The 144179-nt window shown below is 41.4% G+C and overlaps 2 protein-coding genes across 3 annotated transcripts; one reads left to right on the forward strand and one right to left on the reverse strand.

Moving 5' to 3' along the window:
- Nucleotides 1-8154: 8154 nt before the first annotated feature.
- Tox3 (TOX high mobility group box family member 3) lies at nt 8155-106237 on the reverse strand. Of its 2 annotated transcripts, none has more exons than XM_051195106.1 (7): nt 106000-106237; nt 35564-35626; nt 31173-31424; nt 19492-19761; nt 15183-15410; nt 13420-13500; nt 8155-10154 (listed from the first exon to the last, which is right to left on the reverse strand). In XM_051195106.1, exons 1-7 carry the CDS (start codon nt 106084-106086, stop codon nt 9402-9404), a joined length of 1734 nt encoding a protein of 577 aa, XP_051051063.1. In that variant the 5' UTR covers nt 106087-106237; the 3' UTR covers nt 8155-9401. The 2 variants fall into 2 exon arrangements, with proteins under 2 accessions (XP_051051063.1, XP_051051062.1); XM_051195105.1 differs by having other exon boundaries at nt 31173-31427; nt 106000-106236.
- Nucleotides 106085-106925, forward strand: LOC127230023 (uncharacterized). The gene is made up of 2 exons (XM_051195151.1): nt 106085-106424; nt 106498-106925. Exons 1-2 carry the CDS (start codon nt 106085-106087, stop codon nt 106923-106925), a joined length of 768 nt encoding a protein of 255 aa, XP_051051108.1.
- Nucleotides 106926-144179: the final 37254 nt, after the last annotated feature.

Genomic DNA, 144179 nt, shown 5'->3' on the forward strand with positions numbered 1-144179 from the left:
ATGTCCTTCCTGCCTACTGTGGCCTGGCCAAGGGAATTGCATTGAGGATACCAGGAGATGGACTTGGACTGGTAATGCTGTCCAGGTGGTCTTGCATTCCTCTGCATCAGAAATCATAGAAACAAGAGCAGTGTTCAGACAGTAAATACACTTTGCACCTCACAATGCTAAAAGTGAAAATCAGAATGCTAGCCACGACTGGATACAGCCTCTAGTTGCCAAAGCCTACCAATGTCCTAGGTCTCAAGTAGAGGGTTCGGCTGAGGAAGAGGGACCAAGTGACAGCAAGGATTCCTGTGCCCATCCATACAATTTTAGAGAAAGAGATGAGGCACTGAAGAGATGGCTCAGGGGTAAAGTAAGTGCTTGCTGTGCAAACATGAAGACCCAAATTTGGATGGCCAGCATCCATCCAGAATGTCAACACAGTGCTGTGCCTGGAGTGAAATTCTTGATGGGAAGGTGGAGATAGGAAGAGCACTGTGGCTTCCTAGACAACTAGGCCTGCCCCGTTTATAAGCTCCAGGATCAGAGACCTTGCCTAAAAAGAAAAAATAAATAAATAAGTGATTGGGAATGACATGACTTGGACCTCTGACCTACACACATACACACCTACAAGTTAAAAAAAGCTACCACTGAAGCCATTTTTTTCCAGTACTCCACTGTCCCTCTTGTGTCCAAGAACAAAGAGCTGTTTTATGAACACAATTAAAAGGATCTTTTTAAAACTTAAAAAGTGAGTTTTCTTAGGGGCCTTTTTGTAGCTTGGTGGAACGTGAGGGACATATACACTTAGCCCTTTCAGTGTCTAATGATCAGTTCATTGTCTCTACCTAGAAAGATTACAGTGAGCATGTGCTGATGTGACATCTGTTATAATTCTGGCCAGTTTAAGTTTCCTTTGCTGGTTTGGAGAAAATAAGCACTCCCCAGAGTGGCCTGCACTTCCTGTCTTTTGTAAATGATAAATATTGCTATCCATAAATATATCTACCCATTCATGTGGGTGGCCTAATGAGATTGGCTTATGAGGGCTCATGGGTGAGGGTGACTGTGGAGCTTGCTACCGAAGCTAAGGGGAGCTGGCTTTACCAAGAATGCAAGAAAGAGAACCCAGACCAGGTTTGCAATTCTGCCAACCTTGAATGAGTTTGTAAACATAGCCATAAAATATGTTACGGTGTTTACATTACTTCTCTTATTATTAAGGACTACTGTGGAAGTATGAGCAGAGCCTACGTCTTAAAATATTTTTATATAATAGCAACGGCATTCAATTATACAATAGTAATTGTGCCTAACTGCACCAAACCCCAGTCTGTTTTATGACTCCTTCTCATGCTGAGCTCGCAAACTCTACATAAACACCATCTGTATGAACATAAAATCCGTAGCTGTTCTAAGAACACACGCATACCAAATGTAACATATTAATTCTCTGGCCATTTTCATGGCTGATGTTGGAGTCCCTACCAATCACCTCACCCAGGTGACCTTCTGGTACTGTGTGCATTCTGTCTTGGGTTCTAGGGTAGCAAGACTCGTTGCAGGCACCATGACCCAAGAGCACAGAATGCTGGCCTACATTTGCAGAGTTTTCTTGTTTTGCATTGAATGAATTTTGTTTTGCAGAGTTTGCTAATTCCCTGTGTTCAGGGATGAGGGAGGAGCCGAGCATTTAAAGCTGGCCAACTGTGGTGCTTCTTGGTGTCTCTTTTCAGAGTGCTAGCACGGCTGTACTTCTAGAAGTCCTCAGATGGACCTTGCTCCTCACCGCATAAATGTTTTGTTTTGTTTTGTTTTGTTTGTTTGTTTTAAAGAGGAAAGTATCTAAAACAAAATTCTGAAAAGGTCCTGTCCAAGATAACAAGGAACTCCATTCAAGAGGCTGATTCAGAGAAGAACTGAACAAAGTACTCATGTTTTTTGTTCAACAATCAGTTGTTTCCCAGCAGCATACAGATGTGGGCACAACCTACAAATAAACAGAAACATCCTAGCAGCAAGTAAGTCAGGTGAACCCACCAAAGGCATTGTGTTTGGATTGGCTGCTTACATATAGCAACTCATGGAACCCAGGCTACTATTTCTGGGTTTTTGATGATCTAGAAGCAAATATGACCATCAAGACTTAGCATATTTAAGTTTTGTGAGATTTTGTGGTAGAAGTTCTGATTTCCTTGCCAACCAAGATTCTTAGGAGTTAAGCTAAGTAGCTCTTTTGCTTCTTTCTGGGCAAGGGACAGGGTAGAGAGATGGTAGAGCTAAGGCAAATCTGGTTTTATTTGCTTCATGAGGATACTGCACCTATGCATGGAATTAGGTTCTGCTTTGGAAAGAACTGTGGTTGGACTCATGTTTATTGGCCAGAAAATCCTGAACATCATTAACAAGTTGCCAGGTAGGTATGCCAGCACTTGGGCATGGTTTATAAAAATGTTATTATGAACAAAATGGTGCCTTCTCTTCCAGGTACTGTCCCAACGTTCAAAGATGAATGTCTTAATTTGGCATCTAAAAGCACACAAGAGGTCAGACTGTAGGTAGGTAATTTCCTCAGATGCTGTTATTTGTCCCTGGGGCCTCCACGTGCTCAATACCAATTATAGAGGAGAGGATTAAGACTGCGGAGAGAGGGTGAGGCGTAGCACAGCAGGCCTGAGTAATTTGGACTAAGATCTTGTGTCAAATTTGCAAATTACCAATTAAGGCAGGTTTAGGACATGGCATCATTTTCGCTCATTGTGATAAACTGAAAACGAAGGCTCTCTCTGCATGTTAAAGAGAAAACAGAAGTGACATATAACAAGGCACGCTATCAAAAAGCATCTTTCTTGGTAACAATATGTCCTTGGATGCAAGGAAAACTGACTGGAAAGAAAATGTAGGGCAGAAATCTGAAAATAAACCCAAGACCCAGATCTCAAAATAACCACTATGGTGTTGAGTCTAGATAAGTCACTCAGAGACAGTGTAAGTTAATGCCCGAATATTGGCTCATAGCATGTTCAGCACTGGCATTCCATGTAGATATGTTGACAATTCAAGTCTACTCAATCTTGGCAAGTGACCAGTTGCAATGTGGTTTTAGTGCTTTATTTAAAATCAAGACAATAAAAATTGTTGACAAGAAACATATGGCCTTTGACAAGTAGGGTGGAATTCACCATACCCAGCAAGGGCATGTATTTCTCAGCGATGGAGTGGAAACTTAGGAAGGGTGGTGCAGGGTGGTTGCTGCACCATTCCCAGGGACACCTACTCCCTCTACTCTCCCATATTAAGCAAATCAATTTCCTGGGCTCCTTAAATCATGCATAACAATGCACACTCACTTGACTCTCACCCTTTGTAGTCTTCCTCAATGCTTACTCATTCTTATACATGTGAAACAATAAATATTCCATCTTGGCATTGGCACAGCACCTAGTGTCCTTATACTTGAATACAAGTCAAAGTCATTTGCCAGAATACAAAATAATAACAGAAAGACACCATGGTAGTGAAAACAACCAGACTGGAAAGTATTCACACCAAAATAAAGTGCCATGTGGCACAGTGCCCCCATTGAGAACATGGGTTAGGTGGCGCTTGCTCTGGCTTGCTGCTTGCCTAGCCATGGGGAAAACATGGATTAATTACTCTGTTTAGTGTTGTGATGGATTTCTGTCACCCATCTACACTGACAAGCATACGTTATACATCTTACATCCTAATACATAAACACACATAAAAATGCCATGGATATTCAAGTATTTGAAAGCAAATGAATTTAACAGGGTGCTAGAGTGACTTCCCATTCTAGTTCTGCCTCTTGTAAATAGACATGGGAACAAATCACAGTTCCTCAATGTGCCTCAGTTTCCTAATTTGTTATGTGTTAACTCCTACCTCACCTGGCTGAGAGATGGAAGGAATCATTCATGGTAAATTGCTTTAGAAAGTACAGCATGCTATACAAGTGTTAGAGGCAATGAGGCATTTTACAAAAGAGCATTACTCTTTTGCTAAGAGGTGTGCACCCACATGCCATCCTCTTGTCTGTAAAGGTTCTTCTTTGAAATTAAATTGAGACCATAACCAACACCCTCCACAAACTGCTAGTTCTGCCAAAGGTTTGACTTAGCAACAAAGCCAGGGTTTCTTTTCATCCTACATCATGTTGGAGTTCAAGTGAGGGTGACTTTTACCAGTAGTGAAAACAGCTTTCTTCTCCCAGCACACTCCACAATGGTCTCTCTTGATGCTAGCATAAGAGTAAGGCCTATTCTACTGAGGACACCAAAAACTTGACTTGATTTGGCTTTTGTGATGGTGGTCACACACCCCAAAGAAGAGGGTTTGGCGGGAAGGAGCATGGAGCAATGTGACGAACCAAATATTGAGGAACTCTCTCAAATGGGGATCCTGATCAATTCTTCTTTTAATGCCAACTGGACCACACCCTTTTGTATTCAAGACTGTTTTTCTCACTCCTTCAGAGCCCCAGTTCAACACAATTCTCAGCAGATCATCAACAAATGTCACCCCATCTCCCATTCCAGTATTTTCCCCTGCTCACCTTTGCAGGAAAAATGCATGTCCATATCCACTGCTTTGAAGTGCCTGGACTTCAAACCTGAGTCTTCTTCTTCTCCTCCACCCCCACTCCACCCCACTCCCATCCCTGGCATTGGAGACATCTCTTCTTCTAGGTCAAGACTTCCATCTTGGCTCCTGACAGCCTCCCCAAGCCCCAAGGTGCCTGCCAAACATCACAAATTTCATGCACTTTTCTCCAATACCCCCAACCAATCACAGTCTCTCCCTTTCCTAATGAGAATTTTCCCCTTCTCAGATTAAAGAGAAAAATCATACACATTTGTTTTATGTCTCCTGTTGGCACACCTAATCATTCTGTGTGGTGGTACCTTCTCTGCTCCAAGGAGGGGTGGGGGAGGGAGACTCTACTGAAGGATGGCCTGTTATGATTTCTTAAAATCTTTATTAGGGGAAATTTCAAGCATATACCAAGTAAACAGAAGGTGCTATTTATCTCTGCCTTTCCTTTGGGACCCATCACAGGGTTCTGCATGCTGCGGAAGTAAATTTAAGTAATTAGGGCCCAAGGCAAATGGAGCTGTCTGCCTGCATATCTGATTCCACATCTCCCAGGTGGCTTAGTGTTTCCTCAGTAACACACACAGCCACACACCTGTAGGCTTGCAGTCCACGTAGATGAAAACCACCCACCAGCTTTAGCATTCTGGGACTACATGTATCCTTGAGGTTAGTTTAGCAGATATAGAGCAAGACTTTGGTGGTTAAGAATATTTTCTAAGAAAATCCAAGTCTGGTTGAGTAGTACCTCATGCAGCATTTAAGGGACAGCCTACATTTCTGAGAAGTTCTGCTGGATCAAAAGTGTAGGTTCTTTCACTGTGTCTTTCTCCTGACCAAAAAAAAAATTGTTTTTCAGCTATCTTCCAGTATCCACTGCAACCTCAGCCTCAGATTCTTAAGTGTTATTTTGGAATATCCTTTTATATTTTCATTCTCTCTCTTCCTACTCCTGTGTGTGTGTGTGTGTGTGTGTGTGTGTGTGTGTGTGTGTGTGTTTTCGAATGCATATGTATGCATGTACGTGTGTTAAGGAGCAATGAAACCCTTAAAGTGACCCAGAATTCTAGAGTGATGGATTACATGCCCATGCTGTGTCATATGCAATTAACTCAAATTGACTGTACAGTACATTATTCTGTTAGTGCATGGAAGATCAATAAATATGGGGGAAATCCACCCCAGCTCTCCATTTTCCCATCCGATTCTAGTAGGTCTGAGACAGATCATACTACTGTGATGTGTACACCGCAGCTAAGGCAGGCAGGTGGTGCATAGACACCATTCAAACTTGGCCTATTCAGTCCCAACTCCTCTAATGCTCCATTCATGCATAGCAAAACACCATCTGGTCCTATTTTGCCTCCAGCAATCACAGCTGACCAAAAAACGATAATAACAGCTGTTGCAAAACAAAAGCCAAACAAAGGGGGTGGGTGAGGGGGAGGAAAGGTTAGATTGAAGTCCAGTGCTGAAAATGCTCTGTGAAGTGAGAGCGGGGAAGAGGCCATTCAGATGTCTGGAGCCCGCTGAGTGGACAGCAGAGGACTCCTACTTAAACTTGAGATATTAATCCATCTGCCTCGAAAGCCTTCAGACCGCCGTCAGGTGGTAATATATTGCAGAAATTATGCTGCACGAAGGCATTTAAGTTTCTGTTCTTTGAGTCAGGAACTAATGACCCCATGTCAGCTGAAAATAAAAAGTCCTTATGCTCTCTTATCAGACAGCGGGACAGGTGAACACAGAAAGGGAACACAGTTAGCTAGAGTAATAAAATAATGACCCTGCAACAGGGGAGAGATGAGGTGTGTGTTGGAGATGGGGTTTGAGAAGGGGGGGGGGCACTCAGCACCCGTGGAACACTTAAGGAGCCTACCCAATAGACTACTCGGCTTCTCAGACCAATTTTCATTGCCAGCATTTATTTCTGACCCACTAAAGAAAGAGTACCAAAATCTTATTTAGACCCAGGGACAGAAACCAGTCACTCATATAAATTGAAGTACAAGAGCAGCCGTTCTGTGAATGCTGATTAAAACAAGTTGGTAACAAGAGTGGGGGACTGGTTACATAATTCAAGCCTTTTGATGTTTTAAATATATAGTTTTGCCTGGTGATTAATTTTTAAATTGTAGTAATTAAACTATCTTTTTCTTCCCCTGGAGCTGGCTATTGGTAGCTTTATGTAATTTGATGAAATATGATAAAAAAATCTAAGATTTATATATATAAAAAAAATCCTTTAATAGCTGCGACAACACCTGTCTCTAACGGCAAACAGTTGCAAACAGACTTCACTTGCAATTAAGCCTCATCACTAGTGACATTTTTTTTTCCCCAGCAATACTTCATGGGTTTTCAAAATGACAATTATAGAACTAAGACACAATTACTGTCACATGTAGTTTAGCAATTAATTTTGAAGACATTTGTCTGAAGGTCCCACAACAGAATATCAAATGGTTCTTATTGCTATGTAATGTTGGTTTTCCATTCACAGAGACTCTGAGCACTGGCTTCACTCCGGATGAATGTGCTGCAGGCGACCACTGCTTTGTGGGCACAATCGGCCCCTTGTAGATGTGGTTCGGCATCTTTCTAAGGCCGTCTGAACACTGATACCTGTCAGCTAATACGTCTTATGAAAAGCTTCAATTTAGACATAAATTTTTCTACAGCAAGAAGTCTATAAATTTATAATCAGAATCTCTCGCTGTTCAATATTTGTACATAATACGGAGTATGAGAGGATTATGAAATATTGAAAGCAAGATTCATTATTCATAACCCACAACATACAGTAAATATTCTTTGAAGTACAACAACTTTGAGGAATCCATATTCTATTATTTTTCAGTGTCTTTCACACAGTAGTATTAATGGACGCTACTGGCATGCACACCCTCATTCTTTTCAGATTAGAATTCTAGTCAGGGTTGACACTTGCTGTTTTTAATTTTCATTTTATCATAAGCAGTTTAAGACTGTTGCCAGTGGTAATTTGCAATTTTTATCAAGACCTCTTCATTACAGCTTCAGACAGGACAGATGCTGTAATTAATCATGCAAGACAACTGGGGATCATGGTCACATAGCTCTCAAAAAGAAGCCACCACAGAGCTGAGAAAAAGAGGGAAAATGGGCACCAAAATCCTTATTTTGGCCTCAAAATTAAGACCCACCATTCATTTTAACAGAAATAAGAACACAATGGCAGCCAGTTCTAGCCTCAAGTAGAAGACAACTGCTTTTTTTCCCTACATAAATGTTATGTATCTTATTTGTATTTTATTTGTAAATACTTTGTACCACATTTGTATCTTAACAAAAAGATAATTACAAAAAAAAAAAAAAAAAAAGAAAGAAAAAAAGAAAATAAGTTCCACAAGTTCCTCTCTTTTCAGGACTCAGGGCTCTGGTGTTTGGCTGTAAAATCCAAATTCTTGTCTAGAATATTGTGTTTCTAGCTGCAAATGCACAGCTTGCTCAGCTCAAGCAGGACAGGTCGGTGCCATGTTCCCCATCTTAATGTATTCAAGGGACCAATAGTAAAATTTGACATTCCATTTTATTTGAAAAGTGAACAGTGTCCTTGTCGTTGCATCAAAATACAGTCCACAGATTTTACTGAAATGTGTTTATTCTATAGCAAGATAAAAGCATTTTGTTTTAGTTAAGCAAAATACAAACAACTTAATTGCTGCTATCATAACTCATAAAAAAGTATAAAACAGCATAAAAACACAATAAGCAATGTAGCAATGTATGGTTTATGTCGCCAGTGTTTACGATAAAGCCTGGTTTAGGAAAACTTTACAACACATGATATGAAAACTTACAACTTGGAAAGAAAATATTTACATTGATTATTTCAGATGTAGTGTGCCTTTTAAATATTCAATATTCTACCGGTATTACATCATAATAAAAACTCTCGCTTTTTCTTTTTAAATCTTAACTTTTGTAATAACTGTTTCATTTAAGTGCATTTCCCTTTTAAAAATACAGTGTTTTTATTTTTCGAAACTTGTCACTCAAAACACGTAATATAGTATTCACATTTCTTCTAATTGGAATGAACATAATGGGATAACAGTGGCCATAGATATTGTCACAACATGTACTGTGGTTTGAATCAGAGAGGTCATGGATACAAAGTAGAAGTAAGTAAATCATAAGTCCATAATTGAATCTAATCACTTGCATTTTTTTCTTTTGGAGAGATTTAGAAAAAAAATAAGAGCTTTGGCAAAAGTCTGTGATTTACATTATTTTTTTTTTCATGACAAAAAAATGCCATCAACTATTCACATCATACAAATGTTTGTATGAAACTGGATCTTCATATTTCAGGTAGTTACAACTGTGCTTTGTACCTAGTATTTATTTTAGGGCTTCAGGAGTTCAAATAGCCTGGAAGTGTGGTTCACTCACTTCTGGAGAAATAAGGCCATTTTTTTCTATGACTCGGAAAGGCCAGTTCACAGTCATCAGTATGTCCCAGGATTCATTAAACGGTTTGATTCACATATTGTAGGTATAGCCTGAATAAATAAAAAAGGCAGCACATGACAGAGCGCAGCTTTCTGTTTAAAAACGAAGTGATGTGTAGTCAGCTAAAAGATGCTTCCCAGCTATACTGCAGATCTTATTGCCTATCTAATAGACACTCGAGAGGACCGTTTTGATCTGTTACACACTGCTGCATAACGAGTCAACTTACAAGTTCCAGTCCGTACACCTTTCCTCCTATGCCTCCATCCATGGTGCACTCAAATCTGTGTGCCTCACGCACCTTAGAAAATACTGACCTGTGGTAATACTTGAGTCTGTGTCTGCGACTGGATTTGAGGCTGGTGCTGCTGAGAGGCAGGCTGGGGGCTGCCAATAGCAGGGATGGGGGATGTGATCTGGGAGGTGACCGGGGAGTGCTGCCGGGGAGAAGGCTGAGACTGGTGCTGCATGTGCTGCAGTTGCTGCAGCTGAAGATGCTGCTGCAGCTGCTGCTGCAGTTGCTGTTGACTGATCTGCTGCTGGAGATGCTGCTGCTGCTGCTGTTGCAGGTGCTGCTGCATGTGGTGCTGGAAATGCTGTTGTTGCATCTGCTGCTGAATTTGCTGATGCATTTGGTGCTGCTGCAATTGCTGCTGCTGCATCTGTTGCATCTGCTGCTGTTGTTGCTGTTGCTGCTGTTGTTGCTGCAGCTGCAGCTGATGCTGCTGGGTTTGCACCGAAGGGCTCACCTGGGTGGAGGCTGCCGAGCCAACCATGGTCGTCCCCATGGAGCTTATCAGCGGAGCCCCAATGTTCGAGGGCATGTTGGCTGCAATGGTGACTGATGTGACAATCTGGCTCATGGGTAGTCTCATAGTTAAGGGTTTGGGAGCGATGGACCTAGGGAGTGACTGTGGGAGAGTCTGAGGTGAGGCTGAGACCGTTCCATGTTGAGACAGTGGTGTGTTCAGAAGGAGGGATGATGTCAGATTGGTCGATGCCAGGGTCTGCTGGACAGAACGGATGGTCTGGGCTTCTGCTGATTCAGCAGCAGCCTGCGTGAAGAGGGATAAAGTTCCAGAATGTTATAATCTACAAATATACACTACACAGTGACTCAGAAGATAGCCACCACTATTCATGCTGCCCTGTCTCCACAGCTTTTGTCATGTGACTGTCTAAGCACTTCCCGAAGGCAGAGTCAAATCTGCTCTGCTCCACAGTGAGTCTGGGCTGGCGTGGTGCCTTTGCTTGGTTACTGGAATGGGATGAGACTGAAACTATTCCAGTTCCATGTTGGTGCCTTAAGGGATGGTACTCCCTTCATTCACTCTCTATACCTAGAGTAATCACAGACAGACAGATCTGTGGCCCTGCCTCACTCAAGATCCAGCCCACTGTCAGCATCCAACTGCAGGTATGCTACTCCTTCAATGAGACAGAAGAGCAGGACTCCATCTGAAGGACCAGCCAGCTACCTGGTTTCTCTGATAAAGCTTATCTTTGTATGTCACTGGGATTTGTGACCAGTTGTTACACAGCAGTAACTGGGTTAAAAGAAAAGTGGCATGCATTTTTAATCAACAATTCTTCATCGTTCTAACCATTCTAGCCTCCCTTCTGAAGCAACACACGTGGAAAGACAATGGATTACAGCTCTACCAATGAACATCTCCAGATCCTCGAGCATGTTTACTCACTCATGTATTCTCAGCTCCCCTTCTACAGCGTGGTATCATGTGGTACTGAACGTGTATGGAAGCTATGATATGAGAACTAACTCGTGTTCTCAGCACTCAGAACTGTATCGAGAACCAACAAATACCACCAGAAACCAAACTACTAGAAAATGTCAAAATCCCATTTGCATAACTGTTTACCACAGTAGCCACTCAAGCATTCTTCAAAGACATCAAATGGAAGCAGCTCATTACTTGAAATATGTTTTGGGTTTAACAGCTATTTTCAAAGGACCCCCCCCACCAGAATTTATCGATGAAGCCCCAGATGAAGAGAGGGCATTAAAACTTCATATAATGTGATAACCTATTACATGATGTTGAAAGAGTTATTCTATTTTGTGCCTAAAACACACAATTCTGCAAAAAAAAATTCTTTTATACATGCAAAAGTGGTTGGAATGTTTCATCTTAGTTTTACCCTTAATTTTTCATAAGATTGGTATTGTTCTACTTTGTTTGAGTGTTTCTGGTGGTGCTAGGGAACTTTGGACCTCCTGCATATCAGGCAAGTTCATTACCACTGAGCCATCTCCACATCCTTTGGATTTGTTCTTTGAGTGGGGGAGGGTAGCGGAGGACACTGCCAGACAACCAGGTATCATGTGGCATCTTTAATGATTTTAAATATTTACGTCTGCATTTTTGTGACTCAGGTTTATGAAATTCTGCTACTGGAGAGAACCTGAAAAGGGGCTTCATATTGAGTCACCCAGCATAGCTGATGACCCTGGTTCAACACACCATTGTGAAGTAACACCTTTGTAAGGTCACGAACCGGATTCTCTTAATTACTCTAACAAGATTTGGTTCACATCCATCCTCACCATGAAGGAAAGTCTGGGAGTCTTCAACTATTATCTTCTTCATTTGTGGGAACCCCAAACAGCCAATTCCTTAGAAGAGTGGTATAGAAGCCACCCTGTACCGCTGGATGCTGCCCCCCTCCTGGGACTACTTCACTCCTTATTTGGGTCCAGGTTGAAATTCTTCTGAACTCATTCCTCAACTATTATTTTAGTTCCTTTCCAAACATCAAAATATAAATCCTAGGTCCCTGAGAACACCATTTACCTAATTTAACAAAGTGACCAGTGTTTTAAATTTATCATTTTGAAGTTGTCTTTTTGGTGAGGGGTCATTAAAATACACTTGGAAATAGTTGGCAATTGTGACTCTAGTCCCAGCATTTTAAGTTATCCCTTCGAAGTCGGCCATAGACTGGAGGATCCTAGCTGTGTTTGCTATTTCCCTTTCAGATAGTGGTTCCTGGTTTAAATTCCTACATGGTCACTTGCTGAAGTTGCACCTATTCTTGCCTGTGGGTAAAACCAAAGGCTGGCTGTTCCATTGGAGAGGCACACACAGCTGCCCCATCCAATGTTCTCACCCATTAATCAAGCACACCTTGATGTGGTTGTGTACAGCACAATGCCCACAGCCCACAGAACCTATTTTGCATCCACTGTACAACTAAGTTCAGACTCAGTGTATTTGCCAGTGTGCATCTCCCAGAATCTCAGAAGAGGGATTTTGCTATTGTCCTGATAATGTTTCCTCTCTAATGAGGTGGGAAGTGTCCTGAGAGCCGTCAAGTCAACAAAGGAGCGAGGCCCTCTGTTGATCTCATTCAGCAGAGCTGCCAGTGGCAGATCTGGGAAACACAGAAGAAACAACTCCAGTGAATGAGAGAAGGCAGGGAGGAGGCCCTTTCAACATGACTTTGAGGCCTTATGGACTTGAGATAACGATAAGGATGAAATGGAATTGGCTTCTCAGAAGACAGGAGTCCACTGCAAATCCTGTTAGTCTAAACTCTTTGCCTTACAGCTTGTCTGTCTAAGTTCTCAAAAGGCAAAACACTTCAGTAACCAATTGGTAAAATAATGTAGGAGCTTAGGTCTGCTGGTGGGACTCAGCAAGAGAGTGCTTGCTTGGTGTGAGGCTCTGGGTTCAATCATCAGGTCTGATGGAGATAGATAGGTAGGTAGGTAGGTAGATAGATAGATAGATAGATAGATAGACAGATAGATAGATAGATAGAGTACACATTCCTTTTGGACCAAGGGAATAATGACCTAGAGTAGAACTACTCTGGAATATTAGTGCCTTTTAAAATAAATCACTGTATATTCTATGTATAATGCATATGCTTTGCATCTTAGTACTTGGAACACAATTTTATTTTAAATAATCATGAGACTTATTTATTTATATGATATGAAACAAGTGGTCAAAAATGTACCACTGCTGATTACGATAATGTAACCACAAGAGAACATATGCTATGTTCAGAAATGCCTGACAAGCACACCTCCAGTTTCAAACTGAGGACATTAAACCGGATCCAACTCCTGACACAGAGGAAGAAGCAGGGGCTATTTAAGAAGCAACTGTATGGCTACAAACACAAATAGAAAGAACAGCAAACCGTTAGCAGCAATTCTGCCTCAGCAGCTTCGAGGAGCTCCTACTGTTCGCATTGTCAGGTGAGTAGTGTCTAATTTAAAGCTCTCAGGGAGCCACACTGAAGCTTCTAGCACACAAGGACAGGACAGTTCCCACACTGCAGCAAGCTTACCTTAGAAACCAGGCTGGCCCGGTAGGCAGCCAGGGCCTTCAAGTATTCTTTCTTGGCAGCTTCTGTTTTCCTTTTATATACCTATTAAAATAAGACCACAATTAGCACCACCCTCATGCTATAAATTCTTAGCTATAAACCTGCTGCACAAATTAGGTCACATAAACAGAAGTCACCTAAAAACCTGGTCTCCCTGGCTTTGGTTTTTCAAATGTTACACACACACACACACACACACACACACACACACACACACACACACACACACACACTCACACACATACACTGAAATAAAAAGCCCTGCCACCTATACCCAAGTCCAAGTTTGATGTTTACCGCTGAAAGGGAGAATGATGTCAGCCTGCCAGAGAAGGGCCTCGTACTAGACTGTGAACATGCATCAAGGACCAGCTTTCTACAAATGGCTTAAATTCCAGTTAGGACTCCATCAGGGTCAGCTGTCCTGCATATGTACTCCTAAACTTCACCAAATCAGACCTTTAATGACAAACTATAGGGGCTGATGAGATGGCACATGTCTGCTGCCAAGCCTGACAAACAGAGCCCAATCCTTGGAACCTGTACAGAGGAAGAAGAGAACTGACTGAAAACTGAAAGCTACTTTCTGACCTCCACACATGCTGTTGCCCCTGGTACAAGACACACACACACACACACACACACACACACACACACACACACACACTTTTTTTTTCTAATTAGACAAAAGAGAAAGATGGAGGCATCTCAACTCTGGGCTTCTTTTGGAGAAACAAAGAGAAGTAGAAGTCATAAAGAGTAAAAGATAGGAGATTGGCATATTGAGCTAAGGAAGTTATATAAGTACTGGTGTCTTACACAGGATTTGGGTTTTGTTCCTACATGGTCTGATGTTGGACCATTAGCTGTTAGAACAAACTTAAACCTCTTCTACAGAATATACTAAGTTTGTGCTGCAGTTTCCGAGTTCCTTATAATTGCATTTTGTGTACTGTGTATGGGAATAAGCTAATGGCAAGCAAACAGGCGCACTCAATAGTTGCACCATCACAGTGAGCAAGCTAACAAGAATGAGTTCATGGTGTGCATTTTTCCTCTCTTCTGAAACAATCATTCTGTTTTAGCACTGATAGGGGTCTATTCTTCCACAGATATATAAAGGCCCTATTAAAGGTAATTGGAGTTTTACGCAAGCAGGGGAGGACCAATCCCAACGGATCCCATTCTTCCCTTCATTTATGCTGAGGAGTTGAAGAGGGGAGCAGGCCCCTTAGGAACTATCTCCCACCAGCATGGCTAATCTCTGAATACCTCTCTCACTATCTAGTTTGAAAATGAACTTGGAATAAAATTTCAAATGCCCAGTGACAATAATGAGACATGCAGAGGCAGCTTCAAAGTTTGGAGACACACCAGGATAGCACAAGGGTTCAGAAAAATGATCAATGGAAAAGCAAGCAGGGTGGATCTAATCCCTTTGTAGGGCCCTTTCGGGACAAAGGGGAAAATTCCACATTATTTAAAATGAAAAGATTATCATCAAAAGTTTATGCTTGTAGGCTACTGCCCAGATTTCTTTCAAGTTTCCTGTGAACAAAATTTGAACACGTACCCATAAATTGACTAGAAATCAATACAAGTAGAGTTATTTGGGTTTATTTGTGTGTGTTTTGATTTCATAGCTTTCTTAAGCAATCATATTAGATGTAAGGAATATTCTGGTAGCTTTTAAAATCCCTTTCCACGATAGATGCTTGTCTTACCTGCTTTTGCTCCTCTCCAAGGCTGTCCCACATAGATGCTACAATTTTTGAGACCTCTCCAAAGGTTGCATTGGGGTTTTGACCTTTAATTGCAGCCTGTGTGTCTCTGAAAAACAGGGCATATGCTGACACTGGCTTCTGAGGTTCATTGGGATCTTTCTTTTTCTTTTTCTTTGGCGTCTTGGGCTTCTTGCCAGAATCTGGGGCCGTTCTTTTCTCTCCAATGGCCTGCAAAGCAGGAAGAAAATTCACTGCCTGGAATGAACTTGCAGAGAATGCAGCAAGACTTACTTCCAGCCACAGTTGCTCTTTGAAGGTTTTGTTAAGGTTCATCAACAGATGAATCGCCACTAAAAGCGGGGGAGGGGCGAACTTGCTTAGAGTTAACTGGACAGCAGAGATTAGCATTTAGAACACTGATTAATGAGACCCGGAAGTAGATTCAGTATATTTGCAACATATGCTTTCCATGGCAATTATGAGTAATGAAAGCCAGAACACTCTCTCTGCACCAGGCTATGCTCTCTATATACAATGCTACACATGTACCCACGAGCAGAACAGTTCACAGAGGGTCTAGAAGGAAAACCTAATAACATTTTGGATGTGGATCATATTCCGATATTTTAAACAAGGTCCCCTGCCACAGTTACATGCCATCTGTATGATTGGTCAGAATTGATTTTTGTGAGGCTGATTTTTTTTTTCTTTTTACAAGAAGGTTGCCGTGCTAATGAGCCTCTGGAAGTGCAAATAGAAATTAGCTGTAATCACCACACTTGCACAATGAAAAAAAGGTCACCTTTATTTTCTAAAGGACAAGATAACGAGAAATATAAAAATGTCAAAACCACTTTAACTAGATCTAGAAAAGAAATGAATATGCTTTATAACATCAACAGCCTGTAAAAGAACACCAGCTGATACTTAAGACTGCCAAGACTAACGGGAAAGCTACCAGAAAGCTAGTCATTATACAAGGTGAGCAACCTTGAATGCAACGGTACTGCACGGAGAGTATGGGCTCTCAAGTCAGAACCCTACATGTGATACAGGTAGACGTCCAAATGTATACACAGCCACACTTTGTACTCATTTGCTGCTATCATCACCTGTTTACTTACTGGTTTCTTTATTTTTGTTTTATGTGTATGGGTGTTTTGCCTGTGTGTATGTTTCCACATCACATGCATGTCCTGTTCATGGAAGCCAGAAGAGGGCACTGCATCCCTGGAACTGGAGTTACAGAAAGCTGTGAACGGTTATGTGGGTGTTGGGAACCAAACCTGGGTCCTCTACAGGTGCAGCAAGTGCTCTTGACCACCAGGTCTCTACAGGCCCAATCACTTGTTTTTTTTTTTTTTTTTTTTTTTTTTTTTTTGGTTGACCATATCACGGAGATATCCATCAGAGAAGGAGGGTAAATGGCTTACCTACCTCAGCATTCTCTGACTTAGATTACAGTGCCAGCACATTGAAGATATTTGTCTCTGGCTATTTTCATCAAGAATCCTCAAGTGTTTGGCAAAATTTGTATAAAAGCCAGACTTGGGCCTGATGAACAATAATTGACCCAAGTCACTAACAGATTAGTTTTTAATGATCTTGAATCTTAATTCAAGTATCACTAGAGTTTTAAAACTTTTTCAATGGGGGGACATGTGGAATTTAATACAATTACTACCAATTCTTAGGGAAGGACATAATAATTCGCTATCCTTGGAGACCAGTGAATATTTAACCCTTTGAGAACTACTAGCTGCCTTTCAGATTGTACTGTTTTTGAGTGACAGCCACATCTATAACGCATACAAATGGACTCACTTCCCTTTCCCCTAAAAGACCAGTGTCCACAACTTACACAGTTAATTCGATAATTCTTTAGACTCCAGTCTTTTTCTCTAAATTTTCAGAATACAAAAGGCTTGTTTAATTCTACCCAATGACCTAAAGCTTGGTGGGGAACCAGACACCTTCCAGTTAGAAACTTTACAGAAGTAATACAGCTTCAAGTGGAGTGAAGTCTATTCTCTTCCCTGAGGAAAGTCTGGCAATGCTGGTGCTACTAGTATGCCCATTTCCCATGCTGCTCTTCTTCAGTGAGGAGAGCTGGATCATGCCCTCCATGGACTGGAAAGCCATGTTCAAAAGTTGTGAGTTTTGAGGCCTCTCTTGGCCAGGTACAATTTGTCATAACTGCCATTATTTTAAGACTAAACTAGAAACGAAGAATCCCACGGTTTAAACATCAGATCAGGATACAGTCTCTCAAAAAACAAACAAACAAACAAACAAAAAACCAAGCAAACAAACCCCACACTTTTAGTAGTTGATGTCAAAAGGCTGAGAATGTTAGAAAAATACCTTTGCCAAAAAGAGTTTTAAAAAATGATCATTTTAATTCTCCTTTCTCAGATAATTGGTTTAAACTGTAACAAACTGGATTCTTGGTCTTCACGTAAACCTAGACCCTCCCTTAAAACGGAGTAAGGCAGGGAGGAGTCTTATGAACAATTTCTGTTTGACACGGGACCTGAGTGCTTGCAAGTGGGGGGAAGGGTCCTAGATGACTATGAAAGGCACACCTGGCTAAGCAGCCACAGCCTGTGCCTCTCTTTCCTCACCACAGTCAAGTGTTCTTGAAAAAGGATGCCACTAACTCTGTATTAGTCAGCTCTGTGCCGACTGGACACTGGACACTGTAACCCTCCACTTTAACTACCATTCCTTCTGCAACATCATTCTAGTGTCTTTCCCTCTTTTCCTCATTTCTCAGTATTCTCTAGGTCCTCTTTTCCCCTTTGCTGGTTAAGATAGTGATGTTTAGAGTTCTGGCCATGACTTACATCGTCTTACACATGGTCCTCAGCTCCAAAGGGCTGAGGTCCAGTTTCAAATGGAAGCACCTCAAACTCCCCCACATGGCATGCCAAACCCATCCACGCTGGCTCTCAAACCAAAACTCACTTTGTTGTTTCCACTGTATCACACATCTTAATGGTACACTCTCATCAGCACCCCTTAATAACCTGGTACCCCATGCCCATTCTTTCCTCTCATGAGAACAAACAAGCTAGCATAATGGTCTCTTCCCATCAATCTCCCTTTCTCCTGACCCTCCCTATGTACTGTATTCTACAGAAGGCCGAAGTGCTTCTTCTGAAGTCTCAGTCTGATTATATCATCCCTGCACACAAATGATCAGTCCTCAGTTTCCAATGGAAGATACCACCACACAGGCAAGCCATTTCTTCTACTCCTGTCCTCCCTATATCAAACGTCAGGACACTGCTAAACGGACACACACTTCCCACTGCTCTTCCTTTCCCCTGAATTAGCATGCTGGCCTCTCTCTTCTGCCTCACAAACTTTTATGTATCTTCCTAGACCTAATTCAAATACAACCTTCTCCATAAAGTCTTCCTCAATTCACTCTCCCAAGCAGAAGTGATTATAATCTCTGCACACCAGTGGCATCTATTATGCCACTAACCACACCTGGAATTAGTCTTAACACTGGTATTCAGAACCACTGGAGGAGTACTTTAAGGAATAGTGTTTTTTTTTTTTTCCTCTCCCTCAATGGTGCTGGGGATTTGAACTCAGAACCTTACAGATAGTAGAAATTCCTCTTATCACTGAGCACCACTCTAGCTTCTTAGAAACTTTTACAGGACTAAACTCAAGAAAACTGACAAGCAAAGAATAGGTTCAGAACACACCAATAGTAAAAGAAAAGCATAATGGGTAATCACACATAATGTGTACCATCACAGTGCTCATTTTCATTAAAGTTACCCATTTGGGCTTTCAGAAAAGTCACATCTTCAGTCTATGTATATTCAAAAGTGCATTCTCCATGACAAAAGCAAAGACACAGAATAGTTCACACCCACCAAGTGGCCCTCACTAAGATGCGGCACTACTGAAATGCGGCCAGCCAAAGAAAGGAATAAAACTTGCTCATATCAGCAAGAGCAACTGAGCACTTTAGAATTCCTGAAGAGTCTATAATATTTGGAAACCTAGTATAGGCGCTCCCATTTGCAGACCAGGACAGTTAACCCTAAAACAACCAAAAGGATTTGCCTAATGTCTTACAGTTCTTGGAGACCTGGTATCCGATTTCAGTGCCCTTTCACCAAAACTAGTGTGTGAAGAAAAAAATCAAATCAATCAACCATCAACTGAAAGGTTTCTCCAAATCCGTGAAGAAACAAAAAGATGATGCCATGAATGTGATCCATGACATGGGCAGGTACTGGTCCGGCTGTCTGCCAGGCTCCACACTAGGCCACCCGGAACTTACTCTGTTTGCTTCATCAGTGTCCTCTTCGTTGATGGAGCTGGAAGGGGAGGGAGTGGCTGATTTGCTTGCCGGAGGTGAAGGAGATGTGTGGGGCACACTGGCCCCTCCCAAATTCAAGCCCAGCTGTGCACTGAGCTGAGACTGGTTGATGGTGGTCAGCTGGGCAGGAGGCATGATCCCAGAGCGAGCAGCATCGGTCATATGAACAATTGACCTCATGATCAAGGAGGGATCCTGGCGGTATTGTGACACTTGTGTGTGGCTCTGATCCTACAAAGATAAGAGTGAAGGAGAAAGGAGTTTAGTTTCCCCTAACAGCAATGAACTTGCAAGGATAGTGACTCTGTAGGTGGGTCAGAGCCATTGCAGCTTTGACAAGACATTTAGATACATGCCACAACGACAAAAGGCCAGAAGCACAAAATGCAAAGATGTAATCCAGCTATTTTGCCGTAGGATGGTCCTTGCATCACTTTCTTAAATCGCTATTTTCCAAAGGAGAACACCCCTTTAGGGGGTTCACCAATGAGTCTGTGTCCTCCTCATGCCCAGCACTGGTTCCATGACCCTCTAGCCTACTGTGTGTGAGGAAGCCCCACCCTCTGGTGAACCTTTATGGAAATGTAAATTCCCAGCAGAGATTGGCCAGAGAGACATGGAGTAGGAGAATCTGTCTGTGTCTGCAGTAGAGAATTCCTTCCACGCAGTCCTGTGCTAACCAGGATCATCTCAATTCTCAATTACACAACCAAGGGCATCTAGAAGTCAGTCAGTGTCTCTTTCACTTAAGCCCACTTTGTTTTTGTTTTCCTTTGCTGAACCCACCATGAATTAATGTCATAATTCTTCTAAAACTGTCTGTGAGTAGCAGGTGGGGACTTACCCATAAGTGTTAGCTTTCCGTGAAAATTATTTCCCTGACTTCAGAAGTAGCCTTCCTTGTTTGGGAAGTTACATAACGCCATTAAGGCGATTGCTATCTCTTTCTCTTTCCTTCCTTTTTAATAGCAAAGACAGCAAAATAAAGACAAGCCTTTCCGGCCACTTCTTTCAGATTTGTCATTTGCAGGGAGTCTATGATTCCCAGTGACCTAGAATCTCACTCCATAAGCGAAGTTACGAATTCCTTACTGTTCCTCTTTGGAGTCTTTCTTGAAAGGCTTTTTTTTTCCTTCTCCTTTTAAAATAAGCAGAAGAATTGTCTACAGTGAGCATTCTCAATTACACAGTCTTCCTGCAAGTAAGCTAGAAGCCATGTCAAAGACAACTGGCTACACATAAACAATAACCTCACCACACTACAATGTGTTAGGAAGCTTTTTAAAGCAGAGAGTTAGAAGGCTGTGTTCTGATCTATGGCTGGGTTTCTCAACTTTGGCTCTACTGACACACTGGACCAGGTAACTGGAGTTGTGAACTGAGTCCTCTGGGTTCTGTGGTAACTCTGCAGCATCCTCAGACTCTGCACCCACTAAAACTAAGCATTCTTCCTCTCCTCTAGAAATGGTTTTGGGGGACAAAAAATCCCTTCCATGTGAGCTAAAGTGACATCTAAGATGGAAAAAGATGAATTGAGGTGTAACTGTAGAACAAAGTCCCCTTTTATATATTTATTTTTTTTAAAAAAGTGACCTCAACTGTTAATAATGGTCACATTATAAGAGATACGAATAGAACAAGAAGATCCTTAACCTCTTCACATAAATATAAATATATAAATATAAAACAAAACAAAAACAAGTGAAAATTAAAACAAGACCCAGGCAAAACAGAATAGAAGCTAACACAAACGGTTAAATCAATGCAACTGCAAGAATTTACTATGCTTTGCTTTGTTTTGTTTGAAACAAGGTCTCACTTGGCCCAGGCTGGCCTTAAATGTAGCCAAGGCTGTCTCTGAGCTCCTGATTTTCTTTCATTTTGTTTTAAATAGGGTATCGTGTAGTTCAGGCTAACGTCAAAACTACTATGTGGCCAAGGCTAGTACTGAATGTCTAATCCTCCTTGACTCTGGCTTCCAAGTGCTGGGATTACAGGACATTTGCCCCATTAGAAACTGGAGCTGTAGTCCAGTCTCTCATGCTCTTCTGAGGTCCCATTGCTGTTAACTTCCTTACCCTCAGTAACAGATAATGGACTCCTGCCGTGCACATTTTCTGGGATGTGTTCTTAGTCTTTTCAGACTTACTCCTGAAAGTTTCGAAGTTGTCTTCAAGCAACTCCCAGAGTAGACTCAGATACATTTAATCGGGCCTGAGTGATAATGCCTCAGTTAACTGGCATGGCCTTGTTAGCTAAGGTTAACTAAGTCTGATTATGAGGCTTCAGACTCTAGTGTGGAGTCACCTGACTCTCATTGTTCCAATGCCTGTGAAAATCAGTTCAGATAGGTGCTTACTGACAGGCGACCAAACACAACTTTGAGATGGCTTCTCATCAGCAAAATGGCAGCTAAGAACCAAGCCCTTCAAACAGAGGGCACCTACCACCGAACCTTTATCATGGAGCTGGGTGTGGGGGTACTCTGGCTTTGGGAGTGACAAGGATCCCTCCCTGGGTGTTTCCTGGATATTGGGATTTGGGCTAAACTAATCTTGTGTTCCCTAATTTAGCACCAGGACTGGGTACTATTATTGTCCCAATACTTAGACATGGGTGAATCCCCGGGCTACTAGTCACTGGCTAGTGACTCTTGCTCAATAGAAAAGTTGTGCTCTAATGAATTGTGGCGCCCTAAGGATAGATGGTGGCAGCAGAAAGAAAAGAAAATGGGCCCTGGGCTCTCCACTGCCGCCACTCCATCTGTTTTCTAAATGGAATTCTCTCATTATATTTCATTAAAAAGACTGTTCTTCCGCAGCTGGGGAATTATTGTGAAGAATATTGGTGGCAAGGCCAAGGCTTTGTCAAAAAAAAAAAAAAAAAAAAAAAAGCTTCAGACCCCAAGAAGTTGTTGACTTCATCCTTCGTAACTCCGTCAGGACAAGATACCAAGAATCCTCTGGAATATACTCAAGGAAATTCCATTTCACATAATCTACCCTCAGAATGTGTCAATATTCTTCATGGCTCACCCTATCACAGCTTCCTATGTTGGAGGAGTTGGAGGATGATCATATAAGGTTAGTTGTCATACTACCTATAAACTCTACACTATAGATTTATAGTGTAGAGGTTCAAGCTCCTGTAAGGTCACCAGTTATTAACAACTGCTCAGAAGTACTTGAGCCTCATCAGCTCCCATCATTTTCTATTTAAAAAAAAAAAAGTACTCTTTAAAAGTACTAGAGTGCTGGTCTACTACAGGTGGGGCCTGTTTCTGATTCCCAATAACACAAAGCCAACCAACAAAGAGTTCTTAGGACTGCCCATTTGTCTTTAAAAAGTCAGTTTCTTTTAAGAGTTCATATCGAGCATTTAACGGGCACCCATTCTCAGTCTCTGGGAACTAAAAATCAAATGTAATTCCTTTAAACATTCAAAAGAAGTGAAGATGGTGCAGCATATTTACTGTAAAAGCTCATAGCTTTTCTCAGCAAGAATAACATAACAAGGAAACACATAACCAAAAACAAAGCCCAAAGAAACATAACATGTTTTTATAAATCATTTCCTCCCTGTAAAATTGGGTCTTGAAAGACTTAGTCAACTTATGTGGGCAAAATAAGTACTGGGTTGTAAGAGACCTCTGTAAGCAACACGATCTGAATGCCAGTAACCTTTACAACTTTATTTGTCTATTTACTCAATTTTATATTATGGTTCTGGGTTCAAACCTAGGATGTCACATTAGGCAAGGGCCCTACCACCAAGTCATATGTTCACTCAGCACTTGAGGAAAAACTCATGTTCTAAGGGGAAATTCCTGTGCAAGTCGAGGGTGACAGCACAGACTGTCACAGGTGCTGGGAGCAGAATTAGCTAGGAGAGGAGAAACAGGGCAGGAGTGGACAGATGGCAATGAGCCAAAGGAGAGCAGGTATGGAGATGGCAGGATACTTCCCAGGTGAAGAGCCCCAAGAGCTAAGGTACATTTATGAGCCTGGAAGTACCACACATTATATGACTCCCAACAAAAGGGGTTGCTTCTCCTCCTTATATCTGGTCAAAAGGTCTCTTTTTTTTTTTTTTTTTTAAGGAGAGGATAACCAATGGCCGTTTCTGTCAACAGCCCCATGTTTTCCTAATTTGTCCAAACTCCTGCCTATTATTAAATATTAAACAATTTTAAAAGATTTACTTTTATTATTTACAGTGTGTGTGTGTGTGTGTGTGTGTGTGTGTGTGTGTGTGTGTGTGTATGCAGGGTGTGTGTAGGTATGCCCATGAGTGCTGGTATCTAGGCAGGCCAGAAGAGGGTGCTGGATCTCCTGCAGCTGGAGATTACAGGCTTTTGTGAGTCATTTAGTGTGGGAGCTGAGAACCAAATTCCAATCTTCTGCAGGAGCAGTAGATAATCTCAACCACTGTCAACTACTGAACCATCTTTCCTAACCCCACATCAAACTGTTAAAATGGGGATAATTTTGTATCAGTAAAGAAACATCTCATCACTAAAATAATATAGAGCTGAGCCAAGAGGAAGACTTCAAACATGGGACTATAAAACCTGGGACCTGCCCAAGTTAATGGCCCGAGGTCCGCTTACCCTAACATACAAACTAAAGAAAGGTGTGGAAGAAGCATCGGCTCCCAAAAAGACTTTCTCCTTGAGTTACCAACACCAGAGACAACTGAGAAAACCTCCCAACTATGTAAATCCCCACTATACAACCATAATTGCAGATCACATGCAGGACGAGGGTGGGCTCGGGGGTGGGGGGGGGACAGGTGGTTACAGTGCCAGCACAACTCAAATGCCATTCATAGTTAAATCCTTTTCACACTTAAGTGTTGAGCAGCAATTTATCTTGGTACAGAAAGAAAGATTTCCCCTATTATTTTTTCCCCAAATGTAACCTATAGGCTTTTACATTTTTCTTTAAATATTACATGTTATTGTTTAAATACATGTAATATTACATGTCTATTGTTTAAATATACATGTTATTGTTCTATTTCACCTACTTACACTCATTAAATGATACTTCTTCCCATCTGGGTTGACCTCATCATAAAAAGAATTTTAAATTTCATATGCAAATGTATTTATGTGCCTTCTATCTTCAGTGTCAAGTAAATACTCTCTATTAACAACCCAACATCAGGTTCTCACATTGGAGGGCAGCACCCAAGTAAGAAGCAAATAACCCAGATATGAGGGAGTGTGACTAAACAGATTTCCACTGAGCCAGTTTTTAATCAACATTTCCTGAGAACTGGAATAATTAAAAAATTATCTGTAAAAAATATATTGTATTAAAAATACCAGAGTAACTACAAATATGAAATATAGGCCAGCAATTTTATGCTCAATTATTTAGTCATGTCCTATAGCAATGTTAAAGTTTTATTTATAAATTAGCAACAATCAAACAAACAATTATGCTTAGCCAGTAATATTTCTAACCCCATAGCCCATGAAGCAAATGCCACTAAGCCAGCCAATGAGAACCACTTGACCAACTTTATTTTTAAGATTTTTCTATGTTCAGCTATGTGTATGTGTGTGTGTGGAGGGAGTGGGTATGTGTATAGACACATGAGTGCAGGTGCTTGTGGAGACCAGAGGAAGCCAATCCCCTAGAATTGAAATAAGAGGTGGCTGTGAGCCACCCAATATGGGTGCACGGATAGAGGGCGCAAGCTCGGATCTCTGTAAGAGCAGTATGAGCTCTTATGGGCTGAGTCATCTCTCCAGCCCCCATTCCATCAACTTTCTATTCATCAAAATATCTACATGGTCCAATTTGACTTAATCACTACTCTCAGGTTTATGATCCTATACACAGTCTCGTTTTAATGAAAAAAATCTCCTTGCAAAATAAACATTTCGAGTTTGTTATCAAGCATTCAATGTTATATCACTCATGTAACAGTGATGTTTCTATGTCTTAGTGGAGTCAGTGCCATGCTTATTTCCTTTAATCCCACATTGCATTTTTAAAGAGGAATCCCAGTTTTCCAATTGCTGATACTCTCAGTTTCCTTCATTCAATTTAGTGTAGCAGTCAAGTATGCCTTATTACGAATAAATATGCTTTCTCTGTCCGTTCATTCAAATATCGAAGAGATAAAATTGCTCCAGACCCAAGGCCAGCCTACAGAGGCCAACAAGTAGCAGCAGTTGAGGTGCCTGCCTTCCTGGAGCTTCTATATTTTCTTGGGGGTAATGGGAATCCAGCAAAAGCCACCTACCACAAGATGGCAAGTGTTGTGACAGTAAGGATCCAGGATAACCACATAGAGTGGCTTTCCTCTCTAACACACATTGTGCCATCATGTCAGGTTGCATCCAAGAATCTGAACTTGGTGCCTTGAAAATGGTGCCTTTGTAGTCCCCCCCTGCAGTGATAAGGTCTGGCAACACTCAACTATAGATGACACAATCACAAAGAAGAGACATGGAAATAAGTTGACCATGTCACTGTTGACCAATCAAGTCAGCCGCCATGCATGGCACTGCACAGCAGTTAATTGCAATGATTAGTTCTGAGCACACAACTACTTTTATAGATAACCCTGATTCTGACCTTAAAGGTGACACAGCACCCATATGCTTGGGTCAGTGGTATTTACAGACCAAGCAGAAGGAATATTTTAAGTACTGGATGGTTCAAGGCTATCTGTTTCACTGGGAAGGACAACAGTATAGTATGTGTCTCTAGTATGTAGGTGGGCAGGCTAACATTGTTACTCTTAACAGCTAACTGAAAGGTGTCTTGGATGATAAACATCCTTAAGCATTCAGACTGTGAATTTTTATATTACAGGAAGGAGGCACTGATTATTTAAACACACACACACACACACACACACACACCCCACACACATACAAACCAATGTTGTAAGTACTATAATCCATGTCTGGTTATTAATAGTCCATAGTACTTAGTAGGTGCTAGGTTTGCTAGTGGTTAATGTGCTTTGATTTCACAATACGGACTTTGTATGGTTGAGGCCTTGTCCACTAAAAGTGAGGGATTTGCTTCTATTTCATTGTTAACTAACAGTGAAAATGGTTTTTGACAGCGACTCTACTTAAAATATACAGGCACAGCTATCATTCAATCTGTATGAGAACTTGCCAGTCCCTGATGGCTGAGCGGTAACCATCCTATGGAATTCAGCGGCACAGCCACTGTTGACAATGGTGATGCACATGTTCATAATAATAATAAGGGCTTGTTTTAATAGAACGTTCCACACATTAAACACATTAATGACCCATGAAATAACTGTTTTATCTGTAACACATTAAGCGACATTACTAAAAACAATGTATTAATTGGTAGTGCGCTATTTCTTTGAACGTAAGGTTTTTTCCTTTGAAAGTATAAGATAGCAGGAAAATCATTTCATAAAGACAAATATAACTTAATCAAAATTAGAAACATGCTGACTGTGTGAAGAGAGAAAGACTTGTAAAATAAGCTCAGTAATTTTAGACATGTCATTTCAATAAACTTGCACTTTTCTGTAAATAAAGGCTCTCTACCTGGGTTGCGAGTTAAGCATGTTATAGATTAGCACATGAAGCATTCAGACTCTGCAGCCTGAGTCCTGCCACAACCTTTTCTCTCTCATCTGAACAGATCTAGACACTTTCACACTCAAATGTGCTTCCTCACCTCCTGTTTTTCAATTTTCAACCACTAACTTTGATGCATTACAGCAACGGCGCACGCACGCGTGCACACACACACACACACACACACACACACACACACACACACGCACGCACGTGTGCGCGCGCACGCGCGCACACACACACACCATAAGAGCACATGTGTGCTATCACAAGTAAATCCAAACCAACACCAAACGGAACACCAGAACACGCAGGCCCTCTACACAGGAAATATAATGCAGGCAGAAAACGTGTAGGAATTATCAGTGTGTTTTATAAATTCTCTTTTTGGGGGGGCATACAAAATATCAAACTAGAGACAATTACCTCACTGTCTGTTTCTTAGATATCAAAGAGAATTTTGAAATTCATCAAAGCTAACCTTCTGTTATGTACAACAGGCTGAGCTGAAAGGAATGTTAACAAGTTCAATTTTCATTCAATCAGCAGTACTGCTCTCCGAAATGTTTCATTGCAGGAAAGAAATAAAAATAATCTATATGGTAATTATGAGAATGAATCCCCCAGTAACTTTCAGCTACATGAAAGGTCAGTTCTATTCAAGATATTTTATCAGCCCCCTGCACATACTCCTGTCCTGTCATTTTAAATCTGAACAGCATTTTATTTTCCCATTTACAGCTACCTGCAGAATTAAGTACTTAAGCCAAATAAGAAAAAAAAAAAAAAAAAAAAAAAAAAGAAAAAAAAAAAAAAAAAAAAAAAAAAAAAAAAGAAAGAAAAAGAAATGTTGAATGCTGGCAAAGGCTATAATAGCATAGAGATAAATCGTTCATCTGCTCTCTCTCAAGCCTCTGGGGCTGCAGATTTTTCTTCTCCTGGTGCACTGTGGGTATTCAAAACTTGTTCAACATGATTTCATTTCATTTCAGGCACTGCCTGAGAAAACTAAATTACAGAATCAATCATACAGAAGGTCAGAGTGAGACTTCATTACAAGTATTGCATGCTTGCATGAATATCTTTCATTTATGACTGACCCAATATGTCACAATAGCTGTCTAGTAAAAATAATCCACTTTCTGAAATTGATGTACTACTGATGTCGGTGCTACTCAGCAGGCTGGGCAGATTATAGAGAGGTGTTAAAAAAAAAAAAAGAAAAGAAAACCTTTGGAGCTTCATTGTTGGTTTTCAGAATTGGAATCTTTTGTAGATTAAAATAACTTCCAGATGATCAGTTAAACTGACAATAATGCTTAAAGGTAACAAATTTTTAAGTAAAATCTACTGTTGCTTTTGACCTGCCCAACCACATCCTGTTTTAAAACCTCTGTGCCCACCACAAGCAAATCAAGGTTGTTCTTTGAAACTACAAATGCATGGACAATCAAATTTTCAGCAATTCTCTTTTAAATATTTGAATACCAGAGGGATATTTGCATATTCTGAAATGTGAATGCTAATTGTTGGACTCCTTTTAATCTCTTCCTTTTTTCATCTGCTTTCTGTTTTTAAATATAAAAGCATAAATTTAAGAAAGATAAACATTTGTGCTTGTTGCCAGCAATAATACAGCCAATCAGGACTGTGACAAACTGGGAGTCTTTCTAAAGCAAAGCCGACAGAGCTCTGCAGAAAAGCTGGTCTGATATGACATAAACAAACTGGCTTTTCTTCTTGTATGATAGGCTTAATTCACCATAGCAATCCCTCACAGATAGCCATATTCATTTGGATAATAAAACTTGTTACTTGCTTAAGTTATGAAATATCCCACATACACTAAGATGTTGAAAGTATGATGTATACAATATTATTTATTATTTCTGTATTGACCTTCCTAAACAAAATCTCAGAGGAGGCTTCTGTAGAGTATTATGATGTAGCCAGCAACTCGGTACCCAGAGGGAGATAGAAAGGAACCTTGACATAACCTATTTTTAACCATGCCTCTGGCGATTCTGAATTCAAGTTTACAGGTGAACATGTCAGCAGTCCACAGAACAAAGCCAATGACACATTGTATTCATCATAATTCTGTCTTGGTACATTTTATTTTTCCCAACATTTGTGATTTAAAATCCCATGACATTTTTCAAGGTGAAATTCTACTAGAATTTCCAACAAGATTAGTTTGCTTCAAGCCAAAATAAATAGCATTCAAGTTGAGCAGAACTTCAAACCAGCAACCATGGCCATGATGAGGTCCATGTAAACACAAGAGCCTTCACTTAAAAGTACCTACATTTAAAAAAAATCAATGGAATAATTGAACTGCTGTAGTGATTAGCCATACATTGCAAAGAAAGCATTAAAAATTAAGTCCTTGATTCTAATGCCAGCCCAGGAAAGCATTGTCTTTAAGTGTATGTGAATATCATAATTATTTTATGATTCCATCTTTAGTTCTTTCCAATATAGTAAATTCAATTGACCATGAAATGAAATTTCATAGTCAAAATGCCTCCTTTACACTTTTTTATAGCAGCAATAACAGTTTTATAGCTTTGAGGCAAGGTAATTCATCAGATGTTTAATTTAAAGGCAGATTCTTATATTACTAATAAATATTTACCAATTTAATAAAGTACACATTTTAGCATATATTATATGGTCTTTTAAGTATTTCTGCAACTCGAATGAGCCTGGCTGAGCATCTATAAATATGGCCAGCCATAGTAAACTCCCTTGGTGACTAAATACCCTTTTTATCTTTATTATTTTACAAGTATTATTTTTCTAGTACGAGCTAGATTGTAGAGGAAGATAGAACCCTCCATTCCACTGTCAAAGGGACAAAAATATAAGACAGTCCACAGGAAACAATTATTTGTAATATGTCAGAGAACATTTATGAATACTCAGTGACTATTTCCTGCCTGCTCACACTATTCTTCCCACTCCACCCCCGCCGCTGACCCCCCCTCCCAAATGTAAAAATGAAAAGCTTCATGTTCAACTCAAACACAAAAGAAAATTATGTTGCTGAAATTCTATTTGGGAAAGTAATCTTACATTTCAGAAAGCACACTGAATCTTTGCACTGTTAATCTACTACATACTTTGCAATCATACGTTGTTATCTGGGGAATTAAAAATGAAACCAATAAACATCTCTGGCATGGTCCTGATGCAGAGAGAAATATGTAAACAAGCAGTAGGATTTGTTTTTGTTATACCATCACATCTGTCTCACTTTATCAGGGTCTGGAAAAAAGAGAGCACTATAAACTATTAATCTTATTTTAGGATGCCTGGTTAGCACCTTACCTCCATAGACACAAATGCAGTCTACACTGTGCTGAAATAAAAAGACACAATCCCAGCAGAAGAATTTAAAATACTTAAGCAGATTTACTCCTATGATTGCTGACTATAATTGAATACTAAGAAAAATAGAAATAAAATTATCGCATTAGTAATCTTTGCTCTCTAGAGTGTCTTATTCAACACTTGTGACAATAAATAACACAATCAGGTGTATTTCACACAGTAACTCAGGCCGTATTTTCCTCTGCTGGTTACAAGCTAATTTTTTTCCCCTTTTCCTCTGTATCACATTTGATCCAAGATGAGAACAAACTACACATCATACATGTTATGCTCTAATTCAACAAGTTCAAAAAACCTGGGCACCTAAGGCAGGCTTCCATATTCAACTGCTCACCTGAGTAAGCTCACGGCAAGCATGCCTTCACATTGAGACAAAGGCAAGGAAAGACCAGCGAGCTATCTCCAAAGCAGTGAGCAGCCTCCCTAAAGTTCATTTCATTCATTTCATATAGGAAGAAACTTGTTGGCCATCTTCTATGGCTGTCAATCACCCAATACCAGATAGCAGTCTAGCATTACTATGTTTAAAGGGCAATCAGGGCATAATCTAAGTATCCATCAGCAGATAGTGTATTTGTGACAACAGCCCCTCAGCTTCTTATCATGTGAGGACAAAGGACAAAGAGTAGTCACAGGTATCGAGTGGGTTGCTTACCATATGCAGACCGTTGCTATGAAGTACACCATCTTGCTCCACCAGATTTCTTGAGATTGTAATGGAAGGAAGATCCAGGCTTTGAGGGGGAAACTGGGGTGTGAACTCATTTCCCTGGGAAGGCAATGGATCGCTGAGAGCCTGAAAGGGTAGCAGTACATCGGGCATGCCTAGGGTGGGGTCCGACTCTGGAGGAGGCGTGATTGGTGGAATTTCAAACTCTTCATCCCCAAGGCTTGGTGTGTGGAATGTCTGCTAAAAGGAAACAAAACACAAACACCCTCACATTCAGTTCCTGTATTTTATCACCCCCTTAGAGGGAAGAAGAGACACTTCCCATGAAAACATTACATAGCTAGGCCAAATATTTACTCCTCAAATGAAAACATTTTAAACACAGATTTCCATATCTAAAGTTTTGCTGATCATTCTGATTAAAGATTTAAGTCTCATTATCATAAGGTTTTAATGGAGTATCAGTATTAACAGTTTTTTAATGCGTACTTAATTAGCAACATCTGTCTTTGTTGTTAGTTGGAGCATCGGCAACATTAGATTTGGCTATATAACAAATTGCCACTTTATTGATATGTTAGCGAAACAGCTCAAATCGCTTACACGATCCACATGCTTCATAAAACGCTGACGATTTTGTGGCATGCGTGTGTGCGTGCACACACACACACACACATTAACCTAGAAGTGAACATTACATGTGTTTACTTTCTGCCACAACCTATAAAACAAGTAATATTAAATTTGTGGTTTGGTTTTTAAATTTTTCTTTATTGGCTTATTCCCAAATATAATAAATGCTTGTATGGAGATTGTTATTGTGTCATGAACATTTTCTGTAAGGACTATTGTGGCACATATTAAAAGACGCTGGTGCTTTTATTGAAACTGTAAGAAGAATTGTTTCCTTTTACATGAATGTTTCCATATGCATTTATCCAAACACCTTCTACCAGACTTCAGCTTCTAAAAACTACCTACACGGTGCAAAGCCATACTGATATGTATTTGGGCATGGGCACCACCTATTCACTCATTTAGATAATGTTATGTCTTAGCAGCTATGTAAATCTTAGTGCACTGTTTTTGGTGAATGGCACTGATGTTCTTACAGGCTATGTTTTAAAGTAGGGTTTTGGAGAACATCAGGGCTGCCTTGCATTCTAACTACAGTAAGCATCTTTGTCTTAACACTCGGTCATGTGGTGAGAGAAGAGGACTAAGATCCAAGATTATTGTATAATAATAATAATATACATATACATATACACACCTAGGTTTTGGTGAGTCACAGGGTTTGGGGGGTCACTCAGATATCTTTTTTATTTCTAGCTAAGAGAGTCACAGATGTAGTTCATTTATTATTAATAGTATTTGAAAGACTGAACTGGCACAGAGTAATTGGCATCTGCTATTATTGATAAAGAGACCTAATTAAGAGCTGAAAATTATCATTCCTCAAACTCTTAATTACGATGCTAGATAAAAACTACCTGAAAAAGAAGAGAAACAAACTCAGTGTAGAGTGGGGTTCAAAGAAAAGCATTTTTTGCACACAGAACCTGACAAGCATTTTTTTGCAACTCATCAGAAGGAAGAGCTCACAAACTAAGGGACTCAGTAGCAGGGCAAGTGGCCACCTTGGTAGACTCAATAAATGTAAAAACACTGCAACCTTGCAAAGCATTTGAGAGCCAGAAGGAAGCATTTGATATTCTGACATGGGCATTCTTGCAATGATACCCTCCCCCCATGTCAGTCTCTTACTGTAGTACCCTGAGTTCTTAGCAACAAAGGGATGAATTGGCCACAAACGTGGTTGGCTAATGAACGTAACCCTATGGCTGCGTTCACTGTTATTTTGGCACTAATGTGGTCTAGTAACAGATGCAACTGTAATTTGTGACTCATTTGCTACCCCATTACTGCTTAATGAAATCTAACATATCACATTAACAATACGGATAAACACTCATTCTTGATATGTGGCATTTGGCTGTTTTCATTACCACTGTAATTAACACTTGAAATATTATTTCAATAAATATTTAAAGTACTTTAAAAATGGTCAGAGTAATCATGACACAGATAGAAAACATGAAGCTAATGTGTGAATTTCATACTTAAGGGTATCCTGGTCCCTGGCCACAGGACATTGTCCCTTTGAAAGGAACTAGTTTCAGGTACAATTTAGGCTTTGCAGCATGCCAACCTAAAGTCTTCCAGAATTAGTTTGCACTCGTTAAAATGTTAAAAAAAATACAGATAAATTTTCTTTTAATGCAGAGATTGGGAAATTAGATGAGAGCTATAATATGGCACATTAGCAATTATTCTGCTTTATTTTTTGATCATGGAAAGATGCACAGTAAAGACATTACATAAGATCTTAAACTCCAGTATAAATATAGCACACCTCAGGCCAGGCAGTGAAAATTAAAGAGGTTTTCAATTTTTTATTTTTGCAAAGGAATATACATAGAAATGTTACATATAATATGTCCCCGTGGCATAATCTTTTTTAAAGACACATTAATTTTAAGTTAGAAGCTATATATGTCTACATTGACCTAATAAAACAATGCAATGAAATAACATTGTAATATGTAACCAAGGAGATGCTAAAATCTTAACGACCTTTAAAAAGAGGTAAAATAGTACATGTGGGGGTCTCTGCAGAGAAGAGAGAGAGATAAAACATCACATTTAATATTAAGTACTGCAAATCCCAAACGTTGTTTTCTGAAAGAACACAAGTCACCACAAATCCCATCAACAATGAAGGACATGGCCTTTTGACCAAATTAATCATTTAGCATTTATGTGATCAATTTTTACTGATACTGACTTTTCAGGGTTTACCTTGAACATGTTAAAGTAGTATGTGCATGGTTAAATACCATCTGCACTGAAATGTTCAAAACATTTGTTCCTTTTGATAAGAATGCAAATCTGGAGAACTGTTGTATCAACATATAACAGCCGACGTCTGACACGGTGAATTATCACAGCTGGAATTAAATTGTTTCTGAACAGCTGCTGGCAGCACAGCTTTCATCAATGTTTGATTCAAATGTAGAGGAAAAAACAATCCCACAGAATGAAACATCATGTTGTCCTTACAGATGGGGTTTGTGTTCATTATCCCAAACAGCACAGCAGCCAGTGCCAAACAGTATCCCTGTATCTAAGCTCTCTTCTGGATGGGAAGATGATGGTCACTGGGAAATGATTAATCTACAAAGACCCTTACTTCTCCAGTCTCCATTTATGCTAATAATTTTTAGACATTAATTTCTTTCATATCACTTGCTCCCCTGTACCAAGATCATTTGCAAAGCCATTATTATTTTAGTCTCTGGGGTCAAGCTAGTTCACTCTCCTATATTTGAATGTATTTGGAAAATGAAGACTTTTTATTGCCCGGGCCACAGAGGAACTGTTCCATTTGGATCGATTTCATACTTTTGTTTGTTCTTGTTTGAAAATGTTAAATCTCACACAATCTACCCTTTTAGGAAAATGTTTTCTTGATCTAATCAAGTATCTTGAAGAGGTTTTTTTTTTTATTGTTGTTTGGTTTTTGTTGTTTGTTTGTTTTGTTTTTAGAAGACATGCCAATGAGACCAGACAAAATCACTAGTAAGAAATACAGTAGAAACAACAAGAAGGCAATGCTTATCTCATGTATACCCACAAACTAGCACAAAGCAGGAGTTAATATGGCACTGCATGGAGAGGCCACTACCCAGAATTTCAGCTATAATCACATACTGGATCATGTCTACTCATTGACTCAGACACTCAACAATTTCACATTGAACCTCTACTATTGTGGGCATTATGCTAGTATTGTGTTGTTGCTAACATCAAAATACTCATTGCACATCACTCTAGAAACCATAACACTGTCAGCTATAGTTTCCTCAGCCACAACACTCAAGGATATATCCTTGGATAGCTGTGGAGCAAAATACTTTCTGTTAAAGCTTCCAAACTAACCAGTTATTTGCTTAGACATCCAGGTGTGTGTGTGTGTGTGTGTGTGTGTGTGTGTGTGTGTGTGTGTGTGTATGCGTGTGTGTGCGTACACACTTTCTACTACATATTTATTACTATTTGTGTATGTCCTTTTTTCATCAGGATATTCACTTAAGTTCCAAATGTTAACAACAGCCTATGGACAGTGATAAAGTCTTGTCTGGCTATTTTCTTTTCCAATAGCTTTTCTCATTTTCTTTCAAAGTTGTTACCTTGTGTCACAGGAGAGAAAGACTATGAGAGAGAAATTCGATACCTTGCTTTTCCCTTCAAGACTATTAAATTAACTATACAACACATAAAACACGAACAGACACGATAAAACAGACACCCACCTCGCTGGCAGCAAAGAAGGTGTTGTTTGCCTCAGCCATATTCATGTAGTTATTATTTCCAAACTGAAAAAAAACATTGATTTATGTTAATGGGGAGCAAAGTAAACCCTGTAGTTGTTTATTTAATACTCAGAAGTGATTTGGGAAGGAGGCAGTGTAATGGGGTTCATGGACCAAACTAGAAATGTGAAACTGTACCTACTGTCGGTCCATTTCTGTCTACACTAGAGCATGGAGTTCTGCTGTCAATAATTCTAGAAAATAGTTGCATTTCTGTCTATGACAGATAGTGAAAGGAGACAATTACAACCATTTGGCTCTCTAGTCACTAGTGTGCTGCTTATTAAACTGGAATTTGTCAGAGATTGGAAGCAAAGGAGTTCCCAAGAAAACCACTTGGACATGTTTTAAAGCATGCTTGGATTTTATACCTTACTTTTCAAGAACAGGTGTCACAAGTGTGGGCAGGTTGAAAATGTGAATTAAATGGAATACAATTCAATTTCAGAGACTCTATGTTCTGGTGAATGGGGTGTGGTATGAATATAAATAAATAAGACTAAAGAATATTTCTAAAATCTCCAAGCGGAGCTTACCACCATATCTAGCTCTATCAGAGCTACCGAAAGCCGTGTTACTTAATCTCTCCATGTAACAGTAAGTGCAAAGAGGTTTAGAAAATAAGCAGGATCCTATGAACACAGAGATTTTTATTTCATTCCCTAACACAATAGCCCATTCATATCTTCACAAATAAGACTGTATCAGCATTTCAGACATAAGCTCTTTACTTCCAGGGACCTGTTATCAAAATGTAAAACTTGGATTTGGGCAGAAATGTATTTTTAGGTTCAAATGGTCTAGGTAGGCATATTTTGTTGCTTTCAACATTCTGCTATCAGTTTGGCAATATGGGAAGGCTCTGTGGGCATAATTATCTGGAGCTGTGTTATTTTCATGATGTTTAAATGGGAAGAGAATGTCCTTGTATAAAGTGTTCTATCCATTTCACTTAATGCACCAAAAGAAATACAGGCATGGTCTTCAAGGGGTGAAACATATAGTTATTTTCTAATATATGTTAAAACTAGCAATTACACCAAAGTAAAAAGTATAATTTTCCCAAGAGATAAATGGGTAGATCAATGGAAGATTGAATGAATGGGTGGTTGGATGGGTGAACAGATGGACAACGCTAGAAATCAACACATAGATACTCAGACACATATGTAGGTTGATATAAGGATATAAGAAAATAGACACGCAGATATGGAAAACCCACATAATCCTACTCTCAATACCACTTATGTCAGAGAGGTGCTCAGTGTAACTCTGAACCTGTAGGAAGCAGGATTGACGTGCTACATTTTATCATGTCAGGAAACCAAGAACTAAGCAAGATTTATAGGAAAAACTCTAATGGCTCTAGAGTGCTATTAAGGTCTACAGAGGCAACATCAACCACCACACATCACTTCAACATGCACACAATGAACTATCAGACACACACACACACACACACACACACACACACACACACATGCTTCTCCTTTTTTTTATATATAGTGTTAAAAATATGTCAGAACAAAATCCCATATGCTTCTGTTGTTCATTGTTTTTCATGAAATGTTCAGGCCTATAATCAAATATGATCCATGTCTGAATCTATGTACTCCATGTTCCAATCCTGCCCCACCCCCAAGCTGCCTGGCAGTGAGTATCACAACTTTAACATTATTTAAATGTTGGCTTTGTTGCAGAATTAGAAATCCATTTAAAGCAAAGAGCTCATTATCAGAGAGTATTTTTGTTTTTAAGATTAAACTCACTTATTATCTAATAGCACCTAGAACAACAAAGGAAAATAAAATGGCCATTAAACTAAAGGCCTAAACAATAAAAAAAAAAAAAACAAAAACAAAACAAAACAAAAAAAAAAAAAAAAACACAACCTAAAAACAAATTAAGCTGAGAGTGAACTAAGAACTGGGTTAGAAATCCTCTTCAGAACAGTTAGTATGCGAATGTAATTACTGAAGAAACTACAGCTAATCAGCTGTGAATTGTATCCATTAATTAGTATTTGCCCTGGAGAAATGAGAAAAATCAGTAACAACACTGGCACACCACACTGCTGATGAGCTGCGTGCAGGCGGAGCTGCTGCGTTTAGTCAAGCAGGTGGCTCCAGTGGTCCACATAATTTGAAAAGCTCTCACCTGGAGGGGGGAGTTGGAGCGGACAGAACACTCCTTGCATATCTCTCGTATCTGCATAAGGCCTTAATTAATGGCTTTTAATTTGGAAACACTTGGTGATCTGGAGGGAACAGTTATAAATCATTTCAAAGTAGAAGCAAGGGTTTTTCTTCTACCTGGGGTAGAACGTGTCCTGTTTAAAAGGTGCCTGCAGATGCTGGCCGGTGGCAGGGGATTGTTTTTCTTCTTCACATGGGGATGTAGTTACACTAACCAAACCAAAAAAACAAAAAAAAAATCTTTACCTTAAATCCACATTTTATTGAGTGCTGAGGATTCTTTGCTAGCTATACCCAGCCATTCTTGTAGCCACGAGGCCCTGAGGAAGGGGTGGCACTATGGAGTCCAGGCTGCCCTCAGAACAGTTCCTGATCATCCTGTCTCCACCTCTTGAGTGCGCAGCCTCAGGAGTATGCCATCATGCCTCCCTGTTTCTTTCATGTTCAAGTGTGATCTATGAGTCCTGCTTCACTTGTTTACTGTTTAAGAACAGATCGGATTCTGAGAGGAAAAGTACTCCTTTGGGGTGGAGTACTAATATAACAACCTAAGAACAATTAGCTTTGAGTTGTGTTCAATTAAATTCAGTTTATGTTCTAGATGGCAGTGATGTTGGCAAAAAAAAACATACTTCACACACCCTCCTCCAGGTCCAGAAGAAAGGGGCCTTAACTGGTCTCCCCACTGCCATACTTTGGGCTAACCATGCCTGGAATATTAGAAGCAGTCCGGAATTTGTTGAAAGAATGAAAGTCTGATCCTATCAAACTAAGGTGACCCATAATTACCCCTGCTACCCAAGGTTATCTGTCAAATATTTTAATGGTAATTAATAACGAGTGGTACACATGGAAGCCTTCTGTACATTTATTTTTTCATTTCATTTTCCAAAGTGGGATTAAATGCAATCCATTTTCCCTAACAGCCAGAAAGACAGAGTTACTATCATACTTATTTGTTCTATGTCAGACAACCAAGGGTTCCAGGGGTCAAGTCACCTACCCCAGAGGACTTAAGCATGCATAGCTGGAATCCGCTAGCCTGCATCCTCACATGCCTGGACCCATACACGCTTTACTCTTTCACTTGTTGATTAACTCAAAATTTCAACTTTATTGTTAACTCTATTATTCCAAGCTGGAATTTCCAAGAAAGTATTCCAGTCCATTATAATGTTCCCCAAGGAAAGGGTTCCACAGTCTAATGTATCTGAGAAAGGGTTTTTGATGAGCCTCAATGTCTTTTATGAATCTAAAGGCTTTGTCATCTCTCAGTCTGTTCAATCTACAAATAACTATATGCCATCTGTTTAAAGCACTGTGCTAGGCCTGGGGACACAATGGTGACACAAATGAGGTTCCCATGGACTACTTTTTATTTTTAAATGGAGGGCACAGATAGCATCCCTACCCTCTAACCCACACCACCAAAAAGAAAAACAATAACCCTGTGGATCTCTCCTTTTGTTTACCTCCCAGTAACCAAGCTCTTTGTGAAGGCTGACACAGAGACATTGACAATGCTCCTATACCTCCCACCCCACCCCTGAATCACTCATATGGAATTTACATTGGAGTAAAATCTACACATTTAAAAATCAACTACAAGTTTCTAACTTTCCCATCCTATGTCACCTTAACTTTGTTTAGATCCAATTTTTTGAGCTGATAGCCTCCACTGACATTCCTCCCAAGACCCCCTACTTAGTCATGTAAATGTCCTGATTCTCAAGACTCAAAGCAAAATATTCTAGACAAATAAGACGAATGAGGGAGGCACTTAATTACTATGATGGATACACGAAAATATCATTCAAGAAAACATCTCATTCCTAACGCCTTAGCTCTTGCTTCAAGAGTACAAGTGGTAACAGGTCTTTATCCACACTGACAAACTCCAATAGATGCTATCTCAAAGGCATCACTCCAAAGATGTCATTATAAAGGAGAAACAAATTACTCCACATGTGGAGCTCCTGTCTCTTAACAGGTTCATAAAAGAGCATCCCCACTGTACTCAAAGATGGATTTGCTTTTGCTGCATGATGAGTAATTACGGCTTCGGCAAACACAATTTATGAAGGACATCAATTAAAAAGGAGCAGTGTGGGATTTTGTAGAAATGCATCAATGAACATCATGTCCATGGCCCATGTGACTGTGTGAAGTCCCACAGTAAATTAATGCAGATTGGAAAGTCTGGCTCAGCTAGCCAACAGGCTTGGGACAAAGCAGGCAGCAGAGACAAAACCCCATCTGTAACCACAAGGCAGATACTTGGGCTTAGCCAGTCTACAGCATCTTCTCTACTGTAATTATTTTGACACCCTTGTGAAGAATTGTATAAACTTCTAATAAAGTAGCCATTAACAATGGGATCTCAAACAGCTAAATGGTACAAACTTAGTAGTTAAAAAAAGATAACCCTTCAAATTCTCCTCTTTCCTCATCAAATTTGTTAGCAGACGCCATCCCATTTGATGCTTCATACAGACATCCGTTGTGTTACTTACATAAACAAACTATGTAGTTATGGACCAAGTGTACCACACCTGGCCATGCGATGAGGGGATAGCAGGTGAAGTCCACTCAATCTTGATGGTTCTGATAACTATACTCTGGGAAAGGACTGATGGTGTTAAGTTGCAATCCCACAGAGGATCAGAAGCCCACAGGGAAGCAAGCCTGACACCAAAAAATGGTGACAGTGCTGATGACTACCCTGGGCAGATCTAGAGCACCCAACCAAGAAACAAAGAATGATGGGAGCACAAAGACTATCTACAGTGTCTTCAAAGAATCTGGAAAAAGATTTGAGCACAGTGTAGGAGTGATGGCATTGCATAGACACTGCACACTCCTTATTTTTTGAATTCTGGTTCCAGGCTAAGTTTGTAAGCATTCTTGTCACTGTGACTAGATTACCTGACAAGATGCCTTGAGCGAGGAGAGACTGACTTTGGCTCCTGGTTTCAGAGAATGAAGGGAGATGTGAAGGACCAGAGCAGATCATGTTCTCATGGGCCAGAAATACTGAGGTACAGGAGACACAGCAAGTGGCTGCTAACAAGGGCCTGTGCCCAGTGTCCTGCTTCCTCCTGCTAGACCATGCCTCCCAGAGTTCCTAGACCTTTCAAAAGAAACAGCTCACAACAGGTACCAAGTGTGTGAAACATAAGCCCATGGGCAATACTTTCTATTCAAAGCATAAAAGCAGTTGCAATATGCTGACTAAGCTGGGATGTTTGGTAGGCTTGATGTCTCCTTTGCATTTTCAACTTAGGATATCCAAATTGTGATGTTTTTGACCTATGATATTTTTCAATGTAAAGTTTGTCAGCAAATAGCATCTAACCACACACACACACACACACACACACACACACACACACACACACACAGTGCTGCCAAGTAAGTCTATGCAAGTATATGGACATATATGCAGAGAACCACACACGTATGCAAAATTGTACATACATATACACACATGCATGTGCCTTTTGACAAGCTAAAATTGTCCAGATGTCTTCTGCAGAATATCAGAAAGTGTGAGGATTCCTATTCAACACTCCCACTAGGATGTCAGCAGGCATGCCAGGCATATCTCAAATGCTGAACCCATTGTTTGTTCTCCCAAGCCTGTCCTATGCAATGGTTTCCATCTCCTTCTATGCAGAGCTGCCTCAGGCCACGTCATTCTTGAAGCTATGCTTTTTCTTCTTTCTCCTATCAAATTATAAGATACTGTTGGTTCATCTTTTTAGAGAAACTCAAGCAGACCACCTGTGTCCACCTCCATGGCAAACCACTTGCAGCTACCTCCCTTGTCCACCTCCATGAGACCCAGCCCTGCCTAAGCCCATTGTCTTTTAGATGCAGAAGTCTCCTAGGAGGTTACTCCTATGCCACCAAACTTTCTGTAGACTACACTTAACACTGCCACAAAAGCCTTTGTCACCCCTATTCAAAACTTCCCAGTGCTTTCCCATTGGCTCAAGGAAGAGGACATATGCTTGCAATGGCCCATAGCTCCTTCCTAGAATCAGACCAACATTCTCATTGCTCATGCTACTTCATACTGATGGTCTCCTTGATATCCCAGCAACACTCAAGACCCATGTGTACCTAAGGGCCTGTGCACTGGCTGTTTCTTTTATCTGGATCATTGTCCCTCCAAATGTCCCCAGGGCATATTCATCCTCTCTTTCTGATTCTTCTCTGGATGCCATTTGTTCAATGACAATCACATTTCTGTACAGCATCCATCTCTAACACTTGATCCTTCCTTCCCTACACTACCTTTTCCATTAAGACTTTCAACATACAGTTAACATTTTTTCCTTGCTACTAGAATATAAATTCAGTGAGGGGAACATCATGTTTCTTTGTTACACAAAAGTCTTATTGCCAAGAAGAATGGTAAACAGTAGATGCTCAACAGATCTCTTCTAAATAAACCAATGGACTCCTAGGTGAAAAGCCACAGTGTCCTCCAAGCCTCTTGGGCTACAGCATCAGCTCCCAAAATTCAAAGAACAAGAAGGGGGACCCACTACCATTGTTATCCCTACACAGTATCTATGAACTAAAAAGCAGAAAGAGGGAAACATACATTCTAGAAATAGTGCTCCAAACTCTAGAGATACCCACCTGGAGCAACGCTGTTCCTGGAAAGGCACTATGGGGCTGATCTGTAGCTATGCATAGCAACAACTCGGTGCATTTCCAAGCAGCTAGCAAAGAGTATTTAGAATGCTCAAAATGCAAAGAAATGATGCATGCATGCTGGGACAGAGGTGCAATCAGGGTCATTCCAGAACTGACCATTACAAGGTGAACTGAAATGTCACACTGTGCCTGTGAGTGTGGACAAGTACTGTGTACACATACACACATATACACAAGATCCATATCTTTAAAGAAACGAAAGACTCAGGAGTTTAGGATGGTAGGGTGGGCTGTTGGGAACGGAACAACTGGTGGCAAAATACAGACAGCTATGACCAGATGTATTCAGCCAGGCAGAGTCATGAGACAAGGGGGCCAGCCATGTGATGTCAAAGGGGAAAGGCTTCAGGTATGCAATTTAACGGGTGATTTTTTTTTCCAATTTGAAATCCTTTATTTTAAAGAAATGTTCTTTGGTCTAAATCAGTGTTATTCAAAGGATATGGCCAAGGACCAGAGACTAATCCAATACCTGCCCAAGCATACAAATTACCGGACCCCACCATGGACTGACTGTATCAGATCTTAAGGCCATGGGCTCTAATTTAATGTTTTATGCTTTTTTCTCGGGAATGGTACAGCATGCCAATGTTTGCCTAGTTCCTTTTAAACTGACATTTTGAATTTTAAAAAACAAAGAAAGAAATCTCCTTTTTATTTACTCTCCTTCCCCACATTTTTTTGTTTTTTTCATTTTGAGATGAGATGCCAATGTGTAGTATAAGCTGGCCCCAAACTGCCCATTCTCCTGCCTTAGACTCCTGAATAGTGGGCTACCAGGTGTGACTCACCATGCTGGCTTCAAAGGAGATTTTCTAAGCCTCTAGAATGAGCTAAGGGAGATTCTGGGTGCCATATTATTTTGTTGTTGTTGACAGCCATAGAGGAATTTGTTCTCTCTCCTTTCTTACTAACAGCAAAAGACCACAGTTTGTGAGGTGGATACCTCGATCATGTGCAACTCGATCATGCTCATCACCAGGACAGCAAGAAGCATTTACAGCTGTTACTAAGAAGGCAAAGAAGCTCTGCTGTCAGAGTTTCAGTAAGTGGTGTGGCCACACGAGCAATAACAAAACCTAAACATATGGACTCGACGCAAACACAGAGGCCTTTGGATTCTTGTGATCTGGACGCATTTGAGTTTGTGAATCGTACAACCATCTGGACAAGTTAGCAGCCACGGGGGGAAAGACACTTGTTTAATATAAAATATATACATATATATACACACACATATGTGAGCAAAGAGATGAAGGTTTCAGGAATCAAGGGTGTTTTCAGCCAAAGTGGGTTAATCACTGGGCTGGCTGATACACCCTCTCCAACATTTCCAGAAGATGGAAGACTAGTGTCCTTAAACACACTGTAGTGAAAATGCCAACACCAACACCAACACAGCGCTGTGAGCAGGTCTTTTGTGTGGCCCATCTGTGGGCTTCCCCTTCCTCCCTCAAAGCTGAGTACTCACTCACTGGATGCCAGTTAACAGGACTTGTTTAGGAATGTATTCTTTCTCTGTAGAGGATGAGGAGGAGACATGACTGTTGCCTTTAGAGGGTTGACAGCATGGCCGACATGATGGACAAGAAAAATAAGGCAAAAGTGTTAGGAGCAATTTGGCAACAAAGAGTCATCCAAGTTAGGGAAGAATGAGTCAGAAAGAAATGGCTGCTTAAGAGGACATGCCCTGAACTCAGGAAGTGGGCAGGGGTCAGAGAGTCCCGGGCAAGTTGGCAAAGCTGTGGACCTAACCAAGCACAGGACGTGTTTAAAGACCAAAGTAGGAAGTGAGCAGGGAGAGGAAGGCAAGCAGGGGCAGTGAAGGCCAACTTTAGTAATCTTAAATTTAAAAGCGGAGGTGTATGAAAGATTCTGCTGGGAGGGGAAGGTATCTCTCTATAAATGCACACCTGCATACATACATCAGTAATTTGAGGCACACAAAAGTCATATTGAAAGATAGCAGGAGCACTGGGTGTGTGGCTCAACAAGAGGTATCTTCCTACCATGAGCACAGGCCTAGAATCTATTCTCAGCACTCCAAAGATAAACATAAACAAAACAGGAAACCCCCAAGGCTGTCTCGAGGGTGCATGTGTCAACAGTGCACGCACACAGGTGGCAGGGAGAGAGAAACACAGGAAATACTTTACCAGCAGACTGTCTGGGTACCAGTCCCACCAAACTAGCTGAGGGCTAAGTTCAAGATCCTGGCTGAGCTACAGGCTACTAGGTAATTGTACCCTCCACGTGCTTCAGTTTTCCAGCCTATAATACCAAAAGGTCAACAGCCTTGTGGAGCACTGAGAATTAAATGAGCTAATGCATAAAATGCCATCTTTCTTAACCATGCTAATAGTCAGTGGAAAAGCCCCAAGGAGATCAAGACTGACTCCAATGGCAAGGCTGGGGAGATGGCTCATCGGCCACTTGGGCTCAAGCATAATGGATCTTAGTTCTGATCCGCAGGAAGCTTGGTTACAGGCAGGCAAAGTAAGCCACCTGTAACCCCAGTATGTAGGAGGTTCAGACAAGGGATCCCTGGAGCAAGCTAACTAGCCAGGCTAGCCAGAAGGGCGAGCTCCAGCTTCAGCAAGAGGCCCTGCCCTAGAATAACTCAGGGAAGAAACTCAACATCAACTTCAGGCCTTCAAGCGTGCACTAGCACACATACATGCACCCACATGCACACATGCATACATGCACACATGCCACACACATGTAACTTATGCAAAAACAAAAACAAAACAAAAATAAGCATGGCTTCCCTGTGGTATCCAGATCAAAATGTAAATTCCGTTCTAGAGTAACAAGTCCCTGAACACCCTAGCCACTGGAGCCTTCCTTAACTTCTTAGAGGTACTGTTCTTGCCACCAGGTCCCAACCACGTTGCCTTGGATGTCTCCTGGTCCCTTCCTTGAACCACTGTACCAGCTGTATCTGGCCTGGACCACTCTGTCCTTTCTCTTTATGTAAGCTTCTGCCCTATGTTCACACTTCAGCAAGGCCTCCCCCAGATGAACTACTGAAATCACCCACATCCTACACACCCACCTTCACTACCGTTCCCACGCCCCCACCTTCTGTTCTGTTCGGGTCAAAGCTCATTCATCATAAACTGGCTTCCCTGCACTGATGTCTGTTTACTGTGTCACCCTCACACTCCAGGAGGGTCAGTGGTGGCAACAGTTTCCCTTGGCTCAGTGATGTTTCTTTTTACCGTGGGGTAATGTCCGGTTCACAATAGGTTCTCAGTGTATGTGTAGAATGATTGAACAACTAGGTAAGCTAGACAGATCTCAGTTCAAATCCCAACTCTGCCATTTCAAGCTGGGCGCCACTGGGTGAGTTCTGTCCTGTTATCTTCATGATTTCCTCGTTTGTGGGGAAGAAAGGAGAGAAGTTAGTTGCTGGGAATGGACTATGTCAGGGGAAGCAGGGCAATGCCAAACTGCCAGCCAAGAACCTCATGCAAAAAGAGCTACCAAGGGTGGGGGTGCCCAGGATGAAGGAACTCAATAACCTGGGTAAAATGAGGACTCTTTGAGGTACTTTACGTAATATTTATTAGTAGTCCATTATATAAGACAGAGAAATAGATACTATGCTAAAAATAGGTTCTGCCTTCTGCCCAAGACTCCATAATGGGAAAACAAGATACAATTCTTCACGGTGGAAACAGCATTGGGTAAGTATGAAAGAACTCTCCCTGGAAAGCAAGGGAGCTTCTGAGCGGAATCATGTGAATGAAGTCTTGAGAGGCCTGTAGGAACTTGTCTGGGAAGCTAAAAGCATATAGAGAAAAAAAGATACTAAGGAGAAGTCCAATGTCATAGTGGTAGATGGAGCAGCCCAAAAGATGGGAACACAGCATTCATGGCAGAAGTGGCCCTGGTACAGGAGCCTGGGCATTTGTGCTAGTGAGAAAGACCAAGTGCCTCAGCATCAACAGGGATAATGGGAGCCATGTGCATGTCTATAGATGCAGAAAGTCTGAACATGGAGAAAAAGATCTGCCCACAACAGAAGAGAAAATGCAGACTGTTATTTGCAGAATATTAGGAATATTGTGCCAGATGTGGTAACCCAACTGTAGCATCAGTGTTCAGGAGGCTGAGGCCTGAGGGACTGCAAGTTCAAGCCCAGCCTGAGCTATGTAGCAAGATCCTATCTCAAACAAACCAACACCCCTAATATCTATTCTGTGTCTCTTCCATAGTATTTGGCAAGTGAAAGGGCATCTCATAGTGGCAGCAAAGGATAGAAAAAAACATGCATGATCTGATTTGGTTTTCTGAGGATTGCTGAAATTACAGTGAAACTTGCCGTTACTCCTAAAGGGAAAGGAGGTCTGACATTGCTACAAGAACTAGGAAGATTCCCCCATCCGTTTGTCCTAGAGATGCGATATTTATATTCAAACCTCTAAAAAACAGCAGAACTCTTGTCCTGAGAAAGGCTCTGACCTATGATATACACTGGCATCACTGCGAGGAATAACTAGTTCTCATCTATCATGGGCACTTTAGTGTAAATTAGTTTTCAATAAATGGTTCTACCACATACACACATCATCATCTTTAAGGATACTGAGAAAATAGCTCCTTAAAAATATCATCTATCATGATACCATCCTACCCCTAGCTGGACTGTATTCTTCTCCTCCAATCTCCAAGGCAACCTGTGCATCACTCTAAACTGTGCTAAAGTAACCTATGGCAGTACCTGTCTCTCTGTCAGACTTTTGGGGGCCAGGGGTGGAGCCCACCAGAGTCTGTCCCACAGGAAATCCTCAAAGGATAATGCCCTAGCCTCAGAACTGTTAGGGATGGGTTACTAAGCCATTTATTATTTTCCACTTTCATTAAATGACAAGTATGAGTCAGTCCACATCAAAATCAGATGAACCACTGTTATTGCAATTTAACAAAGACTTAAAACAAAGTAGAAATGAAAAGTCAGAAAAGATAAAAATCCATGTTATTTTCCTTGTACTGTCAGACTTCGTAGTTTTTTCTGTAATCAAATGACTAAGGAGCTCTAGCACTCAGGAGGGAGACAGGGGGATCTCTGTAGATTCAAGGCTGGCCAGCCTGGTCTATAGAGTGAGTTCTAGGACAGCCAGGTCTACACAGTGAAACCCAATCTCCAAAAACAAAAACAAAACAAAACAAAAATCCCAAAAACAAAAAACCAAACCAAAACAAAACAAAACAAAAAAGATCCTGGAGACTTTCTGAAAAGAAACAAAGGTCTCTAAAGGCATATTTACATCGAGGACCCTTAGCAAGAACCCCGGTCACCGGTCACTATTTCCTATAGGAAATGAAAGTTCGAATTATAAAAAGAAACAACCTAAATAAAAGGACCTACTGAATTTTTAAATGAATAACTAATTACAAGTGTCTTTAGTTCAGTGACTCAACTCTACTAACCAATGGGAAGCATCTAGTTATGATTTCGTATAAATACCAGAAGAGCATCAATGGCTTTTATATGGTCTGCTGTAATTGGATACTAAATTCTAAGATTTGATGTTCTGTAGCCCCTCATATGTTCAGCTGGCTAAACTAAACATAAATAAACATACAGATAAAATTATGCTTACAAATATATAGGTTAGTGACTCTCAACCAGGAGCATTAGTGTTCCCCGGAAAGTGTAATCACATCTGCTATTTACCTAGAAGGTGAGAAGCAGCGATGTTGCAGAAAGGTCTTGGCAGAGCCACCATGTCCAGATCAAAAGACCCAGACCCACACCCTCCACCCAGCAAGCATAAATAAGATGAAAGGTAAGTATTAGAAAGACAAATACTATAGAGTGATTGCTTCTATGCCATCAGAGAACCAGTGTTCTTTCTCAGGGTGGGGATCAGGCTGATTCTGAATTTCTCTGTTCATAAGATTATTGACTGCAATCAAGGTGACAGTGTTTCAAATATGTATCAGTAAGTGGGTTGTCACTACGAGCTTTATGTGTATAAATATTCACTGGCTTTTATTTTCTTCCTGATGAGAATACATCCAGAAACAGAAATAGTTAACATGTTCTTCTAAGGCTAACATTTTCCCCAGAAGGTCAGTAAGCCCATAAATCCTTCATGAAATATTTTAAGTGACTCAGTGTGTTTATTCTCCAGACTTAATCACATCTGATAAACCAAAGACCTAAGGCTTCCTTAACTGGAAAAACATCAATGACAAACTTACGCGCATAAATAATATAGAAAGATGTATAATCATTTAAGCCCAGCAGGACTACACCAGGTCCAGGAATGTCTATAATTCATAGCCATGACTTCTGAGAGCAAGGCTGAGACACTTGCTCAGAAATTTTCAGGATCTGAACAGGCACATGTATCACTCTGGTCAGAGAGGTATCAGGCAGGGCTTCATTGCAGAGCTGAGGAACCCCATTGCACACATCACAAGCATACCTCAGTTCCACACATCTTCCTATGGTTTTATGATGACAAATGCTGGAAAGACAATCTTTTCTTTCCCAGATGGCTGATGGTACAGCCCTCATCATCACTTCTGTCTGCCTGACCAGCAACATTTGTTTGTCTAAAACCTTTTAGTCGGGAGGGCTCACATGAGACAATAAATCCACTTCTGATGTGGTCTTAGAGCAGATGGGGGCAATCACACTCCCTTCAATCAATCATTCCCAAATATATGAGTTAAGATTTTTATATCTTATATTTATTTTTAAAGCCAGACTTCTTGAAAAGTAGTTTGAGCATGACACTAATCATTTCTTAAACATAACTATAAAAATAAAATCTCTTCAAAGCAGGGCACTGGCTTTCATCTTGAAGACAAATAATGAAATTCGACCAAGTTGCCCAGTGTTAATTTGGTACACAGCTCAAATTTACTTCAGCACTTTGTATAAACAATCATGAAATTAAGTATTCCTAAATAAAAGGCATTTTCTTCTTGGGGTCCCAAGCACTGTGCACTAATACATTCAAGATCACCTTCACAATTCCTGACATGAATCCAAAGGATGTGATTAGCCAGCAATTTGAGAGTAGCCCTTCCTAAGTCATCTATCAAATGTACTCAGTTCAGCAAAAACTCACTTCAATTCCAGAAGAGTAACTCAACTGGATGGAGGCAACCCGAAGTACAGGGCCAGTGCAGATGTGGCCAAAGGGAAGAAAAACAGAAGAAAGAGCATAAAACAATCACAGAAGGCTGCAGTGATATTGCCTTTGAGCTCAAGACTATGAAAACCACCTTTAAAACATGGTAACATTATCTCTATTGTATTATGGCTACACTGAAACATATTTGGGAGGAAATTCCTGCTTAGGAAACAAAGGCAAGCTCCTCGGCTCTTAAATGAAAAGCTAGTTCCTTGTTTAGAATGACTCTGCTGTAATGTGCACAGTTACTACTTATTCCTAAGAAAAGGAATTATTTTTCTTGTTGTGACTAGTGGAAGAATGTGTGTGTGTGTGTGTGTGTGTGTGTGTGTGTGTGTGTGTGTGGTACATAAGAAAAATTATTGCACATTCCATGGTGTTGGTTAATAACTGAGGAAAAAGCTGAAGTCATCTATAAAGCCAAACTATAAAATTCTTTGGCCATAATAAAAATAAGTTAGAGGTATGATATTTTTAAGAACAGCAGCTGCCTTCATATCAAGATTAATATTGAAAGTAAACGCTGTCTAATGGGACCCCTGGGATTAGTAACAGATTCCATGAGGGATGTCCATCTGGCACTGGCCACAAACTGTTACCTTCTCCTCTACCACACATGCCACTCCAAAAATACACCCTTGCTGATAAACCATGCCCTGGGGACGATGCTGACTGCCCACGGCATTTCACTTGTAAGTTTTGATGACTGTATCGAGATTATAGAGAGCTGAAGCTGAGTATCAAAACACAACTGGAAAACTACATCAAACACATATGTAACTGGGAAGTTCTACACAGAAGGTGTGGGGGGCATTCTCCATGGGGAATGACCCCTCTCAGGGTAGGAGCGCAAACAGAAGTCAAAATTCTTCACCTGGGAAGGAGGCACCAAGAGCTGCCTCCCTCCAGCTCAGCTTTCATCCTCCCTATGGGTGCTTTTGGAAACAAGAGTGATAATAAAACCCTCATGGTCCAATGTACTCACTGGTACACAAGATGCTAAACGATGTTAAAAATCAGACATAGATGCTTTTGTTTTTTCTGGAGGTGTGTGTGTGTGTGTGTGTGTGTGTGTGTGTGTGTGTATACAAAGACAAGGGAAGGTATTGGATCCACTGGAAACAGAATTGCAGGTAACTATGAGGTGCCTAAACTTGGGTCTTCTGGAAGAGCAGCAAGGCCCTTAACTGTTGAGCTGTCTCTCCAACCCATGGACTATTTTTTAAATACAAGACTGCTTTCTTTCATCAAAGAGATGGGATTTAGTTCCTAGTGAGGAAACCTAAAGCTAGTGTTTTATGTGGTCACTCAGAACTATACAAAGTGTGGCTTTGTGACAAAAATTGAGCAAGAAATCCTTAAACTAGCCTCAAGAAAGATGATGGGAGGTCCAGATAATGACATGGAGTTTCAGAAAGAAGCCACAGTTATTGAAGCAGAAAACAGCTTTGACACTAAGCCAAAAGTAGAATATATTAAATAAAACTCTAGGTTCATCAAGCCTTGTGGACTCCGATCCAGTAAGAAGTCGCTCGGAGGAGAGTTCTTTCCCAAGAGTTAATTCCCACCAAGGTTAAGCAAGTCTTCTAAAACAACGTTTGTCTTTAGCATGTTAATCCTGAAGGGTCTGAAGGACAGAAGGAAATGGCCATGAAGTAACAGAGAACCAGATTCGAAGCCATAAATGATCATATATTTCCTCCCTCTTTTGCTTTCCTGTTCCATGCTTTCTAAAATTAACACTTATCTATCACCAGAAAAATATGTGTCTACAGTGGATCTTCCCAGAAAGGATGTGTTTAATCTCCACCGGCAGGAAGCAAGGAAGTAAACACCAGTCCCGAAGACAAAAGCAACCCAGATTCCACTGTCCCTTCATTTCCTCATCTTACAAGCCATAGAGTCCAACCAAGAAGCTCACTCCACTGACAACACAAAAGATGGACGCTGGCTTCCGAGACTTCCCGCCCAGTCAGTGCAGAGAAGTCAGGCAGGAATGAATTATTTCACCTGGAAAGTGTGCCAGGAAGTCAGGGTGGAGAGCAAAGAAGACTGGCTAAGAGCAGGGAAATAGAAGGCTCCATCATGGAGCCTGAGTTCAGAGCACAATGGGGTGAAGGCTGAAATGAGAGAGAAGGGAAAAGACCATGGAGATTTTCTTAGGCATTTGCCTGGGACCTCATTAGGAGGTGTTGGGGGTTGGGGGGGGCTTTCAGCAAGGCAGGTTTGGAGATCCAAATCCTGCTATGTGACAAAGCCACTCAATAAAACAGAAAGCTGGGGTGTGGGCTCAAAGATATATGCATTTCAAACTCATTAGAACTGAGGTGCTGAGAGGTGATCGCAGTTCACAAGAAAGTTCTAGATTCATTTTTCCATGTGAGAAAGACCCTTGCAAGACCCACAGTGACGGGGCTTCCATGAAGCCTCAAACACAAGTGGGGCTAAGAACTGGGATTTCCCAGAAGCCCCAGCAGGTCCTCTGTGACCTCCAGTAGTCCAGGAGGAGCTGAGGAAAGAATGATTAGAGATGTAGAAGGAGACCCTAGCAAGGTAGTGTTCCTGCCACCAAGAGGGACATAAGGAATGAGCAGTGATGCTAACTGCTATAAAGTCTAAAGAAAAAGGATACTGACATATGCCTGCCAGACACCAGGATGCTGAGGATACTGTCCTATCTCAGAAAGCAAAGAGCAGAAACACATCTGTGACCACTGCCTTTAGGGAACTGTGAGGACAAGACAGATACCCACACAAAACCAGACCCACAAGGACCCATGTAAATACTCAGATCTCAGCAAGAAGGTCCCTTGTAAGTTTGTGTATAAAGAAAATATGAACTTCTACCACAAAGCCCTGATTCTGATAAGGAAAATGATTATAAACATTATCCCTTAAATATAAATTAAGCCTCAATAGAGAAAACAAGTCAAAATTTTATAATCCCTAAGACCAAGTGGGAAAATTGATTTTCTTATACTTCAGCAGAAGATCTGTCATCCGTAATTAGTGAGAAGGCTTGCTCAACAATGAGACAGGACAATGGTTACATGACCTACCAATTATTGGTTTGGGGAGTCAAATGCAGAGTAGACTCCAAGCCTGCCCTTCTATTCTACATCCCCATCCCCTCCACACACACACACCAACAGCTCCAAGACATATCAGCTGAGTGACAGGATCAAAGCAAACAGCATATGTACACAGGAAAGGAAGTCTACTTCATGAAGATGTGGGAACCCAAGATCCTGGTGTCCTTTCACACTTTCACAGCTAGGAAACACAGTGTTTCGTACGGCAATGTGATCCATGTCACGTCACATGAGAATAGTTCAAAATTAACAGCATATGCACTGAGCAAGAATACCTCTGATCCCTAATTTTATGCACATACACCCTTCAAGTATGAGAATTGTAAGGATGTGTTCGTGAGAAAATTGGACCAACTCAAATAACTGGAATTAAAGGATTCCTTCAGTCACCAGGACACAAATGTGTAAGTTGGAAACTGACTGTCCTACAAGTCAGTATTTCTCTGAAAACAGGGATGAAGGGAGAAGGGAGTTGGGATGAGAGAAGACTATCAGACTGGATTTCACAGTGAAAGTTAATGCATAAAATGTTAACTAGAAATTTGAGGATACTTCAAGTAAAATGTGGAAGCAATGGTTTCTGATATGCAATGTTTGGTCACTTTTAGTTGACCAGTTTTACCTGAGGAGCAATAAGAATGCCTACAAGCCTATGATGTTTGGAATCAAATAATGGATGACTACCAGTGAAAGCCTCTCCCCATTCTGAAAGTTCACCCACATCATTACAAAAATCTCAGCACCTCACTCACACACAAATCACACATGCAATCATACTTGAAGTCTTCAACTGTCATCCAACCACTTCAATGCGTTTTCGTCCTTCACCTGAGGAAATGCCCCTTTCTGCCTTGACTCACTCTACAGGGTGTCTAGTCAGTCCCATCAACTCATTTCTCACTTAATTCCCTCTGATGAATCAAACTACCCAATCCCATTAAATCATAAGTTAAAGTAACTGTGTAGCATAGTAGCTTGTGCTTACAATCCCAGCTCTCAGGAGGCTGAGGAAGAGGATTCCCATGAATTCAAAGCCAGCTTAGGCTTCATACCAAGATTCAAACCAGCCTGTGCTAGTGTTAAGACCCTGTCTCAAAACAAGAGGATTTAGAGAAATAAAAATGACAGAGTCTCCCTCAAGTTCATGTCCAACTCCCTTTCCCTAGCCTTACTACTCCTTTCCCTACATTTCTAACCCCGACTTCCCTTCCCTTCTCATGCTCCCCTTATCTGTATTCCTCTATACAAAGATGAGAGTTATCATTAAATTCACTGTGAACCACTCATTAAGAAAGTCTCATAGACACCTTCCCCTTGCATCTCCAGCTCAATAGCAATCCTTCCTCCTTTGACATGGTCAGTCGTCTATGTTTTGAAAAAATGTTTTCTCTCAGTGTTCTTGAAAAGTCCCCTTTGTTCTTAACACATACTCTAGTAATTCACCCCCATTGTGCCTCATCTACCAGCAACACTTGGCCAGTCTACATAACTTTCAATACACTAGATTGTGACCTTCGACATCTCACACTCACTCAACCCACCCAGAGCTTATTCCTTCTAGTTTGGGGCAGGCTCTTCTCAAACAACCTATTACTATCTTTTAAATATCTCATGCAAACCACATTCCATTTTGCCAATGATACAAACAAACTTTTGCCCTAGGGCTGGTTGGTGTCTTTTTGTTGCTCAATTTAGTCGGTTGGTTTTGTTTGTTGAGGCAGGGTCTCACTATATAACTTAGGCTGGCCTTGAATTCCTAATGTTCCTGCTTCAGCTTCCTGGGCACTGAAATTATGAGTGTGTGCCACATCCATAGGTCCTTCATTCCTTCATAATGAAACTGACAATCCTGACAAATGAAGATTTGTTTATCTTCTTCTGATCTGTTTCGCAAGTCGGGCTGTCTTAATGGTTGTCATCTAGTAACATTTCATTATGCTGTAAGACATGGGTAGTACTGAAAAGGTCACGAACATAATATCTTTTTCATCCCAAATGTGACCAGTCGATAGTTTGAAATTAACCTTCCATCTGTGTGCCTTCTCCACACACCCCCCCCACCATATTCTTCCCCAGTCTTTTCCCTTGCCCTCTCTCTGCAATGTAAATAATCTCAAAACCTTACAATGTGTATACTCTTAGAGCAAAGCTGGGATGAAGGTGTTAAGTGGATATACTTTTTAAGGCATTTATCAACTGTTCTTCCCAGCAGGGTCTTTAAATACGCAATTGCCATGATATGGCCACAGAACAGCTAACTTAGTCTGCTTTTGTAGGTAGCCTTCTGAACTGAAGACCTGATCACGCCCATCCCTGTAACTGTAATACATGGCCTGTTGATCACATCCCTTCCCCAATGGGATGAACAGACACCACCATACCTCCCCAGCCCCAGCTCCTCCCATTTATGATTAACCTCATTACCTCTGCTCCCAGAGCCTTTCATTGCTTGGTCCTATGCCTTCCATCTCATCTGGCTGTCTAACCCATGTTTTTAAATCTTCCCTAGGTGGCCCAAATGGCTCCCTGCACAGCTAAAGACTCATGACATGGTCTCAAATATGTGTTCAAAGAATGAGATTTTTTTTTTTTTAAATTTAGATATGTAGTCAGAAAAGGACTTACTATTATGTGAGCTCTTGCTGTTTTAAAAAAGCTCACATTTATGGAGAGCTGGTTGTCAGTGGACACAGCATTATTTACTCTTCCAGGGTTATGACTTAATATGTATGTAGCCTGATCTGTTTGCCCCACCCATGGATTATAAATGATAAATGTCATAAAGAAGTTGTATCTTTTTGCTTGGTCTTTTGTTTTCAGTATTAGACATACTGTGTAAAAAATGTGTAGGTGCTAAATAAGTATTTCCTGAACAATGGAAAGCTGGCCCTTCAAGTTGCTAACAGTGCTATGCCCATCCCTGGGGAAGTGAAGCAGAACAGACATACTCTGGTTGGGTTTCACTCAAAGACCAGAACCTGACAGGTTTCAATGCCCTGCTATAGCTTTTCTGAAGGTTTCTAGGGGTCGTGAAAGAAGGAACCCATGACCATGTGCCAAGCAGCTGGCCCATGAGGACTCCCATCTGAAGGGCTAGCCATTGCAACCTGACTCTGTCAGTGTTCCTGGCCTACTAAATCCAATCTCGAAAAATGAGTATACACAATGAACCTCAGTTATCAGATTACTGTGCAACATTTGGGGAAAGTCTCCATGGTACCGCTATTGTGCCCCTTGGAAACTACAGCTACATGTTTCCCTTAACTTTCATTTTCATAGAGAAACTAAATTTTCCTACCAATTCTGGAGCCTGTGTACTCTCCCCCCTTTCAGGGTCACCCAGACTGGGCTCCACATTAGTGGACAATAAAAGGCCTGATCTTCATTTCTCATCTGTGGGATGATGAAAGTTTCTTTATTTTGCCCCTAAACACAAGACTCTCTCAATGTCCAACTTCTTTTCACGAGTCATGAGATAGACTTGGGGGAGGGGAGAACAAAAAAGATCACCCAGATTACTTTCAGTGAACAGTCAGACCAAAACAATTTTTCTGAAGGCAGAACAGGTGGGTCTCCTTGATAGTCACAGGTCGGGTCCACCTTTATACTCACAAGTGTAGCAAGCAGACTGAACCCAGCTTCTCTGTGCTAACTCAGCCCTCAGACATGTGATCCATTCAGTAGGAATCTGAAACCAATGACTTAAAACTAAGTCAAAGATACCTGGGAACAGATATTGCAAAACAACTTGTATACAATCATGGTGGCTGGAGGACTGTTGAGTTCCAGGCCAACCTGAGCCACATAATGAGGTCCTGTCTCAGAGCAACAAAATAACAGTTGGTGCAGAATAAAGTGCATGTGAGGAATAGATGTGAGACTGTCTAGAAATGGACCTTCATGCACATGCTCCCATACTCACCCATACTCACACACAAAGACACAGATCTACTTACACTTACACACACACACACACACACACACACACACACACACACACACACACACCTGCTTCCTTTCCAAAATCTAGCTCTGTGGGGGAAGAACTACAATTTTTACTCAAATGCAGCATAGCCATACACTGAACTATGAAGAGAGAGTAGTCATGGTGAGTTCCCAGGAGAGCTTTAAAAATGAATGGGTAAATAAACTGCTGATGAAAAGCAACAGAGAACATTTTATACCAAGGATCAGCTGAGGAGAGTTTCTTACCAGCAAGAATAAAGAGACAAACAATTGGCTATAAATATTTGACAAAACTAAACACTCTTGCCTGTCTTCCCCAAATCGTCTTCTCATAAGACGTCTGTATGTCTCATCACCCCTAAACCTGCTGTATTTCCAGAAAAGGCCTGCTCCTCTAGGCAGCCTGCCTCCACCTCTGGAACCCAAACCCTTCCTGCAAACTCTCCCAATCTTGTGGAAGAAAAGCAATGATTCTTTCCCAAACCCTGGCCAGCACACAATCAGCCAGCAGCTCCTCAGTCCTCGTCATATCCTTGATGTTCAAGGTGTGATCAAGAATTTTCACACTGTAATTCTTGCTGTGACTGAACACCTGCTGGTTAAACATTTCATCTTCAGCAACTCTGAATGGCCTGAGTCTCATATATTAGAAGGACAGGAGATGTTCTGACTGATAATCCTACCTCCACTAAGACCCATTCACCCACGGCTCTAAGAATAATTTTGACTTCGCTTCTTCCAGTGCCCTGAAGAACTCTAATTTTGGCAAAGAAACGTGCTTGTTACTGTGGCAGGTATGGCTTCTTCTTTTCTAGAAGGGCGCTCCTCTTTCTATGGTGCTGACTCTGTCCTAGCTTCTGGACCAGGCAACGAAACTGGTTCTTGCCGAATGCAAAGGGAGCAAAAGAAAGATGAATCTTACTTTGGGCCTAAGAAGCTGAGAAGCATGTGTGACTGCTCTGACTCCCATTCCTTCTTCCACTCAAGCTGGGTGTGGACACTTAACAAATGATGGCAGATTGAAAGCCAGCATTAGGGAGGTAGGGACAGGTAGATCTCTGTGAGTCTGAGGTCAGTCTGATATAGTGAGTTCCAGGGCTACATAGTGAGAACCTGTCTCTAACTGTAATCCTCACTCTTCATCAAGGAATTTCTCTTTCCAAAAGATGAAGACCATTACAGAAAACCACAAGCCATCAAAATGCAGAATTGGATAGCCCCACCCAACTGATATACCTACAATAGAGCTCCTGAACATAAGGCTCAGGAATCATTGCAAAGGGGGAGGGGAGCAGAGAGTGTACTGTGAGATTGTGTCTCCTAGAAATTTCAAAAACAATACCCATGATGTCCCATCAGCATGACTGCCTAAACATGACCTGGACAAGAATAATGCCAGTAGACATGCAGGCAGGGAAGAGGGAAATCTCATGAGGCCTCAGGAAAAGTCTTCCTCAGGATAGAGGGCACCAATTGGTTACCTAATACCCAATGGTCAGCCATGAAAACATATGCATACAAATGGCATTAGATGAACTGAGCAGGTCATACACACACCCATATACCAATTAAAGAAAAAGAAAAAAGAAGAAATGAATTTGAAAGGGAGCACAAATGGGAGGCATGGGGGCGGGGGATGGAGGGAGGGAAGGAAGAGAAGAAAACGTGCAATTATATTGTAATCTTTTAAAAATTTTTTAGGATCCCAGAATAAGTAGTCTCTGTGCCTCCTCACAGACAACCAGAGCAACACCCATGGCTCTGAATGGACAAAAAAATATGCTTCTATTACATCCATTGGCCATACACTGTGGGTCTACTCATGACCAATGGTGTATCTGAACCACTGTCCTGTTCACCCTTTTCTAGCTCTATTTTTGTAGTCTCCTCAAGAGTTTTATACATCTTAAGCCATCCTTTGTTTTCCTTGACCTTCGGATTTCCCATCAAGTCCATTTCTCTGATTAAAACCCCTTCTCAAAACCCTCCTCTAGGCGCTTCCCTGCTGTCCACGTTGAGTGGCACTCACCTGCATTTGGTTCCATCGCTCACACCATCTCCACCAATCAATATTTATTCAGCATTCTTACACCAGGCAGTTACCTTACCAGCCTGAATGGTGGATACTACAGGGCAGTGGTTTTCACTTTGCAGGTTATCTTGAGACAAGCCATCCACCTCGGTCCTGTGCTAATGGGGAAAAGTGAACTAACTAGCCTTGTGGATTAATTAAATCATTTATTACACTGTCATCAGCACCCTACTGGTAGTGAACAGGTCTCCTGTAAAGAAGTTATTCTCCTAAAGTGAACAAGAAATATACTTCTGCTACATTTCCACTGCCCTCTGGGTTGCAGGTCCAAGGACAAGGGTTCAGATTCTACCTACCAGCTTCTTAATCTCTCAAGGTGCAATACCTTGATGCCTTTTTTTCAAATTCTTTTCCTTCAAGGGTTAAGAATAGCAATGTGATTCCCCAATAACGACCACTTAACAAGACAAGAAGGCAGCAAAATTGTGAGTCTGGGCCCTTTTCCCAGGTCTGACTAGCCCTAGACAAGAGTTGGAAAGACACACCACAGCAATCGCAGCACATATGGACCTTACACTTTATCTCACCTTGACGGTGACCCTAGAGGGAAAGTATTATTTCCCTCCTGTGTACAGGTGCAGAATCTCAGACAGACTGGGTAGTATCTTGTTAAAAACTCACCTAGCACATGAACCTGTGGTAGGTCCAGGATTTGAAGCCAGTGTGCCTGGTACCAGATGGTTAGCTCTTAACGACCCACAGCATGAGTGCACACCCATGCCCTTCCAGAGGACAGCTAACATACACATACTCTCCAAATTCTTACAGGGGAGTACTTGATACTGAACCAAAACTCATCTAGAAATTATCCAATTTAAGTCATGAGGGGCAGAAGATTGCCTCCAACCTCCATCCAGTGCATTGAAACTGGGGTACAGTGTTTTCTTTCATTTATTCATTAGCATTTTAGTAGAAGCAATTTGGAGCATAGTGCCACCCCTCATCAATGATCCAACAAGACCATCCGGAGAAGAGCCCCTATCCAGTTCCACTGAATGCTGCCCATGGGGTATCGGCTTCTACCTATCGATTTCACTCATTCTTTTCTTACTAAAGACTTCTTTTAAAGCCTACATAAAATAGTAACTGGGAGCTTAAAAAACATGTAAAATACCATATAATCAAGATTGTTTAAATGTATAAAACTGTCAAGCAGATTATCCTTCATGCAATTCAAATGAGCCTTTGGGAGACAGAATTAACTGAGGGCAAACAAGAGCTTAACTCTAAAAGACAAAGAGTTGGCTTCTATCAAGTTGACACTTACAGATAAGACACTGCATTACACCAGGTTACACTAGCAATAATAATTTTTGATTGGCATATCATTTGCCACTAACGACTGCTTGGCTCTCACTGAGCACAGGCAGCATACTATAAACTGTTATGAAAGATGTCTTTGTATTGTTCAATATTTACAGAATATGTTATTTTATAAATGCTCCATTTGGCAGAGGTAAAAAAAAAAAAAAAAAAAAAGCCCCCTCCAACCAAAAACAAAACAAGAAAAAGCATTAAAGTATTTCAGATTCCAAAAGAAGTGCTTTCATAAGACAGGTGACAATTCTGCTCAGAAAATTTCACACCCAGACTCAGTGAGTGCTCAGTGGTAAGAACAGAATTGCTTTGTTCAGCTGCATACAGGGATTTCTGCATCGCCTCTGTTTGTATATCCTTGAATATCCTCTTTCAGACCCCACTTCCATGGAACGCAAAATCAATTTTCTTTTGGACAAAAAAAAAAAGAAAGAAAGAAAGAAAAAAATAGTGAGATCTGCTCTAATGATTTTAATCTTTTAAATAAACATGAACTGAACTTGGACCACAAGCTCTTTTCTAAAGAAAAGATCTGTGTTCAGAAAGGTCTCTTTCATCATGTGAACAGCTAGGGCCAGGGACACAGTCCAGCCTGGAAAACACGGCTAAAAACACATCTACACCGATGTTCCTTTAAAATGTTTAGACACGTACATGCACACATGCAAAACCACAACCAAATGGTCTTGCCCCAAATGCAGACTGATGTTTACTTTAATTTTTGAAGCAAATTAGGTTCCCCAATTCAATTTTAAACAAATGGAAAATGAGAAACAGAAAACTATAACATAAAACTTTTATGGCTACTTTGCTTTAAAAAAAATATATTAAAAGAAGCACACTAGTGTTTATGAAATAGAGTCTCCTAGCCTCAAAAGGAGAGTCATCCTAAAAATCACAGTCCTTCAGGATCCTCACTAACACCTCCCCAGCATGGCCCTTGCAGGCAGTTTCAGCCCTGCTAACAGTTATTGTTTGTAGCACTGTAACTAAGTACATTACCAACCAGTTGTTCAATCTATATAAATTTAAGAAACACACATTGCCAAGGAGTGACTCATACATCAGTCTATTATATGGTACAGGGCTGACTGTATTAAACAAATCACTCTGCCTACAGCTGAAGAATGGGAGCTATATACAGAGCAGAGGTTATTGTCTAATTTAAATCTTGGCTCGCTTCCCAGTGCTGTACAAGATTCCAATTTGTGGAAATGTTGCTCTTTGCTACTGCCAGAAAGGCTGCAGAAAACGGCATTGGGAGCCTTCCAGAAATATGTCTGCAAAATGCCAATCAACAAGTCACTGAAGATTAACAGTATGACTGTACCAAATTAATTTAAATTATAGAAACATATGGCTAAGATGTTTGCTTTGCACTTAAGACAACACCTACTTCACAAAGAGCTAGGTTTGTTCCAGAGGTATAAAATAATACCCTAACACCCAGATTACTGCGAAATGTGAACATCAGCTGATAAATGGGGAGCTAGCTGTTTTCACTGAGGCTATCTTTTTCACTATTTAGGGTCTTATCTTTAATACATTCTCAACATATGGGAAAATATTTTTTGTAACAAGGTATTCATCCCCACAAAGATAAATAGAAAATAATCAACATTATTCAGCTACTGACAATTTGCTCTCTTGAAAATTTTAGCTTTCCTGAGATTCACCATAGAGCCCAGAGGATGGAGCAATCCACTGCACCTTACTTCTTTTCTAACATGATATTAGAGTAAGAATTGAATATACAGCCAAGAAAAATTCACCAATTATATGACCAAATCATGAAATTCAAAAGACAACACAATTTATACCCTGCCAGCTGCTCTCAATATGTATGATATTCATGCTGCTTCCATTATTTCCACGGGACTCTAATATATACAATCACGTCATCAGCCAAAGGGGGGGGGCATCAATGGCACTTCAGGCAGTAGTTACAGTGTATGCTGTATTTCAACCAAGTAGGAAGGGAACTGTTTCATGTCTCTCTCCACTGCTTTTCTATTATTGCCTAGCTAATGGAAATACATCAAACAAATGTTCTACACGAGCAGTAAATATTAAAGTTGACCTATCCATCTGGGGAAAATGAGAACAATACTGCTCACTTTTAGCCCAAATATGACACTGATAAATGAAGCGCTGAGATTCCATCACACTTCCAACAACCTGGGCTGGGAGCCCCTGCATGATCCCAGGCCTGGCAGTTTTCTTCATTCATCTTCATTAGGCAGTCACTTGACCTGCCTCCCAACATCCCTGTCAAATCAGAACCTTCAGGGGGTTGTGGTAGCCTCTAATGATATAGCCTAAATATGCTCTTCATGATTTAAAAAAGAACACCAACAAAACAAAGTAGATGAAGGCCTTGATGAGCAAGGGAGAGGGCACAATTCCTCTGCAAGCAAAGACATCAAATGTTCCTCATGATTAAAAGAGAAACCACAGCACAAAACTGGTCCACACAGCAGCCCTGTTGCCAGCGCATTGGCCATGGTGGTGGTGGGGGAGATGGGGGAGGCAGCCTCCAGGTGTGCACACAAGTACCCAGAGCCATCAAAAGATAATTACGTATTCAAACGAAGGATGTTCACAGGGCCTTATCACAGATGTAGAAATGCCTTCCATTTCCTTCCTCAATCACAGTTTCAAGTGAGCTGGAACAAGGAAGGAGGCCATTCTTCCCCTAACACAATGAGCGAGTTTCATCACATTAGCAGTTTTACATTACAGTCCCATTATTTTCTATTTCGACTGCATAATAAGAGAGGTGCTGATTTGATTATTCCATAATAGTGAAAATGAATACCAATGCAATATAAAATTGCTATTATAACACAAAGCTACTAATAGGATTCACAAGACCCCTTGGAAATTAGGTTTTACAACTATGATCACAGGGGTAAAATTAGAAAGCCAGTAAGCAACAGAAGGGAATTAGGTGTTCCACACCAGAGTCCCGGTGATTCAGACAGCTGCTCGCATGAAGCCAGGCAGCATTTACTTTAAAATGACCTGCAAAACCCAGACCTTGTGAATTACTAGAGAGACATCCCTTCAAGACATGTTTCCAGGTGCACACAATGTTAAGTAAAGCATTGTTGAAGTGCAGCATTAAGGTAAGATTTACTGATTTCAAATCAAAACCATAAATGAGCTGATAGTGGGGAGAGTGTGAAGAATCCAATTGTTAAGGACCAGGAGGATCAACTGCAAACAAAACGAGAAGCAAAATGCCTGAGGATTTGGGAGGAAAGAGTCTCGCATCCCTCATCTAAAATAACAAGGATGCTAAGTCTCTGTGTGATTATTTCAATCTCCTCCCCAGGTGTCTGCAGGATCTGTGACCCAACTTAGGGTGTTCTCAGGTGGCAGAACAGTGCACACCTGGCCTCTGTGCTTATATCTACCAGTTCACATGCTTTCCCCATGGTTTCAAACACATCCCTGCCCGAACAGGTACAGGGTGAGTGGAGAAGCTGTTAAGTCCATTGCCACCTCAGATACTGGCTGTCCTCCATCAAGTTCTGAGAGTGACCAATCTGAAATAAGCAAGAAACCACAACAAGCAACCCTCTCTAACCTTCAACACAAGAGTCACTGGCATAAATTGACAACTGTGAAGGTCTTCTGACACAGTGGGAAAAGCAGTACAATCACATTGACTCTAAGTTGTCCACCTCTGCAAAGACAGGCATCTACTACTGGCAAAAAGATGGCTGATAATGGCTGTCTTTCCCAAACTAAAGAGATTATGCCAAATTTTACAGAGTTCAAAATCAAACTTGTTAGTGTTTAATTGGCAAGAGAAGTCAGACAACATCATATTTTACCTTTCATATATACATTTCTTTTTTGTACACATGAATTTTCACTATTGGCGGAGGTAGTACTGTATGTCAAACAGAAATGGTAGAGTGTATGAATTAAGCAGTTTTGTCCTGTACATATTACCTCAGCACAGATGTTGACTCCTGGCACAGACTTATAATAACTATTATTCTTATGATTGGCAGTTACTGGTGTCATTTCATCAGCACTCCATCATATAAACCAATAGCACCACACTGAGACACTTCCCAGAGATGTTTGAAGTATTTCAAAATTCTGCCTTCTTTCTCAAGCTGAGTGCCACAGATTTCTAAGAGGCATGAACATCTGTAATCCTAGTTATGTCAGAGCTACAAAACTATCCAACCACTGTTGTGTTTTGCTTTCTCCCTTCCCTTTCAGAATGATGCAAAAGTCAACATAATTATGATGTTGATGCTGATAAAATAATATTTATTTAATCGCTACTATGTGATAGATATTATACCAAACATTTCCCATTAATCACCCCTTTTATCCTTCAGAAGAATCTTATGAGACAGAAACTGTGATATTTCATAAAATCTATGACCCCATGGATCATAAGATAGACTTTAACTTCAGAGATATTAAACTATGAAAAAGCATATGCCCAAGTAAATAAAATAAAGTATTTTTACCAACCCCATCTGCACCTATGGAATCAATGTCCAGATGGCTTAAGTAACTAACTTGTACACAGTTATGAACAAGAGAGTCTGCACCCAAATTAAGAATGATTCTGAAGCCTTAAACTTACACAAGTAGTCATTATTAATTTTCAAACTGTGGTGGTCTGAATAAGTAAGTATGATACCCATAGAGTCATGTGCTTGAATGCTTGACATATAGGGAGTGTCATTATTAGAAGATATGGTCTTGTTGCAGGGGGCTGGGCTCCTCTAGCATCATGTCTGCCTGCATGCTGTCATGCTTCTCACCATGATGATAATGGACTAAACCTCTGAGAATGTAAGCCAACTCCACTGAAATGTTTTCCTTTGTAAGAGTTGCTGTGGTCCTGGTGCCTCTTTGCAGCAATGGAAACCCTAACTAAGACAACTAAATTATCTACTCTAAGGATTTTCATATATTCAGTGGTGATTAATGCCTGAATATTTCCATGCGCCAGCAGAGTTCAAAGCACTTTCCATATCATTAATACCTTACAACAGCCAGTGAGCCAGGGAACCCACAATACCAGTTCTATAGAGGAATACAGAAGGGACTTTGGCCAAAGCCACAAGGTGATGCAAAACAACAGGCTCTTAGGTCCACTTTGAACTGCAGCACTGTCTTTCTAGAATTGAGAGTCTCCACCTCCAGTACACACAGGTCTACTGGTAGAAAGATATACACAATCTACACCACTCTGTTTTGTTATGCATGTGTCAAAGCATACCAAACTATAACAACAGAAAAAGAATTACAGAAACATCACATCATTAACACATTCTGCTCCAGTCCTGATGAAAACTTCTAGAGCTGCGTGAACCAAACTAGGAGAAAGCACTGCCTCAAGCCACTGAGTTGAACAACCTTCCCTACCTAAGGTGATCTTTACAGGACAATGAGGTAAGCAACTAAGGCTCCCTGTGACACCTTCCTCAGGAGGCCTGTGTGACACTTACTGCTGGCCACTACCTGAGGTAAAGGGACGAGAGAAAAGGATAAGAGGGCACAAAAGCTTCCTGTCAGCCAGCCAGCCAGCAAACTGGACTGACATCAATATGGGAGAAAGAATCTAAATGTTGCCGTGTGGCCTGGCAACACAAAACTTCTTACACACTGAACATCTATTTCTTACTAAAACAAACCTCCAAGCCCACCAGACAAATAAGGATCCCCTGAGCACCGAATATTGACAAGGAAGGAACACCAAAAAGAAAATTGCAGCCATCTAGAAACAAGGTTTCAATGTAAAACTGTGTCCTGGTTAGCTGTCTGTCAACTTGGTACAAACTGGGGTCATCCGAGAAGAAAGAACATCAATTAAGAAAATGCCTCCAATTGATTGGATGGTGCTGCCCCTGGACAGGTGGTTCTGAGTTGTACACTAAAACAGGCTGCGCAAGCTATGGGGGTCAAGGCAGTATGCAGCATTCCTCCATGGATTCTGCTTCATTTCCTGCCTGGAGTTCCTGCCATGAGTCCCATCTAGGATGGATTATAAACTGTAAGCTGAAGTAAACCTGCTTGTGGTATTTAGCACAGCAACAGAACCCTAACTAGAGGGAAAAATCGGAGCTGTGTGGGAAAGGCCTTGCCTTTCCATGCTTCAAGTCTCACCTCCATTTTCTAAGTATCTCTTTGCCTTCTATGTGGTCAGAAACCCAGCTGCAGCAAGACAACTAGCACCATGAATGATGTAACTCGAATCTCCAAAAGTGGGTCCTCAAGAAAAAAATAATTCCTGTCAAAATATAGAATCCCACTTCCTCCCAAAGCACAGATTGAGAAAATACCCCAGGAGCAAAAGAAGATCACCATTGATTGACCTGGATAATATAATATCAAGAAAAAAGCAGAAAAAAAAGTGTCAGGAAATGTCTAGATTGAAGTTGAACCAAATTAATTAGGCAGAATGAAGAATTCTAGAAATTTCACATATAACTTCTAACAAAACCAAAGACACAGTATTTTTAAATGTTATAAATTCTTTTTACAACAAACATGGATTGATGTTATGCCGATAAGGACTGAACCTCAGAAGTCAACATCTGGAAGCCAGATGTGATGGTACACACCTGCAATCTCAGCACTCATGAAGTTGAAGCAGGAGAATTGCCATGAGTTTGAAGCCAGTTTAAGCTATACAGTAAATACCATACTAACTAGGGCTACAGAGTGAAGCCCTGTCTCAAAACAACAATGAAAAAATCCTCCATGTCTGGGAAATTTTAAACACACTGTCAAATACCATCACATATTGCAATAAGCATAATTTTGGCTTACTGATAACAAGGTCTCAGGTAGCCCAGGCTGGTCTCAAACTCTTGAACTTCCTGCCCCATCACACCTAGCTCTCAAGTACTACTTTAAACCAGAGGCTAATACACTTTGTCTTTAAGATCAGACAATGGCTTCTCCAGGTTCTATAGAGCCTCAGGTCCCTATAGCAACTCACGAACATTTGTGCAAACAACACAGACGACGACAGACAATGCATAACTGAGTGTAGCTGTGTTCTAATGAAACTGTATTTATAAAAACAAGCAACCCTCCCTGAGTTTGCTGGTGTTGGTTTAAAATATGTTTTTCTAAAGATGGAACTGATTATGGTCTATCATGTCAATTCTGTTCGTTCATTAAGGAAAATTGACAAGGATGAAAATGCAGAATGAAGAAGAAAAAGAGAACGGAGTAGATCTGGGTCCCTGAAGAGTGTGTGGTCTCCAGGTGTCAGTTTCTCCACTTGTAAAATCAAGAAATGATGGTCCTAACTCAGAGGGTCTCACTGTCAGGGCTACACATATTAATATGTATAGAGTTCTTACCATAGTCACATGGTACACCATTACCACTCACCCCCACCCCAACTGCTGCTATTAACACCTAGCTTATCATGAGGGATATCACAAAATCCCCAGCACAATGCCAGCCTGAGCAGATAGTCACCTGCAGTAAATGAGTGACAGAGATGACAAAATGTGGCCTTAGTTTCCAGATTCAAGTATAATGCTTTACAAAATAAAAGGACAGCAGGAAGGAATAATTAGTATTTAAACTGTATTCATGGGTTTGCTAGAGAAAAGTCTATGTAGTCTCCACCCCACAACTCCCAAGGAATAATAAATGAGAAGTGAATAAAAAGAGCCACTTGGTGAAAGATGAGAGATACTCTTCTCTGTGGTCTAAGTAAATGTGTTTAGAATGCAGAGACCATTATAGAAACCAGGACAGTTCAAACTGTAGCGAACAACCCATCACAGGGTGCCAATCCCCAGTGAATACATGTGCATCATAGCTCCTACATCTAGAGCTCAGGAAACACCACAGAAGAGGGCATAGACTGTTAAGAGCTGTAAAATTGGGTCTCCTGGAGTTATCAGAGAAATGGTACATATTACTTCAACAACATGGCTACCTAAACAAGACTGAACTGGGACAACACCAACAGATATGCTATCATGGAAGGAGGAATTCATGAGGCCCTACCCCTAGATAAGAACTACATGCAACTAAAGACAGCTGAGAGGGTGAGAATTTGTCATCCACAGGGATGAGCTCTTTTTAGTTTTCCAATACCAAGGTATCAGCCCTGAAATCATGGGCATACATGCAACACTAACTGGAACAACTAAGGGTGTGTGTGGTGTGTGTGTGTGTGTGTGTGTGTGTGTGTGTGTGTGTGTGTGTGTGTAAAACAACAGTAATTAAAGAAAAAGAGACCATAAATTTGAGAGGCAATGAGGGAGGGGAGTTAAGGAAGAGGTAGGAAGTAAGAAATGAAGGGTAAATGATGTAATTGCATTTTAATTTAAAAACTTAAAATATTTAAAAAAGACATATTAACATTATTTGAACCAACAAAAAAGGCTAAAGCAACAACACACACACTGTAAATACATTAGCCAGTTCTGATATTATAATTCAATACACCAAGAACAAGTGTGCCATAGAATTCAAATAAGTTCATCATGGCAGATAATTTAAATAAATACATTTAACAAACACATCACATAATATAGACATCACTCTGAAGTCTGCTTTCCTGTTATTTCTAAAAAATCAAGGAGTCCTACTCCTGGCATCTCTTTTCCCACAGAACCTTCACCTCCACATGCATTACTGCATGAGACAGTTAATAAATAATAGGTCACGATAATCCAAAGATTAAGATGCTTCTTTCAGTTAAATTGAACCTGAGGGCAGCATATGCCAGAGATGCCTGGTTGTGCAAGTGTTTGTTGCTTGGAGAAGATGAGACTTCTCAGTTTGTTCCTCTTAGAAGCTCATACTTGAAAATAAGGAGAAATGGGAAGTGGCCATGCACAAATGGAACTTCATACTGTCAGCTCAGAGCAAAGTCATCTCTATATTTTTTTCTGTTCATATGACATGTCAAAGCCAAGATGAGGTCTAAAGGCTGAAAGAATGCTTTGTTTCACATCGCTGATGACTGAATACAGGATACTAGTAGAGAACAATAGAATGGACAAGTCAAAGATCCGTGAGTGATGGAAGGGTAAGACAAAGGGATCAACCCAGGGAAGTAGCCTGAAATAATTCCCACATAATCATGCCTAAAATGTATCCAAAGGCCAAGAGCTGTTCAAGATGGAAGGCAGGAAGACTAATCAAATGAGAACCAGGTGGGTAAGGGATGGTGTGGAGGGGATTCCTGCCACTCCCCATGACCCTGTCCTCCTCTCAGTGGTAATACAGCTAGGAAGCAAAACTACCAAATGGAATCAAGCCCTGGGTGATTTTTTTCCAGCCACACTTGTAGTGGAAATCCTCTTGCTGACTCTGTCTTGGGGCAGGGGGTGACATATTTACTGGTGTACTTCTTTCTCCGGCTACAACAACTTCTAGATGCCAGACTCTAAACTAAATATTAAACAGTCACTGGTAATCTTGACTCCCAAGAGTAATTCAGATTATGACAGACCACATGATCAGATTGGATTTTTATACAGTTGATGGCTAGATTTTGCTACAAAAACAAAACAAACAGTAAAAAACAAATAAACACTGACTACTAACTCAAGTTCTTTCTAGAGACTACAAAACAATCAAAACTGCATCAAACCAGCTAATAATTTTATATATAGTTAAGAACTTAAAACCCCTTGGACAATCTCAACTTTTCTTTTAGCCTGGACAACGAGTTCTAATTTTAGTTGATGCTCCAAAATTCCAGTCACTACCAGAGAAGAGCCGCTCTTTTTAGAAACAACCAAAAATTTGGGGAGCTGTAATGAAAATTTTTTTCACATGGAACAATGCACACATCTCCTGTTGGTATCAAATTCTCAATAGTATAACATCTAAAACACAGCAAAGTTCCCAATCTGTTGTCAAGGCATAGAAGGGTTCAGCTACCTATGAGTGTTAATTCTGAGTGTCAACTAGATTAGATTAAAAACCACAAAGGGGATTAGTGGAGTACACATCTGGGTGTATCTGTGATACTTCCAGAATCAATTAGATCCCATAAACTATAATGCAATCAGTAGATTAATCCCTTTAGGGGTTCATAATGTGATGGTGACATTCATTCCTGGGAGGTGGTGAAAGGTAGGAGGTGGGGCCTGGAGGACATAGGTCAGTGGGAACATATTCTTGGGGCTACATCTCACTTTTTCTCTTTGCTGTATGAACTTTCTCTCTACATCCTGTCTAGCATCAGGCAAAAATTTCCCTTCCACCACATAATCTCATATGATGATTCCCTGCCCAAGAAGTCATGGGCTGAACCCTCTGGTTTTATGGTAAATGAAAATAAACTCTGTCCTATAAGTTGATCCTATCAGATAGCCCATCAAAAAGAGGAAATGTTAACTAATGCACTACTAAAAGACAAAAATAAGCAAAGGAGATAAAAAGAATTATCCCAATATGTAGGATGAAGTCCAAGCAAGGTGAAGAAAGAGAAAACAGCAAAAAGGTAAGGTGTAGTGGCTCACACCTACAATTTCACTCTCTACATTCTGAGGCAGAAGAACAGTCTTAAGTTAGGCACGAGCCTGGGTTTACAGCGTGAGATGCTGTCTCAAAAACAAAAGTCAACAGAAGACTCATAGATGAAAAATGAAAATGCTCATGCAAACACATATGATGATACATATAGTCTACTAGAGTCATCATCTCCGCCACCCCCTGCAAGTGTTGGGGTGGGATGGACTATGGCCAGCTTGGAGACATTTTACCAGAAAAGGCTTCAGGGATGCAGGGCTGTTCTTTTAATAAAAGCAAGTTTCTGAACAGTGATATATTCTCAGAAACAGAGGAGCTAACCTCTTATCATAAATGATTCATCACCCAAGTACATTGGTCATATACATAATCCCAAACTCGAAGGCTGTAGGGAAGGCACAGTAGAGAAGATCCCCACTCTGATCTGGGACAATATTGAGATTATTAGAGAGGACTCCAATAACAACCTCTTACCTATCATCATCTCAGACACTAGAAGAGACTATTAAACACACATTAGTGGTCTTTCAAAATCTCATTTTCCCCATAATGCTTTCCTAAATGCACTTCAGCTAAGAAGCCCTAGTGTTTAGAAGGGAGTTAGGTTGGAGTTGACTTCATAGAAGAAGTAACAGGAGCTAATGGGTTTAAGTAGCTGGAAATCATCATTAGTGCTCTCAGAGATATGAATTCTAATCCAACTGCCCAAAACTTCCAACAAAGACTGAAGAAATCATCCAGTTCATATTGTTTCATGATACTCCCTTACTTGAAACCGAGGTACACATATAAATGACCAATACGGGAAGAAAACCATTTCAATATTATGGAGTGAACTTGATAGTTTCCTAGCTCATGCGTTTTGCTAAAAGAAAATGAAAGAAGCGGCGGCTTTCACAGCAAAAACGTAATCATGGACATCTCCAATTCAATAATTCACTTAATTGCACATTTTAGAAATCAAAATAAGTCACTCAAAGGATATGAGTTCAAAAATCTGATTTGAGTAAAATTAAATACACTTGTTATTTGCAGATCAGTGAAACAAAGGAATGCCATTAATTACCGAAAAGTTTTGGTCAGTCTAAGAATCAGATACTGAGGATAAAGTGTTTGAGAATTTTTACATTTGTCCATGATCCCAACTACATTTTATTAAGGCTAATGCTTTTGTTTATTTTTCTTTTCTGTTACTTTGACATTAGAATATTTGAAAGTGAATAATGTCTTCAAATCTTGTTCACTGGAAAGAGAAGGTCCAGGAAAAATTGAGAGTGAACCTGTTGGCTGAACAACCTTACAATCAAGCTGTGACATAGACTGCAACATTACAAATAAACTTATAGTTTATTGTACTTGCTTAAAACTGCGGCGACTAAGCACTTTTGATGAAGCAAAAACTATGCAATCACAGGATTCCTGTGAGTTTCCATTGCATTTTCCCAGTGACTTAATTCCAGTTGACTAATCATGCAAATGTCCAGAGATAGTATTATGAAACCCAACTTGGAGAAAATATGTAACAGAAATATTCGATTCAGAAATACAGATTAGTATAAACACTCCAGAAAACAATTCAGTATTCCAGAGTAAAGTATTTACTCTAACACTCACATGCCCACTCTTAAATAAAGGGGAAATAGAAATTTCTGAACAAATGCTAACCAGGATATTTGAAAGGCTAGTGCTGGTAACAACAAAACAGTAATGACAAACCAAGAGTCCACTGACAAAGTGATCAAGAGAATACAACCCAGCTGAGCATGGTGGCACACGCCTTTAACCCCAGCACTGGGGAGGCAGAGGCACGAGAATCTCTGAATTCCAGACTAACCAAGGCTACACTGTCACCAAAAACAAAACAAAACAAACAAAAAAAAAAAAAAAAAAAAAAAAAAAAAAACAGCAAAGGGATAGGTCGGGGGGCAAAACAAGAGATTTAGGTATAAGGTTTGCCTTAGACGTGAATAAGGCAGAAATGGCACCACTCCAATAGAGATCAGATCCACAAAAAAATCACAGAACACTGTTGAAGAACAAACACATGCGAGGTCAAATGGCTTGAGAGAGAATAATAAATCTGAAAGTCAAGAAAGTGGCCTTTTCCAAGGGAGAAAAGATTCTAGTTACAAGTCAAAGCACATGGACAGGGATTCACAGTTACAACTTTCACTGAAACTGAGTGCCGGTGCCGAGCAAAGGGGCAATGATCACTGTACTACTGTCGTTTTGTTTTGTGTTTTTGTTTTTTGTTTGTTTGTTTTCTTGGTTTTTCCAGACAGGGTTTCTCTGTGTTGTTTTGGAGCCTGTCCCAGAACTAGCTCTGTAGACCAGGCTGGCCTCAAACTGTTCTTGAAACAGCTTCACTTAACTACGTTGTTGTTGTACCTAAAAGTTTTGGGTCATTTGGATCCTTAATATCACCCAAAAGTTCATGTGCTAAAGGCTTGGTCCCCAATCTGTGGCACTACTGGGAAGTGATGGAATCTTTAGGAGTAGGCAGGGCCAAGTAGGAAGAAGTAAGGTCACAGGCAGCATGCTTGTGAGGGGGTATTGGGAGTTTAGACACCTCTTTTTCTCTGTCTCCCAGCTTCCAAGAAGAGGGCAGCTTTCCTCTTGCACATGCTTCATCAAAACAGCAGGGGAAGCCAACTGTGGACTGCACTCTCTGAAACCATGAGCCAAATGAGATATTTTCCTTATTAAGTTCCCTCTCTCTCTCTCTCTCATACACACACACACACACACACACACACACACACACACACACACATGCACTCTCTCTCACATGCGCACACACAGGGAGTATATAAAACACATTAAAAAGATGCAGAAGCCCAACTCATCAGCAAAGGAAAACTGTTATCAATCAGTTATTTCAAAATGGAATACTGGAGTATTTCCAGAAATCTTGATCATTGCAATGTTCTTTCAGCCCAGGATAAACTTTCCGATGGTTCCTCTCTGTGTGTTTTCATCTAAGCTTCAAATATGCATAATGTTTATGTGAACTGCCTCTGTGACTATGCTGGAAATGAAGGCTCAAGCTATTTATATGATTTCATCATTGATGTGAACACTCATTGCTGCAGCTTTATTACAAAGAACAGCTAAAAGACTTTTTTTCAAGCTAAGAAAAACATAGGGCTATAATAAGGTATCTTCCATTCGTGGGTAAAAATACTCCTTCTAGAGAACATAATATAATTAGTTTCTATTCCAAGTCTGTCAGTGTGCACTGTTAACCTCTGACAACTATACACGAATCTTCTAATTAGCATGTTATCTTTGGTGCAATTAATAACTTGTACCTCATGTTATAGGCAAATTAAAGTTTTCCCACTAAAACTAAATTCTTTAGCGTAGTTCTAAGTGTTTTGCCATTTAAATGATATTTTAACATTCAGACCTCTTGTTCCAGTTTTTCCAAGGCTAGACAGCTTTTCGCTATCAACATTCTTTCAAATATTTTACCTAAGACAGAGAACCTCATACTAAATTCAATTTCACACTTGCCAATCACACACGCCCACACACAGTTCCTCCAGATGATGTGGCCTAATGTGGATGCATGTGTGTGTGTGTGAGTGTGCACACACAATGCTTAAACGCATATAATCATATTAGCTGCAAGGCATTGGTTAAAACAAACTTTCAGCACACCAACTTAAATATATTAATATATTTTATATATATTATATATAATTAATATATAATAATAATATAAGTATATTAACCTAATGACGAATATTCACAGGCCTACTAATGCAATTAACTGTGAGTCTAAGAGCCACAGCAATGTCCCCAAGCCAGTGCAATAATGGTCAGAACCATGGTATTCAAGAGATGAGTCTAAAACCCTTGGGACTACCCTCCCACACACCAGAGATATTTCTACTTATAATGGTGAGAGTGGTTCTTCAAAATACAAGAGCTCCAAATTCCTTCAATTCCTGGGGACATGCCATCCTCTGTTCCTCAAAATAATATGGTTGCATTACCAAGGAAAGATGAAAGCTTTTGCATAAATGACACTACTTAGATGATAAAAAGACAAAGTGTTTAATTTGTTTTTTCCTTCTCCTCCCTGTGACAAGCATGGAAATCTCAAAATATTTACATCAATACAGTGATTCCAGTAAAGTAGTGGACAAGATGTAGAGATTAGTGAAGAGGAATCAATATATTATTTATGGCCTTAGGACAGCAGAGTTGCTAAAGAAACAGGTACACATGTATTATAACAAAATAAATAGATTTGGAGTTGCTGGACTTAAATGTAAAATAACTATTTGAATTCATCACCTGGTATCTAGATGTGTCTATTGATACATACATCCCTTTTCTAATTCTTTATCTGAAATGGTTCGACAGGAAGTAATTTCTTTCATCTAGAAGTCTTTGAATAGGACTCCTTGTAGTCAATTGTTTTCTTCTGTTTGACTTTAATTCTATTCTCTAGCAAACGGAATTGGAACTCCTGAGAGAACTGCTGATTCTGTGTGTAAAAATGGGAAGGACAAAACAAGATCTGCAGGAATGTATGTGATTCTAAGAAACCAAACATGCTGGAAGGAATGGCTAGAGATTGACCCTAAGAACGCTCAAGAAAATGATTCACATGGACTGAACTGGGACGGTCTAAGTGTCCCCAGAAAAACACTAGTTATAATCTGCATGAACAAGCACAGCCTATAAAAGGCTGGGGGCCCAACGCAAAGACAGAAACTGTATAGTAGGTTTTCTACACAGCATCAGTGATATAAAAGAGGAGTGGGTATAAAGCAGACACTCAAAAGCAAACACTAGCAGAGTGAAGGTATTCAGATATGGGCATTCCAGATCTCCTGTGCCTCTTTATGAAGAACAGACTTGCATTGTTACTACCATGTGTGTAAAATGAATAAACACAGGGAGTTCTAACCTAAACAGGTCCATTGAAATAAAAGAATGTGAAACATGGCTCTCTGGCCTCAGGAAGTTTGACAACTCAATTCATTTAAAGTTCGGTTTGAAAACTTGTGTTAAAGCATCTCCATCCTAACAATTTCAGATGATTCTGAATTCACCCCCAAAAAGCTGACGGGTGACAGGATGAACATGGACCTCCTGAGAGGTGAGTCCCCAGTGGAAATGTGAACTTGCAATTAGATGTTCCAGATTCCAGTACCACTCTGCCTAGTCCTGATCTTAAACAATGGTAGCCCTGGTTCTCTCTCCATCCCAAGGTACTGTGATGAATGTGGCTTACATTTGTTTGGCTGTTTGGCAATTCATCTTTGACCACAAAAAATGTGTATCTGTCAAGAAAAAGAGCAAGATGCTTCTTACAACCACACTCAAGAAATCAGGGTTCATTCTAGAGAAGACACATAAATGACTAAAGTTGATTTTGTTTGAGTTGAATCAAAATGACTTAAAAAAAAAAAAAAAAGCCCCAGAAACAGTTGCCAAAGTGTCAGGAGGTTTCTATAGAGAAAGCAGGAAGTTGGTGGGTTGAATATTCACTGGGGTCCTTGTAACTTAAATGCAGAACTTCAAAGATGTCCCACCAATCAGAGCCTTTGTCTTCTACTTACCACACACATGCAGTTACTGCTCAACACATCCATTCACAACACAAATACCAAATGTATGACCACATTCTGGGTACTACTGTAGTGCCCAGACACACCCAAAAAACTTCAACCCACACCTTGATGAGTCAGGACAATTGAAGGTAGACCATAAGAGTTTAGGCAAAGGAATTAAGATTGGGTGACTATAAAGGTGACTTGGTGAGTAAGACACTCTTGACAAGACTTCCCAGTGGAAGTTGCAGCTTTGACCTGAGATACAGAAAATAGAATGCTATTCCTGCCAAAAGAAAGGAAGAACAAGTAATAAAATTAAAGTCAGGATTATGCTGTCTTGTTGAAAAAACAAAAAACTAAGGTGTGAAGAGGTAGGTGGGGGGAGGGATGGAAGAAGGATGCAAGCAAGCGAGTGAGCAAGCAAGCCAGCCAGCGAGCAAGCAAACATGCAAGCAAGCTAAGATGGCTTCTCCAAGGTGAATACCAGAGAATGTTTAAAAAGGTTGGTGAAGGATCGAAGGGGCTAAAGAACATGGTCTAGACAAGGTGAACCCCTTTCATTTCTGTTATTGGCCAGCACAGCTAAGAATAGCATTGTCCTCCATGCAGCAGATGATGATAAACTAATGCTCCATGTGTTCTGGGAACATTCAGTCATGACAACAGGAGCTGCATGGTTCTGTACGTTCAATGTATAAGCATCCCTAGGGCATGTCCCGTACTTTCCAAACATTCAAACAACTAGATGTTTTGTAATGGTAACAGCACACCATGAGTTAAAAGGTACAAAAATACAGAAGAAATGGAAACTGAAAAAAATCATGGAAAACTAAAGCTTCTTATAGTCACAATGAGATAATGCATGGAAGGTTTCCCAACCCAGAACATGCCTGCCCCCATCAAGGCCAGGTCCCACAGGAAATGAGAAATGCTTTGAAATCTACAGTTTCACTCTAGCCCACTGACAATAGTTCGAGGCTGGGATGTCCAATCCACCATGTAAGCATCTAAAACGTAGACTTTAAAATCCGAGGAGGTTCATCACTACTTACACAATTTAAGCAGTTGTGGAAGCTCTTAAAGCTACAGTCATGATTTTTAGTTTCATATGTCATCTCTCGGCAAGAAGTTTAAAATATGACAGGAAGCCCACTTAAGGCATTTGCCCACATGTGTCTCAATAGTATTCCACAGTCAAAGATGTCTGGGTACACTGAGAACCTGACAACCTAAACATCTGAAGGAAAATCATAAATCTGGCTCTCTAAACAAAATGTTCTGCTACAGAAAAAAAAAAAAGAAAAGAAAAGAAAAAAAAGAAAAGCAAGAATTTACACGTGTTTTCAGTGTTGTTCACCTATTAAACTTACCATGGACCTCAAGTTGGCATTGCTATGCAAATTAAGTTTAAGTGAAGAGCCCTGCCCATGCCCTTGTCCTTGGTCCTGAAGACTGTATTTGGTTAGTTTGTGAGGTCCCCCATTCTGTGAGTTTGTCTTGATTTGGATTTTCTAGCCTTACACACTGTTTTAGTATCTGGTGTGGTTTTGTTAGCATGGAACAGAGCAACCTGTGAGTTTTTCTTCTAAGAGTAGAGAGCTAACTGTTTGGACGTTTCAATGATTCCTTTTTTTAAAATGCTGCTTCACACAAATATTTTCCCTCTCTCTCCAAGAATTAGGCATTTGGCGTTCTTTGTCCTCCCTGATGATATACTTCAGTTTGAAGGTGATAATCATCATTACTAAATTACTCAGTGGTAGAGTACAACACCAAATGCAAGAAGAGGTTCCAACAATCCTCAGGGATCTATAAAACTAAGTGACCCTGCTCCTCTGTCTGAAGCAAGCAAGCCAAAAGGAGAACACAAGATAGTTTTTTCCCATCACCCTTCTGACTTCCTTTCTGTTGACACTGAGGGGATCTTTAGCAATGCACACTAGCCTTTGTCCTCTCTTTCTACTGAAATAGAGCAGCATCAGTACTTCTTATAAATTATCAATATCTTTCTTATGGCCACAGTCACACTTTTCAACCAATGGTTAACTTCCAATGGCAGAGCCACTAATAGCAGGCTTTCCCCTTTTCCTTACCATTCAAAATCTGCATTAAAAATTTGCATTTAAAAACTTGTATGATTGATCATACACATTCAAACACATATCTGCTTTACATATAACTCAAATATTTGAAATAAAAGAACTCTCAAAGAATGGATTACATATTTCAGGTCTGAAAGGGTAAGTCCACCTGGTCTAATGTCTTGATAATGCAGCTGACCTCAAAGGTCAGATTATTTGAATTCCACAAGGATGAATGTCAGCCAGCTAAACATTACCACTGAGACACTTAGATTTAAAAACCATCTTATTTAATATTTGTAACCAACTGCCAGGGTTGAGGACCTATGTCTGTGTTCTACTATAGCTTTAACTAGCTAGACATGGAAGCAGGCCCTTGTCCCTGTAGAACTCCAGCTGGCTATGTGGAAGACAAATCACAGTTGTTTCCTTCAAGCACAAACAGACACAAATGCAAACCTTTAATTAACTACAAATGAAAGGAAGTGGATTTATGACTTCAATGTACTTAGAAAGATCTAGTTCATGCAATGAGAACAATGAAGGAGAAAAACTGCCAATAGCAATGGATTTCAACAAATCTCTTTCACTACAAATGACACAAAGTCTTATTCAACCCCAAATCCCCGACACCTTCTCATCTTCCCAGTATCAATACCAAATATAGTAAAAATATTTTAAAGCAAGACATATATGCTACCCACTAGACCCTTAACTTTTTTTTGTGAGCTGTCATTTAGGTGTTGGGGATTGAACGTTGGTCCTCTGAAAAAACTCCCAGTGCTCTTAACTGTTGAGCCATCTCCCCCCATCCCCACCCCCCACTAAAGATTTAATGGCTTACATAAGCACGTACATAGTAATTGATTCAGTTCGGTTGACTTATGATAAAGGCTTACTGGGAAAAGAGGACTAATAGCAAAAGGACACAAGGAAACGATGATGATGGAAATGACTTACCAAACTGTGCACTCCAAACTAGCAAATTGTAATGCAGGCAAATTATAACCAATGTATCAGGACCCTCCTCCCACCACAAAATTCTAATGCACTGACTCTCAGAGTAACTGCTATGGAGTACCTACTGAGGTCATAAACTCCCAGAGAGCATCAAAACCCAGCATACTATGAAGAGTTCACAAAGCAATGCTCCTAAAAGCCACACACCATGTGGCTGAAGAGATGGCTTAGTGGTTAAGAATGCTAGCTTCTCTTTCAGAGACCTGGCTCTGCTCCCAGAACCCAATTGGCAGGCAACAACTGCCTGTGACTTGAGTTTCAGTAGATCTGATGCTCTCTGCTGACAAAGGGCACATATAAGGTACACATACACACACACATGTACCCAGGCACTCATACATAGAAAATAAAAATACTAACTTAAAAAAAAAAAGAAAAAAAAAACATACCACAAATTGTTAGCAAAACTAAGTACAATACTTCTGTGTGGGGCTGGAGAGATGGCTCAGCAGTTAAGAGCACTTGCTGCTCTTGGAAAGGACCTGGATTCTATTCCCAGTATCCACATGACAGCTCACAACCAACCACCTATAACTCCAGTTACATGGAATCCAATGCCCTCTTCGGGCCTTCCCAGGTCCCAGGAATCTTGAGGTTCACACACACACATTCAGGCACAACGCCCATACACATAAAATAATAATTTCAAAAAGAATTCAGTCTGACACCATCATACAGAAATGAGAACAGATTTGCCAACCCACCACAGAATCAGTTACCAGTTCTCCATCTGATTCAGACAAGTATTAGGGGGACTTCCAGGACTATCTTAGCTCAATAGCTCTAGACACCACCATCTAAACATGACCTTGGTTTCTTGACACCTTTGCTTGGTCCAGCTTGGCATTCTTATCACTTAAAAAAAAAATGAAAGGTGCCCCCACCCGTGCCTCTGTCTCTACTGCAGAAACAGGCAAAGAGGATAGGTCCAGAGGAAGGGTGTAGGGTGTGTTATATCAGGACATTTTCCTCCTGCTCTAGTCTCTTCTTGGTGGCGGCCACTCTATCCCAACCTATAAATAGAGTAAGAAAAATGACTAATATTGGCTACTGTAAACAGTTTTTAAATTATGAAGGAGAAACTATCAATGTTGTACACACTCCAAAAGAACAGATTGCATGTCTCTTTTTTCATATTTCTATTATTTTTATTTGTGTATGTATGCAAGGCTCCATGAGTTTATGTATACCACATGTGTACAGGATTGGATGTCTCTTGCCTTTGAGCTCTGTATTCAGTCCTAACTTTCTTCTGATGTGCCATCCTATCAAATCTCATAAAAAACTGAAAGTACTGTGACCTGATCACACTCAATACAGCAAGGCCACTGTGAAAGGATGAAGCAGAAATGTAAGAGGAAGAACAAAACAGTGGCTTGAAAACAGGAACAGTTTAAGAGTGTCACAACCATTCCTATTTAGGCTATCAATAACCCTTCTCCAAAACCCTAACCAAAATACACAGGGATTTCTGCTTAAAAAGGAAGAAGAAGGAAAAAAAACCTTGCACATAGAATAATACATGTGCTTTCAATTTGTTTTAATAAAGAAGTAGGGCAAAGTAGACAAGCAGGTGCCTGTGCAGATGGAGTATGCTAAACACATGTAACACTTCTGATAATGTTGAACCACCCCTCTTTTTGGAATTTAAAACATTCCTTAAAACCTGCATTTTCAACACTGCTAAATATTTGGAGCCTAAGAAAGATGACATTCATTATTTTGCACAGTAACACATCTTCAAACATTCCAGGCTGGTTTTTGAAGAACTGCAATTGATATCTTTTCCATATATACTTAACCTCCTACAGATTTATTTGATTCTCAATAATTACTGCTCTCTGGTAAAAGGCATATGTTATTACAGTACACTGCGCTCCCACAAGCTGTCCATTCAGGGTATTTTAATAAATCTCTGCCAGAGCTGTATAAATTTGATCCTGTTTAAATTTAATAAGGATCAGAATATATCAAAGCGCAAATACCCATGGGAGAAATAGATATTTTGCATAGTTATTGAATGGCCTATTCAGGGTTACAATATGTAAGACCCAGACCATCAACCTTGAATTAAAAAGAGAGATTAATGTGTTCAAAGCCAGCTACTTGTTAAATAACATGAAATTAGTATTTAATAAAACATTTTCTCTATATTGCTGCTAATGGCACCTGTCCTAACAAAGCCACAGTATCAATATTATTCTCATACAGAATTCCAATATTTACTAGAATTGCCAACAACATATCTTAGATGTCTGCATTAACTTTGGTAGAAATGCAGTACTACATACAAAGAGGAGGAAGAACACATCAGAGCAAGTCTGGGGTGGAGAGCGGAGGGTCCATTTGAACAAGACAAATATTAAGACTAAATAAATACTTTGCTTGATTCATTTCTCCCACAACAATGAACTCCTTTCTCCAAACACTGTCTTCTCTAACAAGATGACATTTCTGATTTGAATATGACGTCAATGATCTAAATTAATGGTCTATGGTTGGGCAAATCCTTTCTATTTTTCGCCCCCAAAATTTACACTTGGGTGTGAACACAAAGGACAGTGACTAATTAGCCTGGATTTAGAAGCTGAGGGAAGGTACAGAAGGGCATGATGTCAGTCACCAGGAAATCCTTCCTCATAGAGAGGATGAATTATGGGGCAGCTATTACACCAAGAAGATCAAAGGGGCTTGTCTCAGCCAAAGCATATAAAAACAACCTTCTCAAGCCCTAGCTGTCCCAGGCAGACAGATGGGACTAAACTGTCCTCTGTTATCTACAAATATTTGGAGACCACAAGTTATTTAAAACCTGTCAGACCTACATTAGTCTGTGATGTCACATTCAAATCTACAACTAGTTTTTCCCAACCACTTCATCTTATTTAAACCAGAGGCATAATGGCTAGTCCATTCATCAAGCAAACTGATAAAAGACACTGTCAGGTGGCCCACCAGGATGCATTAACCAGTTTACCAAAGGATTAGGTCCTACTATCAGATAGGTGCCTATCAGTTAACAAGGACTCTCACCAGTGTGCTTGGCTCCCTGAGCTAGGCAGGCCCCAATCATACCTCACTGGATCTTCTACGCATATCTGAGTCTTTTCTATCTTCCCTCCCTCTGCTGGAAGGCGATGAATGAGAGAAGTAAATTCTAGTGGCACAAAAGATGAGGGAGATGAGATGGTTGGGAAACCATCCATCTCTCACACCCAGAAGATAGGCTTATGAATAGACTATGACTCTTACCGAGAAGATGTGGCAGAGAGGTGCATAGAAGCAATGTACCAATAAGAAAGGAAACTGCATCTGCCACATAGATGAAGACACGGTATATCCAATGTACCCAATTCTATGATGATAAGCAAAACCCTGGTAAACAAAGCCCGAACATAGAATGCACAGTGCAAGTTCCTGATATAATTTCTCAACTTCCAGCCAACTAGCTCTTGATTGAACTCCTTTGGTTTTACAGTGAATTCATGAGCTTTATTGTGCTGTCACTGTTTGGAGAAACTATTTGTAAAGAGATGCTTGGAAGCATGGTTTTTCCTTATCTTATGCAGGACACAGAATGTTGCCTCTCAAACAGCGATGCAACCACTACCAGCTGTTAACAGTGAGCAAGAGCAGAGGAACCCTGTTCCAAGTTATGTTTGCTCTGCTCATGTTAACATGCAGCTCTCCTTTCAGATCAATGCCTGTCAATTTCAGCGACTGATAGGCCACCTGCATGGATATGATCACTGAAAACAGGTCCACAATCCTCTTTATGCAAAAACAAAAAACAAAAACAAAAAACCTAGAGCCAGGCATGTTTTGCCTTTGAGAGATTGTAAGATTTGAAGAAGTGATAATGGAGAATGAGCCAACCTTATATAATCTCTGTAGTAGATGCTTTCGCGGTAAAATGTCTAAATGCTCACACACACACACACACACACACACACACACACACAAAAAAAAAAAAAAAAAAAAAAAAAAAAAACTAGACTCACAGGATGGCAAAGATGATTGAGTGAGTAAAAAAATCTGCCTGACAACTCAAGTTCGATTCCATGGGTGCACACAAAAGCAGATGGCGAAAACAGGCTACACAAACCTGTCTTCTGATCTCTACATACATAGCATGGCATATGCACCCAACCCACACGTACATTACATACATACACAATACTAATAGACGAATGATTCTTTGCAAATTTTTTTATTGCAAATGTGATGTTATGAATTTTTTCTTCAAAACATTTATAATGTTAAGATTACAGATCCTTCTGGGAGGACCTTTATTTCTCTCTAACTCAGCCCACATGAATTAAAAAATATATGTGTGTTTTTATTCAGAAAAGGAAAGTTCATATTGTGAAATGGAAAACCAATATAGCCAAGGCGAAGTCCTTTATTTAATTCTAGCAAACCACCAGCTGCAGCAGTGACTACAGCTGCGCGTGCTTCCCACCCCCTCTACCCAGAGCAAAGCTACTCTGTTAGAAAGGGAGGTTAGCGGGTTGGTGGGTGTTAAAGACATGTTAGCACCAAACAGATCTTCTCATTGGTATAGTAAGAGGCTGAGAGGGAAATGGAAAGTTGTCCATGTGACTCAGCATGCTTTAAAAACACACTGCCTTTAAAAGCCAAGCCAGGCCCTACTGACAGTAAGAAACCCAGTACTGCCTAGCCTCCTCCCATTACATACTGCTTATCACATCCCCAGCTCCTCTGCTAGACGTTTGGAAGCACACAGATGCCATCTCTATTCTGCTGGGGGAAAGAAGTATCAGAGGTATAAGACCACAAGGCTTCAGGGCACACTTCGTTGTCTATGTAGTCTATTTATGGTTTGGATGTGGGTAGTACCCACTGAACTTGTGCTCAAGTATGACTGTCAGAGCAAAGGGCTTGGCAGGAAAGGTGATAAGGTCACAGGGGCTCTAAGCCCTTGCGTGGGGTTAGTATCTTTCTTGTGGGAGGACATTAGTTCTCTCCAGACTGGGTTCCTTCCTACAGAAGTAATTAGGTCCTGCAAGAGAGAGGTCTTACTCAGCAAGCCAATCCACCCCTCCTCTTTGTCACACATGCTCATTTTTGTTCACACACTCACTTCCCTTCCATTCCCTGATAAGAGCTGAAGCCTTATCAGGAAGCCTTCCCTGGGAGCAGCTGCTCCATCTTTGCTCAGTCTAACTACTGAAACCATGGGCCAAGACATAGCAAATCTCTACTTAAGTTACCCAGTCTTGGATGTTCTATTATAACATCAGAATCTCAAATAAGGCAAGGCCCAGAAACTCATTGTCTTGTTTACGGCTATGTAAGCTGAAGTCACTGTTATTGCTGGAGTGTGTGAATGTAGAGGTCAGCTACCTACACAAGTTCCAATGGGTACATCAGGTTCCACAAGGAACTTTGATCTCTTCAGATGTCTTGGGATGGTTCAGGACTGAGACTCAAACTGGATACATGACAGCTGCACAAGCATCACCTGGGAACTTGTCAGAAATGTCAACCCTTGAACTCCACCCAGATCTATAGAATGAGAAACTTTGTGTGACCCAACTTCTACCATCTAGGTTTAGCAACCCATCTGCCCTTGGAAGACTCTAGAGAAAAGCCTGGGTAAGAGGCACATCAGGGTACAATCTTTGGAACAAATAGATAGATTTAAAGCCTGACCTACTCAATGATTTTGGTGTCCTCAAATAAACACTGTCAAGCCTCTGTTTTCTCATCTGTTAATTGGGACATTCGTGGTTGTTGGGGATTAAAATTATTAACACATACAAGTACATTCTTACAAGTACGAATAACATTTCATGTAATACAACTAAAGCCTTTACCTTCTTTGTTTAGCCTCATAGGCCTTATCGGCTAATAAGTTAGAAGCCTGGGTAATAGTGCACAAGTCATGTACAGCCCTTAAAGTTTCCAGTTAGAGCTAATGATTTTTTAAAAATTATCTGGATATGGCAATGTATACCTTAACCCAAGCATACAATGATACAGAGGCAGGAAGATGAGGAGTTAGAGCCAGAATCCACTACATAGTGAATTCCAAGCCAGACTGGGTTACATGAGACCCTGTCTCAAAAATAGAAACAAAAATTCAAAGTGGAAAATAAAACAGAAATCAAAATGTCTGGTTACCATGTGGCAGAGAAGCTCATTAACTCAAGAAGTGAACAACTCAAAGTCTTCAGGAAGTTCCTGAAACTGATCAGATTCACCAGGCCCCTCCCTCTCCAAGTATATATGAGCAATAAGAATTTCTGAAAGACACTCTCAGGCAAGCGGAACTGCTTATAAGAGGCTCAGAGCAGGCGATACCACCTGCAAAAAGGTGAGATCTACTTAGATACCTGGAAGAGGCTTAGCAGACTGAGCCATCTGAAAAGGATAATCTCCAGCCTGTTGAGTTGCCTGTAAGTTACACAGTGCACTTAAGGTTTCCAGTTTTCACTAGCTGGCACCCATGCTGGTGGGCTTTGGTAATGCAGATATCTTTGTAAGTAACCCTCACCCATATTCCTGTAAGTAATTCCAATAAAACTCATTGGTTCACCAAGTTTGACTTTGGTGGTATCTGTACATTGGTATGTCGTTGCTTCCTGATCTGGGGTGAGTAGACATTTGTCCACATCTCCCCAAGAATAGTGTTACACAACAAAGTCTGACCCCTGTTTCCAATTACCACAGGGATTAGTGTATTACAAATCCCAAGTGTGCTTCACAGCATACTTCTCTGTCACTCATTCATGCATTGCAGACACATCCCAAATGCCTCCTTTACAGAAGACAGTCCTTGGCTCTGGGCATTAACCAGGACCAAAGGAGACAAGACTCTCTCCTTGAGGTTACCTGAAGCCTTGGGAGTCAAACAAAAATAAATAAATAAAACACTATGTTACCACAGAGAAAAGTGAAGCAGGAAAATGGTTGAAGTGTATCAAGCAATTGAAAGGATTCTATCTGAGACAGATTGTCCCTGAGAAAAGGACATTGAAGAAAAGATCTAAAGAAGATCTTGAAAGAAATGCTTAGGCACAGAGAGAAATAAGCCAAAAACCTGGAAGTAAAGTAACATTTCCAAGTGATGGGAACAAAGTAAGTATGTGTCCGAAGACAGAAAATGCCCAGATGGCAGACACCAAATTAAGGACATGCCTTGGGCTTTCAGGGAGCCATAAACGAGCTCTGCATAGGGGGAGTGCACCAGGCTCTTGCATTCTAGGGACTAGATACCTATACCTATTTGTTTTCACTCTTATTCGAGTAGGTGAATGCAAGGCAACTAGAGTCTCCTCCATCCATAATTTCAACCCTGTCACTAGATGCCTTGGCTAGCTAAGATACTAAATAAACAGTGAAAAGAAAGACTTACCTCAGTTTATCTACAGGAATTTATGTACTGCAGGCTAACATTCTATTTTACTAGAATATTTGTATTTATGAAGACATTGTAATGAATGACAGGTTTTTTTTTAGTTCATGAAATTTTCAACATAAAAGAACTCTGAATTCCTATTTTGAAATCCATTGTGCCATTTTTATTCTGTCTGTATTTTAATATAGCATCAATATTTAACTACTCATTAAATGAAGTGTGACTTTTATAGTGAAAATGTCAGTCTTTGCAGTTCATTAAATTCATTTAAAGTATAGCTGTTTGATTTTTTTTCCTGGAAGAATAAAAGGACTATGCGCTGAAGGCATAAACTTTAAATTTAAGCATGTGTTTTCTTTAAAATTAACATTCAGGATCTGTGACATTATTCATAAGACTGAGGGACTGTTTGCATTTTCCTGCATTTACTTAGTGACTGTCGTCTTTTATAGAGTAGAGAGCTGTTTATCACAGTTGGATATGACCAGTGGAATGTCACTATGGACATTAAGATGTCATAAGCGATTATGAATCTCTGGAATTCTGCATGTAGTATTAAAAAAACATTATCTTGAACTATGGGCATCAGAAAAAATAGGCCCTGGAAGATATGAAATTTAATAACTCGTAGAATCCAATAGGGTCTAAAAATGGTCTATTTCAGTTTTAAAAAATAATTCTGATAAGACATTCAACTGTCTGAAAAGAAATGGATATATTAAAATGGAATTTGAGGAATACATTCAAATGAATTTTTTAGATGTTTGCAATTCTTTCTTCCTAAAATTACTATGATTTGCATGGGTGAAACAGCAAATGCAAATGACTTCCAATCACCACAGGATGTGTGCATGGTGGGTCTCTTAATGAGGACTGTGAAGATCGTGGCACTCCCTGAACAGAACTAGGGAAATGCACACTGTGCACCCCTTTCCTCCACAGAAAGGAAAACAGGACATCTCTGATAAAAGCATGGCCACTCCTTTTCTTCCCCACACCAGCCCATCTTGAAGCAGGATTCCAGCTACCTTTCCAAACAGATATCTGAGTGGAATACTTGAATCACAGGGTGTTTTGTCTTGTTTTAAAAGGGAAAGCCTTATCCTGGCCACATGCCTATAATCCAAAGAACTTGAGAGGCTGAGGCAGGATAGTTGGCTTTCCAAACCAGCCTTGGCTATACAACAAGACTGTCAAAACAAACAAACAAACAATCTTGAAAGAAGAGGGGGAGAAGGGAAAAAAAGAAAGAAGATGAAAGAGGAGAAGGGGGTGGGGCTGATCTTCACATCACAACATTTCGAAATCTCAGCCACCTTCTGTAGGTCTACTCTCTGGGCCCCCACTGTCAGCCTTTGACTTAGCATATTCTTTCCTCTCTTTGGCATATTCACCCCACTTTCATTCTCATGCTATGGCAAAAACCTTCCAGGAAGTCTCCAGAGCTGGAATAATAATCACAAAAGAAATCCTACTGGTTTTATTCTTGCTTCAAAATCTTCAAAATCAAAGCGAAATAAATGAATGAATCCTGATGATCCCATACTGCGGTGTCCTACCACACTACATTTAATCAGATTCAGTAGCTAAAATGGAACAAGACTCTTTTGAATGGATGTAAAAATTGGTGACTGTTTTGGAGGATTGCTGTCCACTTAGGCTCTTGAATTAAAGATGCGTTTAATTTGTGTGTGTGTTAGGGGCGGGGGGGGGGGGAGGGGAGTCCATTTTCTTCTTACTCTTTTATCCTCTTCTCTAAAATATGTCAAGGAAATAGAAGACATATCTGGAGTCCAGAGTACCTACCAAAATTATTGAGGTCAAAGAGTACAAAGTAATATGATCAAATTCTATTCTAGGCATCTGAACACTTGCCGCAAGAGTATATTTAGGCTTAACTTCACTGACTAAACACAAAGGGAAAAGGTAATTCCTAACAATGGCTACTATCAAGCATTTATTTAGGAGCAATAACTAAGTGGAAGGCTTTTCTCATGGCTCTGCTGCTGTGCAGCACTTGGGAGTTCACATATGTCTCATGTATCATATGTAACTGTTCATGTTCTTTCAACAGTTTCCAATATTTTTATGTTCTTGCTTTAATCTACATGGCTGGTAATTCTGCAGGACTAATCACATTGTCTGCAGGACTATTCACATTGTCCTAAAGTAGTTACTGTTTATAAGAATTTCCCACTGCTTGTAAGTCATTCTCCCCAATTCTCACTGACTTAAGTGGTCTCATATTTTTTTTATACCTAAGCCTGTAGTTTCCCAAGTTTAATTACCCCAGAACAATCTGGTCTCAACAACCAAGTAAAAGAGGAGGGTACATCCCCCCCCCACACACACACATAAATCTATTCATCAAGATCCCACCAAGCCTGGAATGTCTAGGGAAAGCTTCAATAATCAGGGGGAAAATGAGCTACAGAAACTCAAAGAGAATGGACTAGCCAGGGCAGATTAGGAAGCCAGGAGATGAGGGCACACTGAATTAAACATTCTTAAGCAGACTTACATACATAATGAATTGGTCAATTCTGCCCAATGTTTCTGAAAGAGATTACCCTTCCAACAAGCCAAATGAGTGCTCAAGGATGCTAGCTCAGATGGATTCCTGAACAAAATAAGTGTTAATCACTTTATCTCCCCCAATCTTTTTTTTTTTTTTGTGAAGAAGAGCAACTTTTCATTTCCATGAAGCCTTGAAATCATCCTCTGGCAGGGGCCAGGGTGTGGGGCTCAGGGCTGGTTAGAGAATGCTGACAAAGAAGCCCCTGAAAGGGGGGATTTCCTGACAATAAAACCCTGATCAGAGCCAGGGAGGGGACAGTGTTGTCTTCAGCACTCCCCTTTCCTCTGCGAATTCCAGGCATAGTAAAGAGGGGAGGGTCACAGGGACAAGGGCTTGAGAAGGATCTAACAGGTATGCTAGGCAACTAACTTCTTGGGGTATACTGGACCACTACTTCTAGGAACGTGTTCTTTTAGATGCATTGCTTTGGGCTTAAGACACCATGTCAACTGTTCCTAAAAATGTACAAGTAGCTAATAAAATCAGTAAGCAAAGAACCCTAAATATTAGTGTAAAATTTTACACCCAGCTGTATCCTGAAAGTCTCCTGCATGCTGGGCACAGGGCACCAAGCAGAAAATAAAGTGTATTCGTGCAATGGTCCTGGAAAGTCACAGGTGCAAGGGGCTATGCTGCCTCCCAAAGTTCAGTGCTCTCCATGCCAAACATAGTGGCCATTCCATGAATTTCTCAAGAATGAATAAAGTAAATCAAGGTCCCTGATCATCCAGGTGTGTGTATGAGTCTTTAAATAAGAAAGTTAGTAACAATAATTAATAGATAAATTGGAAACCAAACATGCAAGTAATCAACTTGAGTGCTGATTTTTAAAAAAATGCACAGGAAACTATAATCCATGCTATGTTGCTCCTACTTACTATAATCTATGAACAGATTATTTATTCAAAAACAGCTTTGTGACTTAGTTTAAGACCCCATGGATAGGCAAATTACATTTCCTTTAGGAAAGACTTTCTCTTTCTTGGTCCACTCTATTTGCATAGCTCTGTAAACTTAAAAGATGATTTTATTAACCCAGAGAGACTTCCAGAAAAAAGAAAAAGGGTAACATTTAGCAAATATTAAGACAAATGTAGATTATTTTAGCTAATCCAATAGCCTCCTTCTCCAGTGATCATCTCATCAAAATGAAGTGACTTTCTTGGCTATTCTGGGGAAATACAATGTTGGAGCCTCTTTTATCTCCTTTAGACACTAAAAAGATACCTGCCCTATATTTTGATAAATTCCCTTTGTAACAACGTAATAATGCATCCCAGCTATCAGAAAGTCATACTGCCCACCACCCAAAAAAAAAAAAAAACTTAAAAAAAATGTATCTAGGTACATTCTTATTCTTGGTTGGAGAAAGAGAGGACTGGTCTCCAGTGGGTTGAGGCCAGGAATGCAACAGAGCACTCTACCGTATACTCAAAGAACTGTCTGCCCCAAACATTAAAACTTCTCAGGTTGAGCAACCTTCCCCAAGTGAAACATTAAACAAGACCACAGGGCTCATCTGTCAGTATTCTAGATGAAAATCCTTCAATTGTTCCCCCAAACCTTGGAATATTGTGAGGCAGTGGGTCTCCAATAGTCTATGTTAGCTTTGATTTTCATAGGAAGATACTGAGCTGATGCTAGCATGGCGTGGAGTAATGATGATAGTGGTTAACATCATCCTGGATGTCTTTGAGTAATAATGATGATAGTATTATCATAAACGGAGTGCTCCATTCGAATTACAGTCAATATTCCAATGATCTTCTGTTGTAAAAACTAGTGGTTGTCTCTAGATGTGAGGGAGCTAATCACAAGGTATTCCATGAAGCAGGAGTTCCTAGGAAGTTAAGTGCTTTGGGGCAGGACAGACTCTGTCTTGCTCACCACTGTTTGCCCAGATTCACCAAGTAAAATCTCTGAAAGCCTGGGGGAATATGCTAGAATCAGCCATAGATGGTTGAAACCTGGATCAAGCTGGCAGCCTGTCTCAGCCAGTCTCACACCCTGCCACCATCCCATGCTCTCTATCTGGAGTCACTGAAACCCATTAGAGAACTAGGGTCTCACCTCTGATAAGCAGAACCAACAATAGCCTAAGGAGGAAGTTGGGCTGCTTTCCAGAGTTATAGAAGTTATGTTTTCCAATTTTCAGAAAGCTGATTAAACAAAACAGTGACCTGTGCCCCCGAGCAATGGCCAAGTGCATTTGCTTTACCATGAGTCACCTGAAAGCAATCTAAGAGGGTGGCTGGCTGCAGAAAAGGTCAACTCTTTCTCTTTAATTAATACCTGGCACCAAGCAGGGTACCTGAAGTCCAGGGCAGCCATTCCTCCAAGGGAAACTCCTCAGAAGTCAATTCTTAGATCATGGGATGCATGTGTAGACTGTCAAGATTTGATCATAGAACTTCAATGCCAGGCCCATCTTATCACTGTTTTTTGGTAGAATTCAGACAGGTACCTATTATGGACTAAGGTCTACTCTCAGGGATTAATACCTCCTGGGTGATGTGAATATTCAAACATTTAAAACTCAGTGAAGGGACACCAACTTGTATATATTATTGCTGGGTAATATTCCGTTACACTGTGTGAATATGTGTCACCGTGATTGGTCTAATAAAGAAACCAAATGACCAATAGCTGGATAGAATAATGTTAGGTGGAAAAAAATAAGGACAGGGAAGAAGAAGGGAGGAGCCTGGGGTAAATCCAGCAGCGACTGAGGGAGCAAGCGATACTAGAGAACATGTAAAGCCACAAGCCATATGGCAATATATAGATTAATAGAAATTAGGTCATTTAACTGTAATAGTTAGCTAGTAACAAGTCTGAGATATTGACCAATCATTTTCAATTAATATAAACATCTGTGTGGTAATTTGGAAGTGGCTCCTGGGATGGGAGAACTCTGCCTACATTTTATCATGCCAGTAGAGGCTAGAATTTTGAAGGAAACACACAATAAGAAACTTCTGGAAAATACTATATTAATAAAGACACCAAAATAGGGATGAATAGAGTGTGCTTCTTTGTTTTAAACATTGAAATGGGAAGCTTAAGTTCCCTCTCTTATGGGGAAATTTGATTTTAGAAAGATGTAAGTATCCTTGACATTAAACAAACATATATCCATTGCACTTGTAGGTGCTTTAACTATTTACCTGCATGCTTGAGTCTTGAAAGAATCAAGGCAAAGAAAAGTAAAATTAGGAATCTAATAAAATGTTCTAGAGAGATGGCTCAGTGATAAGAACTCTTGGCCTTGCAGAGAAATTGAGTTTAGTTCCCAGCACACATTCATGATGACCTATAAAGCATCCCTAATTCAAGTCCCAGGGAATCTAATTCCATCTTCTGACCTCTGCTGGCACCAAATACATACATGGTTCACATATATGACATTCAAGAACACTCATATACATAAAAAAATAATAAAATTTAGCCTACCAGCCCATAGGAAAGTGTCTCTCAGCATCCTGAATAGCTACTACAAGGGTCTCCTGTTTGGCTGCAACAGCTTGGCAGCCAATGTGAAGGCAGAAATAAAAATGACAAGGTCAGTACACCCACAAGACAAAACAAAGTGAATTTTCTTCAGCTCCTCTTGTTAAAGTCTTCTAAAAAGAGTCTGTCAAGTTATCCTGAAGACTCACTGAAATGAAGTGATCCCCATTCTAAACTAAACTATGAAGGATATTCAAGAGCCAGCTACACATATGTTTCCTCAAAGTGATGTGACCTAAAACCAGTACACAATACTAACGGAATCCAGTGAACAAGTCACCACTGGTAGCAGTCAGTTCTGGAGACTGGTGGAAACTCCTCATTGGATTTGATTATCTGGAAAAGTGGATACAACTTACCTTCTTCACACTATTGCTATTTCTTAAACATATTATTTTTCAAATATGGTCTGGACAGCAGAGATGCCAAGATAATAATTTCTGACAAGAAACTGAAGAACAAAGATTCTGTGGCAATAACCACATGATGGAAAAATGTACCATCAGAAAAAAGTTCTCAGAACCTTGGATTCTAGTGGATTGGAAATTCTGGTTGGTAGCTGTAATCAACCAATTAAATCTCATTTGTAATCAAATGTACTTAACACTGTTGAACTAACCTCATTTTAACAGATAAACCTTCCAAATAACCTCTCAACATCTAGATGTCACTGTCATTTTCTAGATCTTTATCATCCACCACTTTCTTTTGATCTTCTCTTTAATCCAGCAGATTTTCTTCCTCTTGACTTGAGGTCCCTCTGTCTTGTCTCTACCTTGAACTTCATGGTCATGCAGGCTTGAGCACATGTAGCACAGGGAATGCTGACTGCCACCTGCCGTTTGTATTTTCTGGCACTTCTAGAATTGTCATGGTACCTGAAGAAGAGAAGCCAGATGTCCAAAGCAGTGACATCATGACCACAGTGTTGATAAAAACCAGCATCTCTTGTTACATGATTTGTTCCCACTGACAATCATTAACTTAAGACAAAGCCAAGAATGGAGATGATATCTGAAAAATCACTAACGTGGATGGAACAAGTATATTTTGCCACCAAGAAAATTACTTTCTGTAAACAACTGTGCTTATAGGCAGAAGGACAATAGCTACTTCAAAGTATTATTTTCAAAAGCAACTAGCATGTCTGACCAAGGTGGAAATTATAAAGGCAGGTAATCCTGGCTTGTGGCGAAGAAATGGCATCAACTGTTGCTAGAAGGACCAAGATAGGCTAAAAAAAAATCACAGCTACTTGCTAAGGAGTTCGAGACTGGCTTACTGTGATAAATTTTGTCATTAAACATGAAACATCTACAGCGACAAGTTGAAGACATAGCAGGTTACTATGTTAGCCAATGCTCCATATGTAAAGTAAAGCAATGTGGAAAGACATTGAGCAAATAATACCACTGACAGGAAATACTGGAGACTTCAAATTAGAGAAAGAATTACTATGGACAAATGCAGTACTGAAAGAGTTTCTATCCTTGTGAGGGTGGATGGCAAGCAGAGCACAGGGTCAGTTGGAGGGAAAGAAAAGGAAGGAAGGGAGTGAGGGAGAGGGGGAGAGGGAGGGAGGGAGAGAGAGAAAGAGAGAGAGAGAAGAGAGAGAGAGAGAGAGAGATTCAGTGTAAAGAGGCAGGAAGGAATCTGAGGTTAAGTTGGAGATACAGATTTGATGCCTGAGGCAGTTTATAGAAGAGTCATAGTTCTGTACACTTTGATAGTCATGTTCTTATATAAGGTAATTGGGTTTCTTTGTCAATCATAAATGGAATCTTTTTCATCTCCTCTGGAACCTGGGCTAGTCCAGTGACTCACTCTGGCCCAAAGGATATGATAGAAGGTGTTATGTGACATTTCTCAGCCTGGGACCCAGCCCTATTATATATTCCATGTTCTCTCAGGAAACTAACATGAGAACAAGCTCAAGCCATCACACTGTGGTAGGAGGTGGCATGCCAGAAAAACAAGGTCCCCAGCTGACAGCTGTTGCCCTCCAAGGACAAAGTATCCTGGCAGTCCTATAGTGACTACACAGAAGAAAACCTGGAGGAAAAGAAAGCCCACCCTGCAGAGCTCAGCCTAGAAGGCTGACCTACAGAATCATAAGCCAGAGTATGCTTAGAGATGGTTTGTTACACAGCCATAGATAACTGATACAAATACCAGAAAGGGGCCAACGAAAGGCACAAAGATCCCTACAAAAGTTGTTGTTTGTATGTTTATTTTTAATACAGAGGCAAATGAAACAAAGTGAAGCCTCAGAAGTACAGTCACAGTCTCTGGGAAGATGAGGAAAAACAGTAGACAAGAGAGAGAGAAGCAGCCATCAGAAGCATCCAGACATATATCAGAGTCTAGAAATGGAGGACAACGAGAGACAAGGATAGACACAGAAGGGTCTAAGTGATCACAGAGGAGAACTCTGGGGCTTAGAATAGTATGTTCCCTGAAAGTGACATTCCATGTTCTTACAGGAATAAGGAAGTTTGGCATGGTACTGAGAACTCACTGAAGGAGACAGTCCCAGTCCCAGCAACTTAAAAGAAGAAGAGAAGTGGTGGCAGGAGGGGATATGGTATAAGGGGGTCTGGGTGGGACACTAGGTAAAGATTATTCACAGAAAATTTACTCAGGAGGGGGTCAGCAGAGGTGGTTGGATAGAAGCCAGGATAGCTACCAAGTCCGGCAGTAAAGGTTGCAGGGTCAAGATAGAAGGAAGGGACCAGAAAGGTGAAGGGTCATTCAGGTCTGTGGGCTTCTGCAGAAAGGGGGTTATGGTATACAGGTAGATACAGGAGTCAACAGCAAACCGGGTTTGAAGAAAAATATCCAGAAACTTGTGCTGCAGAAAACATCAAATGGAGAAGGTCACTGCTCAAAGTTTTGTCACCCATATTGGGACTTGAGAAACAGCACTATAAAACTTGGAGGTGAATTTTCAAAAGAAGAGAAATGTGGGCTGAAATATAGGTAATCAATTAAAATTAGGACATGATGATTTGCAGTTTCTGCAAAGAAAAACATAAATTACTGGGTATTTTAAGCAGGCCCAAAATAAAATGCCAAATTCAAGAAAGAATTAAAGAACCATCCATCTTGGCACAATGCACCTCTCACCAAAGGCTTTCCAAGAAGTAAATGGTAACAAAAATGTAGAAAATCAGACCATTGTACACACTCTCAATTTGAATAGGCCCAAGAAGAAGGTCTAGGATCTGCCCTGGAACTCATTCCCACATACCTGCTGTCCACATCTTCTCGTCCACTTACTCCTTCCACAGTGAAGGGTATTTAGCTTGATCACATGGCCAGCAGCAGTACAGACTGCATGTGCTGTGGCCCTAGTCATCACAGGCAGACAACTGACTCAGTCTGGCCAGTTAACTATACACAAAGTATTTGTACAGCAGTTTCTGGGGCCTTCTTTTACCTGTAGCCTCCTTCGTCCTGCTGGCCTGACTGCTGTTAACTCAACTTTGAATTAGGAAGACAAGACTGGTGTTAGCTAGAGTACCCTGTTTCCCAGGTGTCTATGAGGCCTTATAGCATCCCTGAACTACTTCCTTCTAGACTTGACTAAGTTGAAATGTTAGCAATCTTATTCCATGACTATACAAGTTTCACTTCTGTGCTTTGGTTTTTCTGTAACATGCAAGCTGAATCTTGACTATACTCCCCTGGCATTTACTGAAGCTACCCTTTCCTTGGTCATTTCTTGACCAACTTTGTTTAAGATCAATTCCTTACGTTCCTGTCCTTTTTTTGCTACCTCAGCAAAATCCACTGTCAATACACCTTCACTTCCATTGCCGCCCCTGCCATGAACACATAAAATACTGATATAAAAATTATAAATAAGATTTTAATTTAAAAGCATTGGAGCAAATCATTGCAATTATAGTCCATCTCCTTAAAACCTTGAAAAGTGAGTCTTCTCAACTACAGTTCCATTGCCTAGAAGTATCCAGCATGTGGCGGGTCCAACACACATATATTCAAGGTTTAAACTACAACCAGATCTGTTCAACAGTATTATCTTTTTCATGTCTTATCACATTTTCTTTGGCATGCCAAATCACAGACCCCCCCTGCCTTAAGAAGCTCAAATTCCAATGGGAATAAATAAACCAGAATAAACAATAATGCAAGCAGTTAAGTTATACATTAGGAGTAAAATTATGTAGAATCATTAAGATCCTAAATGGAAGGATGGAGATAGGATATTTTAGATACTAAGGCATTTATAGGTTGTTAGCCCATACTGGAAAGTGACATTTGGACATCAGGAGGTAGAGGAAGTAAAGATCTATGGGGAAATGCTTCTAGGCACACAGCAAGGAGAGTAAGGTCAAGAAGTGAAACGGCATTAGGCAAAGCTAGGTCCTGCGCCTAGCAATCAGCACTTGGGACACATCAATATCCATTCCTCTGTCTTTATTTGGCTATCTCTTCCTCCTTCCCTATCATCTTTTCTACTCAACTATATGTGCCAATATGCTACATAAATCCCCATCTTCCTTTTCTTCTCGGTGGTTAGCAAGCTTTCATGTAAGGTTAAGCTCACCTCTGACTCTTTATACTAATCCACTGCCCGTCACTCAACAGCTCTCCTTCAGGCTCCCATTCTCTGCCACCTTTCCTCAGACATTCTCAAATGCTGCTTTGAAGATCTTCTCATGAGGGGCCCCTTCAAGCTTCATCCTCTGCCTGCATGCATGTCTATAAACACATGTGCATATACACTCATACTTCACTCTATTAGTACCTATTAAATGAAAGCCTGGACTTTCACCAAACATCTTGGTGCCTCCATAACCTAGTCTTAATGAGCCACATCTCCCACCTCAGGAAGATGAGAATTCATCTCCATATTTATCCTTCGGGGCCAACCTATGCAAACCTATAAATAGACTTTTGCCCACATTTACATTCATACAGAAAATTCTACCTGGAATTCCCCCACTTCCTCTTCTTCTCTCAAATAATATTTTACTCAGTTATTCACTCTAAGCCTGAAAGCCCCCATGAGTCCTTCCACCTGACTGTACCATGCCTGCAGAACCAGCTTCTTCATCAATGTGCTCATGGGGCATTTTTACTTATGCCACCACCCTAGAACCTCTGTCTTATAAATACATAGTCACATACTCACTAACACCTGCCCCCAGCCAAGTGACAGACCTCTTGAAGGCAAGCCACATCTATTCTTAGTCCATTACAGGAAGTTTATCCTAATACAAACAGCATATATGTACAAATATATATGTATATATACAAATATATAATATATCCAATATATGTAATATATATACAAATAGCCAAGACATATGTCTATATATGTGTGTGTGAGCACACACGCACACATACACACAGTGCATTAAAGAAGCACAGGCTCACTCTGGCTTCCAGAAAGAATAATCGTCAAACACAGTAATGCAAATCTTCAGAAGTCTTCAGCTGCATCAAGCGCCATCTAACACACATTTCCACCCTATATCTGATTCCAGTCTTGTGATAGCAGCACTTTGCTTTTTTCTCACAGGAATCAAGAAGGCTCCCTGCTCTTCAACCATGTGGGTTACCACATGGTCTCAAGGGAAATGATATGTGAATCCCCCCTGAGATGCCTCATGACTCTGGGCCTGAGGCCAGAGTCTATCCAATGAGACTTGATCCAGGAGCCACTGATGGACATCTTCACACTCCCTGCAATCAGAATAGCTGATTTAAAAAGACAAGCACATGAAAGCAGAAGAGATAAGAAAACCCGTTAGTGTCCTTTGAGACCCTAGATCTAGCTATACCTGAGACACAGCTGGCATTCCCAGCTGCCTCAACTCAGGTGACTTCTTCTCACGTGTAACACAAAGCATTTTTAAATAATATAATTCTTTTACCATATCTCCATTAAATACTTTTACTAGAATTTTTTTTTTTAAATAAGCCAAACAAAAACTGCAAGCTCTTCATTAAGGAGCACGTGTTAAGGGGGCAGGAGCAGAGATCTCCTGGACATATTTTCTGAATGGCTCAATATTTCTAGAATTATTCTCAACCTTTTCTACAAGAAAAACAACTTCAAGGGGGAGCTCATGGACCCCAGTCGGATAGCTGGGAAACTAGCCATAGGACCGACCCAGACCCCCTGAATGTGGGTGTTAATTAGGAGGACTGGGCAATCTATGGGGCCTCTGGTATTGGGTCAGTATCATAATGGGATACTATTTCAGCCTAGACACATGGGAGAGGGCTTAGGCCCTGCTCCAAAAGATATGGCAGACTTTGAAGATTCCCTCTGGAAGGCCTCACCCTCCATGAGGAATAGAAAGGGGATGGGATAGGGCTTGGTGGGGGACAGAGGAGGAGGGGAGGGAGAGGAAACTCAGATTGACATGTAAAACAAGCTTGTTTCAAATTTAAATTTAAAAAGGAAAAACATATGCTTTTTTATTGTGAAACAAAATATTATCTGCAGAAAAAAAGAAAAAAGAAAAACAACTTCTAACAAAGCACATGTGTATTGTAAAGATTTGCAAGTCAGCTCAGCATTTTGGACTTCCTATTACACTTTTAAAAAACTGTAGGACCTTCATCATTCCAGTGTAAATCATTTGCCTGTCATAAATTAGCTGCAGGAAGAATGGGGGTGGGAATCTCACACTCTAATACAGTTATTTACTCTAAGTCAGTTTTAAATCAGCCCACATCATCGTCTTTAGTACAATTCTTCTACATCAACAGTTGCATTGATAAAGATAAGGCCACATTAAAATCATCATATTTGGAATAGAGGGGCCCAGTTTAAGATCTGGTGCCTCTAAAAGCATTAAGTTCCATATTACTTAAGTATGTAGAACCCCAATGTGTCTTGATATTGGTCTATTGGCTTAATTTTTTGGGTTATCACAACATTCAAGTTATTCTTTAAAAGGCAAAGTAAAATTAAATTAAGATTAAGGAGCATTTTCCAATAGTTTACATGTCTTGCATAACCATGGAATACACTTTAAGAGACTATGGCCTCCCTGAGGAAGAGATTAAAGACACAAACCTAGGAAATGAAATGATCTACCACCCCAGGAGAAGATTAAAAAAATACTAGAAGCTCAGGGACACCTTGAGTAAAAGCTTCACTTATTTTTAAATGTAATTTTGTTTCTTTTCTAAGGGACCCTAATATACCTTTAAAACATATTTGAATTTATAAGCACACTTATCAAAAAAAATCCTCTAACAAATTTGAAAGAGATCCTCTAAGACCCTTAAAAACACCACTTATATCTCAGAGAAATCCACTGTAAAGTTACACCTCTTACTCATAGGAAAATAAAATGTTTTCCTTCATGAATGGTTGATAGTGTTTTCAATTACTGCCAACTTTGCAACACCTCTAACTAATAATAACTATTTAAAGGTGTTTCTTACCAAATAACTATCCAAGTATATGATGTGTCATCAAGCTGGCACAAAACTATAAGTACTCTGATTTCCCCCACAATTATTATAATGAACAATTGGCTCATTGGACAAAAGTGTTTGTCACACAAGCTTGATGACCTAAGGTAATTACTTAGGACTCACATGGTTGAGGGAGAGAATCAACTCTCACAAGTTGTCCTCGGAATGTTCATGTGCACAGCATGGACACAGACACACCCAGACACAGATGCAGACACACACACACACGTGTTTAAAATCATGAATTAGACGGGATTTCCAAATGAGCATACTTCACACAGTACTTCCTAAATGACACCCTCACTAAGTAAAGGATTGTGTTAAACAGTGTACCAGCCCTCAAGGTTAAGCCACATTCCATCTCCTACCTCCTCACTTTTGAATTAGTCAACTCCATTCCCGTCACTTTTTGCATAAATACTCCAATTTTGGTTCCTCATTCTGAGCTCTCTCTTGAATCTCGTATATATACTGGTGGGAACATCCCACCATAATATCCAATGTCAGCTTTATTTTTCCTTCAAAATGGTTCAGAATATGGTCCAAAAATCTGCATCCTACCAAGTTCCCCGGGTGATTCTTATGTGGGGGAGGATTGAGGAATACTGCTTCATAAGATGGTCACAACCATCCCTTCTACCATCTCCTCCACTACCTGACTAACCAAGAGACACACCGAGTAGAGTCAGAAGTGTCTCCAATGATAGTAACTGTATTTCACTTGGTTTCTGCAGGTCCCTCTTATTTAATAGGATCTCCTTGTAATGAAAGCCTTCAAATGCCAAGCCTGGCAGTACCTCAGAAGAATGTGGAGGGCCAACCAAGCAGAAGAGGCAGTAGAGAAGCTCTCAAACTGTGAGTGACACGCATGCCCCTCAGAGAAACTTCCAGAAGATGCCTGGCCACAGATCGCTACCAAATTTATTACTATTTCTACACACACACACACACACACACACACAGAGAGAGAGAGAGAGAGAGAGAGAGAGAGAGAGAGAGAGAGAGAGAGAAAGCTTCATTTATATGCGAAGATTTTTAGAAACAGACAACTAATTGAGGATGTTTCGTATCTTATAAATACTGTGGTGATTAAATAAAGTAACTCCTCAAGTGGTTTCAGCTTCCAGCTGAGTTTGTGCCCTGAAGGAGGATGGTACAGAAATAGCAACACTCTTTGAACACTGTGACCACATATGTCCATCGGCTTAATCTAAAATCCCTCAGATTAATTTTCTTTGCTTAATGATATGCATGTCCCTACTGAGCACAGGGTTCAGTTTAGCATTCCACCATTTGGGGGTAACCAAATGAAGAGTGTATAGGGCTCAACTTTGTAACCACTGTGCTACTTTACCCCTTAGTGACTATACGCCCAACATCTAGGATTGCAGTAAAATGTTTGAAGTGGCTGGGGGGGGGGGGAGGCAGTCTACAAAATGCATACATACTTCAACTGATCAACCCAGCTATACTGTCATATTATTTGATATGGAATTCAGGTCACGGTTGGTGTTAATGTCTGATATGATTTAGAGAGCTACCCAGACTAACTTGCATTCTGCCCGAAGTCTAATAAACTCTATAGCTATCACAATACCCAGGTTTTTGCCCATGTCCACTCCAGCACTACCCTGACTACACTGTTGAACAGGGGAATAAAATGTCCCATATAATTGAACATAAACTACAAATGAGTTACCAAAAAAACAAAACAAAAAAACTTCAAGTCCTATTCCACTTTTGAACCAGTCTAAAACCAAATATGCAAAGCACACAAACGTAGTCTGTGATGGTCTCACACATTATTCTAATTAATCTACTGTCAGCTTTCAAAACGATTGATATAGTTTTAAAACCAGTCATTTCACATAAAAATACAGATTATCATTCTCATAAAAAGAGAACTGTAAAACATGAATGTACAGGGCCTAAATGTTGTCATGGTGATAGTCTAGCTAATGCTGAGCAATCTATGACTTTAAATGGATAGTGTTTCAGCTTGGCCACAGACCCTAGCCTCATGCAGGTCCACTGCCTGGCCCTGTAGATGTCTGAGTATATGACCCCTTCCAGGAACTCTTTTAAAAACCTATTTCTCTTCTATAATGTGGCTTTGATAACACATTTTAATTCCTGTCATGAAAGGGTATGGAAATGTCTCAATGTGTTTTATAATTTCAACAGACTCCGGATCCTAGAAATGAAGTAACTGACCTCATGACAGGGTAGGACATCGATCTAGGAAATATCCATCAAAATCCCCTCTCAATACATTCTCAGTTCGAAATCATGGTCCCCAAGAAGAGAGGCAATGAACAAATTAGCCTTCCGCCTCTCTTACCCTTCAAGCTAGTCAAAGTAGAGGCCCAACGAGATAGACTCAAAGGACAAGCAAGAGTGTGTCTTAATTAAATAAGGGTAATCAATAAAAAGACACATACAATTGAGACAGTAAGGCTCAGGGCTGAGACCTTAATCTGCATAAGTGTAAGAAGACATATTTTGAAAAGGAAACAAAAAGCCAAAAGTATTAAGCAAATCAAACAAAGATCAGCCTGAGTTCACTATTAACCTGCTGTATTATTTTACCTCACATTCATGTTAGTTAGATACATGATCTTATTTGGGAATGGCAGGCTTACAACAACTTTATTTTAATTGCTATTTTATGTATTATTTTCTTGCTGGTAAAATAAAATTAAGTGAACCCAAGGGAAAATTCCAGATTAGTCAGTTGGTCAACAACTCACTTGAAGATCATAATGACTTTTTCCTGTTTTAAAATACAGATTTTAGTTCAATTTGCTAGTCACATCATTATATATATATATAATAAATGTTCAAACAGTGGATTGAAATTAAAATGGAAATTAGTCCTTAGAAAATAGACATGGCTTTAAGTTTATACATCAGTGGCTGGTTCATGAATTATTAACTGATTTTAATGATCCTGGCAATATTTTATTTGAAGTTATTCTCCTACTTGCAATGACTTTTGAACCCTCCAAAGCCTTTCATCCATTTTCCATAGATAGTATACTTTCATGAGCACTAACATTTAAAAAGGCCCCACATACTCCCAGAATGTAAAGATAATACACTCTCATATAATTTATACAAAGGACTCTGGTCATTTGTTAAAAGGAGAAATGAATGGACCCCTATTATTCACGGTTTGTAAATAAATGTAAAGATAAGTGCTAGTGTTTCACTTGGGAGGCTCTGACACCGATAGTTCGGTTTCTTCTGAAGTTTCCCAGATGGTCATTAAAACAAGAAAAGGCAGAAACATACTTTTTTGTAATCCATCATTTCTCATTCAGAAAGGTAATACATGTCTTCAAAAGTGCCTTAAGAAAGATTAATAATCCCAGGTACTTTCAGATGAAGTAAACGCATGTCATTGTATGCTGTTTTACGTCTTCAATAAATCTATTCTGCACGGCAAACAGCACTTCAGATGCAAGTTAGCTGTGAAGCAAATGCTGTAAACCTGTAATTAGCTCTTGCTGCTCTGTGCTCATAAAGTTAATACTTCCTCTTCTGTTACATTCTCTGTACAAAGATAAATTATGAGGAATAAAACTGTTTTTCCCCATTCCAGAAATTAAGAATACTATATTTATCCTGTGGCTCAGTCTAAAGGGACTTCTTATATTTTTACCTGTAAACAAGTAAAGGCAAACACACCTTTAGAATAAGTCCAATTTGACCCCTCCCAAATCTGATTCCAACTTTTATAAGTTGGGTCCCCACAGTCCTTCCTATCATCAGATTGTGAATTATTATTTCAGGGCCATTGGAAGATTCAGAAAAGAACCCCAAATGAGCTTGCTACCCCACTGCTAAAGTTGACCCTGAAGATAGACAAATACTGTCTTGTTTCAAGCTTTATATACCTGCCCTGAAATAAGCTTCTGGGTTTAAATTGACTCAAAATAACTCTTCTCAGAAAATAAAAGGAGATACAATAAAACACCCACAATTTCCTCAGTCCCTTGAAACCCTTGGGATCCCAGTGAACAGAGGTTTGCCATGCATGGCAGTGACTGGCTTAATACAATAGGTTTCTATTTGGATGTCATTCGAGTGTTGCTGATCTTAAATCAGAGAAAGAAGTAGTTACATTAGACAAGGTAATGGCTTCCAAAAATAAGAGCATGCCCAGTTTACAGGATTGCATGCACAGGCTGAGCTCTGAGGAGATAAGTAATACCCCACTGGAACAATTAGGCGGATTCTCAGAAACACTACATACTTAATTAGGCTGCCTAAGTCCCTGACTGAGCATACATGGGGGACTTTTTAAAGCATTTAATAACCTGAGTAAATCCAAAATCAGACGACAGAAACCGATCCTTTACTCTGGCTACAGCCTTCGGCCTTTTCTTGCCTTGTTTTCGATGCTTAAGGCATTCTTCTCAGATTTTAGAAGTATATGAACGGGCACCACCACCACTAGACTAAAAACACCGAATAAAGTCCCTCTGTCCTATAGTTACTGGAAAGGCTCTGAGTGCCTGGCTCAGGGTTACCCAACCAGGACACCCACGCGAGCCAGTGGGACTTCCACGGTCTTTTGCAAACTTTAGCACTGGCGTTGGGAAGGGAGTATAAACAATGAGGAACAGGGCCTCCATCAGTCAGGGGCACAGCCAACTGTGCGGACTCTAGATACAAGCCCTTCTCTTCCTGCTATCTATTCATTAGTTTTGTATTGCACCTTTCTTTCAGCTGCCTCCGTATTTCCTCCTCCGTTATCCAAGCAATCATAAACAAACTGGGGTTTGAAAGAAAAGTCGGAGGGGAGGGAGGAGCAGGGGGAAGGGAAAAGAGAAACACATTCAATAGGCGTAGGGTTCTTTCTCTGAATCTCGCCCTTGGGGTTATGTCTCAAAGCTCTGGGGTGGGAGCTTTATGAAAGGTAGACAACCCGGGTCCTCCAAGCCCAATGACTAGGTCCTATGGCCACCTGAATCGCTCGCTCCTGAAGTTAATACGAGGAGAAGTGCGAAAAATGGGGTGACCCCGGGGCGTGGTGTGAAGCTGCAACTCTGATCTTCCCAAAAGAAAAAAAAAATTAACCCACCCCCGTCCCTCCCCCCCACCCAAAAAAATTAAAATACAAGAAGTCACTAGAGCTAACTCAGGAGAAGCGAGCACCTTCCTCTGGTAGACCAGAGCACCCTAGAGAGAAGGAAGTAAGGAGCACCTGCTGGGCCCTACAACTTCAGGCTTTCCAGAATCAGACCCGGGATCCGGGCACGCTCTAAAGTTTGTTCCTGTCTTTCCCTGACCGGGTGGGTGAAGTGAGATGGGCTGCAAGGAGAAGGAGGAGATCTCTGAACCACGAGAGGACTTCTACATGGCGTGCCCCCCATACACACACACATAGTAGGGGTGTTGCAATCGTGTTTACTAATAACATGTACAAAGACTCACGCGCGAATCTCAACTCAGTCCCGGGACTGCGCTTCCAACAGCTTTGGGGGAGCGGGGGAGGGGACCAGGAGGGCAGACGGAGCGCCAGCAGAGGGACAAAAAGGTGGGTGGGAAGGGGACAGAAAGAGAAGACGAGGAGAGTTGGTCAGAGACGAAAGCGCACGGAGAAACCAGCGTGTGGAGAGAAAGATAGAAAAGAAAGTGAGCAGGCGAGGCGGGACGCGGAACGCGCCCGGGATGGAGAGGTGGCCCCCGCCCCCGGCCCGGTCACCTTGCTGTAGCCGTAGTACCCCAGGCACTGCGCGAAGTCCAGGCCGGCGGGGTCCCCGGCCGCCGCGGGGTAGAACCTCACATCCATGCCGGGGCCGGGGCCGGGGGCCGGGGCCGGGGCTGGAGCTCGCCGGGGCCGCTACCCGCCTCCTTGCGGCCGCGCGATCCACCGTCGGGGACGCCCGGCCGGGGGCGCCCGGGGACAGTGCACGGGCCGTGGGGCTGGAAGGGCTTCGCGCGGGGGCCGACGACGAGCCCGAGAGCTGCGGCCGCCGCACACAAAGGCGCGGCCACGCGAGCCGCCCGCGGGAGAGCGGGAGACGGCCCGGGGGACGCCCCACCGGGACACTGAGGCTGACTGCGCACGGGCCGGGCGCCCGGGGCGCGGGGCGCAGCGCGGGGACCCGGGGCGGCCGGCGAGCTCAGGTGCGCGGCGAGGCTAGGACGGCGGCGGCGGCGGCGGCGGCTGGCCCCGCTCCTCCTCCCCGGGCGGACTGAGCCGAGGAGCCGCGGAGACAAGGGGCCCGGCCCCTCCCCTGCCGCTCCCCCTCCTGCCGCCGCCGGTCCCCTCCCCGCGCCGCCGCCGCTCCGCCCCTCCCACCCCGGGCAGCTGGCGCGCCGCCCGCCCCGCCGGTGCGCTCGGCCGCCGACCGCCTCCGGGCTCGCGCCCCGCCCCGCGCCCCGTGCAGCCCCGGCCACCGCGCGCCCCTCTCCCGGCCTCTCCTTCCCACCCCTTCCCTCCCCGGTCCTCTTTGTCCCCGCGGCCTCACCGCTCTCCTCGCTCCCCAGCCTCCCTCGGCCGCCCCGCAGCTTCCAGCACGGTCCCCCCTTGCGTCCCGCTCTCCTCCTGTGCGACCCTCGCTTTCCTCTTCCCTAGCATCCCCCAAACCGTCCACTGTCGCCCCAATCTCTACCTTCCTGTCCTAACCATTGCTGGTGGGGACCTGTCTTCCATCCCCTCTAACCTGTCCCGGTGTAGACTAGCCCAGAAAACTAACCTGCTCAAGTGGCTCCTGGTAGCCAGGACCAGGACCGGGAACCCATGTACACCAGAGGTATTTTGCAGAAGGGTTATTAGGGCCTGACCTTTCACAGGTAGGCAGACTTGAAGCTTCCCCTGTTAAGCCTCGTGTCGAGGTCTCTTTGTATTTTCTTTACTCTTGTTTGTTTTTGAAAGGCATTTGAGTAACTGGATCTAGGCGGATCACTCGCTGCTCTCCAAGAGAAAATGTCCCTCTTTTCCTAAAAGGTTCTGGGTGATTAACTTGCCCACGCTGCACCCACCCACCCCTCTTTATTTCTTTCTCTTTCTTTAATCTACATTTCTCCATCCCCCTCACTCCCACCCACCACCACCACCCTGGGCTTTATTGCTCTGAGTTAATTTGAAAGTTTGGCCTTCAGCCTTGGCGGTAGAAAACATTGGCTGAGCTGTGAGATCTCCCTTTCCCGGTTCAGTTATCTGCAAACTACTTTGAACTCGAAGGGAAAGAAGTTGAAATATTTCGACTGACAGCCTCTAATGGTGTGGTCCCTGATGACTTCGCTGGCCCGGGGCCTGAACTTCTCCAGACATACATGGGTTTCTGTATTTTCTCCCAAGTAGACACTCCAGCTTGTGACACCTGTGTGTGTTGCTCCACTCAATACTCTACTTCAGGAACCACAAGCAGGAAAAAATAAACTTTAAACAGATGAAAGTGTGTGGTGTGTGTGTGTGTGTGTGTGTGTGTGTGTGTGTGTGTGTGTGTGTGTGTGTGTGTGCTCTTAGCAGAAACCTGTCAGGGCACTGCAAGAGCCATGTGTATTCAGGGAAGGAACAAACTCCTCACATTGTCACTGGGTTGACTCTGATTTCCCCCCTCCTGAAAAAGCTTTGGTCTACTCTCCTGAATCTCCATTTAACGTTGACAACCCAGCGGCGCTCCCTAATGGCCCAGCGGGTTGCACAAATTGGCAGTGTGCTGAGATATTATCAGGACAACACCCCATTGAGTAAGTTCTTGAAACTCAGAAGTAGAGGCCCTTTCTCTGGGCCACTGGGCGCCTGTGGCCTTTCCACCAATCAGAGCTGGAGGTTGCAGTGGCCACCTGTTGTTCCCGAAAGAGAACATCTTTTAAGTTTCACTATGAGTATTTAACAATGGCAGCTAGTGCAGGGTCTGACCAAGTGAGAGAAGCAGATTGCTGATCCAGGGTACCAGGAAAGAATTTCCCCACCACCTAAGCCTTAAATGGAGCAAGCCCCAATGGCAGGGATGATGAGCTTTAATCTGCACACTACCATCCCTCACCTTACAGCCATGCATCTGGAGCAATCTGAGCCTCATTATGGAGGATGAAGGAAAGTATAATCAAAGTTTCAGAGAGAGGAAACCTGGAGTTGTAATCAGATCTCCAGGATCAGGCACACCTACACCCTGTAGTAGAAATCCCACTAGCTGCAAGAGCTGGAATTACATGTGCTGGTGTGTTGTACTGCCAGAAACCTTGCCCCCAAAGGCTCCAGGATTTAGGAATGTGCACTCACATCTCATACCACTCTCTGCCACTGTTTTAGAAATTTTTCCTATGAAGCCTATCCCTAACATGTAGAGGCCTTTGAAGAGGGAATACTCCCAGGTGTGAATATTTTTTTGATAGGTTAGAGTGAGTTGTAAACAAAAGGAGGCAGGGTGGCGGATGGGATGATGAGACCTGAGATGTGCTTGGGCATCAGAATGAGGAGGCACTTGTCATTTGCGAAGCCGGTTCATTTGCTTTTTCCAGTCTGTCTCCATGCCTTCAGCAGCTGTCTTTGAGCATCCACTACATTCCAACCACTGTTGACACACTTGTATGTAAGAACAAAAATCCAACGAGACTCACAAGAGAACGTTTTAGAAGAGACTGTTGTACCACAGAAAAACAGATACACAACACACACACACACACACACACACACACACACACACACAGGTCCTGTCTCATCATCCAACTACCTGGAGACCCTATCATGATACAGCTACTGCAAATATTGGGTGGAGTGATCTAAAAAATTCACATATAGCCTGCAGGCTGCCAGCGTCTAAGTCACCAGAGTATTTTAAAAGGAGACTGGAGTGATATGGTGGTCCACACAGCAAGATGCTCGCACCTCAAGCACAGCAGGCCATGCCTAGTACATATTTTGCAATGAATAAGAGGATGCTTATGAGGACACTGGGAAGGAAGAAAGACATGGGAAGGGAAAGAAGGGCAAATACTTAAATGTTGGAAGATTCTTTGCAGGCCATCTGGAGATTTAAGACTACACAGGACTTCTGACTTGAGGGGACTCTAAGGCATCCTGATGCCCTAAGGCTTTTGTGTACATGGGCATTAAAGTTACACTGTTCATTTGGAACTGATTTGATTAAACTCTTCATTGCTTTGACACCAACACCCCATTTTAGAAGTTCCAGGGGATATAAATAGGCCCATTGATTAGACATTTCAGAATGGACTCTGAAGTATTGACAGCAACTGTGATGTAATGTATTTTATACGGTGTTCCTATTCCTAGTCTGTCTATAATTTCATTTCAGAATCCCATACCAAAGGTTTCTTACTACCAGGTTAGCCTTGAACCTGAAGAAGCTTCTTCAAAACTTCATCTTAAATGTGATTAGAATTTATGCTGAATAGTGTTAACATTTATTAAGAGAGGCAGCAGAGAGCTTTGCGAGCGTGAGGACCTGAGTTCAACCCCCAGAACCCACATTAAAAAGTTGTGCGTGGTATACTGCAAAGTTTGTAATCACAGGGCTGTGAAGGTAGAGACAAGATCTCGGGACTTAGTAAGCAGCCAGCCCAACCTAACTGATGAGTGTCAGTCCAATGAGATACCCTGTATCGCCTTTCAGAGACACTTGCACCCCCACACACACCCACAAATACAGAGGAAAATACGCGAACATGAACAAATACACACACCTTTAAAAAAAAAGTGACAGTAGAAGAATTCTTGTGAAGCCAAAATAATAACTTTTGAGCATAAAGAAATTCCTTCAGGGGTTGTCTATGATTTGGGTCATTACTGTTAGTTTGATTAGCTTGGTGTCTCTATTCACTCAAGAATATATTTTTTAATGAAAAAAAATAAGCAAATGTTACAAAGTGTGAAAGCAACTTTAAATCTTAATAGAACTCTGAAAATTTCCCCTACTTTCTGTGGCCTCAAATTAAACAAGGATCAGAGGGGACTATATTAACCAAAACCTGCTGGATTTTGTAACCAGAAATCTGACTTTTAGGAATTTATGAAAGTCATGTAAGCCAGATACTACCAGACATTATATATGGCTTAATTCTCTTGTGTTTGGGTGATGAAAAGTCCTATCCAAATATTATGATCCTTGTTTGCAGTATGTAATGTAGCCAAATTAACAGCAGCTCCAAATGGAAATTAACAAGGCCAGAGTTTCTCAGGTCCCTCCTCTATTCCCATAGTAACAGCTAATGTATTATAAGCATAAATGTCTGGTAGTTGGTTTTGTATTTGAACTTGGCTTCACATCATAGCACAGGTCTCTAGCCAGCCTGGATTCTTAATCTGTACGTAAAATCCACTGCCACAAAATTTAGGTTTCCTGTCAGAGAATAAGTATTTCACATTCATAGTGGAGTCACATGCATATAGAATCAACAGGCCAATATTCTCACAATAGCCAGCATGTACAGGGGTTGGGGGAGATTCTAGTTACAAGTCATTAGCACAACTCCCAAGGGAAGCCAGTTGACAGGCAAGTGTTCCACAAGAAACGAACCTTAACGATACCTCCAGGCCCAGGGCATTTTTGTTTCAGTTTTTTAGTAATTTCAAACTTCTAGTCTAGAAATACAAATTACTTTTATAACTTCAGTCAAAAATACAGAAACATGGGCAGAAGGGTAAAATTTAAATCTTTTCTTCATAATAAATATATATTCAGTTGTATACATGAGGTTACTTCCTGTATTACTAAGATAAATTTTGTTCATATTGGTCTCTGTTCCAGGAGATCCAGGAAGAGCCCACCAAAACTAACCAATTCTCCACTGATTATCGCTTTTACTAAGAGTAGAGTCACTAGTAGGTTCTGACAGAGTATAGTTATGGACCAGTAACCCCTAAATCCTAGTAACAAAAAGTACTAAGCAGATAATTCATTCCTAGAAATAGGAACTACATCAAGTATTAGCCTGTAGCCTAAGTAGTTCTTCAATGAAGCTATTTTAGAAGTCAATACACTCAATGCAATCGGGATTTCAGTGTCTCTGCCTTAAAAAAACAAATCCTGTATTCACAGAGCTCCTAAGCTGCTTGCTGTCCTGCCTGTTTTCTGAAACATGCTCTATTTCTTCTAAAGTGAAGGAGTGACCTCTTTTGCAGGAACAATTTTCAGCAACGGCATGTTTATCAAATGGTTTCTCTGTTTTCATAAAAACAATTTCTTTTCACTGAACTCTCCAAGATGAGCATCAAAGCCAAGAAGAATGCACAATGAAGTTTGTAATTACATTCCAGAAACAAACCCTAGGTAGTTTTTATTTTTTTCAAGTGAAAAATATTGTTGTTGTTGTTGTTTTTCCTCTGAGAGACAAAGGTAGTGATAGCTGGTAAGGAAGCTTCCATAGGAGTAGAAAGGAGGAAGCCCAGCCAGTTTACAGCAGGAGGCCCCAACAGGGTTGCCCACAGAGCCCAGCTGAACAATGAGAGCCCACAACCCAGGATTGCTCTGCAAATGGGCAGGGGTCAGTCCAGATTTCACTAAGGGATAGCTATAGGGGCATGAAGGAGAGAACATCCTGAGGCAGATGTACATTAGACCTTCTCATGGCAGATCTGAATAGCACTGCATGTAAATGCATCTCCATAACATCCTTTCTTGGAAAAGCACCCACATTCCTAGTCTCCAGTTACATGGAATGCTCTCTAAGAATCAGAGAACAATAAACTTGTAAAACCAATAATAAAGGAATAACTGAGAAGGACCTGAGTCTAATAATGAGTGTGCTTCTTGAGTTAGGAGAAACAATTGCATTTGATCAGAGAGCAGCTGAGGAGTAACTGCGACATCATCTCCCTGAATTTACATAGATCTGTGCATGCCAAACAGAATAGTGTTTGCTTTTCCAGTAATAGTGCAGGTGCGTCTCCTGCAGGGTCTAAATCTCTACCTCATCAAACTGTTTCACCAGAGTGGGACATGCCCTCTTTCCTGGAACAGTTTCAAGTTTTTCCCCCAGCATTCCAGCCACCTGTTTGTGGAGTTCATCCTGTGGAGTCCATGCATGCAATTAGAAACAAGAGAATAAAAATAAATGACCTTGTTTGTTATTTATAACAAAGAAACTCGGCAAAATTAATGCTGTGGAGCTTGACCTCATGACCTGAGAGAAAGGGCCACCTCATGGCTTTGTGGCCAACACACAATAGCCTGGCAGCTCCCATTGTCCAGCCACCCTGACTTTTGGATGGTCATTAAAACCGTATATCCAAAATATTAAATGTTTTACAAGTTAGATTAGAGGATTTGCACTCATTTTAAAAAGCATGTTTAAAGAAGTGAGGCCAGTTAGCCCAAGAGCTTTTCCCTTTAAAGACAGCAAGCAAAATCACTTAGCTTTATCTACTTACTCTGTCCTGTGTCAACATGTTGAAGAAAAGGGAAATATTAAAAAATTTCAAATGAGGAGCCTGGGAATTGAGGAGAGTTAAGTATGTAATAGAAACCAAACAGAAGAATGATCATTGCCAGGGGTCCAGGGAAAACACTCTGTTTCCTTCCTGTTGAAGCTACTGCTAGGCAAGGAAGACACAGCTTCCTTCTTTTATATAAACACAGTGTGGATGCTGCCCCTGGAGTTGTGAGAAGAAATAGCACCACCATGTACTCTGTGCTGCATGTCCAACCACACACCCTACAAATTCTTGACAGGAAGAAAATGACAAACACAAGGAAGGGTCTAAATGACTTTCAGTACTGATGCCTGATCCTGAGATATTGTGGCTCAGAAAAAGAGACAGCTCCACACCTTGGGTGATGAATCTCAGACTTGCCTGGGTCCCTACCTGTTGCCTTTCTTGTTTCTTTTTTTGTTTGTTTTTTGTTTTCCTTTCCCAGTTAACACTAAAAAGTGTTGACATTGCATTATCAAATATTCAGCCAAGATTTAATTTTCTACATAAAAGTAATCACATGAACCCAATTCATTAGGTTTTGCTTTCATCTGTAGTAAATGAGAAAACTGTGTGACCAGAAAAATTATTTTAAAATACCGTTTTTTTATAATTTATTATCAAAAAAATGTTTGATTTGTGTGCTCATTTCTAGACACACATACCCAGGTCAAATAAAAAAAAGTCTTGTGTATAAACAGTTCCAACATGGAAAAGTCTAGGGAAACCTGCTATGGTACACAGCTCTTCAGAGATGCTATGGTCATCATCTAGAGCAAAAAAAAGATGATAAATTATGCTATGAAAGGTTCAACTTCCTGATGAACCTCTTTTGGGCTAGCCAATTCTCAAGTGCCAAGAAAGGAAGTTTGTTAATTTAACTAATCTAAAGAAACCCATTGGGCAGACCAACATGACATATCAAGTATAGTTTGTCAGAAAGTCTGAGCTGTTTTTATTTATTCTTTCTTAACAACACACACACACACACACACACACACACACACACACACACACTGTATTTGGACCACATCTACCCTCTTTCCCACTCCAAGTACTTCAGGGTTCTATCTAGTCCCCCTTCCTCCCTGGCCCACACACCCTTCCCAACTTTATGTCCTCTTTCCTTTTCTTTCCTTTTCTTTTTTTTTTAAACCACCGAGTCTGATTATTACTGCCCCATATGAACATAGATGTAGAGATGACCAATGGCACATGGACAACCTACCTGGGACAATACTCCTGTAGAAGACTGACTCTCCTTCCCACAGAAGCTATTATGTTCCAATAGTTCCTCAGCTAGGAATGGGGTCTCAAGAGCTCCTCTCAAGTCCATGCTGGAATGCTTTATGTATATATGCATCTTTTATGGGTAACCATGCAAAACATATACACAAATACAACCACACACCATACAAATGAGTGCAATCATCACTTCATGACCAGAAGACACTGTTTTGTTCCTTTCTTCCATGAACCCTGGTTCTTACAATCTTTCTGTCCCTTGTCCACATTCTTTGAGCAATGGGGGAAGGCAGTGTGATACTAATGCCCCAGGTATGTTCACAGACACTTTATCTCTACATTTTAACCAGTCATGTATTAATCACTGTCTGCTGAAAAACGAAGGTTCTCTAATACTGAGAGCTGCACCAACCTATGGGTTTTTGCATTTAAGAAGCCCTTTGATACTATGCCCTTTTAGTGAAATAATAGTCTTAGGTTCTCCTGTAGGTCCTATGAGCTCCCCAAACAAGGGTTCTTGGCCATATTTGTAGCATGTGTTTCTCTTGTGGACTGAGCCCATGTCCAATCAAATAGCCATTGTTTACCCCCATAATATTCATGCCACTATTGTATCCATGGGCTTATCTTACCAAGCCTGTTGTTATCGTAGCTCACAGGTTCCCAACTGGGTAAGACTGGTGATGACTTTCATCCCTGTAATAGTTACCTTTCTGTTACTGTAACAAAAACACCATGATTGAAGTCACTTCCTGAAGAAAGTTTATTTGGGCTTATGGTTCCAGAGAGTTAGAGTCAGCTTGGCAGCAGATTGCAGGTATGGTGGCAGAAGCAGGAAAGTGAGAGGGCATATCTTGAACCACAAGTATGAAGCAGAGTGAGCATGCTGGAAATACTTTGAGGATTTAAACTCTCAAGGGCCACTGCTAGTGACATATTCCCCCCAGTAGGGCCCTATCTTCTAAACATCTCCTCAATAGCACCATCAACTGAGGCTCCAGTGTTCAAATACCTGAGACTGTGTGTGTGTGTGTGTGTGTGTGTGTGTGTGTGTGTGTGTGTGTGTGTGTGTGTGTGTGTGTGTGTGTGTGTCTGTGAGGGGTATCCGCATTTAAACCACCCCTCCCCAGAAACTCATGTAATACCTTCTAGAATTATGAAAGCTAGCCAGCAGGGAGGATGCTTCCAGGTCAATATTAGCTTGATTTCTTCAAATCTTAAAATCAAAGTATATGATATCTGCAGCAATAGGGTCTCACATCAAGTACTGGTGGGAGATTGAGAAATGGCAATAGCTTGTATTGTTTTAGACAAATCTCTGCCACTCTGCTGAACCAACAACCTAAAGTGGAATATCTTACCCTAGACACAGGGCTTTTTCGTTTGACAATGTCTTCTGGAAGGAATGTTATCTGCCACATAGACCAATCCCATCTATGTTCTACCCCCATTTATATTCACATAAGTGTGTGGATGAAGCAGAGAGAGCATGCATATAAATTTACAAAATAGTAGGTTTCTATGTGACTTTTCACACATAGTTCATTTAGCTTTCCCTTTACCACCCTTTCTCCTTCATATCACCTGTGTTCTACTTACTCTCATCCTCTAAGATACTTCTCCCCCCACATCCAAGTTGAACCCTCTTAACCTGAAAACATCTCAGGAGTCTCACTGTGTGCTCTTAGCACCAGGTTCTTTCTATTGCTGTGTGTCACTGTAAGCAACAAATCAGAGAGGTGAGCATCTCATCTTGCCAGAATCAGAGCCCATGCCCATGAGTTTTTAAGCACCTTTTCATTATGTTCTTCTGGGTATGGAGTTCGAAGACTCCAGACCCTCATCTATACTAAAGATGACAAGGCACAAAGAGAGTATTATAATGGTGAAATGATATAATCACCATGACTGGAGAAACATGCTCTTGCCAAGAAGTCAACAAACATGTTTGCAGAAATTGTTACAGATAATGTGTTATGGTTGCTTAGAGAAAGGAGAGATCATCTAGGAACCTGGAAACAAAAGAGGGAAGGCTCTGTCAAACACATTGCAAGATAGCATTTTTAGGAAGCAACAGAGAAGCAAGAATGTCCTGCATTAGGGAGTTTTTAAATATTTACAAAGAAGTCACTTGTGTGATGGGGACCTTTTGGATAGATGATGCCTTAGTATAGGGGGTGGCTACTAGAAAGGATAACTTCTCATATACATTCCTATCTACCGTTCCAACACCCTCAGCACTCATGGCTGAGCAAGCCATGAGGTGCAAGCCAGTAAGCAGCACTCCTCCATGGGCTCTCCATCAGCTCTTGCCTCCAGGTACCTGTCCTGTTTGACTTCCTTTGTGATTTACTCAGTGATAAACACTGATGAGAAAATATAAGTCTAACAAAGCCTCCCTCCCCAGGTGCTTTCTTTGTTGTATTTCATCACAGCAACAGTAACCCTAACTAAGACAAATGGTGGTAAAGGTCAGGTACTTTCTTTCAGTTACATCACTGTGGGGCACAGAAATAAACATGCTTCCTGTCTTCAGCAGAGGCTTCTTTGTCCTCTCATCAGCACAGCCTGAAAGCAAGGGATAAGCCACTGCATAGCCAATGGCCACCTTAAGCAGAGGTTGTCATTAAGATGGTGTTTCTATGAACACTACTGGCACAGTACAATGTCATAAGCAACTAGAAAACAACACATTGTTCTAGGAGATGCTTGCTACAAAATCCTGTGGCAGAAAATGGGCAGTTTTCCAAGAGTCCCTGCCACGCACTGCCCAGCTTTTCCTGCTGTTAAGAAACACATGTGAGCAGAACTAGCCAGTGGGCTGTGAGATAGCATATGATAAGATGACTGACAGCTCATAAACCTCTTCCTTGTCCTATGGCAGTAACCTTGGATGATATTAGGTATTCCAAATGATACAGGTACAAGATGTCATGTATGCTTCAGAATGTACATGAACAATATCATATCTCTTGATGGCATTCAGCTTTGAGGCACCTAAGGTTGTTTGTTTTAGCAGCCTAGTCCTCCTAGCCCATCCTCACTAACAACCACCTTTCTGACCTTATTTAATATAAGAAATGACTATATTTGTTCTTCTCAGACACTCATTCCCAATGCTAAATACAAAGATGGAGACTTTCATACCTTATGCCAAATATAGTTGGGATAAAATGAATGACCCTCAAGTTTAGCCTTGTTTCTGTATGCTATACACTTATGCTACCCATGATCATCTTTGGAAATCAGTGATTGACACATCTTCCTGATGTATCATTTCATTTATGTTTTCACTGTCCCAGGAACAAGAACTCCGTGGTCTTAAGGAAGTTGTTTCATTTGCCTCTGAGCTTCTCATGAGTGAGTTCCATATTCTGTATCATTATCTACAGCAAATGAGATAACACATATAATTTTTTAACTATGCAGGAAGATGAAAATCCATACCAATTTCACATTTAGTTTTATAAGTATGTAGTAACCAGATGGACAAGTGACAGGAGTGATGTGTAAAAAGATACCTGTTCAGTAACACATTGCTGAAACGTCTTATGGCAGGCTTATACAAGAACTTACAGTATGAGGAGACGCTGTTGATTACTTCCTCCAAATGCCTTCCCTGTTTTCTTTGCTTAGGCATACTTATACTGTATCCAGGTCCTCCTCTTTAGGCTTCAGTGTCCATCCAGAGTCAATCTTTCACCATGGCTTGTTTTTAATTGCCAAGGGTTATCAGTTCACCATGATGATTAACCTTGATTGTTAACTTGATAGGATCAGAACACATACAGGGCAGTAATAAAGCACATCCCTGGCTATGAGGTAAGAGGGAGGATGCACTGTGAATGTGGGCAGCCCTACTAGGGATCCAGCAGACTGGAAGGAGGCAAAGGGAGAAAGCTAGAGAGCTTGAGAATTCTCTTCCACTGTTCTCTGGCTGGAGAGTAGGGTGATTCACTCCACCATCCCCTGACCACTGTAAAACCTCTGAAACTGTGAGTGGAAATAAATCCTGCTCTCTCGACTTGTTTCCTGGTTGTGTCCTTATAGTGAGAAAGTGTGACTAAGAAAGTTAGCTACTGGCCAGGATGCATTTCCAGTCCATGAGACCCATATAAAGGAGTGCAATGGGTGTATAACAAGGGTTTCTTTGCTTTTATAGGAAATCAAGAAACAATATTGTGTTTTTTTCTCCAGACAACGCTAATGCCATGCCTTAAAATTCCAAGTTATGTCTCCCTGACTTGATCCTCTCTGAGCTAGGAGCCACTGTGCCAATTAGAGGACACTGAAACAGAATCACACAAAAAAAGGAGATGGTTGGCAATGCTGTGTTACTGATGGAACGAGCATGGGCCTCTCTTTGTCCTGATTGCTAGTTAGGTGAAACACCACCTGACTCAGCTTTCGATATGAATGACTATATTTTCTGTCATGCACAACTGAAGGCAACAAATCCCACTAAACTCGTTGCTTTAGTCAGATGGGATGCTATAACAAAACACCGCAGTCTGAGTGACTTTTGCAACAGAAACGTCTAGTGGTCTGGTTCTGCGGGCTGCAGTACGAGATGCAGGAGTCGGCAGGGCCACTGCTTTCCTTTTCCTTTGGCCCCTCTTCTTGACTTATGGATGGCTGTCCTCTCACTGTTCCTTCACACAGCCTTTTCTGTGTGCACATGTTCTCAGTGCCTCTCAGTTCTCATGCCCCCTTTTTAAATAGGGCACTGGTCAATCTGTTTTACAGCCCATCCTAAAGGCCTCTTTTCAAGGTAACCATACTTTTAAGGGCTCTGTCTACGGCAGTCACTCTCTAAGGTACAGAAGATGATGACTTCAGCTAATGAATTTGGGAGAGACATGTTTAGCCCATAATGTTTGTTCATGCCTAGACTTTGGTTAGATTTGAATTACAGAAAAGCCCTTATAGAAGCAAAGGTTATTGTTCTAGCTTGCCCCCCTGTTACTGTGTAATTGGGAAAGGGAGAGATGTGTTTTACTTTTAGGTCATGGTCCAGCGTTGAGCAGAGTGGAAGCAGAAACTTAAGGCAGGAACCCGATTATAGGAACTGGAGCAGAGACTACGAAGGAAGGAGGCTTCCCAGCTTGTTTCCCCAGCTCACTCGGCTGCCCTTCTTATACAGCTCAGGACTACCTGTCCAGGAATGGCCACGCCCTCAGGGGGCGGCTCCCCACATTGAACAACAATCATGAAATGCCCTATAAACATGCCCACAGGCAAGGCTGATGAAGGCAATACCTTAGCTGAAAGTCTCTTTCCAAGGTGTCTAGGTTTGTGTCCATTTATGACAGTTATGAAGTCAGACCTCCTAGGAACCAAGGATCCAGAGGACCACTACTCTCTCCATCATCTTCCCTTTTTTGGTCTCAATTTGCAGCCCATGGCTGTTCATTCACCATGGAGATCTGAATGGCAATAAGTTTTGTTTTTGTGTTTGTTTGTTTGCTTGTTTGTTTGTCAATTCTAGCGAATCAGGGGCATCTACATATATTTATGTCGGAGTTAAGGGTACTTGAAGCAGATTAAACAATCCCATACGAAATTGTCAGTTTAGCATTGAAAGATGGAAGGAAGTCTTTAGTGAAGTTGCACTTTACTCTGTCTCAGTTCTGAATTATCTTTTAAAATTGAAATATTTTAATAAGTAGATTGGGAAATAGAAGGCATGCTTCTATAATTCTTAATTGATAAAATGACTGAAGTATAATTTAATGTAGTTGGAAACAAAACTCAAAATCATCTTAAAGGACTAGAAATCTAGGTAGAATCAAAATTAAAGAAAATTAACTGAAATTAATATTAACTTCCAAATTGGAAGTATTGGCAGTATTGGCTGGCAGAATAATGCTGTGGAGATTAAATTGAGCCTTTCTGTAAATTACAGAACTCCATGGAGATGTGCCTTTCTTTCTGAGACAGAAGCCCTTTTTAATTTGTTGTGTATAAATTAGTATAACTTCGGCTGAATAAATGTCTTAGAATGGAATACTCCTGTAATTTTGATTTTCATTTTATTTAACACCAGGCATATAATGAGAAAATAATTTGTGTCCTTTGGGTACTCCAACCATCTGGAAAATCCCTGAAGAAAAGGCCCCCTCCTACGATAGCTTAGTGTGGTACTGCAGGACATGGCATGAGTCTACCAGGGACATCCTATCTTCTTCTAAATAGGTGAATGTCCCTGAGCACATTTCCTCTCAAAGTATTAAAAAAAGAGAGATAAATATATCTGTTTGGGACCATTTTGTTGTGCTATTTTCATTTCTTTGTGTCTTCAGAATAAACTTATTATATTCTTCTTACCTGAATAGATAAGAACTGAAGCCAAAACATTGTGTGTGTGAGAGAGAAACATGCACAGAAAATGAGACATCACTTAATAAGTAATCAATGTCAGTAGCTAGATGAGTTATAGTCCAGGCCACAGTCAGTGGAAGAACATGCTGCATGGTCTTGTCACCTGCTTTTCCAATGTAACAATATACCCTTTTGTAGATAATGGTAGATTTGTTTGTTATAGACCAACTAGTCAGCTATGAGAACCTGGAAAAGCAGGATGATATATGTGATCAATTTTGTTTGACGACAATGTGGAGCCACCAAAGGCAACAAGGAGGTAACGGACTGAGATCTCAAAGAAGTTCAGGTACAGAGTGGTGAGTTCCATTTTCAAACCACCGCTTTCCTTAAGTCCTTGATTAGATTCATAGCTGCTATTCAAAGGGTTAGAAACCATGTGACAATACCAAGGAGGAAATGGCAATTCAGAACCTGCTGTGGTCTGTGTATATGCTAGGAACTTGATCCTCAAGTGGGAGGAAACTAGGAATAGACCATTCCAAGAAAAACAAAAGTCCAAATCTGAGCAACTTCAATCCCTTGTCAGATTAGTGATATAACCCTACACTGCTTACTGGGTGTGGCTGGGGGAAGTTTTGGGAGGGAAGAAAAAATCATTATAAAAATACTCAAACTTTCATATTATCTTGATTTTGTTTTTTAATTTTCAAGGCAGGGTTTCTCTGTGTAGTCTCAGCTTGCTCTGTAGACCAGGCTGGCCTCAAAGTCACAGAGATCTGCATGCTTCTCCCTCTCGATAATGGGACCAAAGGAATGCACCACCACCACCACCTGGGTTGATTTTGGTTTTATTTACACATGAAATCTGCTTGTATACTACAAGTCATATCTGGAGACAGGACCATGTGACTGGAGATACAGATGTTGGGGGCACAAAATGTTGAAGTTATTAGGCATGGACTTTTAAAAGCAATAGTGATACCAATATTCAACATTTTGAAAATTACTCAAAAGACACTGATGCCCCTCAGCTACAATGAGGTTTTTTTCCCTGATGAATCCATTGTAAAAGACATTGCAATTTGAACTTCTGTGTACTTAGTCTTATCAAGCATCCTAGCTTAGCCTACCCGGTCTGAAATATACTCAAAATACAGATATTAGCCTACAGCTGGGCAAAATCATCTAATCCAATACCTGTTTCAAAATAAAGTGCTTACTATCTCATGTAATTTTCTAAATTCCCATATTTTCCAAATGCTGTCAATATAGTACCTTGCAGAGCCCCTTCTTGTTTACCCTGGTGATTGATTCCACAGCCTCATGGGATATGTGGTTTGCCTTGCCCAGCATCGTAAGCAATGTCATGGCACATGTGGCTAGCCTGGGAAAGGATTAAAATTCAAAAGTCCAGGTATAATTTGTACTAAATGCCTATTGCCTTTCAGCATGAACAGATCAAAAAATGTTAGCCCCAACTATCATCAGTGGGCTTTTTGCATTTCGCACAGTCTTAGTTCAGTGTGGTTCCTCATCTGCACTCATTTAGTACCAAGGCGTTACTAGTGTGCTTCCCCAGGAAATACCTGGTAATGTGTACTAGTAAATTAATCAAAAAATGGCACTAGTGTGTTGACAATTTAACCCTAAATAACTTAATGTGTTCTTTAACTGAGATTTCTAGAGACCCTACCATAAACTAAAGTGATGTAATGTAGTCCACAGGCACTAAATTACATGGAGAAAATCGCTCACTCTTCTGTGAACATTTAGTGTTGATGATTATGTCATGCAGAAAGCTTCAGATTATTGCCAGCAGTTTCCCACACCGCTCTACCATGACTAGATTTTCTCTTTTAAGAAGGAAACCACAAGCCTCCAGCTTGGCCCATTGAACAGACAGGTGTCAATGGTTTCTCTATTCTGACTGAGGTTGTTTAGGAAGATGCCATGGGCTTCCTAGGAATCTAATGTAGCCAGAACCTTTCATAAAAAGAAAGGAAGGAAGGAAGGAAGGGAGGGAGGGAGGGAGGGAGGAAGGGAGGGAGGGAGGGAGGGAGGAAGGAAGGAAGGAAGAAAGGGAGAGAGGGAGGGAGGAAGAAAGGAAGGAAGGAAGGCAGGAAGGAAGGAAAGAAAGAAAAGATATAATGAGCAAGAATTCTCATTCTTTGTTCTGAGGTCTGTGGCCATTATTAGGCTTCCTCTTGTGACTGCTTTTTAATCTGTGGAGAGTGTTTTTGATCTTTTATGCTCATGAACCTACAATTATAATTTTCACGTTTATATGGAGTAAACAGAAGTGAATTAAAGAAAGAGTACATGAGAGTAAGAGATGTGACAAAGGTGCTTGCTGACTTAATCCAGAGAAGTGGGGTTAGCTATGGAACTGTAGGCTGGGGCCATGTGCCAAACTTGGAGCAAACCTCATATGTCCATCAGTCAGCACTCACTGAACAGCAATACCAGACACAGACACTTCTCCAGTTGTGGAGATAAGGTACCAAAAAAGACACGTTATTGTCAAAACATTTACAGTGTGGCAGAAGGACATAGACAACAGGTAGGCCAGACCTCTTCAAGAACAAGCTGGTATTCCCCCAGGAAGGCGACTGAAAAGCTAATAATTTGAGCAAAGAGTGGGAGAGCAAGGTGAGGCATCTTACTTGAGGCCGGGTCAGAAAGAGAGCAGCTTCCCACTTCAAGGGTGCCTGGGAAAATGCAGAGTAACAGCTGGGCTCTCTGTACCATTGCTGGGAGCCAAGGAGGAAGCATGAGTCCCCTCTGTCTCTACTCTTGACACCTGGGTGAATGGCTGTTTACACAGGCAGATCACCCAGCCGCTCCCTGAAAGGTAAACAGCTGCTTCCTGCCTTCTTAGCTGGCACAGATTGGGGCCCTGACACTGTGTGTCCACAAGAAAGAGGAGGTGTCCTCTACTTGCTTTCATTCATTGGTTCAAGCAAGACATCTTGGGTGCCTCCCAAGGACAAAGATGACAATAAAGTAAAGACAAGAAAGTGGCCACCCTTCACCTGGTCTCTCCATTCGACTTAAAAACCAGGGCTGTCCAAGTTGCAAGCGCCTGAGTCCTCAGTCTACCCAACAGCATATAGGAATATCAAAATAAGCCAAAGAAGCAAAGAAACCTTCTCAAGATCCACATCAAGGTGGTTGTAGATTCGGGCAAGTCAGGAGTCCTAGCTCCCTTGCCTACTGAATTCAATGACCCTGCCTCTCAGCTTGTCAATCTGGGAAGTGTTTGGATTGATTCTTATTTCCTCTACCACACTCTCATGGAAGACCATGAGTTGACACCTGTAAGTACACCAAAGTTTAATGCAATATAAATCCCTCAGTCCCTAAATTACCAGAAGGACCTTTGGGGCTGCTGGCTGCCTTCCTTTCCAGGCAACACCTCCTAAGCTCATTGAACTTACTACAGCCTATAGTTAAGGCAAATGCACACTCTATTTGGCCACATGTCTATTTGCACAACAGACTGTATTTTCCAATGCTCCCTTTCTCTGTTAAATCTTCAAGTGTTCATGAGAACCCAATGGGACTTAATGGCAGTCAAAGTGAAAGACACCCCCAGATATGATCTCTGCCCTCATAGCAAATGATTGCACATACAAATTCCTCAGCATACTAGATACTCCTGTTAGTTTACACCCTCCAAGAGCCATGCGAAAATGGGAATAAACAGCAACAAGATTTAGTGGGAGAGATCCAAATGGGTGAAAATGGCTCTGGAGAAAAATGGCAAAGACCATCAGGCAAAGCCCTTCTGTGAAGGAGAAAGGATGGGGGAGGTATTTGTCTTGTTCCATTTTATGTGGCTATACAAAGTACCTGATGTTGGGTAACTTATAAAGAAAAAAGGTTTGGGTAATGATTCTAGTGCCTGGAGTGTCCAAAGGCTCTATCACAGAAGACAACAGAAAGGAAAATGGCCATAGACAAGGAAGCAAGAGATGGTGGCGATGACAGCCTGCTCTTTGTAGGACAAATATTTCTTGGGAACTTACTACTCCTAACTAGATCTGAGCCACTCACCCCAATACACTCCTGAGGATGGAACTCCTATGCCAGATTGCTTTCCATGGACCCTACTGCTAATGATACTGGCTTGAGAACCAAGCCTCCAGTATATGAGCATTTGGGGGACCAGCCACACCTAGACCTTTGTTTGTGGTGTGAGACCACAGGTCAGGTCTGAGGAAGTTCTAGAAGGGCCACATTGGAAGAGTTGGTTTTCCTTCTGTGCTCAGTGATGGGTTGTCAGAAAGATTGGACCTTAAGATGTGGCATAAATAATAAAGTGGCTGGTAGTGAGTGAAGGAGTAGGGATTAGAGGCCAGTAGGAGCCTGATCTCAGCCTGGAGGAAGAGTGTCATAAAGTCAAGTTCAGACAGTGCTAGTAAGTATTCAACAACCACCACCTCAGAGAGAGAAAATCTGTATTTGTAGGGTGTATTTATTTTCATGATGAAACTAAAATACTCCCACCCTGGTGAGGTTCGGATCCAGCATGCTGTGCCTAAGCATGGAGTTGGAAGACACATGTGTAACTGCATCTTGTGAGATGGCACAGGCTGCACCAGCTCACCACTGCTGCGTGTGAGGCTGGAATTACTAAATTAGAGGAATTGGGACCTTCTGGCCCGGTGCCCAGAGCATAGCAGGTGCTCTGCAAATGGCTGTTTACCCAGGAACCGTGTGGACTGAAGGCCACAGATGGGAAATCAGTGAGCAGAGCAGAGGGGAGGGCTAGGAGGAAAAAACTGAGGGTGTTGACCCTGGAACCACAAATCAGAGGGAAGTTTTGATTCTTTTGAGCAATTACCTTTTAGACTTCTAATTCCCACAAAGGACACATGGAGTGTACGGGTTTCTATGGTCTCTGTAACTCCTTTTAGAATCCTATGATTGAAATCAACAGTTTTCAACCATTGTTTTAAAAAGACAATTATCCTTGTGAACAAAATACTACAAATAAAATGGATGAAGTAGAATGCCCTTCTGTTGGGGGCCTGTTCTGGCTTCGCTGAAAGCTCCTCACAGAACATGGGTTCTGTGACTCCAAGCAAAAGGACTTTCTTATGTCCATGCCCTGTGAAGGTTCTACTCCCCCAGCTTTTGGTCTGGCCTAAGACCTGATGCACCAGAGATGAAGAAGAGCTTGTGGCTTCCCTACCTTCAGCTACCCTGCTGGAGAAGCCCTGCAAATTGGCCACAAAGAAATATAAAAATGCTGAGACCATATAGAGCCAGAGAGAGGGACAGAGTCCAAGGTACCCAGCATCCAAGATGGACCCAGGTCTAAATCATGCAGAAAGATGAAAACAAATAGTTGTTTTAGGGCATAAAATTATGTTACATGGGATTTAGATTATAGCAAAGAAGTAAAATTATCTGAAAAGAGTGTTGGAGAGATGACTTGGCTGTCAATGGCACTGGCTGCTCTTCCAGAGAACCTGGATTAGGTTCTCAGAATCCATATGGTGACTTACAACCACTTCTAATGCCAGTTCCAGGATATTCAATGCCCTCTTCTGACCTCCTCAGGCATCAGGCACACATGCGGTATACAGGCACAGATTCAAATAGAACATTCCTACAGGGAGGAGAATGAAGTAGGAGGGTCCCTAAAGTGGAGAAGGTAAAAAGAGAAGGAAAGAAAGACAATGAAGAGTGTCAATCAATGACTTAGCACTGCATTCCAGGCACACCAGGGAGTGCTGTAGAATATTGTAGAACATTCTTTGGAGTTTTCCCAGCCAAAGAAAGAGGAATCTGAGATATTTATCTTCTGCCTCTGGGCATATCAGTTCTGTAGGATTTCTAGTGAGCCTTACTTAAAGACAATGACACAGAGAACATGAGGGCAGAAGATGTTTGAGTTCTGAGAGCTACAGGCAGGCTTCTAGTATGTGCTCACCTATAAAGCAAGGACTTTGGCCAAAGCTCACATACTAATGGAGTGAGAAAAAAGAAGGAACCAGGAAGGACTGGGCACCATACTTGCTAGGATGATGGCTTACTCTTAGTGGGTGTCTTCTTGGAAAACATGGGAAGTTACCTGATCTCTCCACCATGTCTGTGAGAGGAGAAAGGAACATTTCTGAGTCCTTGGTTACACTGATAACATTAAGTCCTAGACTAGTTAGTGAGCGAGAAGCCCACAATACAGGAGTAAGAAACGGTACCTAGTAACCCTAGGAGTCTGAGAGTATCTACCTCAGCAAGTCCTCCCATCTCTTCTACCACCTGCAGAAGCTGAAATCCCCAGGGCTCCCAGGAAGAAGATGCATAGTGACATTCAGGACCAGGATGGATCTTGAGGTACACAATTCAGACCTTATCCAGAAAGCAATGAGACTAAGACAAAACCAGGCTGGGTATCCTGATGATTCATTTCATGAAGTACAATGGGTCACATCACAGAGCTTTACCAAAGAGAAGGTTCATAAAACACTTTTACAGGTTGACTCTTGAGGCTGGAGACACTATCTCAGTATTACTTCCTGATCATTATAAAGAAGAGGATATTAAAGGATGTCAGTAAGCACACAGAAAAGGAAAAGGAGACCTTTAAGGCCTGAGTCTAGTTCCCCAGAATATCACATTGTACCAAATGTCCATTCTTGATAAATAAAAAAAAATTATTGCAGCCACAAAGCTTGACCTAAGCAAAGCATCTTTCAGACCACATCCCTGATAATTTTCTTTCAACAATAGACGAAAACATGGTAGCCCAGCAACACAGTGAAAAGTGGGTTTGTTGTACTCACATCTCCAGAGCTCTTGTTTCTGCTTGTGTGTTGCCCAACATATTTTCTTTCATCGTGTGAAAGAAGAGAGAGCTGCCACGTTCACCAAATTCTCCGATGGTGTCAGTAATGTGGACCAGTTATGTTGGATGGCAGAATTGGGGCTCAACTTGTGTTGACAGGCCGTGACATTAGATAACATCGGGTTGGCATAATATTTAAAAATAATAAAATCTGTATTTAACAATACAAATAAGAGTCAACCATATCCATCCAGTGTTTGGGAGTTAGCTTGATAGCCAATGAGTCAGAAAACCTGAGGATTTTAATTAACCCAAGACTCAGCAAGATCTACCAGCAGAATACTTATTTTTAAAAGCAATTTTAGGCTGCAGAAATAGGTCTTATTTTCAGCAGAAAGGCAGTGATGATCTTAATAGATTCTGTACAGGAACACTACAGCTGGAGCGGTGTATGTTCAGTTCTGGGTGAAAGAGTAAGCAATTAGATGCAGGCAGGATTTCAAACGCATGTCACATAAGGAATGGTTATCAGCACTGGGGATAAATGAGAACAAAATGATAACATTTTGTACGAATAATAGTGGCCTCCATCTATCTGACGAGCACTCAGGTGCAAAAGGGAGTCAACATAGCCTCCTTACTCTGCCTTTTAGTCAGCTATGGCCACATTAATGCTGTGTGGGCCACAGCAGCGTTTGTTTATCTTATGGGCATCTGTCAGTGAGCTGATTTCTCTGACCTGATGGAGGGAGTCAGCCTCAGACTCAGGCAGTAGTTTGGCTTTCAGATGTGCTCTGTGCATTTCTTCTTCTTCTTCTTCTTCTTCTTCTTCTTCTTATTATTATTATTATTATTATTATTATTATTATTATTATTATCATCATTTTTGGAATCAATGTACCCCTGGGAATGGTATCTAATGGCCATGCAAGAAGCACAAGAGGTATGTGCTTTCAAACTCCCTGCAGGCTTCATATTGACCAAAACTATGCCATCCAAAGCCAAGGGGCACTATACACTGTCTACTCTGAGACCATCAGAAGAGAGTTGCATACATTCCTGTCATAGTAGCCTGGAACCAATGATCCCACTTACCCTCTTGAAACTAATGAAATAAAACTAGAGTCCATGATCTAAATCATTAGGAAGGTAGATTTGGGTATAAGGCAGTGAAATATCCAAAGATGGAAACTCATGGCCCAGAAGTTGAACAGAGTCCATTAGCTCATTCCCAAAAGCAGCAGAGATACAAACCGGCTATCATTTGGAAAGTTAACCCTGCACTGTGCACCTCTAGCATACCATGGTCTCATCCTATGGTCTTCTCCTCTGATTATGACATCCTGTTTCTCTCGGGGAGGGGGGGTCATAAAAGTCATAGCTAATTGGTATCCCTGACAGTTTTCAGAAGAGTTTCTCTATTCCTAACTGCCTTGAAAGCATAGGTGCTACAGACTGGGCCATCAGCTTCTCTTGCCTCACACATGGCATTAGCTCCGTGGCAGGCACCAAGTTTGTAAGAGGGCACAAAAGCATCACCAAACATCCAGTCTAGCCCAAGCCATCATTCCAGATGCGTATCTTATCCTTCCTGTTCTATAGTTCACTCCAGTGCACTAGCTGTCTTTCTCTATCCACATACTCAGACTTACAATTCCACCCTCACAGACACAGACCTCACACATCTTGAACAGTGCAAACCACACCCAAATGCTATTCTCTCCAAGATGTTTTTGTTCATGTTCCACCCAGAAAGATGTCTCCCTTCCTCATACGCATAGTCCTAACAAACTTCATGGTACTTAGTGTACTCATTTCACAGATAAGATGACCTGGGAGCATTTAGCATATACATTCTCAGATCTCATTTCATGATACTCTCACATTATTGTTCTGATAGAAACTTCAAGCAAAATTATCTTAAGCGATAGAGACATTTGGTTAACTCACACAGGGAGGTTTAAGGAATTGAGTAGTTTGGGGGTTAGCACTACAGGTTAGCGAACCCAGGCTGTCTGTGTCACCCTTCTGCTGCCCTTCTCCATGAGTTGTGGATATCTCTTCCCATGGTTGACAGACAGCTGCAAAAGCCCCAAGCATCACACCCTAAGACCGAGAAGCAGACAAGCACTCTTCATGATGTCTCTCTCCTCAGAATCAGAGAATACATGCTGCCTGCAGATATTTCCTTGCACCTGACTGGTTAATACCAGTATCCATATCCACATCTCTGGCCTGTCACTTGCAAAAGGGAATGGATTGCTAAGATTGCATGAGGTCAAGTTGAGTCATTGGTGGTACTATAGTGCTGAACAAAATCCAGGCTCTAAACTGTAAACAAGAAAGAAAAAGATGTGTTCACGTTTCATCCTTGTACAGCTCCAGGATTTAAACAGACTGGAGTAACAAGGTAATAAAGAAAGGACAGAGAGACGAGATGAAAGGACACACAGACAGGCTGGGGTTGGGTAGACTGGAGATGATATAGCATCTCAGAAGTTCATCGTGTTTGTGGTGCACACCTGAACAAGGAGGCAGGCTTTATGAAATCAAGGATGCAAGTTTACTTAATGTCCATAGACATAGGCTCTGTAGGGGAGCAGTTGGGAGACAAAGCTGCTATAGTGGACATTTTCTGCTCACACTGTCAGTGTCCACACATGGGCCAGAGAAAGCTTTCCTATCCCTCTGAAGCTGACCTAGGGAAGGTTTGCCACTCTCATGGGCCATGCCCATGTCAACAACACACATTCACTCAAGACTTCACTCCTCCCAACACATTCATCTTTGCTAACCTGTGACCATAATATCCATTTACTGAGCTGCCCCCATGGAACAGTAAACTTGCTAAGGGTGGGCATATGTCCAGACACACAGAGGCATCACAAGTCTTCAGAGGCTCTGCCATACAGGTGCAATCCCTGACCCTCTCCTCCACTGGCCCAAAGCCATCTTGAAGCTACTGTAAAGTGGGCAGGTCCCCATTCTCATCATCTTGATTTTGAAGCTGTCTTTCTCTCTAGGACCTCCAGGAGAGTTTGGTCTTCGCTGAAGCTGAGAACTCAGGTGTAGGAACCGTATCAACACATACTGAGTATTTAGGTTCCCAGGGCAACATGTCTCGGTAGAAGAGCTGTGAGTTAAGCACAGCTATTGTGTAGGCTTTTATTTCTCCTTTTATTGCCTGCCATAAGGTAGGATGAAGTGTGAACATATTAGATAAATGAGAGGTCAACCCCCAACCCCAACACCTAGTACCTGTGTGCTTTGGTTTGTGGAACCACGTGAAAACAGGAGCCTTTTCCAGGGATGCTGACTGTGGTTAATAATGACTGCCTGCCAGACACTAATCTACATGTCTGAGTTCAAGGTCATTTCTAGAGCAGACCAGTTGCTCCATACTCATCAGTTGCCCTCTCTCCGGTCACCTGGCGCTCTCAAAACCCGCTCAGGGTTTCACAAAGCCATCCCTTGTCTTGAGTGCAGAGTGTGCCATTCTGTTTCCACATTCTTGTTCCATCTCTAGGTAGATCTGTGAATCTTTCCTCCGAATAAATGACCATATATTGGAAATCCTGTGAATATACACTCTTTTGAGAATCGTGCTCTGTCCAGGAAGCAGAAGAGCACGAGGAGAAGGTAAGAAAGACGATGACCTCAAACAGCCTTTTCGGCCTCTCTGTTTTCACTTAGGAACTCTGCGTCTCTGTCACTGGAGAGTGTCCTCCTTGTCATCTCTCCTTCCTGAGAGCATACCAGCCTCCTTTCACTTCCCCTTTAAGTGACCATGGACTTTGTGCCCTTACCACGGTGGCTGCCTTGCTTTGCCCCAATGGCGCACTGTCCTTATAAGGATTCCAAAGTGACACTGTGAGCTTTTGTACCTAAGAAGTCACCACATTTATCACAGAAACCACAAAACTCTACAGCCCCCTGGGCCCCCTCCACATTTCATGAAGGACCAGTTTCCATCTCTACTCTGCCTCCTAACAGCGAGGACCAATTTTTGCAGTTCCCAATTTTGTGGAATGTAAGTTTACCAGGATACACTCCCAGGACTTGAAAGCCTGTTCTATATGTGTTCCTGAACACCTGCTGGGCACATGCACACACACACACACACACACACACACACACACACACACACACATGCACGCACGCACACACGCATGTACACACACACACACACACACACACACACACACATCATTCCTGAATCAGGAGAGTTCATGGCACATCACAATCTTTCTTCAGGGATTGCTAGTCTTGCCTGCCATCATAAAGTAGGCATTCTTTCTTCTGGGCAGATAGACTCACATCAAGTGTGGTTTAGCTTGAACTTGGAATGTGTACGCTCTGGGTGTTTAGGAAAAATAGTATGATAAGAATACTGGTAAGACTTTTCTTCTGAAATGTCAGCCTAGCAAAGGAATTTGAGATATGACTACAATAAGTTTGTTACTGTTTAACTGGGCACAGTTGCATACATAAACAAGTAGTGTTGTGATTGAATCCATAACAGTGCTGATCACTCTCCCCAACATGCCCTATATGTGAGGTCATTTGATGTTTTCCCCAAGTCTCAAAGGACTATATGGCCATCTCAGATTTTTAGAGAAAGCTAAGACCGAGCAAGGCTAAGTTATGTGTGTACAACCACATCATCAGTGTATGTAAGAGGGATCTGACCCCAAACCTTGGCTGCCTTCCAGCTTCACTTGCATCTTGTTCTATGTACTGCTGCTTGGTGATGCTTCCGTATGTACCTTCTGGTTAATATTTACTCCCTTCTCCCTAGTACAACATGTCAAGGGTGTGGCACAAGCCTTTTGCTTCCTGAATGGTCATCACTCAGTTTAAGCCAAGTTCCAAAAGGACATTGAAAGTGGCAGCCCTGAGCTCACGAAGAACCAAAAGCTGACCGCAGTGCACAATCCAGTAGTAGGCAGGTTGTGGCCTTTCCTTTTCTGTAGTGGGGGCCTCTTGAATGTCAAAATGACCCAAACATCTTCTAACATTCAGGTAATCCAAGACAACATATGGAAAACTGTTTAGAAGCCAAGAGACTTCATGGGGGATAAACAGATTCAAGAACATTGGTAGATGGAATTATTGGAACATAATAGGTGCTTGAGCAGTGGGGATTACAAGGTTCCCCCCCTCCTTTAGTACAGTGGAGAGAATGTGAGCTTTGAGCCCTAAGCTTGTCGGGTGAAATCATCAGAATTCTGGACTTCCATTGCTTATCCCTGGTGTAGAAAACCCAGGGAGATTCTCTCTGTGAAGGCATCTTGCAGATTTTATGCACAGGACACATCACTCCTGCCATCTTCCAAGGTCTGATGTTTCATGAATTTGCCTGACTTTCTCACACAGTAAAAGCACGGGCATGTGAATTCTTTAACCTTCTGCATTTAGGAGCATGTCTGTGGACAGCTGTCTTGATTGTTAATTGATATAGGAGGTCCCAGCCCACAGTGGGTGTCACCATTCTTTATACAAGGTGGTCCTGGGTTGTTTAAGACAGCTAGTTAAGCATAGGTCTGCAAGTGAGTCAGCAGGCAGTATTCCTCCATGGTTCCTGCTTCAAGTTTCTGCTGGACTTTCTGAATTTCCTCAGTAATGAACTGTGACCTGGAAGTGTAAGTCAAAAAATCTGTTCTTCCCTTAAGTTGCTTTTGGTCAGAGTATTTTATTACAGCAACAGAAAGAGAGCAGGAGCAAACCTCAAAGCAAGCTGAGTGTAGGACAAATCAAACCTGAGGACTGAGTTAATGATTTGAGTTTGTTCTAGAAGGAGCAGCTGGAACCCAGTGCCAGCAGACAATGGCCATGAAGTAGACTAAGTTCAAGGTGTCACCAACTGATCCTCAAAGATTTCCATTGCTCCCAAGCTCTTCGAATATGAAATCTGTTGTTTAGGACAAAACTACATGCTAAGTTATTGTAAACACTGTATAGGATACTTTCAACATCTGGTACAGTTGTCCTTTGTTGGGACCTGAATACCAGCTAGTAGTGAAGCTGCTTAGCTGGTCCCCAACCAAGAGCTGGAGCCACCTTTGTCAAATGCCGCCTTTGGTATTCTTTTCTGGCCACAGTCAGGTGTCCTAGACCACATTTGTCCTACCATTCTGTGTTTCCTTCCTAGAAAGGAAACAAAAGAAGTGATTGACAAGAGAAAGGGGGAAGGAAGGTAGTGGAGGGAAGAGGAGATAGGTTCCTATTTGTACCACCTAGCGAGTTCCCAGAATGGCTTTCAGAGGAGCAAAGGTGGCCCCCTCTTTCCTACTTGCTCCAGCATACCCTTGGATTTGCTATTGCCCTGTGTAACCATTGATCTCCAGAATCCAACTTACAGGACACTGATCCCATCATGGTAGTCTCAGACTTGACTGATTGTTTTTAAGAGAGACTTGGAGGAATGGCCTGTAAAAGATCAGCAGAGTTGGCTCCATTCTCGATTGTGCCAGGTGAGGGGGGGGGAGTAGATTGTAAAGTACTATGGATATTATCAAACTCACACAGCCACCAACCACCTGATTGTGCCAGGCTGTGCTAGGGGGCTGGAGGATGGGTCTTGATATTCCAAATGATCCTCAACTCTTGACTGGCCCTCGTTCTACCTGCTTTCTCTGAGGGTGAGTTAAGAATGCACTTTCTTCATTTCTTTCATCCATTGCCTATTTCCTGCTTCAGAGGCCCAGTTAGAAAGGGTAGCATCCTGTATCTAGCTAGCCTCAGTGACTGGTGTCAGGAATGGTCAAAGTTTGGACACAGCCACTTATGAACTGTGTGGTTTATTCTCTCCGAATCTTGCTGCCTTTAGCACCAAAGTAGTAATGATGTATGACTCAGCCTCAGTGCAAAACTCACTCTAAGTAAGTGTTTCATCATTGGGGGAGTACCTGCCCCAGGATGAAACACAACAGGGAATATTCAACAAAGTTGGGCATCTCTAGCATTCCAGACCTAGATTCTAAACAGAAATCTGTGTGAGGTAATCAAGGCTCTGGCATCAAGCTGTCTGGATTAGAAAATCCTTGTTTTTTCACTCCAGAAAATTTTAAGAAGCAAGGTAGAGAATGTGGCAGGATCGTTCTCATGAGGTTGTTGAGCAAGCTGAGACATAACTATTACTGTGTGCTTAGGGCCATACTTGGGCCAAGTGCCAGGCCATCCACATGACAATGGAGTTAATCAGGTGGTAATTACAAATGCAAACCGATGTGATAACTCAGTTTTGTCTTTAGGAAACTTATAGTATGGGAAAGAAAACTTGATATCCATGATATTTTGCATGGCCAAGCTGTTTCCACCCATATCATCCCAGACCTCACCACAACAGCTAACTAGTGACTCTAGGAGGCTGGATTGACCCAATATCAACTGCTGATATCTCCACTTCACCTCTCCGGCAGTTTTAGACTGCTCTGTGTTCACTAGAGTGGAATCAGGCAGGTTAATGTTCCCACAGGAGCAACTCTTTACCAACAGCTGGTGGGAGCTTCATTGTAAACACCCTGCTGCCCTTCACTCCAGTGAGGGGGCTCTGATCTGGGTGTTCTTTACTGTTCCTAATGGTCCTTAGCCGGCTTGAGCCCAGATACCCAGGGCTTGATAACACGGCATACATTGGCCTGCTTGCATTGTCTTGGTCCTTATTCTTCACCTAGGTTTTACTGGGATCGTAATTTTCAGTGCTCTCAAATCTGTAAGTTCTGCTTGCAGAGGGACATATTGGGGTGGTAGATGAATTACCTGCCTGGCTACTGTGAGCAAATACCCAACAAAAGTAACTAAAGACAGGGAGGCTTCTGGTTTAAGGAGATCCAATGCATAATGGAGACATGGCAGCAGGTACTCCAGGGTGGCTTGAACATGTTACATACATGGCCCATAAGAGGAAGTAGAGAACTTGGCTGAAATCTGGCTGGCTAGAAATCTTCTAGCCCTGTCTGCCAGCTAGGTCTCACATCCAAAATGTTCCATGACTGCCATTAGTGGGGACACATTAACAGATAGGCCCTGAAAGGCTGAGCTGACCCCTGCACACATACCAAGTACAATGATGTCTGGTAAGGCTACAAGAGCATGCATTCTTCTATCAGCACTAGGGAAGGGACCAGGGCTCCGTTTTCCCTGTGTTCCATGACTCTGTTCCATGAGTCCTTGTTTGGAAGCAAGCTTCCTTGGTGATGCCCCTGGAGGCCAGGAGCCATGGGTGGGCTGATGCAAGAATCTAAAGTTGTGTCTCTAGGCTATGACCACAGCCCAGCTGTGGGCTTCTTCATTTAAACACATCTGTAAGCAAGAGGAAGCATCCTCCATCCAGGCCAACTGGGGTTCTCTTTCTGTTTCCTTTTTTTAATAGGGAGGATTGTAAAAACACTTAACTCTGGGCACTTCATCTGTGCTAATAATAATAATTAGAACAGTAGGTCCAACTGAGAGGAGTTCATCTCACAGTAATGAGAAAGACAAAAGCACACTCCAGGCAAATAAGATGAACAGTTGGGGGAAAAAGTCAACCTCAGAAGGGCTGCTTCTGAACTCAGTGATTGGCATGTGAGTGAGTCAAGGTCTAGCCTAGTATTCTATAAAAAATAAAAATGTAGGAAGAGAACAGAGCAGAGACAAGATACTAGATGCTAGCTATGGCATTCAAGTACTCACTAGAAAAATTAATATCCCAAAGACCAACCTGCCTATCCTAAAATATTGACCCTCTAGTAAAAAACATACTCCTTGTGGCATCATGCTGACATGATTTGAAAACACAACAGCAACCCCACGTGAGTATGCAGACCTTGGGAAGAGTGAAAAAGGAAAGAATGGGCATCTCTCCTAGGAAATTGGGCTTTTGCAACAAATTCAGAATTTGCACAGGTCAGTGCACACAAAAGACACCCCAGCTCCCCTCTTTCAGCCCCTCCAAAACACACATGGTGGTTTCCAACTACTCACAGATGTTTCTGCCCCCAAAACAAACACAGAAACAAATATTTACAGAGCTCTGAAAAGTCAACAGAAGTCACCTGGGCACAAAGTTTCCTTGCCTGGACTGGAGATCTCTGGCCTGGGATTATTAAACAGAATGTCACACCTAGTTTCCATTGCAGGACAGGAAACTTCTTGCACCCAAAGGAGATTAGTTCCCAGAGTAGATTCATGAAAATAAAGATCACATCTTTTCAAGACAGTGTTTTCAGTCTCAGGGAAGACTGGACTAGAGACAAAGATAACGCTGGTAACATTTCCTCGTTTGTCGATGTATGCCGAAAAGCCTCACGAGAGCTCATGATCCCACTGTGAATCAGCCCATGGTGGTGGTTACCAACGGCACAGTGGCTGCTGCCCGAAGCCACATTGCCCACCTTGAATGATCTCAGATTCGGTCATTTGCGGGAATGTTCCAGATATGAACAAGTCTCCACTTTAGAAAACAGAGCAGCAATTGCTGCCAACAGCCTTGGTTTCGCTGTGGTGCTTTCTTCCACAGGGCTAGGAAAACTGACAAGAAAAGACCAAGAGCGGTGCTATGGAAGGAAGGGATCGGGACGGAAGGTGGGAGAGAGCAGGAAGAGGAAGGAAGAGGGGGAGGAGAGAATAAAGGAGAAAGGAAGGGAAGGGGGAGGGAAAGGAGCAGACAGGTACAGAAAGGAAGAATGGGAGAGACAGACAGCCCTGCTGCTCTAACACACTCATTGGTTCACACAGAGGGACCAGATAGCTCCTCAGTGAAAAGCTGAGATTAAGCCCACAACATAATTTCCATTATGTTAATGTTGCTTTAAAATATATTGCACAGAGTGCTGCAACAATCAAATTATCAATTATAATGTCTACTCGGAGTAGAAAAGTGTTACAAACAGAGGCCTGATTACTGCTTCAGTCCATCCAATCTGCATACTCATTGTTCAGTACAGGGAAAACAAATTATCTTGTGTTGGCCCCAGTTCAAATTTAATTAAATGAGTGCAAAGCAATTATAATAAAGTACAATAGTGTAGTAATGAAAGGAAAATAACTCATTAACCTATTAATCTTTATTTATGTTCCTCTCAAATAACTATGTAATTTCTTTATCACCACATCCCATAAGAAAACGTCGGGTCTCACTGCTTGTGGCCTGCTTTAAAGAGTGTATTTGGTTAAGATTTTTCGTGGCTGCCATTTACATCAACTTTCCTTACCTTCAGGGCTCACTGCTTCCTTTCCCACCCATCATGCTCCTGTCCACATGTTCATGTATATTGTTTAGATTTAGGCTCCTTTCACACGTGCCTCTCATGCTTTTCAGTTGTGCAAGGTAGCTCTCTCTGGAAGCGGAGGTGTGGTTAGCATAGCAAATAACAGAGAGGCACCCTCTTTCACCTATTGCATAAGGCAAAAAGGCAAGACGGGGGACCACTTCCAGGCACGAGGGAGCCCACGCTTAAAGCCTGAAGGGCTTACCAGCTGACAATGTGTTTGGCTTTGCATCTCACTACATCACTTTGTAAGGAGGCCTGATTGACAGATGAGAAAACAGAGTGTTGGACTGGAAAAGTGTTTTTCCCAAGTTTCATATGACAAGTTGTAGCTTCTGGACTCTGATTCTTATCTATAGCCCCTCTCATAGACTTCCTTTAGAAGCTGTCTAATCGAAGTACAATCTGCATCTGCAGGATGACAACTCTGGGGTCAACCGGAAGCCACTCAGAATCTTGCCCCTGTGGTTCCTGCAGAGCCTGAACCTGGGTTCCAAGCTTCCCTGATGACTCCTGTGGGTGCTAAGGCTTGAGCAGCACCGTCCTGCCAGGTGCCAGCCACACAACTCCTCATGGAGAGTAGAGACTCAGGGAAGTCCTCAGGGACATGGTTCTTTGGACCGCTATACTGCCTGCTTAACGATTTTCTGGCAACATGTAATACCCAGAGACAACCTCTGGCACTCAGTCCCAACTCTGGCTTCCCTTGCATATCATGTGAGGACAAGATTAGATGTAAAAATATTATATGATCATAAAAACAGAGTATTTTCTCTTTCCAGTGTAATACCTGGTTTTAAAGACTTCACCCATTCCTTTAAGGAGAATTTGGCATTTCACCAAGAAGAGGAGACACCTTGATGGATTGACAAGCCAACCTTTGTCCAGTTTCTAAAGAGTTCCCCCTGTATTATGTAATTTAGTCTTCAAAGCACTCCTTTTTAGGTGAGGTTACTACCAAGAGCTTTAAGTGTCATGACTAAATGTGCCTACCCAGCTGGGAACAAAGTTATGGTTGGTTTCAATGCCAGCACTTCCTCAGTGCTAAAAGGATGTAAGGAGAGACAGGGAGGAAGGGAAGAAAGAGAGAAAGAGGAGAGGAGGAGGGACGAAGAAGCAAAGACTAAGGTGAGCCTTAAAAAGTGGCGTGGAAGTGGCTAGGGCTGTTGATCAAATATCTGCGCTGTGTACCCCTTTAGGCACCTTGAGGATTGTACTGCTTTCTTCCTTGGCATTAGGTGAGACTACAGGAGTAACTTTGACCAACGAAATGTCAGTGGGTTTAATGTTTAGATCAAATACTTAATTGTCTGTGGACACTGTGCACGACCGTCTCTCTTCATCCTGCTACAGAGATCAACAACACTCAGCATGCTTTCTGTGACATCAGCCTGTGTTTCAAAGTGAATGAGTATCCTGCCCAAAGGTTCCATGTTAACCTATGACAGACACGATGTGAATGAGGAAAATAAACTTTTTCAAGCCACTCAGGTTAGAGATTGTTTGTTGTTGTAGCACAACTAAGCCTATCCCGATTCTACAGACACTACTCTTCTTCTTTTATTAGAGACAGCATTCCTCCATTCCTATCAGAGAAAGATGGAATGAATAGTTTTTATTTTGTAATGAATATTTAGTATTTATTTTTCAGGTAATTTAATAAAGGCATAGAATAAAGTGCCTTCCCTACCCAAAGTCACAAAGCTTCTATGTGGCAGGGCTAGGTTTGGAGCACAAATGTCCTCAGGACTAACTCTTTCTCAATACAGAACACCACCAAGAAATGTCTGGAGCCCATTTGCCTCCCTGCAGTTCAAGTATGCCCCAAGTTATCTAGCTTTGTACTTAGTTTTCTTACCCCTCACCTCTCTGGAGGAACATACACACACACACACACACACACACACACACAGAGAGAGAGAGAGAGAGAGAGAGAGAGAGAGAGAGAGAGAGAGAGAGAGACAAAGACACACACACAGATACACATACAGAGAAATTCACACACAAACACACACAGAGACAGATAAACACACACACACACAGAGGGAGAGAAAGGGAAAGAGAGAGATACAGACAGACATGCACAAAGACATACAGAGACACACACACACACAGAGGCAATTTCTACACAGGAGGCTCTCTCTCCAATAATAGCTACTTAATCAGTTCAGTAAATTAATTGAAGTTCTTCTTTTTTTTCCTCTAAAACACACCTCTACTGCATCCAATCCAGGTTGTAAACTCCTGGCAAGTGGGTTCCTTTGCAGCCCATGGTATCCTCAGCCAAGCTCTTGAATTCTTTGGGTGCTAATGTTACTAAGAGTCCGTTCATTCCCAATCTGTTTGCTTCAGTTGCATTCATTAGTATAATCACATACATTAACGTGAGTAGGAAAGGAAACAGTGCTGTTTCTGTGAAAATGAGAGTGCATTGGAAAGAGTCCATAAAGGAAACTCTTAAAAACAATGCAGCAAAAATCTGTAAAACGGGGAAATTGTGACGACTTATATGCAAACTACCCTAGAATATTCCTTCAGTCTCTTAAGACTGCACATCTTATTTTAAAGAAACACTATCTTCTAGGTAGGGTGTTGTGGATGCAATTTGTACAAGAAAGAGAAGCTACAGGTTTCCCCAGGATAATGTAATAGTAATTGAAGGAAAAAATGTCAGAAGCCTTCAAGTAATGCATACTTGGTAGTAACATTAAAAAAATGTTAATTTCTCTCTCTCTTTTCCTCTCTCTCTCTCTCTCTCTCTCTCTGTTTGTTGTGTGTTGTGTGTTGTGTTGTGTTGTGTGTGTGTGTGTGTGTGTGTGTGTGTGTGTGTGTGTTTAGGCACATGGATATGAGTGTGCTGGCCTATTCATGCATTGTGGAGGCCAGATCATTATGATGCTCCATTTTACTTGTGGGAGTTGGGGGAGCAGAGTTTCCCACTTGCTATGGGCTGCACTACATATGTATTGCCTGACACAGGTGACAAAGGACTGAAGAAAGGACAGAAGCACAGACACAGAACAGAAAAGCTGTGATTGGGTGGACCGTGTTTGTTGATGAAGTTGTGCCAGCAACATCAGCAGCCCAGAGCCTCAGAAAGTCCATTTTGTAAGTCTGAGTTGAGGAGACAGGTTTATTGCATACAGCTGAAAGAGGAGATGAGTTTGCAGTATACAGCTGAACAGGAGGAAGGTTTAACTAATCTTGGTAGGATGCCTCTGTAGGGATGAAGTCTCAGGCTGCAGTTATCCCAGAGGAGGATGCTGTGACTGATAGCTTTTTCATAACAGTCAGCATTCTCACTCCAACCAGAAAGGCTTTGTGATCCCTGGGACCCTCACCTATGCTTTGCCACACCCTTCAGTCTGAAGCACCAGGGTCCTTGACAAGGCTGTGCTCATGTCAAAAGCTCACATTCACTCAGAACTTCCTCTGCTCTTTATTCGCTCTGGGCATCTTCTGCCCCTCGGCTGTACCTTGAGCAGCACTGATTAGCTAGATGAGAAGCTAGAATGGTCCTAGGATCTGCCTGTTTCTACCTCCCCAGTTCTGGGAACATGGGCACTGATTGCTACCTCATCCTGTATCTTACATGGGTGCTGGGGATCGGGTATTCATGTGTGTGCTACAAGTACTTTACTGTTGACCCATCTTCCCAGAACCAGTATGTATCATTTCAACCTTTCTTGTTTAGTTGCTTTTGATGAGGATTTTTACGTTACTAACTTAGTTGCTCTCATCTCCCTCATCACACAGTTCTAGGTATAGTTGTTCACATATTCTTTATTCAATTAACTAATGCAATAAGCATTTATACAGTAACTACCTGTGCCAAGGGTGGGCTGAAGGCTAGAGAGGGATCAAGAGATGCTAAAGCCTTGCCTTAGGGAACCTTAAATCATCCCAGAAACCTTGACTGATGAAGGTTGTGATGTGTTGGGGAAGGCTAGGACCCACTCATTCTTCCTCAAGGGATGATTTCCTACTTCTGAACCAAGGAGCCTTGCACTCCCTTCCTTGGGTCCAATGTTGCCCAAAGTTTCTGTGGGATAAATGGCCACTTTTATCCTTAATAGCCTGGACTATAATTCTGTAAGTGGCTGGAACACCTCAGAATTTGGAGAGAGTTTGTTCAGGGACCCCTTTCCCTTCATCTCCTCCTCTCTTCTGCTTTGAGGATGCTGGTCTCTCCTTTCCCTACCCCAGCCTGTCCATGACTCCAAAAACTTCCCCTCCCTGTGACTCAAAGTGGAGGAGGTGAGGGCTCCATCTACATATCTGTGGAGTCACCCTGTGTTGGTATCTAACCCACTCTAGCAAGGACCAGCAAATCAGGCCCATAAAGGAGGAAGCAAGTGAGCTAGCAGACTTCGAGGCCATGCTCATTACCAGGGCTGTACAGGGCCAGGCTGAGAGGCAGTAGTTCTTTAAGTTTTGCCCCACAAGCGCCTTGTTTCCATATCCTTGCCCTGGTCTTAAAGCATGTTTCTTTTTGTAAAGGCTACACAGTGAATGTTCAAGCTGTATAAGCCATGTGATCTCCATTGCTATATTCAACACTGCTTCTGGAATATGCATGACTGTGTTGCAATAAAGCTTTATTTTCATAGACAAGTGACAGACCTGATCTGCTGCATGGCCTGCAGCTTGCCAACCCTCATTCTAAGGGAGACAGTTGCTGACTCTGGGGCACCGCAGCATCCTGGTTTCTTGTAACCCTGCACACATTCTCACAAAAAGTCCCTTTACTAAACTCCCCTCAAATTACCCACATTGAATGTACCATCTGCTTCTTGCTAGGACTTAATTGATGCACTTGGCTTTGCATTTCTCCAACAGAGGCTTTAAATGCAAAGTAACAACAATAACAAAAACAAGGAAAACAGACTGCGACCAATTACTGTGTGATGGGGACACGGTGCTTATCATGCACACATCCGTTCCCAAATATGACAGAATGTTTTGCCCAGTGCAACACACTCATACAGTGAACCAGAGGTGAGCTAAGCAAACCTCCTTTCTTGGAGCCCATAGTCTCTGCCTTCCTGCTGCCCTGTTTGTTGTCTTCTAAAGGAACCGAGTTCTATTCTAATTAAACAAGAAAACACATCTTTTCACAAGGGGAGATGGAGGGCATTGTACTCTATGCCTCAAAGAAGGCTTTAATAAGAATTCTTTTGTATTCCCTGCTTTTATTTGTAGCTTCCCCAGGCTTTTGCTGCTAATAAAAGGATTGTAAAGTTGACAAATATAAGCAGGGACAAAGAAGTTTGGGGAGATAATGCCTTGGTGAATGGGCAGGGGTTTGAAAGTGTATTGATTCCACAACTCGGAGATGATTGTGAGAAGCCAAAGCTGCCATCCGTTAATGTGATATTTCTATTACAAGTAAAAGTCTCTATAGGAAGGATCACCTGCTTCTAATATCACCTCAAATCATGCTCTGTGTTGAGGAAAATAGTTCAGGCCAAAGATATCTGAGGATATGCTTTCAAATATGGACTCATAAACCCTCCCACAACCTACCATGTAATCGTATGTACTTGGCAAACAGGATTCCACCTAGTGTTAGACATTCATCTATGTCTGTCATGGAGGTCTGTGGTCCTTCCACATGTATGACTAGCTGCAGTAACTGTTCCTCCTTCTAGTGTGAGCTCCAGTTTTCTCCTGGAGATTCCTTCATTCCTACACTCAAAGCTTTGACACTACCTGTGAGGCCCCATTGGGGTGCATGTGACCAAATCCAAGCCAATTCTTGGACTGTGTTCCTGGCCATAGAGATTGATATTGATTGTATAGGCATATCATCTAGTTACAAGCAGGAGGGTTTTCTGGGAAAGCGAGAAGATGGACTTTCCTACTAACCTTGATTGTGGGGGCTGGGACTGTTTTAGCCATTGCAGTGACACAAGGAGTCTGAGGCTGACATCAACAGAGTATGATGATGAAAAAGACTAAACTCCAAATGCAGCCTTGACTAAAGCCAGAGATGAAGACACTGATGGGAAACAGGTAAATACACAGACACCTTTCCAAGCTTTGCACTGATCAACCCTTGGTAATGCCTCTTTTCAGATTCTTTACTGAGAACATTGAGAGAAGGAAACCATTCCCCGTCCCTCAAACATGAACAGAAACCCCTTTTGACCAGAAGGGATGTCCAAGTCAGTTCAGCTTAAATAGCTAATTTACAGACTTTGAGGGGAAAAAGCCATTTAAAACTATTCCTTGATTATTAGCCTGATATATATTGTTGATATATGTGTCTATGAGTAAATAATATACCCTTTGTTTTAGTAAGAATTGGATTCTTTCACTTGAGATTAAAAATCATCTGCCTTCATTCGCCAACCAGGCAGCACTCTCGGGTGTTTTATTTAGTCTGTATCCCCAAATAAGTGACTTATCAATAGATTCTAGGCAATTATATAACATTAGTAGATTCACAGATCACATTTTGAAGAGCAAGGGATATGACTACTAGAGTCTCTAAAACTACCTCTTGGAGAATGTGGTTTGTGCAGCTTAGCTCACTGTCCCATTTTTCTGTTACTATAACAAAATACCCACAGAAGGATAGCTTATAAAGGCAAACAATGTGCTTTACCTCACGGTTCCAGAGGATCATGACTGTGAACTCATAGTCTGTTTGGCTTTTTGTGATGTCTTCATCCTCCATTACGCTGCAGTGGAGAAGAGGAGGAACCTGCCACATTTGAAAGGGATGTACATGTGAGAAAGGCACCTGGCCTGCTTTATAGCAGCTTGCCATTGTGAGAACTCTTCCACTCCCACTAGAACTTGATGGGAGATGCCATTATGTATATATGTTTCTCATACTGGTTAATAAATAAAGCACTGTTGGCCAATAGGAAAGG

Source organism: Phodopus roborovskii, unplaced genomic scaffold, assembly GCF_943737965.1.
Source record: "Phodopus roborovskii unplaced genomic scaffold, PHOROB, whole genome shotgun sequence".
Classification (NCBI taxonomy): domain Eukaryota; kingdom Metazoa; phylum Chordata; class Mammalia; order Rodentia; family Cricetidae; genus Phodopus; species Phodopus roborovskii.

Excerpts from the sequence above, each read along its gene's own strand:
- LOC127230023 (XM_051195151.1), top strand. The coding sequence starts at position 106,085 with ATGCCGGGGCCGGGGCCGGGGGCCGGGGCCGGGGCTGGAGCTCGCCGG. Across the intron at positions 106,425-106,497 it reads GGGGCGGCCGGCGAGCTCAG|CCGAGGAGCCGCGGAGACAA; the intron begins GTGCGCGGCGAG and ends GGGCGGACTGAG.
- Tox3 (XM_051195105.1), bottom strand. The coding sequence starts at position 106,086 with ATGGATGTGAGGTTCTACCCCGCGGCGGCCGGGGACCCCGCCGGCCTG. Across the intron at positions 31,428-35,563 it reads CCTTCTTTGCTGCCAGCGAG|CAGACATTCCACACACCAAG; the intron begins GTGGGTGTCTGT and ends GTTTCCTTTTAG. Across the intron at positions 10,155-13,419 it reads GGGCCAGCCTGGTTTCTAAG|GCTGCTGCTGAATCAGCAGA; the intron begins GTAAGCTTGCTG and ends CTCTTCACGCAG.